The following is a 144,179-nucleotide window of genomic DNA, read 5'->3' as shown; positions in this document are numbered from 1 at the left end:
ATCTGCAGAATTCAGTATCCACAGGAGATCTGGGATTTCCACTGATACCAAGAGCCCACTGTATGTGTATTGAGGGAAGGATTTAGCTAAAGCGAAGGCCTGAAAGCCTCCAGTACTCACAGTGAGCACTGGAAAGTGAAACAAAAGTCAAGCCACTGCACAAAGGAAATGCATAGGCTAGCCGGGGGGGGGGGGGGGCTGTGTATCAACCACACCCATGCCTCTAGTGAGAAACCTTGATGGAGACTGAGGAGTTGCAAACAACATTTTCCATCGTACGTGACAGTCTGCAAAGCAGATGAAAAGCCAGAAGCTGTATCATGCCTGGAATAGGCACGTATCAATACACGGCACACAAATTTCCCCCCGATTCTAGGAAAAGATCTGGAACCTATTCAAGTCCTGGTTCAATTTCAAATAAATATTGTGGTTGAGCATTATTCATTCAGGGTTCACCCACCAGCTGGGCTGAGCAACAGATTGAAACGTCACAGAACTTGAAGGGGGAAAGCCAGTGGTGTAGCTAGAGGGGGTACACAACACTAAATCTTGCAGGGAGCCTCACCGCAGTGTGCAAGGGGCCCTTCTCCCTCCCCTTCAGAGACAGGTGCTTTGCTCCCAGCGCCTGGAATGGCTCCAAAGGGGGGGGGAAGGGCCCCTTGCATGCTGAGGTGAGGCTCCCTGCAAGATTTCGTGCTTTGCACCCCCACTAGCTACGCCTGAAAAAGCACTGAGTGGTGAGTTTAGTAAAAACCGTGGATCCCATGGCCAAAGACTCAGGCCAAACCAGATGCAAATATATAAAAACTGAGTCCATTAGCAAGGGAGTACAGGTAGACCACAGCTGCGATACAAGGACATCTGCAAGAGGGATCTGAAGGCCTTAGGAGTGGATCTCAACAAGTGGGAAACCCTGGCCTCTGAGCGGCCCGCTTGGAGGCAGGCTGTGCAGCATGGCCTCTCCCAGTTTGAAGAGACACTTGGCCAACAGTCTGAGGCTAAGAGGCAAAGAAGGAAGGCCCATAGCCAGGGAGACAGACCAGGGACAGACTGCACTTGCTCCCAGTGTGGAAGGGATTGTCACTCCCGGATCGGCCTTTTCAGCCACACTAGACGCTGTTCCAGAACCACCTTTCAGAGCGCGATACCAGAGTCTTTCGAGACTGAAGGTTGCCAACCCAGTTAGCAAGGGAGAAATTTATGAAGGACCAACGTGGTTTGGCTTTTGCTTCAAATGCTGACACCTGTCAGTTCAAACAAGCTTCCCAAATGGAAATGGACCATGACTGTTAGCCATGCTCTAGTCTAGGCTGTGAGCTCAAACAACCCATGGCAAACTCTGCCCCACTGGTAGGTGACGCAACATTCTATCCAATTCAGTAGTAATTCTTAATGGCTTATATGGAGCTAGTAGAAAACTAGGTATGGAATTAGTCGCAGGCATAGTTATTCCATTGAAAAATACGAAATGACAAATAGAAGAATAGATACAAAAAAATCAATAAGCAAACAAATTCGTTCAATAATAACACCACTTGTGGTTCCCAGCCCTGATTTCTGGGTATTCACTCCCTCCCTGCACAGCATCCCATAGCACTCTGAGGGGGCCTCAGCTTTTGGGGCTTAGGGAAAGGTCAGGTGTGGAAGGAGTTTTATATTCATGTATGTTGTAAGTGAGCTATGAGGTTCCACATCAAATTTTCAACGTTTTTCTTCTCACAGCATACGGACCTTTACGGTCTTCTCTGCGGTCTTCACCCCTTGTGATGTCACTTCCGGGAGACTCTTCCAGGTTCTGCGACTCTGTTTCTAGGGCAACTTCTCTACATATTTATTGCCCTTTGCAAGTTCAGTTCATCTTCCTGGTGCAGTCTGTGCTTTAGCCCTTTACGAGTCAAATCAGACATTAATGCAAACATGTAACATGGCAGCCTTTTTGTTTTATTTTTCTAAAGAGCAGGCCAAACAGACCCAAAACAGTATGAAACTGGTGGGGAGCAGGATAGCTTTAGCTCTTTTCCTCAGCTCTGCTTCCCACTCCAATCACAACCATCATGCACACTGTTTTGATTGGAAAAACCCCTTGTATTGGCTTTCTATCAAGGTCATGTTTGCTTTTTAAAGCATGGGGAGAGCAGTTAGAGTAGGAACCATGGCAGGGGTGCAAAGAGAAAGAGCTCAAATTCTCCTATCATTTGGACCTCTGCTAGCAAGCTATTTAGGGGGAAAGAGGCTAAGTAAACAGAAAGTAGTTCACCAGACACTAATGGCCTGGGAGAAGGGTGGGAGGCCTCCTTCACCACTGCAAAGCCCAACATGGAGGTTCTGATGTCTGCGCCAGCAAAATAGACTTGAGAAGTCCCATTGTGGAACCTGTGACTTTCCTGTAGGGAAGGGGACGAAAGGGTATCCCCACACCCACAGGATACAGCGATAGATATTGTGGCACTCCTATTCTTCTTGGCACCATGGTAGACCTTTTGGCACCACATAGGATTAGGCTGTCCAACAGCTTACTTCCTATGAGTAAACCAGGGGGAGGGGGAAGAGAAGCAAAAAAATACTGAAAAGGTCAGCTCTGTACTGCCATAGCTTCAGAAAGGGCTGAATGTGACATTTGACACCTGACTTGGACTTGTCTAGGAACTCTGATCATCAATGAACAGCCATCAAGCAGCAGGGGAATGGTCTGACTTGCTGGAGAGACATGACAAGGGGGTACTTAGCCCTTCCCTTGTCACATTCCCAAGCCCATAATCACCCAGGACCAGTCCCTAACAGATACACTAGGACACCTTCTCTGAATTCAAGCAAGTAACAGCGCAATCCTATTCACCCGGGTAAGCCACCACAGCCCCAATGGGTCTCCTCGGCCCCGCAGCACCTCAGGAGGTGGCACAAGTCTGAGGAGAACAGACTAGCTTTGAGCTGCTCCACACTGCTCAGGGAAAGGGGTTGGGATCAGGAATAACTGCCAGGTTTCAACCCCACCTCCCGCTCCCTGCCCAGCAGCTCCCTGGAATGCCTCCGTCTGCCCTTCCCCCCCGCCCCAGAATACCTTCCTCTCCCCCCTCCCCCCCTCCCCAGACCCCTGCATCGGCCAAGCTCAGCCAACGCAACCTTCCCTCCCCAGACCCCTGCATGGAAGCTGGATGCAGCCTCCATGTGCTGGTGCATGTCCTTGCACCAACCCACCCAATACACGAGGAGGTGCAAATGTGCTTTACAGCACATTTGCAACCCTCCTGGGCCAGCGCAAGGGACGCACTGGCCCAAGGCGCACTTAGGATTGCGCCCTAAATGAGTAAATGTCATGAGTACAGTAAATTGGGTGCCCTTCAGGGAGAAAGGCAGATTAGAAGCCCAATAAATAAATAAATAAATAAATAAATAAATAAATTTCTCTTAGGAAGAAAGGCTACAGCATTTGGGGCTCTTCAGTCTAGAAAAAAGGTGCCTGAGGGGGGACATGATTGAGACACAAAATTATGCAGGGGATGGACAAAGTGGATAGAGGAATGCTCTTTTCTTTCACACACAACAGTAGACCCAGGGGACATTCGTTAAAATTGAGTGTCAGAACAGTTAGAACAGACAACTGTAAATACTCCTTTACCCAGCATGTCATTAATCTGTGGAACTCCTTGCCACAGGATGTGGTGATGGAGTCTGGCCTAGATGCCTTTCAAAGAGGATTGGACAAATGTATGGAGCAGGGATGTCCAAGCTTTCTGGCAGGAGGGCCGCATCATCTCTCTGACACTGTGTCGGGGGCCGGGAAGAAAAAGAATTAATTTACATTGGAAATTTGAATAAATTTACATAAATGAATATATTAGAGATGGAACTTATATGAATGAATGAAGGCTTATAAAGGCCTTGCACAAAGCAAGGTTAGCCTTTGCTTTGCTGCCACTGCTGCATCACAGATGTGAAACAGAGAGCAGTGGAGGGAGCCCTCATCCCGCAGCTCACGCAAGAGGTCAAATAGTCATCCTCACGCTGAGAGCAGTTGCATCGGGCCAGCACAGGTTCCAGCAAGTTTCCAGAGCGCCAGAGGCTCATTGGGGACTGGGGTCTCCCTGAGGGCCGTATTGGGAGTCCTCGAGGGCCGCAAGTGGCCCCAGGGCCGGGGTTTGGGCACCCCTGATATGGAGGAAACCTCCATCACAGGTTTCAAGCCACGATGGGAATACGCAACCTCCTGTCTGTCTCTGAATGCTAGGTGGAAGGGAGTGGCAACAGGGTGCAGGTATCTTGCTGTCTTGTGTGCTCCCTGATGGGCCACTGTGAGATACCGGCAGCTGGAGTAGATGGTCTCACCATTTCAACCATATCAGCCTTTTAAAAAATTATTATTATTGCATTCACATTGACTTTCAAGCAGGCAGTGAAAATGCGTTTCCTCCCCAATCAGATTTTTCTTCTGAGCCTCAGTTGCTTTCAGTGGTAATCTGTTCTGTGCGCTGCTTCTGTCTTTGATTGTTTTGTGTGTGTTTGGTACTTTAAATTGTTTTCATTATTGTTTTTATTTACTTGTGCAAGTTGCCTTGGTGTGCCTTTTCACGGGGCTAAGCATCAGCCGAGATATATTTGAAATAAATAGAAAATGCATGTCCTTTGGTTCCTTGAATCACCTTTCTCCTGCAATCCCCGCTCCCGCCGTGGTTCCCAAAAACACTTTTGCTGCATCCTGGGGAAAAGTTGTTGTGTGTAGAGGGAACAGGCAAGTGGAAAAAGGGTCCTGCACGCTTTCCTCCAACACTCGGCAGCTGTTTGGCAATCCCTGGCACTCCCAGACATATGTCTGCTGCCAAACCCTTCGTTCAGAGAACTTTTGAGGGAGAAAGGAAATAATTATACAGCGGTAAATGTGGAGCTTGCCGCTAAATTGAGATATGCTGTAAAGGAAGAGGGGACTTTTAACATGTAAGTAAATTATTTTCTTTATCTGGCGTCAATTTCAAAACATGTATGCCTTTGTCAGAAGCCTTGTATTATGACTGATTGCACGGGGCCTTGGTCTCTACTTCTCAAGTATAGGGTGTGTCTCAGTCAAATTTAAGAACTTTTAAGGTTCACAGAGTTTGGGGTGGGGGAGAACGACGCACATGCTGTCTCCAAACCAATGCCATTTACAGTAAACCATTTCAGTCGCTTGATTTTTCATGAAAACTGTGCTCAGAATATTCTAAAAAAATAGCAGTGGGAGAGAACATGGGTGACTTTCCCCTGAACTAATCATTCTCTGTCTACACCAGCTGAAGTTATTTTGTGTTATAAGAGGAAATACGACACCTTCTCCAATCACTTTAGAACATCCCAAAGACTAGTCTGCTCTTCACAGACTGGCAACTCAAATGCCTAGAGAATACTCACAGTGTGCCACTGATTTAGCCCCAGCAAATGATGACGGCTCCACCAAGGTGGGTTGTAAACATTTTGTAAACATTGTAAACCTTTTGATATGTATGAGCTGCTTTTCTTGTCTTCTGTTAGAAGCAGGATATAAATTTAGTAAGTCCAATGAGGCAATCTGCCACAATCTGCCTTGTATGGCTAGCCCCTTGGAATTAAGAGGTGGCAAACTAATCATAAGGATTAGAGGATTTCCCCCGTTCCATTCTGTTTCCATAGGCTTATTCTGCCCTGTACTAGGGCCAGCTATAAGCCAATTGGACCAACTGCTCCCAGATTGGCCCTGAGCCTAATGAACTCTAGTCCTTTAACTCACATGCATTTTTTTAAGTGCACGTTTTGATTGCTTTTCATTCTACCATAGAGCTGTAAAGTCTATAATCAATTTTATTTAAATCTCTAAGGTTGCAATCCTAACCACGCTTTCCTGAGAGTAAGCCCCATTAAACAAAATAGGACTTACTTCTGAGTAGACCTGGTTAGGCTTGTGCCCTAAGATTCTACCTTGTCTGTGAACCTGGAGGCCCCCCCCCCCAATGTTTCCAGTTGGGTTCTGCACCTCCTAAGGCCGGCCCCGCCCTTTATTTCACTTAACCCTGAGTTCCAGTTTCCCAAGAGAATTTCTAAAATGAATTCCAGAATTAGTGTAAGAATTAATTCCAGAACATGCACAGTTTGCTGCAGCTTTCACATTCAGCTACATGTGCCTTTCCCCCTCTCCAGATTCCTGAAACACCTGTATCCATTGATAAAACAATGAGAGAAGAAGAAAAATGCACCTTCATGTGGTCATTCAATTGATTGCCTCAAAAGCCTTCCTGTGATGTGGTCATGCACTGCTGCACATTGGTAATTCCAGAGACCACCACCAAATCTTGATGCAGTCATGCATGTTATCACATCAAGAGTGCATTTTGTTGTTTTTCTGTTCAAAGCACATGTGCACATTGGTAATGCCAGGCAGTGGAGTCGCTAGAGGGGGTGCAAAGCACTAGGTTTTGCAGGCGCCTGAATGCGCCATGCCAGTGGCCCCTCCTCCTCCCGTTCGGAGCCAGGCGCACACCTCCATTTTGATCCCACCGCCCGGAAGGCTCTAAAGAGGAGGGGGAGGGGCCTCTGGCACAACGCATTAAGGCACCTGCAAAACTTAGTGCTTTGCATTCCCTCTAGCTACGCCACTGAGGCCAGGAAGAAGGCGCAAATGAACGAAAGGCTCTGAACACTTCTTGGCCAATAATAATTCAGTACACCAAAATCCCAAGAGAAATTTGGATGATGAGAATTTTGGAAGTTCCTTTAAACTGGTGTTACCTACCTGTTGGCAACCTCCAGTCTCGAAAGACTCTGGTATCGCGCTCTGAATGGTGGTTCTGGAACAGCGTCTAGTGTGGCTGAAAAGGCCAATTTGGGAGTGACAATCCCTTCCACACCGGGAGCAAGTGCAGCCTGTCCCTGGTCTGTCTCCCTGGCTATGGGCCTTCCTTCTTTGCCTCTTAGCCTCAGACTGTTGGCCAAGTGTCTCTTCAAACTGGGAAAGGCCATGCTGCACAGCCTGCCTCCAAGCGGGCCGCTCAGAGGCCAGGGTTTCCCACCTGTTGAGGTCCACTCCTAAGGCCTTCAGATCCCTCTTGCAGATGTCCTTGTATCGCAGCTGTGGTCTACCTGTAGGGCGCTTTCCTTGCACGAGTTCTCCATAGAGGAGATCCTTTGGGATCCGACCATCGCCCATTCTCACAACATGACCAAGCCAACGCAGGCATCTCTGTTTCAGCATTGCATACATGCTAGGGATTCCAGCTCGTTCCAGGACTGTGTTTGGAACTTTGTCCTGCCAGGTGATGCCGAGAATGCGTCGGAGGCAGCGCATGTGGAAAGCGTTCAGTTTCCTCTCCTGTTGTGAGTGAAGAGTCCATGACTCGCTGTTACCTACCAGAACGCAGAATTCCAGTGTGACGTAACATAAAAATCAAGCAGAACAAAATGTCTAGAAATGGCGCTGAACATCTTTGTTATGTTAGCGGTTTTCATTCAGAATAGTATTGCCCCTCGATATACGGCTAGTCAGGCTTTATTGAAGAAGTCTTCTCAACCGTTTCATGGTGATGAATGAGGCACTGGGGGACAGCATCTGCTGTACTGTGAAATTAACTCCATCTTCACCAAAAGCCAGTGATGAAGTCACCAAGACAAAATAGGTCCTTTCAGAAGCTCACCACTGCAAAGCATAGTGACAAAATACATATATACAGACTTTATTTTCAGTCTTGCTTGGAAATAATTATCCAGGTTTCTTCCACGTTCCAAAAGCAAGACTATCTTGTTAAAATATCAGCAACAGAAAATACCATAAAGCATTTCCTGATATGACTGTGCCACTTAAAATACTTACTGTATTTCCTAGAGGGATGCAATAGTTAACCCAAAGGCTTTCCAGGACCAGACTGTAAAAATTAAGTGTACAGCTAGAATGGGCACCTGGAAACTCTCAAAGCTCTTTATCACAGCCTGTGGGTTCTTGTTCAGACTCTGGAGGACTTTGACTTCCATTCAGAAGTAAGGCTCCATGCCTGTTTTTGCTCACACACTATTACTAAATACTCGATGAGCAATACAATAACAGCACCCCCTCAGAAGGCTGACCCTGAGAAGCTGAGAAGCAGAAGACAGACAGTTGAACCGGTGGCATAGCTGGAGGGGGGAGGCGCACCCAGTCTGGCAGGGAGCCTCAGCGCAGCGGGCAAGCGGCCCCTCCTTTCGGAGCCATTCCCGCCGGACCCCGGCGGGAATGGCTCCAAAAGGAGGGGCCGCTTGCCCGCCACACTGAGGCTCCCCGCCAGACTGGGTGCTCCGCCCCCCTCCAGCTATGCCACCGAGTTGAATATTGAACCAAATGGCTCTGAAAAGGAGTTCAAAAAAGGACTTTTAGCTCTCCTGATTCTCAGTAGCAGCACAGCTACAAGGCCAGCGGCGGGATAAGTATTGTAGGAGTCGCAATGAACCGCATATGTAGCCCCTACCACTCACCGTTGGAGCCATTCTGGGCAACGACAACAACACAGTTGCCGTCTCTGCCCAGAATGGCTCTTGCAGCAAGTGGGAGGGGCTGCGTACACGGCACATTGTGGCACCTGAAATACTTGCTGCCCCACCATCCCCTTGTAGCTATGCTACTGGTTCTCAGAACCTTTAACTCCACAGAAGCTGTAAGTGTCTTACTCTTTGGACACGGAAAACAACATATTCCAAATACAAAAGCTACATACTACTACTCCTGTTCAAAGCCCTTCGGCGATGTGTTCAGATGCATTCTTCAAACTTCCCCTGACCATCCTGGTACTTACTTCTCCCCTATCCCTTTTCCTCTTCCTCCTCACGTTTCAGTCCTTCCCCGCCTCACCTGCTGAAAATGTTGGAATTATTTCCTTTCCCCATAATTGCCTGCCACATCATTAAGGCTACAATCCTATGCACACTTATCTGGGAGTAAGACTCATTGGATTTAGTGGGACTTACTTCTGAGCAGACATACACAGGATTGTGCTGTTAGTCTTTCCACTCTGTCTCCAGTGCAGATGGCCCCCGTAGAGGCTTTTCCTTATTTAATATAGCACTTTTTAAGAGTGCAGCATCTCTCAACCCTTCCTTTTCTCATTATTCTACATCAGTGATTTTTAACCGGTGTGCCACAGCGCATTGGTGTGGCACGAAAGGACCACAGGTTGGCCATAGGGTTTGGAGCACAGCAATTGAAAATCTGTTTCTAGGGCAACTCTCTGAAATAGCAAATTGTCTGTCCCTCTTCTTCCACCAGCAGAGTCACCACAGAGCTGGAAGAGGGAAAGACAATTCACTACTGCAGACAGTTACAGTAGAAACACTGTAAGTAGAAAGAGTCTCCCGCAAGAAATCACAAGAGGTGAGCGCGATAGAGGTCAGTGAGCTATGAGAAGAAAAATGATGAAAATGTTCTTCATGGAGGTTCTTGTAAAGTTACCAGAATTCCTTCCTCTTATGAGAGGTCCGTAGGATTGGTCCCAAAGTCAACCAGTGAGCTTCATAACCAATCATGGCATCCCGTCAACAATACTGTATAGGTTCTCCATGGAACTTGTGCAGGGGACCTTCATGTATCTTTGAAGGTCAACAGCTCAGCATTTTGTCATCTAGTGCTGAACAACAACAACAGTATTTATATACCGCTTTTCAACAAAAAGTTCACAATGATATTAGTAACTAGATATTAGTGCTGAACCTGATGAAACGCCATCTCTGGTGTCCTCTTTATGTCTACCTCCTTTGAAATTCCTGACCTTCAATTCAACCACAGAGAGGAATATACAAGCATTATATGCATGCATTCTTACCTTTGATACACTATAGGATCTAACAATATTTAACCGGTGAAGTCATTTTTGTTTCCAAATCTGTGTCGCAAATATGCTTGGGAACTTGGGAAAGAAAAAAAGGGGGATACAATGCCCTTATTCATGACATCAGATTCAGCTCCATGGAAACATGTTGTGATGACAAAAAAACATGCACACAGATTTCAAGGTCACAAGTCACTCTTAAACGAACAAGCAAGAGAGAAATGGTTCGTTTAATGAATAACGTTCATCGGCCTCAAAAGGGAAGATCGAAAGCAAGGAGAGACAAAGCACCTGAAGTTAAATACCCTCAAAAGTACTTCAAAATCATTTCATCTCTGAGTGAAGTAGCTCTTCAAGGCAGAAGGGGTCTGTAGGCCCCTCTGCAAGAAATGGAGGGAAAGCACATATATACCATTGAAGTTGAAAGGAAATGATTCCCCAATGGGCACGTCACTAGCTAAGACCTCGCTCTCAGCTGGGGGGGGGGGTGTTTCTCCAAATGTTTCCTAAAACAAAAGAGTGGTGAGAAGGTCCATGCTTTTGCCCTCCCTCTGCCAAATATCCTGCTTTCACTGTGGTGGATAAATAAATATGGGCAGCAGGCTTGAGAATATGATACTCAATTTCATGGGGGAAAAATGAGACAAAGGGGGGGGGAAAGATGGTTAGATACACAATCAATGCACAACAATTGAAATCTGCGCTACAGTTTTTGGAGAGACGTTATGCGTTTTTGAATGGGGAACATGGAGTGCAACTAAGCTGATGGCACATCACAAGTGTGTAAACATAGGTGCCTCTGAAAGTTCACAAATAAGGTACCCCCACATTGTCACCTGCATTGTGTCTGCTGAGGAATATTGACTCGGAATGTGGAGGTACCACTTAAGAACATAAGAACAGCCCCACTGGATCAGGCCATAGGCCCATCTAGTCCAGCTTCCTGTATCTCACATCGGCCCACCAAATGCCCCAGGGAGCACACCAGATAACAAGAGACCTCATCCTGGTGCCCTCCCCTACATCTGGCATTCTGACTTAACCCATTCCTAAAATCAGGAGGTTGCGCATACACATCATGGCTTGTACCCCATAATGGATTTTTCCTCCAGAAACTCGTCAAATCCCCTTTTAAAGGCGTCTAGGCTAGACGCCAGCACCACATCCTGTGGCAAGGAGTTCCACAGACCGACCACGCGCTGAGTAAAGAAATATTTTCTTTTGTCTGTCCTAACCCGCCCAACACTCAATTTGAGTGGATGTCCCCTGGTTCTGGTATTATGTGAGAGTGTAAAGAGCATCTCCCTAACCACTCTGTCCATCCCCTACATAATTTTGTATGTCTCAATCATGTCCCCCCTCAAGCGTCTCTTTTCTAGGCTGAAGAGGCCCAAACCCCGTAGCCTTTCCTCATAAGGAAGGTGCCCCAGCCCCGTAATCATCTTAGTCGCTCTCTTTTGCACCTTTTCCATTTCCACTATGTCTTTTTTGAGATGCGGCGACCAGAACTGGACACAATACTCCAGGTGTGGCCTTACCATAGATTTGTACAACGGCATTATAATACTAGCCGTTTTGTTCTCAATACCCTTCCTAATGATCCCAAGCATAGAATTGGCCTTCTTCACTGCCGCCGCACATTGGGTCGACACTTTCATCGACCTGTCCACCACCACCCCAAGATCTCTCTCCTGATCTGTCACAGACAGCTCAGAACCCATCAGCCTATATCTAAAGTTTTGATTAATAACTTAATCAAATTAAGTGATTAATAACTTAATCACTTAATAACACAGGCCTACAAAATGGAGGGGCAGAAAAGTTTCTCCCAAAATTTATGGTGGTTTGATATGAATTTGGGGCGCCGATTCCAAAAATGGCATCCGTTTTGCCCTATCACGTCTAGTTTTGGAGACACGGCATAGCCTCTTTAGTGAATGGTTCAAGCAGCTTCCTCATGAGGAAGCCATGGTGCACCCCAAATATACCCAGGAATTGGTGCCACGTTTAAGGAAGCAAAATGTGTGTTGGCCTGTGTAATTATCAGAGTGTAAAGCTCTTGATGGTTCTGCTGTGCCTGCCATAAATTTCTCAAATCATTTTAAAACCATCACAAGTAGTGTCCCTCATCAACCATTCTGATCGCAAATTCCATACATTAACTGTGCAACTAGAGCAGCGATTTTTCAATGGTGTGCCGTGGCACATTAGTGTTCTGTGCAAGGTCTGCAGGTATGCCACAGGAATTTGGAGCACAGTGTTGAAAATAGTTGAAAAACTCTTCTGAGTTTTCCAACTCTGATGCTAGGACAACTGTAGTAAAGAATTGTCTGTCTTACTTCCTCTGCCGGCTCTGTCATTAACTACAAACACTTGCCTTGAAACAAACCTGCAGAACCCAGATGAGTTTCCTGGAAGCCGCAAGGGACATTACAAGAGGTGAGAACCATAGAGAAGACCATAGAGGTCGGTGTGCCTCGAGGACAAAAACTATGAAAATTGCTGATCTAAGCAGCACACTGGCTTAGGAGGCAACGTGGCTCTGCTAGCGGAGGAAGAGAGACAGACAATTCATTACTACAGACAGTTGCCCTAGAAACAGCCACAGAACCTGGAAGAATTTTCTAGCAATTTTTAATTGCTGTGTTCCAAATTCCCCTGGCACCACACCACACTGCATTTCACCACCTGTGGACAGTGGCTTAGCTGGAGGGGGGTCAGAGCACTCAGCCTGGCAGGGAGGTGGGCGAGCGGCCCCTCCCTTCAGAGCCATACCCAGCAGGGGGGATATGGCTCCATTCCCCCCCACTAGATATGGCTCCGAAGGGAGGGGCAGCTCACCCACCTCCCTGTCAGGCTGAGTGCTCTGACCCCCCTCCAGCTAAGCCACCGCCTGTGGATTTTTTGTGGCACACCGGTAGAAAATTGATGAGCTTGTGTGAAGGATCTTTGTTTCACTCAAAATCCTTCAGCTGTTTCATTAAGCCAAGGACTTCTCAATTTGGATTAAAATTCCACTTAAAACTAAGTGAAATTTGGTGGCTCTGTGGAGCAGGTTGCATACCTTTGTGTGCCACCAAGCCAAAAAATGTAGCCCTGCACCCATGTCCAGAAGCTAGTGCGGATTTCATATTCCTCTGTACCATGAGTCTGATGAAAGGCTCTTGCCTATGAAATTCCTGCTGCATTAAATTTCTAATTTTTGTGTGTGCCAGAAGACTCTTTGTTGAACTCCCTTCTCATTTGGCTGCCTCATTGGAATGGAAAAACCATAGGGAGGGGCTGGAGAGCCACAATACGTGGCCCACAATACATGGCTGGTGGTCTGTGTTTAGCTTAGAGAGTCAGGGTTGTGACAAGCTTGGACCGGAGAGTTGCAGTCCTCTATCCATGTCACATGTGGGAGCAGGGGCTGGGGGGTTCTCTTACCCCGGGGCCTGTCATGCGCTTCCCCGCAAGAAAAGAATCGCAGGTCCATGGTGCTCTAATTGGTTGGGTTCTGCTTTTCCTCTTTCTTCCTGCGCGTGAAAAGACATAACAGAGAACTAGCAGAGCAGAAGTAAGATGTGTTTTGTTAGTTGTCTGAAGCCCTGGGGCCCGGAACCGGATAAGTACTGATATTATGCCCGGGATTGAGCAAAAATAAATCCATTTTGTTTCCCTACAAACATTTAGCCGTGAAAAAAAATATGATAGAAAAAACAGGCCTCACTGTCTGTGTGCAAAGCTGGCATTGCGGAAGTGTCAAAATCATTAGCTCATCGGGCAGGCATTCTGCAAGCTGGTGCTTCGCCTTTCATTCTCCCTGGGGACAACACGGCTGCTTCCCCACTTCTCCCCCTCTTCTTTTTTTAAAGGATGAAGAAAGTGAAGTTGCATGGCCACAGAAGCCACTCCTGCTTTGACGGCTGACGGCACTTTGCATTCAGAATTACTGATGGAATACGAGGATAGATACGCGGGGGGGAAGGCGGGGAATGCTACACAGCTGGTCTAATCCAGGGTACCCAGAGATATTTGGGTGTGACATTCTGTGAGTGTGTCTGAAATATATGCCTTTGCAATAAGAGCCATTCTACATACGAGGCAAAATGAAGCAGTAAAATTCTGGACCACAATCACTTCACGTTCTGCCATATTTTTACTCTAATACAGTGTTTCTCAAGGTTTGTCCTCCATCGTACCACGTCACACGGACCATCTTTTCAATGTACCACCAGAAGTAACTGGTAATGACATTATTGCCAGTAACTTCTTTGTTGGGAGGCCAGGTGTGATGCAACAAGCACCAGAGGGTGGACGGAAGGGCTTTCCATGTGTGGAAAAACATGCTTTGGAGCTCTACCAGCTGAGCCCAGCCTTCTACCACTGTTGTTGGGTTGCATTCCTACTCTCGCTGTCAGGTAGTAGGTGTCCAGGGATTCGGCAAGTACCACCAGACACCACCTCAATTATAAGAACATAAGAACATAAGAACAGCCCCACTGGATCAGGCCATTGGCCCATCTAGTCCAGCTTCCTGTATCTCACAGTGGCCCACCAAATGCCCCAGGGAGCACACCAGATAACAAGAGACCTCATCCTGGTGCCCTCCCTTGCATCTGGCATTCTGACATAACCCATTTCTAAAATCAGGAGGTTGCGCATACACATCATGGCTTGTACCCCATCATGGATTTTTCCTCCAGAAACTTGTCCAATCCCCTTTTAAAGGCGTCCAGGCTAGATGCCATCACCACATCCTGTGGCAAGGAGTTCCACAGACCGACCACATGCTGAGTAAAGAAATATTTTCTTTTGTCTGTCCTAAGTCTCCCAACACTCAATTTTAGTTGATGTCCCCTGGTTCTGGTGTTATGTGAGAGTGTAAAGAGCATCTCCCTATCCACTCTGTCCATCCCCTGCATAATTTTGTACGTCTCAATCATGTCCCCCCTCAAGCGTCTCTTTTCTAGGCTGAAGAGGCCCAAACACCGCAGCCTTTCCTCATAAGGAAGGTGCCCCAGCCCCGTAATCATCTTAGTCGCTCTCTTTTGCACCTTTTCCATTTCCACTATGTCTTTTTTGAGATGCAGCGACCAGAACTGGAATTACCACTGGTGGTACCCGTACCACTGGTTGAAAAACACTGCTCTAATATGTAATAGTACATTATAGATTGTAATAGTACTTTATTGTAATAGTACACTGGCATAGCAGGGTGAGAACTATGTTAAACTCCTTCCTGGGTGAGTTTGCTACACAGGAATTTTTCTATACAGGTATTAAAAGAACGTCAAATCCCATTCTCAGTCCAGAATTCAACCACCTCATTTTTGGTGTCTTCAGGTGAAGCAAAAGCAGAAACTAGACTGACTCATGGTTCCTCTCACCATCTCTTGTATGAAGCCCAAAAATATGTATATTTCTCTAGGGGAGAGAAGTCCCTCAAATCTTATTATGTCTTCATTCCAAACAAACTCCCTGGGTCAGTTCAGACAATATCTCTGACCAGCTCTGCTCACATGTGGCGAGGGACAAGAGCACACACATCACATCGCCCTATCCTGTGGCCTCCTAATTGGGAAGGGAGGCATTCATTCAAATTACCACTTACATACAATTTAAGACACAATCCTACCCTTCATTTAGACCGGCGCAAGTCCCTTGCACCAGTCCAAAAGTGTCGCAAAAGTGCTATAAGGATGGGTGAGTTGTTTTGGCTGAGGTGGGGGGGGCGTGGGGAGGGCAGGGAGGAGGTGAGAAGGCGGGTTTTAGGGTGGGGAAGCTCCCTGGGGCATTTGGTGGGCCGCTGTGAGATACAGGAAGCTGGACTAGATGGGCCTACGGCCTGAGCCAGTGGGGCTGTTCTTATGTTCTTAACTACAATTCCCAGGAAGCCTTGCAGGTCTCTTGTTATCTGGTGTGCTCCCTGGGGCATTTGGTGGGCCGCTGTGAGATACAGGAAGCTGGACTAGATGGGCCTACGGCCTGAGCCAGTGGGGCTGTTCTTATGTTCTTAACTACAATTCCCAGGAAGCCTTGCAGGTCTCTTGTTATCTGGTGTGCTGCCTGGGGCATTTGGTGGGCCGCTGTGAGATACAGGAAGCTGGACTAGATGGGCCTACGGCCTGAGCCAGTGGGGCTGTTCTTATGTTCTTAACTACAATTCCCAGGAAGCCTTGCAGGTCTCTTGTTATCTGGTGTGCTGCCTGGGGCATTTGGTGGGCCGCTGTGAGATACAGGAAGCTGGACTAGATGGGCCTACGGCCTGAGCCAGTGGGGCTGTTCTTATGTTCTTAACTACAATTCCCAGGAAGCCTTGCAGGTCTCTTGTTATCTGGTGTGCTGCCTGGGGCATTTGGTGGGCCGCTGTGAGATACAGGAAGCTGGACTAGATGGGCCTACGGCCTGAGCCAGTGGGGCTGTTCTTATGTTCTTAACTACAATTCCCAGGAAGCCTTGCAGGTCTCTTGTTATCTGGTGTGCTGCCTGGGGCATTTGGTGGGCCGCTGTGAGATACAGGAAGCTGGACTAGATGGGCCTACGGCCTGAGCCAGTGGGGCTGTTCTTATGTTCTTAACTACAATTCCCAGAAAGCCTTGCAGGTCTCTTGTTATCTGGTGTGCTGCCTGGGGCATTTGGTGGGCCGCTGTGAGATACAGGAAGCTGGACTAGATGGGCCTATGGCCTGATCCAGTGGGGCTGTTCTTATGTTCTTATAGGTAGCAGGCATTCCCAGGGCAGGTAGGTAGGGAGTGGGAGAAAGGGCCAGGAGCTGGTGGTTCCTGACCCTATTACTAGATAGCCCAGGGCTGTCCCAGGCTGCTCGGAGTAGACCCATCGGGGCAGCTGCAGTGCGACACGGGGTAAGGGGAAAGGCTTCCCCTTGCCTCACTGCTTTTTGGCCCTGAACTTGCACTGGATGCAGCTGGCCTGCCTGCTTCCAGTGCAAGTTAGGATTGCGCACTTAAATTCTCCTTTAATGTAGCATTGAAATTCTTTGTGGGGGCAGTTTGGATGCCCCTCCTCCACAAGATAATGCAGCTGTGAGATAACATGCTGTGATATGTGTATTCATGTCTCTCATTCATTCATTTATTTGAATGATTGCTATCCTGCACTTCCCTCTAAATCAGTGATTTTCAACCAGTTATGCCACAGTGCAGTGTCATAGCTAGAGCGGGTGCAAAGCACTAAGTTTTGCAGGGAGCCTCACCTCAGCATACAAACAGCCCCTCGCCTTTGGAGCCATTCCAGGCGGTGGGTGCAAAACAGAGGCAAATGCCTGGCTTTGAAGGGGAGGGGCCGCTTGCACGCTATGGTGAGGCTGCCTGCTAAACTTAGTGCTTTGCACCCCCTCTAGCTATGCCACTGCCACAGTGTGCTAGCCTGCACACTACAGAGAGACTGATGGGAAGGAGAAACTCATGCATCCTTTTAGTCATTCTCTAGAGTGCAGGCAGCGAGTCATGGACTCTTCGCTCACAACAGGAGAGGAAACTGAACCCTTTCCACATGCGCTGCCTCCGATGCATCCTCTGCATCACCTGGCAGGACAAAGTTCCAAACAACACAGTCCTAGAACATGCTGGAATCCCTAGCATGTATGCACTGCTGAAACAGAGATGCCTGCGTTGGCTCGGTCATGTCGTGAGAATGGATGATGGCCGGATCCCAAAGGATCTCCTCTATGGAGAACTCGTGCAAGGAAAGCGCCCTACAGGCAGACCACAGCTGCAATACAAGGACATCTGCAAGAGGGATCTGAAGGCCTTAGCAGTGGACCTCAACAAGTGGGAAACCCTGGCCTCTGAGCGGCCCGCTTGGAGGCAGGCTGTGCAGCATGGCCTTTCCCAGTTTGAAGAGACACTTGGCCAACAGTCTGAGGCTAAGAGGCAAAGAAGGAAGGCCCATAGCCAGGGAGACAGACCAGGGACAGACTGCACTTGCTCCCAGTATGGAAGGGATTATCACTCCCAAATCAGCCTTTTCAGCCACACTAGACGCTGTTCCAGAACCACCATTCAGAGCGTGATACCATAGTCTTTCGAGACTGAAGGTTGCCAACACTCAGAGTGCAGGCTGATTGCCTGCATGTTTGGTTCTTCAGTTAAAGAAGAATGTTTAGCAAGAAGCACCCATGCTGCAAGCACTTCCGCTGTACATCTAAGGTAATTGTAATGAGAGTGCAGATTCATGGATAACTGAATCTGTGGATACAGGATCCACAGATACGGGGTGCCACCTGTCTTCTTAATCATCATCATCAAGTTTACATTTTGAACATGAAAGAATAGACAGAGGCATGAAAGAGGGCTGCAGATGCATTATGAATCAGACACATCTAAACAGAAGTCTCTTGATTCTGATTTACTACATTGCAGATCCTCTGTGTAGAGATGAAAAGAACTGAGAGCCTGCCATTTCAACCTCTTCGTCTACCACTACCGACATGCTAAAACTGTGTCAACGCTGCAGTGATCCCAAAAACTGTTAGCAATTCCTTCCATTGAAAATGGGTCAGGTGAAGGCACTGCTGTCATCCTACCACTACCGACATGCTAACCGACATGCTACCCTACCACTAACCGACATGCTAAAACTGTGTCAACGCTGCAGTGATCCCAAAAACTGTTAGCAATTCCTTCCATTGAAAATGGGTCAGGTGAAGGCACTGCTGTCATCCTTGTCTTTATCCAAGGGAGAATGCAGAACTGGGTCCCTTTTGCTGAAACCCATATAGTTGCAACCAAACATCAGATGGAAACCATTGAAGTGACTCTAATGAATGCAGCAGCCTCATGCAGGAACCGCACATTTGGGGGGGGGGGGGAAACCCCAGCTTTTGTCATAATGATATAAATCAGCCCAGATGCATTTTGAAATGCTTCTCAAGGTCAGTTGAGGGTTTTCTGCAGCCCCTGAAAACCCTTTGGATGAACACTATCTTTGTTCTGATTTTCTAAGCGCTTTCTCCAAGGCCGGCATGCTTCACGTGGTTTCTGGTTTCACACTGAACATGTTATATAGTCCTAATGAGCATCAGACTTTATGCACCACAAATTGCCATTGGTCTTCCTGCACCCTGTTCTGAGGAATTCATCCAGATTGGCTTTCACAGCATCGTACAAACCATTACACACCAGATCAGGAAGTTACACAATTCCATTTCACACACTTCACAGCAACAAAACTGGACCTGTCATCAAGTATACATTCAATAGTGACTAGCAGCCAATTCTGGTTCTCCGACAAATGTCCCTGTATGAGACACACTCAACATGTATTTTTATTTATTTTAAAGCTTGTCTTGCTCATTAACAAATAAAGAACCAAAGCAGATATCTATTTCATCTAAATGTTGTGTTTTTACACTTGATGTAAACCTTAAAAAAAACAAAACCCACCATGTGGAAAGAGGCTCTTGGAGCCCACCTATGAAATCATCTGTTTGCATGAAACATGAGGAATGTCTCAACCTGGTATTTTCCAAACCATTAGATGGGTTTCCAGTGCAACTCAAAAACACAGCCTACAACCTCCCCACCCCACACCCCAATACACACACATACACATGTCTTGCTAGGTTAAACTCTGTTAAATTGGCAGGCTGGGCTTGAAGTGAAAAATGGTCCACAAATAAAAAGAAAATTGATTAATAGTAATAATAATAATAATAATAATAATAATAATAATAATAATAATAATAATAATAATAATAATAATAAACAACTTTATTTTTATCCCACCCTTCTCCCAAAAAGGGACCCAGTTACCTCTAAACCAGGATTCCCTGGTTACCTCTAAATTGAAACAGTTCCTAGTATTATTTATTTAATTAATTAATTTAATTTTTCATGTTTTTATACTGCCCTTCCTCCAACAGACAGTCCAATCCTAATGCATGTCTACTCAGAAGTAAGTTCCATTAGTGTCAATGGGGCTTACTCCCAGGAAAGTGTGGATGGGATTGGGTGTACCTAGTTCCCTTCCTTTGTCTTCACAACAACCCTGTGAGATAGGTGAAGCCGAGAGTGAGTGACTGACCCAAGGTCACCTCGGGTGCTTCATGGCTGAACAGAGATTTGAACCTGCAACTTCCAGGTCTAAGTTCAACTCCAGAACCACTACACCACTCCGGCTCTTAGCACATTGTTCTCAGGCACACTTGGCCTCTGAATGTGCTGGAGAGCAAGTGGGTATTTTCTGTGTCCCAGTTTAAGAATCACACAGCAGATCGGCAGAAAAACACAAAGATCTTCCTGGAGCTTGGATATAAATAACTTTGACTTGATCGAGCAACCAAGTTACCCACCTGCAAGATAGAACCCACCTTGTCTCTCCATCCTGGCCTATTACCTGGATAGGTAGGTTTGATTGCCTAATGGAACAGCAGCTCTTATTGTTAGACAGAATAGCTACTCTATCTAGACCAGCGATTTTGAACCAGTGTGTCGTGATACACTGGTGTGCCGCGAAAGGTCCGCAGATGTGCTGTGGGTATATGGAACACAGCAGCTGAAAATCACTAAAAAACTGTGGCTCTGTTTCTAGGGCAACTGTCTGTAGTAACAAATTATCTGTCCCTCTTCCTTCGCTGACAGAGCAGAGGAGGCAGAGCTGGCGGAGGAAGGATGACAGACAATGTGTTACTACAGATTGTTGCCCTAAAAACAGAGCTGCAGAACCCAGAAGAGTCTCCTGGAAGCAACATCACAACAGACAAAGCCCATAGAGAAGACCATAGAGGTCAGTGTGCCATGAGAAGAAAAATGTTGAAAATGGTTGCTTTAACGCATATCTATTCTATCAGCACCACCAGATTGCTTTAGGAGGGCCAGCAGGTGTCAGTGGTGTCGGTGGTGTAGCTGGAGGGGGGGCAGAGTACGGCTCTGTTTTGCCCCCCCCCACCGGGAATGGCTCTGAAGGGAGGGGCCAGGGACAGACTGCACTTGTTCCCAGTGTGGAAGGGATTGTCACTCCCGAATCGGCCTTTTCAGCCACACTAGACGCTGTTCCAGAACCACCTTTCAGAGCGCGATACCAGAGTCTTTCGAGACTGAAGGTTGCCAACAGTTCAACAGCTTCTGAGAGTAAGGGCCCAATCCTTTCTAACTTTCCAGCACCGATACAGAGGTGCCAATAGGGCATGTGCTGCATCGTGGGGCAGGAGGCAGTCACAGAAGCCTCCTCAAGGCAAGGAAACATTTGTTCCCTTACCCTGATGTGGCCGCATCGGCATCAGAAAGTTGGATAGGACTGGACCCTAAGTAACTATGTTATGCCAGCCCAGCAGGACTGTAGGCTTGCCCTGCGTGCTGACTTTCATCTAGTTAGTTATTTTTATTTCGAATATTTATATCTTTCTCTTCAGTCCAAAAGGGCTCCCAGAGCAGTGTCCAAAAATTAAAAACAACACCACACAGAACAGAGAAAGAAGATCTCTTCTTTCCAAAAGCCCTGAAAAAAGAGCGAGCCTGTATGAAATTTCAATTACATGTTGGATTGTACATTTCAATTACTGTAAACCTCCTTGCAGGTCTTTTTCTGGCTGAAAGGTGAGATATAAAAGCCTAGGCGTCATAATAAAAATATATACACCTGGACTTTACTATTCCAAAATGAAAAAGCTATGCATTTGTACAAATGTGCCTTTTACATGTGGTTCCTTGTATAATGTCTGTTTTAAATACTCCTCTGACATTTTAGCTACAGTCTCTTTTTCTCAACTTGCTTGAAATGCAGATTCTAGCAGCAGTCAGAAGGTTAATCAGCATTGTCAAATCTCTCCTAGCTTTTCAGGTCTTTGATTATTGAACTTTTAAAAGAATGAAGTCTACTCAAGAAAAGCATAATTACATTGCTATATTTGTTCTTCCAGCTTCCCCTGTTGATTTTGCATACCATCCGATTTCCTCATTCTTGGTGTTTAATCTGACAGATCAGAAACCAGGGTTTAATAATAGTTTGTTGGTGCAGTATAGACCTGCAGGAAGGAGAGCCAGTAAAATCGCTTACATGTTGTAAGTTTAACATTCAATTAGGCAGCAAAAACTAGAAAGCCCTTCACCCACTGTAATTTCCAGCAGGGGAAGCTTTGCTATGTTATGTTTTCCTGACCACAGATTTTGGAGAAGGGGTTTAATGGCTGGCTGGATACCAACAGGAGCTTTTCGCTGGGTCAGAAGCACTCAAAACAATGTCCGCCTTCTGGCCAAAGTGATAGATGGTAACCCAAATGATGGATGAATTCCACTGGTTGGAATTGCCCAAATAATTCTAATTAGCATTGTGGTTCTTTAACCTCAAATGTTCCAAAATCCTGAAAAACTCCATGAAGCCTAAAAGCAAAGATTTAACCTTTTTCAAGTTGTTCTAAAAATAGGTTCTCTTACCTTTTGGTTTGTTTGTTGGTTGGTTTCAATTGTTGTGTGGTGCCTTACTATCACTTTAGCACCAGGCCCAACTTTCAACTTCAGTATCAGTAACAGTAATATGAAAGGTATTCGAAACTGCTCTGTGACTAATGGCCCAACCCTATCAAGCACCTTAGGGCCCAATCCTGAACCTGGCACACCACCTGCGCACAGATCTGCAAAAGTACCATAAGGGATACCTGTGACAATACCACCCAGCCAGAAGTACAAATGTCCCCTTTCCCCGAGGAGCGGCATCGACTGCCCAGTGCGGTCAGGATGCCGCAGCAGCTATTTTGGCACCATGGCAGCTCAGGATTGGGCTGCAAAGCAGCAGATCTCAGAATCCACCACCAGAGGCATCATTACAGCTGCATGAAAGCTGTGCTGCCTTTGGCAGAAAGAGGCACACACACCAAACACACCCAGACACTCTGCTGACCCAGATAATGTGGCAAAGGGAGGTTTGTGGGCAGTTTGCAGTCAGATCTGGAGAGATTTGGGGTGAGGAGGGGGAAGGGCAAGGGAGGGGGAGCAGTTGGAGGGGGTGGAACTTGGCAAGAAAGGTGCATGCTGGAACCTATCCCAGTTTTCTCAAAGTGCCCCTCATCCTTCCTCTCTTCAGACTGACATCAGCAAAATACCTGGTGTGGATCCCAGGAGATCCGTGGATGATTAGGCAGCCTACAAGGAGATGAGTGAAAAAGATTTTTACTTAACTCTTACCGTCTGTTTATCTCTTCCCATGGCAGTCTAGAAAAAAAGGCAGGGTGGACATGATTGAGACATACAAAATTATCCAGGGGGTGGACAGAGTGGATAGAGGGATGTTCTTTTCCCTCTCACACAACACCATAACCAGAGGACATCCTTTAAAATTGCGTGTTGGGAGAGTTCGGACAGACAAAAGGAAATATTTCTTTACCCATCATGTAATTAGTTTCTGGAACTCCTTGCCACAGGATGTGGTGATGGCATCTGCCCTAGATGCCTTTAAAAGGGGATTGGACAGATTTCTGGAGAAAAGTCCATTACAGGTTGCAAGCCATGATGGGTATGTGCAACCTCCTGATTTTAGAAGTGGGTTACCTCAGAATGCCAGATGCCAGGGAGGGCACCAGGATGCAGGTCTTGTCTTGTGTGCTCCCAGAGGCATCTGGTGGGCCACTGTGAGATGCAGGAAGCTGGACTACATGGGCCTTTGGCCTGATCCAGTGGGGCTCTTATGATCCATCACTGTGCTTGCACGGCAGAAGATGAAGGGGGAAAGGACTATTCTTTAGGCCAGTGGTGCCCAAACTTTTTTGACTGGTGGCACCCTTGACCTACTGGGCCACTGGCCACAGCTCTCTGTTAAGACTATAATCCTATATGTTGAATAGGGTGGTTGGTTTTTCTCAAGGATTTCACTGCTCACAGTTTGGGAAACACTGCTTTAGGTTCAACCTCCTCTCATTTACTAGTATCATGGCAAATTAACAGTGGGAACAGCAGAAATGCACTCTGTGTACCCTCTCAGTAGCAGAACGATATTGAAAAATGGGAAGGATAAGTGCCCCCTCCCTGCATTATTTGTCAATGGTCTGAAGACCTTTCGACCTTATCAACTTTTGAGCAAATGGTTTATGGACGACAACTGTAAATGAATGTATTTGTGGATATTGGACACACACATGTGAAATATGGAACAGTATTGATTGCTTAAATATCCTTATATTCTCCCACCCCTTTTATTCCTATTTTTTCCAAACAGATACATCTTAGTTTACCTTTGTCATGGTCTTGAAAACTGTTTGCAATTGTTTGCTTTGTTTGTATTCTTGTTGTGTTCTTAAGGGTGAAATCTAGAGTCGCCCTTGGGCTGGTTCAAGTCCCTTGCGCCAGCCAGGGAGTGTTGCAAACATAAAGCATGTTTGCGCCTCCTCTAGAGTTGGCTGGGCCGGCACAGCCCACAGAGGCTGAATGCAGGCTCTGCGCCAACTCGGTGTGGCTTCAAGCCACTCTGCTCTCCTTTGACTTATGCCACCTCTGAAGGTGGCGCATTTCCAAGGAGACCCATTGGGGCTGTGGTGGCTTACCCAGGGGTAAGGGGAAGAGCCTCCAGCTGAGCCGACTCTTGCCCCAGTCTTGCACTGGATACAGCGCAGGTCTCCTGGCTTTACTGTTCCAGTGCAAGATAGGATTGCACTTCACATGTATTTTGTGCATGTGTGTTTCACCAAAAATGATTTTTTAAAATGTTTTTAAGGTTCAACCTCCTCTCTGCAAAAACTGTTGCCTCTGTTGCGAATAGATACAGTTGAAAACTAAGACTGGAATTACAAGTGACAATCAACAATGGGGAGGGGCCTGGTGTTGAGGTCTCTCTCTGGGGTGTGGTGCAGACTGGGAAAATCATAAATGCATATCCCTGTTGTGACATTGCCCCAATTGGGCATTTTCCCGCACAGCTTGCAGCCAGCATCAGAATGCATGATCACAACACAGGCTTTTCGGATATCCAGTATCTTGGGAATACTTGAGCATTCAGAAAATTTGGGGGGGGGGGGAAATGAAGCAGATTTGATCACCTCTATGCCTCACTCTCTCAAAGTGTTTTTTTGTCAGTTATCTGTGATTTCTTCAAGAGTGACCCTTAAAAAAATGCCAAAATACTTTGTCAATTAATTTAATTCAGGGATGCATTCCTAAACTGACTTTGCCATTTCAAGGATTTCCTCTCAGCCATGGTCAGTGTCACCATACTGTGACACCAGTGGTTCCCAGAGGTGTAGCTAGAGGGGGTGCAAAGCACTAAGTTTTGCAGGGAGCCTTACTGCAGTGTGCATGGGGTCCCTCCCCTTTGGAGCCATTCCGGGCAAGGGAAGCAAAATGGAGGTGAATGCAGGGAGGCAGGGAGGCAAATTCCTCTGTTTTGCTCCCACCACCGGAATGGCTCTGAAGGGGAATGGCCCCTTGCATGATGTGGTGAGGCTCCCTGCAAAACTTAGTGCTTTGCATCCCCTGTAGCTATGCCATTGGTGGTTCTCAAACTTTGAGCTGTGGAAATCAACCAGCAGAGCTGAGGAATCCTTCCAAAAAACTCACTGCCCTATACAATATATAGGCTTGTAGGGAACTTCAGCCAATGGCCCAGTAGGTTGTTGGTTGGCAACCTTCAGTCTCAAAAGACTATGGTATAAGCCTACAGCACCCAGTATTCCCAGGCGGTCTCCCATCCAAGTACTAACCAGGCCTGACCCTGTTTAGCTTCCAAGATCAGAAGAGATTGGGCATGTGCAGGGTAACAGTTAAAGGGAGTCAAATAAGTTAATACTTTTTTGCCAGTCAAAAATGTTGGGGAACCACTGAACTAAAAAATAGTAACCCCAGCAAACTCACACTAGAAACATTTTTAAAAGGGATATATGGAATTTCCCCAGAGGAAACAATATGAGGGAAATGCTTTTCCAGGTGGGAGGGGCTGTTTGTGACAAAGAGGGTCCACTGGAGTGTGTACAGAGTAGACCAGGAAGGGACTGGGGTGAGAATCATGCAAGAGAACTGGAGGCCAAGCTGACTTGCTAGCAAATGGAAACCTTTTCTCTGCTGCTGAAGGAGTGATTCAAGTTGACACAATAGGAGAAAAGGATGGAACGCCGGGACTTGCCTGAGAACTCAACCGTAGGCCGGTGCTGAAAGATCTGATTCTGAAGGAGCCTAAACCGTGCTGACTCTGCCAGTGAAAGCTATGCCAGCCCATGTGCGCCGAGGGCTTATGGCTGCATTCACCCCGGCCCCACACAGCTCTGCAGTGAAGTCATTCAGGAGCCTGATTAAAACAACATCTTCTAATTCTCTCTTTGTTGTGATTTACAATCGCTTTTCCTTTGGCTGAACCTGCAGCCATCCTGGAGGTAAACACAAAAAATGTGCTAAAGTCGCCAATCCAAGGGCTGGATGTCAGAGGAAAGCTTTTGTTTCCAGGGGGTGTATTTATTTGGGAAGCTGTTCATCAAAGCCCCACAGAGCCCTATAAATCTCAAGTGCCTGATCTCTCTCCCTGTTTCTCCAAATCCTGTAGGACACTACCTTAATAGGAACTCACTCCAAGATCTCCGATTTATTTTTTCCTCACTTTAGTTAATAAAAGTGCATCACATACGTAAGCCAGGCGAGAGCTACAGATACTCCTTACCTGCAAAAAGCCACTGGAATAAAATATGTCCATCTCCATACTAAGAAAAGCAGTTCAGTCTGTAAGGAAGGGGAATTAAAGAGGGAATAATTATTGCCTTACTTTTTCAGGCTTACTAAAAGGCTGAATGAATCTGGAATAGCAATCTAGTCAAAATGGGCATCTAAATTCAGTGGGCAGTTCATTTTGTAGTCTATAAAAGTCTACCATTGACTCCGGCACTTTGTTCTGTATTTAATGCAAAGCACTGGAGGAGCAGACTTGGAGGTGCCTGTTGACTTTCTGTTTTCTGATGGTCACCAGACAGAAAGAGTCAATCTGTTTCATTGCCTGGATAATAAACGACAAGAGAGATAATAGATATTGAAAGACGAACAATTAAACATCATATATCTGGCTGATGGTACATAAGAACATAAGAAGAGCCCTGCTGGATCAGGCCATAGGCCCATCTAGTCCAGCTTCCTGTATCTCACAGCAGTCCACCAAATGCCCCAGGGAGCACACCAGATAACAAGAGACCTCATCCTGGTGCCCTCCCTTGCATCTGACATAGCCCATTTCTAAAATCATGTTGTACATGTCTTGTAACCCATAATGGATTTTTCCTCGAGAAATTTGTCTAATTCCCTTTTAAAGGCATCTAGGCCAGATGCCATCACCACATCCTGTGGCAAGGAGTTCCACAGACCATCCACACTGCAGATGCTGCAGAGGTACATGCTTTACTCAAGGGCTAATCTATACATGTGAGCATTACAATAAAATTATGTATGGATCTTTAGTTCAATTATGGTTCCCTTATTTATTTCAGTATTTATTTATATAGCACCTTTCTAAGAGACTCATAATGTTGAGTCTCACAGACTCAAGTCAGTTTGCATAGGCAGGTTGACCATAAACTCCATTTTAAAAAAACGCGACTTTTACAAGTTTTATTTGATTCTATTCTCCATTTCTCCCCATGACTCCCTTCACGGTGCAAGCTGCACCCTGGTTGCACATGTTTTGTGCTTTTCCAAGCTCTCCACAGGCAGCTGCAAAACATACCTCAGATTGGTTCATAGGATGTTATCCATTTTCTTGCAAGTCCACATTCCTTCATCTCTAGCCTGCGGCTTCTAGTCTCCCATGCAAGGCGAGACCCAAGCTGATTGTGCTTAGCTTTTTCGGGCAAGCTGACTATTCAACCTCCAGACCACACCTCCTACCATAGAAGAATGGCTAATCTTTTACTGGTATCACACAGGATGTCCATCCCATCTTAATCCCAGCCTGGCACACTGAGGCTAGCACAACAAGGGCCAAACTCCAAACCTGCCCCGGCAAAGCAAGGTTGGAGCTTCCCTTTCCAGTAATACCCCCAGCATCCATGGAAACCCAGACAGGACTCAAAACCCTTTCCTGCTTCCCAGCTGGCACTCCCTGCTGCTCACCTGGTCTAAATGCTGGCCCAGGAGTTTTTTCACACCACGAAAACAGTAAGCAAGCACCCCCAGACACAGGCAGACTTGAGTCAGCATACATGGGGACGAGTGCTGAGTCAGGGGGGCCCTGACTCAAGTCTTTTACAGAGTCTTCCATGCGCACATGTCGCCAAGTCACCCCAAATCCCGCATTTTTCATGACTTGAGTTCAAGTCACTGATGAGTTACCAAGCCTCTTGGTTGTGTTGTGTTGCATTTCCCAAAGGGTGTACTATGCCGTGCTGCCATGACACACATTTTGGGAAACACAGTGAGGCGTGACACATATTTTGGGAAATGTGGCACAGAGATGTTAATTAGCTGGGCAGCACACATGACCCAGAAGCAACTTCCTAGTTGTTAGCCATTTTACCCTGCAGTGTCCTGGCCTCGGAGGGCCTGAAACCCACCAAAAATCAGGATCACGACCCACAGTTTGGGAAACACTAAACCTTCCTAGCAGAGATTATATGAATAGCATTAGTTTCCTGGTAAGGATTCAAGGACAGGTAGACCCAATGCCCCATGGGAAAGGATGCCCAGCTGAAGCCCTGGATGGGTCTACCTTTGCTCCACCCCCCTTTAACCCTTAAAGGCAGGGGAAGTGGTGCAAGTGAAAGGTGGTACTTTGTGAATGCCACCGAGCTTTTCGCAAGCAGTTGAAATGACCGCTTGCAAAGGGGTTCAGCTTTTGCACCCGCTTGATCAGCACAGGAAGACTGTTCGCCAAGGGTTGACCAAGAGTTCCTTGGTCAACCCCTTTAAGGGCAAGCATTGTGCTCAGGCATCCAAGGCCACACAGGAAATTCATCAGACTGAATTTGAAAGATAGCATGAAATGGCATTTAGTATCTGACACCACCTTCTGCTTCATCTGGAATCTCCGCCAAAGATATCAAGAGATGCCCAAAGTCTACAAACGTCAAGCTGCCAATTCAAACACCAATTTCGGAGTGAAAATTCCGCAGTCCAAATCTGAATGAAGAGATAAAACATTTTTGTCAAATTTCAAATATTTGATATTTTAGTTTTCGTTTTAAATCAGTGCTGGGAGGGTCACCCCGACAGAAAAGAAAGCCTCCCTTCTTTAAAAACAATTCAAAGTGATCTTTAAGACTCAAAACCTTTGCAATCAAGTTGGCTTTTCCTTTTCCACAAAGCTTTAGAAAATCCACTGGAGAAAAATCAAATTGTTTGAAGGCCATGCTTCTTGAGACCTGTTTCTGCTTGCACCCGCAGTCCTGCGTCGCCGCTACTCTGCTGGGCTGATGACATCATCTGCCCGTTCTTCCCGTTCTTCTACGCCCTATTTTCCTTGGTCTGTCTTCGATGCAACATCTTCCTGTTGGCTTTGGATCCGACTCTTATTTATATTGGCCAGAACTTGCAACCTTGAAAATATAAGACTATTTTAGGCAAAAGTGCTCTTTTTTCCCTCTGTATTTTTTCAGAGTCTACGGCCACACCCCTGACCTTTTTCCTCCAGCCACCCCATTAAATAAGCAAGCAGAAGAAGTGTGTTATTTCTGCTTCTAATTGAAGTTAACAGGCTCTAGGAGGTTATTGGATAACATGGAAATAAAGCTTAGGTTACAAAGGTTACAAAAGGTTACAAATAGCTGTGCAGAAATTTTGAGGATCAAAACCAGCTTTATATACAAGCTCGCTGAAGGAGGGAAGCACTTTCCCCAAGGCAGCGATTTTCAAACAGTGTGCTGCAGTAGGTGAGCCATGGGAGTCTGGAGCACAGTGGTTGAAAATCTTCTGGGTTCTGCTTTGTAGTACAATTCTGTACTAATGAATTGCCTGACCCTGCCAGTGAAGGAAGAAGGACAGATAGTCTGTTGTTACAGACAGTTGCCCTAAAAACATAGCTGCAGAACCTGGACAAGTCTCCCAGGAGCTAGAATTGACATCACAAGAGGTGATTTAGCTGACGTAGATCTGAGTAGCCCCATTGTGCAGGCTAGAGCACTAGTAGGGTAAGGGGGGAAATAACCCCTTAACCTTCCAGCCTGCCCCTTACCTGCACTGCTCCAACACCACTTGGTCCAGCTGCATCAGCTCAGGTTAGGATTGGGCCGTAAGACTGTTTCCAGTCTCCATAGTTTACCAGAATTTTTCATACATTCTTTTTTATAATCCAAGTTGTATTGGTGGTTCTTCTTAAAAACTTCACACACAACATGTTGGGTCCTTCAGAACTTCAGAGCACAATATGTTGGGTCACCTCTGGTTATCAACGGACCAACCACATGCAAGATAGTTTAGACTGAGAAAAAGTAACCTACCCCAAACCATCCAATGAATTTGTATTGGAACTCACCTCTTTCTTGGATTGGAACTGACATCTTTGGATTGGAACTCACGTCTTTCAGCAAACCATGTCTAATTTGCTGACCACTGCACCAGCGGTTCTCAAACTTTTTAGCATCGGGACCCACTTTTTAGAATGACAATCTGTTGGGACCCACTGGAAGTGATGTCATTAACTTGGAAGTGATGTCATGGCCAGAAGTGACATCTTCAATTTAGGCATCAAACCTAAGCCACAATCAGCCAAAGGTCCTATGACACAGTGCGCTCATGCTTTATTTTGCATAACTCAGAATTCAAATATTCCAGCTTGGAAGTCAAAGCAGAAGGGCAGGCTTGGATCCTTCTCCAACCACACAGTCCTCCCCCCTTGCCGGCGTCCCATCTTCCCACCTATTCAGGGCAACGCACCAGGCCTCTCTCCCACTGGGAGCCCCCCCCTTCCCAGAAGCTCTGTACCCTGTATTTTCAGCTTTGTATTTTCAAACATGGCTGAGCTAGGTGCTACACAACCCACTGCTGGTGACCCACCTAGTGGGTCTTGACCCACAGTTTGAGAAATGCTGCACTACACCATACCTTAGCATGAAAACTCTTTGCTCTTTGCGCTGAGAATAGTACAACCTATAAAATAACACTCCATGGTTCCTGGAGCACCTGGGTGTTCCATAGTGGTTTTTCCTTTCAATTATTTGCAAGATCTAATATGATCACAGCACTGGGTGATCTGCTGATGACTGCAAAAGAATTCCCAGTCCTTGATTTTCTCTTTTCCGTCTTGGGAAGCTTCCCACACTCACCATAGTACAAATTTTACATGGTAATTTAACAGGCTGCCTCTGCCTGCGCAGACATTTGAGTGCATAATTGAAGGCCAAGGCTTAATACTCAATTAGCAATATGTTTTTGGCTGGTATGAGAACAGAGCTGCAATCATAGGGCACTCGCATATTTTGATGTGGTCTTAGTATAACAGCATGCAAAGCAGAGATGCCATCATTTTGTCCTGCTAAAATGGTGGCAATGAATCCAAGTCCTTTTCGCCCCCATTGGTTGAAATAAATCATTCCACTAAAATAAATAAATGATTCTTGAGAAGGAATTCAAAGTTGCTGAGCTACAATCAGATAGGAAACTTCTGCAAGTGGGAAAAATTAGCTGCTGTTTCTTTAGTGCCAGTGGCATCACTAGTGGGATGATACCCTCAGGGGCAGTGATACCACTAGTGACCAAAATTTTGGTCATCACTAGTGACCAAACCTTTAGGAAATTGTATTTATGAATAATACCATCATGTTATATATCATTAGAAAGGTAATTTCATGCAGGATGTAGTAAACAAACTATGTTGCATTTTCTGTATTTATCAAAGGTTAAGAAAAAGAAAACACAACTGCCTTATGTAACAAAAAATGGATTTCTTTAAGAAATGAGACTTTTGAGTCAAATGACCAATGAGACTGATTTTTCTGAGAGCCAATGAGGTGTTATTATGAAACAGCAGGGAACCAATAAGGTGCTAGTCTGAGTCAGCTCTCATTTCCATGTATCAGAACTAATACTAGGGCCGTCTAGTCCTATGCATGTATACTCACAACTAAGTCCCATTATAGTCAATGGGGCTTACTCCCAGGTAAGTGCGGATAGGATTGCAGTCTTAGGCTGCAATTCTAACCACACTTTCCGGGGAGTAAGCCCCATTGAACAAAATAGGACTTACTTCTTAGTAGACCTGGTTAAGATTGTGCCCTTAGTTGTCTTTTTTCTAGATCAGCACTTCCCAAACTGTGGGCCACAACCCACTGCTGTGTGGTGGGCCGCAAATTGATGTTCTCTGCCACACGACAAAACCTAACTGGGAGCCTCCGGAGGCTGCTTGTGGGTCACGCCAGTCCGCAGCCCACTTAATTGGCCTCCACAGGCCTCAGAAGAAACTACTAGAAGTGACTTCCAGTTTGTATCCCCAACCGCCAACTGGGTTGCTTTCGCAAGCTCTCTGAGACCTGTAGAAGCCAACGGAGTGGGTTAAAGACTCTGTGCAACCCGGAAGTGGAGGGTGAAGTGGGTCATGGCACCAGAAAGCCTGGGAACCGCTGCCGTAGATCAAAAGCCCCCAGTCCTTCTGCCTTTCAAAGGAAAGGTGCTACAATTCTTGGATGATCTAGTTGTCCTTTTTTTGTAGCTTTCCTAGTTCTGAAATATTCTTTCTGAAGTAGGGCAACCGCAACTGGAAAGGGATGGTATTCCATCTGATGTCTTTGTCCATTTAGAAAGCCAAAGCTGGGGTTAATCTTCTTTCCTCCACCCCCGCCCCCCCCCCCCCCAAAAAACAAGCAAAGTCAAAGAAAAGGAAAGAAAAATTGCATGACTTGGCTGGGTCTCTCTCTTTCCTCAGAGTGCAGGGCTTGCACTTCTGGTTCCTCCAGCTGTCTTTGAACGTTGGGAGGGAGTCATCAGTTTTTAAAAAAGCTCAGTGGCATAGCTGGAGGGGGGCGGAGCGGCCAGCCTGGTGGGGAGCCTCAGCGTGGCGGGAGAGCGGCCCCTCCCTTTGGAGCCGTTCCCGGTGGGAGGGGACAAAACGGAGCCATGGCTCCGTTTTGTCCCCTCCCACCGGGAACGGCTCCAAAGGGAGGGGCCGCTCTCCCGCCACGCTGAGGCTCCCCACCAGGCTGGCTGTTCCGTCCCCCCTCCAGCTACACCACCGAAAAAGCTTACCATAAGCAGGCTCTGAAGAACTATCCTGGCTTTTAGGCATTAAGGATAAGTGTGCCAAGACGGAAGCCAAACTAAGCACCTTTGAGTCCTAGTTTTTCCCAGGTGCGGTGGGTGTTTTCTTGACTCTCAGGCTGCTGCCAGACACAGCAGGCCAGCCAGTGAAACCCTGTAGCCTTTTCACCCTTCTCCACAAAGGGTCCAGCTGCCTTTTGAACAAGGGGAGGCGCCTCGCCCTTACTACAATGAGGCAGCCTTCCAAGGATAATATTCCGAGATGAGTTCCTGCAGAGGGATGTTGGGTTTTGTGGTGGAGAGAAGCTGGCAACCAGGGACTGTGATCTGTAAAAATCTTCCTCTTGCGTCTTTCCTCCTTGGCACGCTTCCCAAACTCACCAACTATGGGATACTCTGTACAGTACAAGATGCAGCCTCGAGCCCTGGATTCTGAAGGGCAGGCTCGACGTTGGGGGAGGGAGAAAATCACTTGCTTCGATTCCGGACTTCAGTTTCTTCTGCTTTCTTCCCCATTTTTAACATCTTACATATTTGGGCTCAAAGCTGGTTTCAGAGGGTATCAAAGTAAATAGAATGTTTTCCTTCTGGCCCAGGGCTCTCCATACTCCAGCACACAGGCCAGATCCAGCACTCCGTCTAATCCCTTCCCCATGCTAACCGTTCTACAGGGGAGCCTCCTGTTTGTGCCATAGATCGCCCCTGACCTTCAAGCTCACCATTCCAAGGTCTTTCACCCTAACTGGCTTTGTGCCCAGTGAGGGCAATCTGCAGCACAAACGGGAGGACCCCAGGTAGAACAGTAAGCTCCGCCCACGCCGGGGATGACTTTACCAGCACGCAGCAATCTCCACTTGAGGACTGCAGCTCTAGCCCAGTGGTCTTCAACCTTTAATGTTCAACAACACAAATAAATAAAAAATAAATAGTATGGAACTGGGGACCCACAGCCAATTCTGCCCCTCAACCACCATCCACCCATTGATCCACCCACCATCCACTCCCCATCTGCCCATTGATCCACCTACCATCCACCGCCATTGTGGATCTGGATAATCAAGTAAAATAAGTGAGAGTGAAGCTTCAACCATTTTTGTTCCTATAAGGGGCAGGCTTTGAAAGGTTCCCGTGACCTCCCCCAAATGAGGCTTTGCAACTCCCTTGGGGTCACAACCCACAGGTTAAAGAACCTGTGGTTAAACCCACAGGTTGCCCTAGCTCTTTTACAGTCATACTCGCACATATTCTGTTAAAATGAAAGGTGGACTATTCTGAGATGTTTCAAGCCCAAGGTAAGCAGTCTCCTGAACCTATCACTCAATTCGGCCACGACACCCCCCCCCAAAAGAAAGTTCTGCCACCCACCCCCTACCTCCACCAGATGTCACCAGTAAGTCGTCCCCCTCTGAGCATGCAAGAAGAGGATGAGACCAACAGCTCCCAGGCAGGCTGCAGGTCAGAGGATATTGCGAGTAGGTATGGGTACCAGAATCCACTGCCAGCTTGCCACCTGTTCCAGCCTGCCACCACAGAGTTGCGGAACCCAGATAGACTCCTGGAAGACAGAAGTGGCCTCACTAGTTACAAGGACCATAGAAAAGACCATAGAAGTCAGTGAGACCATGAGAAGACCATGAGAAGAAAATATCTAGCAACTTCAGTGGTGAGCTGCAGTTCTTCCCAGTGACGTTGCTAAGAGTGTGGGGGTTGCAGGCCACACCGGGTGACACGTATGGAGGGGGAACACTACTACTAGCCAATATTTTTAAAATCTTGGTATTTTCAAATAATACCATGTTACATATCATACAATGTGTGATCTCATGCAGAGTGCAATGAAAGAAACTGTGTTGAAATATCTCCATTCTATCAAAAGTTACAGCCAAAAAACCAGCCGGGGTGGGGCAAGGGTGCACCAGTCACTAATGTGCAAAGCAGCCATCTTATCCAAGCCATCCATGTTGTCTATACACATTGCAGTCAGCCTGCATCTAAGAAGCACTGGGCTTGTGCAAATTCAACTACATGTGCTTGGCAAACAAACAGAGAAAAACAGTTTGAATAGTGCAGGCCGTTCCACCGCCCATTCGGCTTACTAAATCCATGACCCAGAGCGTGCCTGAGATTGGAGATGAAGCTACAGTTTGTTGGTCTCAGTCCCCATACGCCCCTCATAGTTTTTAAAGAGACAGTACATATTCTTTGCCTATACAGGGTTTTCAAGGTAACTCTGAGTATTTGAGACTTGGGCTTTGGGAGTTGACTGCGGAACATAACACTGAATATAAGAACATAAGAACAGCCCCACTGGATCAGGCTATAGGCCCATCTAGTCCAGCTTCCTGTATCTCACAGTGGCCCACCAAATGCCCCAGGGAGCACACCAGATAACAAGAGACCTCATCCTGGTTCCCTCCCTTGCATCTGACATAGCCCATTTCTAAAATCAGGAGGTTGCACATACACATCATGGCTTGCAACCCGTAATGGATTTTTCCTCCAGAAACTTGTCCAATCCCCTTTTAAAGGCGTCCAGGCCAGAGGCCGTCACCACATCCTGTGGCAAGGAGTTCCACAGACCAACCACACGCTGAGTAAAGAAATATTTTCTTTTGTCTGTCCTAACCCTCCCAACACTCAATTTTAGTGGATGTCCCCTGGTTCTGGTGTTATGTGAGAGTGTAAAGAGCATCTCTCTATCCACTCTGTCCATCCCCTGCATAATTTTGTGTGTCTCAATCATGTCCCCCCTCAGGCGCCTCTTTTCTAGGCTGAAGAGGCCCAAACGCCGTAGCCTTTCCTCGTAAGGAAGGTGCCCCAGCCCCGTAATCATCTTAGTCGCTCTCTTTTGCACCTTTTCCATTTCCACTATGTCTTTTTTGAGATGCAGCGACCAGAACTGGACACAATACTCCAGGTGTGGCCTTACCATCGATTTGTACAATGGCATTATAATACTAGCCGTTTTGTTCTCAATACCTTTTCTAATGACATTTAATCTAATGACATTTTCTAACTGACATTACAATAGATGAGAAGCAGACCATTTCAGCCCATACCACATCTTCCATACCACAAAGGTAAGATTTAAATTGGTGCCCTGTGGTCCTACTGACGGTAGCGCATGCCTCCGATTTTCTCCCCCCACTGCCTGGAATGGCTCAGATGGGGAGGGGGATGAGCTGCTTGCACACTGCAGGGAGGCTCCCTGCAAAACTTAGTGAAAAGCCCCTCTAGCTGCTGCCTACTGAGACATTTCTTTCTTCCATGTTCACAAAGCACACAGAACAGAGACCAATGCTTCAGATGCCTCAAAATGAACTATACAAAGCCTGAAACCGGAGCTGCCACGGAACCCCTTCCTTTTCAGAAATCAAAGCCAAAGCCCATGTTCCCATTGGGACCACTTGTGGTTCACAAGTTCAAGACCTTTGCTAGAGGTTCCTTACAAGAGAGGTTTTACGTCTCCCCCATACTGATGCTCGCTCATCACAAAAAGCCTCTGAAACCGTAGGAATCCTCTCTACAGGGGCAAGACCACTAGACCAGTCCACAACCAGTCACAGGCTCAGCCAACCACTCGGGTTATGGCACACCAGCAATCTTCCATTCACGAAACGCATGTGGGGGGACAGGGAGACATAAATATATCATAAAGCACTTATTTAATAGAGGCTGCTGACTGCAAGCCGGAGAACTCACCGAGCTGCTGTCCAAAACACCACAACGTTCAACATGTTGCTGCAGAAAAGAAAGAGCACTAAGTGGGCAGCTCGAGGGGGTGCAAAACACTAAGTTTTGCAGGGAGCCTCGCCGTGGAGTGCAAGCAGCCCCTCCCTTTTGGAGCCATTCCAAGCAGGGGGAACAAAACAAGCATTTGCCTCCCTGCCTCCGCCTCCGTTTTGCTCCCCCACCTGGAATGGCTCCAAAGGGAAGGGCACTTGCATGGCGCACTGAGGCTCCCTGCAAAACCTAGTGCTTTGCACCCTCTCTAGCTATTCCACTGAGCACTAAGAAGAGGTGCCCTTATTTTAAATTTTGTCCATGCAACTCATTTCTCACAAGCACTGATCAGTTGTTGAAATTTACAGGCAGGAGTTCTGGACTAGAGGGTAGAGCCTCCATTTGCCTGAAGATAACACCCGAAGGTCGCCAGTTCGAGGCCACCGGCACCGTGCGGCCTTGAAGCAGCTGACAAGCTGAGCTGAGCTATTCCATCTGCTCTGAGCGTGGGAGGATGGAGGCCAGAATGTGCGGCCAGATCAAGAAAGAAACATCTGATTGTTGTGGTTTCTTGAAAGATAGAACCTTCTTTCAATTGTAAAAATCCCTACGGGGATTTAAATTGCCTGCCTATGTAAACCGCCTTGAATAAAGTCTTGAACAAAGACCAAGAAAGGCAGTATATAAATACCTGTATTAAATAATAATAATAATAATAATAATATTATTATTATTATTATTATTATTATTATTATTATTATTATTATTATTATTATTATTATTATTATTGAATGTTGTTGGCAACCTTCAGTCTCGAAAGACTCTGGTATCGCGCTCTGAAAGGTGGTTCTGGCACAGCGTCTAGTGTGGCTGAAAAGGCCAATCCGGGAGTGACAATCCCTTCCACACTGGGAGCAAGTGCAATCTGTCCCCGGTCTGTCTCCCTGGCTATGGGCCTTCCTTCTTGACGACATGACCGAGCCAACGCAGGCGTCTCTGTTTCAGCAGTGCATACATGCTAGGGATTCCAGCACGTTCCAGGACTGTGTTGTTTGGAACTTTGTCCTGCCAGGTGATGCCGAGAATGCGTCGGAGGCAGCGCATGTGGAAAGTGTTCAGTTTCCTCTACTGTTGTTGTTGTTGTTGTTGTTGTTGTTGTTATTTAGATGCCAATATTTTGACAGTTTGTAAGGACAATCAATCCAACATTCAGACAATAATTCTTTCACCGTCACAGCAAGCAACTTGATCAAAGCTGTCATGCTACAAAAGTAGGCGCATCTATGGGTTAACGGGACAACTGTTCAAGCACCTAGAGGGCACTTTCTACTAGAGCCACTCAAGATGATTGAACCGGGAAGATGATTTTCAAGTTAACATTTGCTTGGCAGTTCAAGAGCATGAAACTCCAAAGTCACTCCCAGCACCATATTTCCTGATAATATGCATATAACTTTGCAGGTGCCGGTCATGGACTCTCCGCTCACAACAGGAGAGGAAACTGAACCCTTTCCACATGCGCTGCCTCCGGCGCATTCTCAGCATCACCTGGCAGGACAAAGTTTCTAACAAAACAGTCCTAGAACATGCTGGAATCCCTAGCATGTATGCACTGCTGAAACAGAGACGCCTGCGTTGGCTCGGTCATGTCGTGAGAATGGATGATGGCCGGATCCCAAAGGATCTCCTCTATGGAGAACTCCTGCAAGGAAAGCGCCCTACAGGTAGACCACAGCTGTGATACAAGGACATCTGCAAGAGGGATCTGAAGGCCTTAGGGATGGACCTCAACAAGTGGGAAACCCTGGCCTCTGAACGGCCCACTTGGAGGCAGGCTGTGCAGCATGGCCTTTCCCAGTTTGAAGAGACACTTGGTCAACAGTCTGAGGCTAAGAGGCAAAGAAGGAAGGCCCATAGCCAGGGAGACAGACCAGAGACAGACTGCACTTGCTCCCGGTGTGGAAGGGATTGTCACTCCCGGATTGGCCTTTTCAGCCACACTAGACGCTGTGCCAGAACCACCTTTCAGAGCGCGATACCATAGTCTTTTGAGACTGAAGGTTGCCAATACAACTTTGCAGGATTGCAGTCAAATGAGCACAGAATTCTGAAACTTGAAGGGGTGGCAGAATGTGTGCTTCGCATTTGGATGATCCATGTTTAAACTATGACATCTTCAGGTAACAGATCTCAGGTAGTAGGACTGGGAAGGACCTCTGCCCAAGACTCTAGAAAGCCACTGACAGCAGACTGCATTGCTTAGATGAACCAGTGGTCCAATAGTGGGTTCATATGATTGACAGCCCAGACCTAACCTGAGCTGGAACAGGCAGGCCAACTGACCTGTACTGTATACAGTGCAGGTTAGGAGGGAGCTGGAGGGCAACGTGGGGTAGGGGAGAATGGAATCCGTGGATGGCAGCCATCAGAGGACCTCCAGACACAACCAGATGCACCTTCCAGTTAGGTCCAGAGGTGTTCTGAGGCCTGGAGAAGCCACACACAACCTTCCTGGGCCTCAGAAAACCTCTCGAATGTGACTGGATAGTGCTTCCGGTCATGTCTGAGGGGTAAGATGAGGCCCTCGAGCACAAGTCTGGCACCCATCCTGAGTCAAAACCGCAGGTGCAGAACCTGCAGATAAAGATGCCCCATCTGTATATACTATCTGTAACATAAATCATTATAAACCTTGCAATTTTAAAAAAAAGCTAGAGTTCCACATCTCAAATCAGACTTTTAAAGAGCCTGGTGGAGGACAGATCAAGGTGAAGGAGCCAAACAGCTTCTTTCCAAGGATCAGAACACAGCAATCTCACTACTTCATACTACTGGAACTTGAATTTCCCCCAGTGGAATTGATGGGCAGTAGAATTAGGGGAGACAGAAAAAAGCACAACTCATAACTAACTTATGGGATTTACTACCACAAGAAGGAATGACAGTCACTGGTTTAGACAGCTTTTTTTTTTTTAAAAGGTTAGTCAAATTGATGGAGAAGTCTATCAAAAACTATTAACCACAATAGTTAAATGAAAGCTCAGCGTTGTGATGCAGTAGATGTCTGAATTGCTGGGAAGCTTGTTGATGTCATGGCCTATTTCTGAGCATTTGGCCTGCCACTGTTGGAAACTTGGTGTCCGACGGGATTACCTTTGGTCTGACCCCACAGGACACTTCTTTGACTCACACTTGTCCATATTTGCCTACTCAGGGCTTCAGTTCCCCACTTGTTAATGCATTCAGCATTCCTTTGTGTAAATAGATATAAACATTTCAAACCAAGGTCAGTCTTCTTTTCCTCTCTGTGCGCAGAAACTTTGCCAGGCCTATGACTATGGCATAAGATCACACACACATGAGCCCACTTGCTATGGATGGGTAGCAATGAGGTTAGCCGGATGGTGTGCCTCGATGTCTTCCAAGCCCTCATTAGTCATATGGACACACTGCAAACCCCATCTTTAGAACAGCCTGGCTTTTAAATCAATTGACTCTGTGGTGGAAGCCACAGTCGGATCTGAGATGCCACTGATAATGTGCTAGGTTGGCTTCTCATGAAAGAAAAGGGGAAACGAGGGGGGAAGGCATTGGGTGGCAAGAAAGAAAAGATCATGACGAGGGGAGATACGGAAAAGAACAGTTGCAAACTGTATTTAGTCCTTGTATTGCGAATTGCCAAAATGTTGATATAACGGCAAGAACCTGGATGGCGCAGTGGTTCAGGAGTTGGACTTAGACCTGAATGATCCAGGTTCAAATCACCACTCAGCCGTTAAGCTTCCTGGGTGACCTCGGGTAAGCCATTCTTGCTCTACCTCACAGGGTTGTTGTGAGGACAAAAGGAGGAAGGGACTATGTACTCCACCCTGAGCTCCTTGGAGGAAGGGTGATACACAAATGTGAAATTTAAATAAATAAATATGTAGCTTTGTCAACATTCTGGTTAAAAGGCGACAATTTCCCCCTTCAAAAGTAGGGTCCCATTGTTTCATGGTAAAACTGTGGGAAGAACAACATGCCAGTTAGACCAGGGGGTGTCAAACTCATTTCAAACCAAGGGCCAAATAGCATTCCTTATGCTTGCTGAGGGCCGGAAGTGATATCATTAGGCAGGAAATGATGTCACTAAACAGGTCATAGCCAAAAAATAAGCAATTTTTCTCACTTAGGAACTCATTAGCTGCAAATGACAGAAGAGAAAATACGCAAATCAAGATATGGGAGAGCCCAATTTTTCATGTGGGCCCTTTCAGAAGTAACACCTCAGCACTGCTCAGCAGATGAGAGCCTGAGGGCCAGATAAAAAGCTTTCACATCCAGCCCCCGGGCCTTATGTTTGACACCCCTGAGTTAGACTGTACAATAATGAAGGGTGAGTAGTCACCTGTTCAGTTCCTACCTTTAAATACTTGTAAATGGCTCTCTCCTGCTTGACCAGACTTCTCATTAGCTTCTTTTCCTGCCTTGTTGTGTTATATCGTCCTGCCCAAGAATGGAGCTTCTCAAGTCTGTGCAGACTGGCATAGACTCGAAAAGACCCAAGCTCAACACGAGGGATAGGATTTGGCGGAGGAAGCCTCCATTGGTCCTATCCCCTTCCCAAGCCTGTCCCTCCCTCCCCATGTTCTCCCCTTCCCCCCAGAAATGCCTCCCCACATCTTCCTGCCAGACAGACACGCTCTCACCATAGCGAGCAAGGGGCTCCTCCCCCTCACCTTCAGAGATAGGCATATGCCTCTGTTTTGCTCCCACTGCCTGGAATGGCTGCAAAGGGGGAGAGGATGGGCTCCTTGCATGCCATGGTGAAGCTCCCTGCAAGCTTGGTGCTTTGCACCCCCTCTTGCTATGCCACTGGCAGAAGAAACCTTTCTATATAAGACATAAAAAATGAAATTAAACTTCAGATGATGTCATTATTTTTAAATTTGCACCCCACTGTTATAAGCAAGGAGACTTTCCAAGTGTCTTCCATAATAAAAGCCCACGATAAAGGCACAATTACGACCCCATTAGAAAGCCAACTTTAAACACAAATTAAGAACAGGGAGAAGCATCTGCATCTTGAACTAGTTCCATAACTTTCTAAGGGCTGGAGACAGAGAATAAATGACAGACATGCAAACCATCTTTGGAAATATGTGGTTAAGAAGAAGAACATGGACAAAGAGCCCCAGCGATGCCACAACTCCGGCATGGGCTACGCTGCATCCAGCGGGGGAATTTCAGTTGCTGGTGGTCTCATTGTGGTAAGGGGACATTTGTAAGCCCCAACAACTGCAGCAGCCACAATGGGTAAACCTGGACCTGGTGCAAGCCCAAGTTGATCCATGCAGGTGGATCAGGCCCAGGAAGCGGACAGGATATGGTGCACCCCAGCACTGCCAATCCCAGACCCCTCCTGGGCCCTGTCTGGTGGGTAAGATTGGGCAGTCAAAGGGGTTTCAGCCGGCAGTTCCCAGAACCATTTCCTCGAAGAAGGAATGTAAACCTGACTCCAGAAGCCTTAAAAACCGGCTTACTCTTTGGCAAAGTAAGTTCTATCTGGAATTCCCCCCCCCCCCAAGAATAATCCTTTCTCATCTGTTGTGGCAGGTTACCACGATTATTTCTTGATTATTTCCAACAGAGTCATAAGGCGCTCCATAGCAGCTACTGTGTCAGTACTGCCAGCCTCACCACTCCAGGTGGTGGGTGGGGAGGCAGGTGAGGCAGAGCCTCCCCACCAGAGACCTTCGAAAAGCGACACTTCCACGGTGTGAGGTGCTCAAGCGTACTCAACCCATGCGCAAAGCCACCATGTGTGGGACACCCACCTCATGCTGTGGTGCTTTTCAAAGGACTTTGGTAGCGAGGCTCTGCAACCATCTGTTTCAGCTCCCTTCCTTCTCTTTCAGTCTCCATTCTCCTCTCGCTTGACCCTCCCTTCTCAGCACTCTGCTTCCTTCCTGCTCCAGGCTCCCTTCTCTCCCTCTTCTCTCACTTCCCCTTACAGCTCCGTTTTCCTCTCCCCGCCGGGAATGGCTCCGAAGGGAGGGGCCGCTCGCTCACCTCCCTGCCAGGTTGAGTGCTCCACCCCCCCTCCAGCTACACCACTGCAGCCACAGAAGATGGAAGTGATGTCACAAGAGGAGAAGGCTATAGAATGGTCAGTGTGCCATGAGATGAAAACCATTGAGAAGAGTTGCTTTCTAGAGAACACTTTCTCTGCTGGCTTATTCCATGAGGAACTCATAAACATATGCCAACGAGTTCCGGCAGTTAGCATGTGATTTAGTTCTATTGCTGACGTTAAAGGAGAAGGGGACAGGAGAAGATGAGATATAGATAGTGTCACGGAGGCAATGAACATGAATTTGGAAAATTCATGTGGAAGTTAGTGGAAGACGGGGGGCCTGGCATGCTGTGGTCGGTGGGGTCACAAAGAGTCGTACATGACTCAAGACTGAACAAACGAACATTAAGCAGGCCTGACCCTGCCTGGGTGAAAGACTGCATGGGAGCCGTATGGAAGCTGCTCTTTGCATTGGGATTAAAGGTGGGCCCCAGACTTCTGGGTCTGAAAAGTTTGAAAACTACTAATTAAAATAAACAGTTCTTTATGCTCTTCTGTGACAGCAGATGATCTTTGCTGTAGCCGACTGTGGTTTCAATGAAGAGCTATTGCTTTGTCTAATCAAAAGAGAGAGAAAGCGTATATTTTAAAACCCCCAAATATTCCCATGCAATGACGCACACAGGCAGCAATCTCTCAGTGGCGACGTTTCCTCAGTGAGCAGCCACAGCGCCCAGCGCACCTGTGCAACAGCTGGGTCTAATCTGCGGAGGGCTGTGTCTCAGAAGCCTGTGCCGGATTTCAGGCTGGAAACAAAACAGGGCTCCACCCAGCCCCAGTTCAATCCACAAACTGCTTTAACATTTCAGAGGGGAAAGAGCAATCCTGTTCTGTGGGCTGGAGAAATCCCGGGAAGATTTATGAGTTTTGTAAAATTCTGGTGGGAAAAAGGCAAAAGCACACAGCTGGACTTTAAAAAAAGAGGCAGAGAGAATCTAAGTTGAGCCCTGGTCGGGATCGGCTGGTTCAGGCAGAGGCAGAGGGACCACACCCATCTGAGGACCCAGCTGGCCATGTTGACCCCTGAACTCAGCCCGTTTTGCTCCCCCCGAAGGGGTGGAGCTGCTTACACACCGTGGTGAGGCACCCTGCAGACCTTAGTGCTTTGCACCCCCTCTAGCTACGCCATTGCCTAGAGTGCACAAATGCTGCCAAGATCCGCCCCTACCTGCAACAGCAACCATCACAGTGCCTGAAACCTGTCTTCAACATGCAAATATTCTGCTACCTAAAGATGAAATTCTAAATGGTGCTCCTCACAGTGATAAAAGCAAACTAGGTAACGAATTGCTGCTTTTGCGCTGTACCCAAAAATCTGCCACGGAGGTGAATTTGTCTCTCTGCTTCACAGTTGAGCAGCCCTGAGGAGGGAAGGGGGCTTGAACCAGTCACTGATTATTTTACTTCACCACTAAATCCCCCCCTGCATATCCCAACCTCACCATTTTGTCAATCTTGGGAAATTTACTGCCAAACAAAAATTACACCCATCCAACTCCTGCAATTTCATTCAGTATCGCAGACAATCTTTCAAAATCCTCCCCTTTTCTTCAAGGAGCTGAATGATTCCAACTTATCTTCTCCATGGTCAGAAACCATCCCATTTTCTGTCATTTTAGGTTAAAGATTAGTAGACCTATATCCAGATCGTAGCATTTTCTCGTCAACAGTGCTAACATTTCATGCATCTCTACACCCTTGTGCCTTCATTCAAAACAAATTGTTTGTTTCTCTGTGACCACATGGTCTGGTTTTAGTATTTGCTTTGGCTGTGTTGCCTGGGTAGAAAGCAAAAAAATCTCTTTAAGACCAGGGTTCCAGCTGAGGCATCACTGAACAGTTCAGCTTTAACTCATGTGCCTCCAAACTCCAGCCCGCAGGACTGATCTATTGCGTGCTGGCGATGGGGCTTTGCCATTTTGCCCCACAGCCACTGTTTATCACTCCTGATCACTGCAGGGACTTGTGTCAAGGAGCCACTTCCCACAGGAAACGGGGGTTCAAAGCATTCTGGGGCCACATGCAGCAGAAGCAGCTCCTTGGCGCAAAGCTCCACGATGATTGGGTGCGATAAACAGTGGCTGCAAGGCGTCGCCATCAATAACCCTGGCATAATAGAGGGCACAGTTTGGAGATCACTTTATCTCAATCGAAGAGCTTCAAAAGAAATGTAAACTCTTCGAGCCCTTAGCCATTCTGACGAACATAACACAGCCACGCACCAAACTTCTTGTAAATTTTCACACACCAGCTAGCTGCCATTGGAAGCCTAACGGGCCTTTGCCTCAACCAGAAAGGCAATACTTACCGTCCTCTTCTTTAGCAGGTGGAATGCTAACCAAAGAGGGTGGTAGGCCATGCCATCCATTTTGACATCAGCACTGGAAAGTTAGTTAAGATGGGGCTGTCATTCTCCAGTCCATCTCCACTACTGCCATTTCCAGTGGTGGGCCAAGCTCTGACATCACTACTGCGTGGGCACTTGCATGTCCCCCCAGCAACAGGGACATTGTGCATTTAGAGAATATTTGACATAGTTAGTTGAAGCAAATTCATGTTCACTTTAGCATACTTTTGTCAGTGTTGGTCAGATTTAGTGAGTGTAATTCAACTGAAGTTTCAAAAATCCTCCATTTTCCTTACAGGAGTATGATAGCTCTATCTCCTTGTGCCATTTTCCAGCTTACAAATCAGGCAGTCAGTCCACCACATCTAGAGAGCTAACCGTTTAGCCTTCGTAGTATGTCACTGTCGACTGCCAGGCCAAAGAAATGTATAGTCCCTTCACCATCTCTCTTTTTTTTTATGATTCCTTGGCTTGATTTGGGTGATAGAACTCCCCTTCCCCGATTCAAGCGCTCCATTAAAATGAATGCCCCACAGGTCACTTTCCAGGAAATGCTGCTACTGAGATGAGATGCTAAGCCGTTGAAGAGTGTAAACAGGCTGGCCATCCCCTCCCACCCCTCCAATAGGAGATTATTGTCTCAGCCTCACTGGATGGATTTCAATGGGCTTTTATTAATAAATAAAAGACAACAAACGAAACACCACTCTGTACATCATGTGGAGGAAATGAGGCTGACTGTGGTGGGACCGCTGTGGTGGCTGCATTGTTTCCAGTCACTCATGCAAACAGGGATTCTGAAAGCGGTTGTACAGTGACAGCCAAGTTGGCTTATGTGAATCAATATCTAGTGAGGTCACACCTCCGGGTGTCTTTGGACAAAGGCTTCTAATCAAATTGAGCTGCATGCTCAAATCAGTTCATTAGGATGTTTTTCACCAGCTTCCCTCCACCGTCTTTCACCTTAGCTGTCGTTGGCTACCATTATATGCTGCCTTTGAGAGGTCTCATTCATCCCGGCAGGCGAGCTGAATATTCATAACAACCCAAGTTAACCAATTCAAAAGCACAAGTTCTCATGCCAGGAGAAAAGATTTCACAGCCATTTGTTGAACAAGATGGATGGATAGATTCATGGACAAGTGCAAGAGGCACCCTGAAGGAGAGGATTACAAAGGAGCAAGAAGTGGCCGCAAAAGTAAGCTGCCATGGAAAAGATGTGCACATTTTCTATTTGGATACCATCGCCCCAGTGGTGTAGCTAGAGGGAGCGCAAAGCACCAAGTTTTGCAAGGAGCCTCACTGCAGCATGCAAGCAGTCCCTTCCCTTCAGAGCCATTCGGGCGGTGGGAGCAAAATGGAGGCAAATGCCAAAGAAGACCCGGAGAAGAGACAAATGCCTCCGTTTTGCTCCCAACACCTGGAATCGCTCCAAAGGGGCCGCTTGTCCACTGCCAAGAGGCTCCTTGCAAAATGTAGGGCTTTGCACTCCCTCTAGCTATGCCACTGCTTCAAACAGAGAAAGCAGATGCACAAATATTTCTGCTCAAAGCAAGCGGTGGTCTTCTCTATGGTTGTCAGCTCTTGTGATGTCACTTCTGGGAGATTTCCAGGTTCTGCTGCTCTCTTTCGAGAGCATCTGCCTGTAGTCTTCAACCGCCATACTCCAAACTCCTGCAGCACACCTGTTCACCTTTTGCATCACACCAGCGTGCCGCAGCACACCGGTTGAAAATAGCTGGAATAGATGGGTACACCATCTGGCCGTGCCATTTGAGAGAATGTTATGTTATGGGAAAGATGGTGAAGAGAATGCTGACCAAGACATCCACTTCTCAGTTACAGATCTCTGTGTTTAGACTGACAGTATTTCCATCTTGGTAATTCACAGATAGACTGATTCATATTGTTGTTGGCAACCTTCAGTCTCGAAAGACTATGGTATTGCGCTCTGATTGGTGGTTCTGGCACAGCGTCTAGTGTGGCTGAAAAGGTGTGGAGAGACAATCCCTTCCACACTGGGAGCAAGTGTAGTGTGTCCCTGGTCTGTCTCCCTGGCTATGGGCTTTCCTTCTTTGCCTCTTAGCCTCAGACTGTTGGCCAAGTGTCTCTTCAAACTGGGAAAGGCCATGCTGCACAGCCTGCCTCCAAGCGGGCCGCTCAGAGGCCAGGGTTTCCCATCTGTTGAGGTCCACTCCTAAGGCCTTCAGATCCCTCTTGCAGATGTCCTTGTATCGCAGCTGTGGTCTACCTGTAGGGCGTTTTCCTTGCACGAGTTCTCCATAGAGGAGATCCTTTGGGATCCGGCCATCATCCATTCTCACGACATGACCGAGCCAACGCAGGCGTCTCTGTTTCAGCAGTGCATACATGCTAGGGATTCCAGCTCGTTCCAGGACTGTGTTGTTTGGAACTTTGTCCTGCCAGGTGATGCCGGGGATGCGTCGGAGGCAGCGCATGTGGAAAGCGTTCAGTTTCCTCTCCTGTTGTGAGCGAAGAGTCCATGACTCGCTGCAGTACAGAAGTGTACTCAGGACGCAAGCTCTGTAGACCTGGATCTTGGTATGTTCTAGCTGAATTCCCTTTTTACACGAGAAGTATATTTTCTGTTCTTGCCTATAACCCCTCCCAAAATGCACTTCCTACCCTTCTGTATTTCCTTTGGGTCTCCACCTTACCACTTCCATCCTCACCACCACCATCCCCACTTCCTCCCTTTTCTTAGCGCCCAATTGTGTCCTTCCCCCACCCCACCCTCCGCTGATGCAGCAGGGCCAAAATGGCTATGGCTGTGTCCTATGGTGGTTGGGATAGCTGTGGAGGTTTCCTCTGGGTGAGGGATCAATTGTCCCCTTACCTGCGGGCAAGCCTGCATGGCATGGGGGAATTCTAGTTGGACCTGCGCTAGCTAAATAGCTGGCAAAAGTGTGTGTGGACCTGCCCCACAAGATCGGGTCTGGGAAGTGGGTTAGGATTCAGTGGCCACTGCTGCTGCCAACCTGGCCTCTTCCGACCTGATCCACCCATTCCCTACCCCTCCCGCCTTTCCTGCTGACTGACCTGCTCTCGCAAGCAGCAGGAGATGCAGCGACGCAGGCGGGAAGGCACAGGCCTTCCCACCAGCATTCCTGCTCGCACGCTGATGGAGCACCTTTTACAACTGGTGCCACCTGCTTTAAGACAGTCAGCACCAGCGTAGGACCCATCACAACTTTGGATGGTAAGTATAAGATTGAATCCCCAGTTGATTCCTTAATGTATTATTTTATGTATATTAAATCAGAAAATGCAAACATTATCCCTGTTCACTTATCTTTTTAAATTGCCTTTCATAGCCACTGTTTCCCCCACAATTTCCCCCTCTCTTGTTCCTTTTGAGGCCTTTCCCTTGTACTCCTTTTCACTCCTCCTTGAGCGATCCCCAAACAACTGGGGAGAATGGAAATGTTTTTGAGATCTTTTCATATCATCTCCCTCAAGTCACTGAATGGGGGCCCCCCATTTGAATTCTGATGAGGCATTTCAGGAAACAGACCTCCCTGCTTTCAACTCAATATTGCACACAATTAAAAATCAATAACACAAATATTGCACAAGTCCAAAAATAAGAACACGGCAAGCCTTGTGCAGCCCTTTCTTGGAAGTTAGCTATGACAATGGTGCCTTTTTCTCTCTTGGAACTCCCTAAGACATAATCCTGAATTCCCAATAGATTTTTTTTTTTTTTGGTCTGAAAAAGGGCACAGCAGTGACTCCATGTCTTTGGTTCATTCTCGAAGCCTGAAAAAGAACAGGGTTTAATCTCCTTTCAGAACACCCTCCCCTTGATAACCCTTCAGGACCAAAGAGAAAATAATGAAGTGTTTGCGGCTCACCTCCTGGGGATTTAAGACATTAGGCTTCGCCATACTCTTGGGACTGAAGCATGGAGAATTCACACCCAACAAAACTCCCTCCCTTCTCTGTTCCATTCATTCCTGGGAAAACAGAAAACAATAACACAAATGCCTCTGTTGCCACAATGCAGTGTTATTAGCACATAGCAGAGGAGTTAAACTGTGGGAAGCCCTGGATACACCAACGTGGTAGAAACCTGGGGGACAATAGCAACACACCTGTTTCCCTAAGAGGTACTTTGCAAGGCGGACCATCTTGCTGACAAAGAGCACGCACTGTTCACTTCAAGACAGGCAATGGCACAAGCATTAACAATGCCCACACTGATACTGACGCATGCTCGGTTCTCATGGGGTACTGAACAGGCCTCTCTCCGGGGTCTCTCCAGTGCCCTCCATCAACTGACTGCTTTCTAGCACAAGCTAAATGTGCTTCTGTAGCTTATTTGTAAAGTACCTGCATTTCAAGTCCCCTGGGGGCTGGGGATAAGAATAGGCCCTCAGTTTGGCTGTACTTGTCGTAAGAGGTGACTAAACAGCCACCGGGTAGATGGGACTCGTCAGCCTGGGAAGGCAGCTCATCTGAGAGAAGGAAAACTCTGACCCCAAACCTCCACTGCCTTGTGGCTACATCCAGTTATGGAAAAGGCTTCAGGAGTAGCTTCAGAATAGCACCCCCGGCAAAATCCGGAGCCGGAGTCCCTGAGGCAGTTCATGGCTGAACACAGTCACGTTCTGGCAACTCCTGCGACGCCGCTGGAACCAACCGTATTGGCCTCTGCCTTTCCATTGGACCATTTCAGCGACATGGAGAGGAAGAATTTGCTGCATGGGTAACAGTCTATCCTCCATATCTACGTTACCCAGGCTTTGCGCACTGGAGAGGACACTCTGTTCCAGAACCACCATTCAGAGCGCGATACCAGAGTCTTCCAAGATTGAAGGATGCCAACCTGCATTTCAGTCCTATGTATTACTCAAAAGTGAGCCTCATTTGACCAGTGGGACTTACTTCTAATAACAGAGTCATAGAGTTGGAAGGGACCACAAAGTCATCTAGTCCAACCCCTGCCTGCAGCAGGAAATCCTCCTAGAGCATCCTCCTAGAAATCCTTCCAGAGCACCAGGACGCAGGTTGTGTCTGTTGTCTTGGGTGCTCCCTGGGGCATTTGGTGGGCCCCTGCGAGATACAGGAAGCTGGACTAGATGGGCCTTTGGCCGGATCCAGCGTTGCTCTTCTTATGTTCTTAGCATGTCCATCAGGTGCCTGTTGAGCCTCTGCTTGAAGAGTGAGGAAGGATCCGCCACCTCCTTCGACAATCTGTTCCACTGCCAAACTGCCCTGACCAGAAGCAACTATACAACGTATGGCAGCCTTAAGCTGCAGTCCTCTGCATTCACTCCTGCAAGCAAGTCCCACTGAATTATGAGGGGCTCACTTCTGACTGGAGAATCAGAGGATTGGGCTAGGTCTCTTTTTAGGTATCCTACAATCCAGATGCAAACCAAAGACAGGCCATACGTACCACTGTGACACTGAAGTCAGCTGCTACCTGAGAGGGTAGTGAGTCAGTCCAGCCAGGTGGGCCTTCTGATGGCTGTGGGCTGTCAGGCAGTGCCTGACTTGGTGAACCTGACAGAGCCTCTGCAGCAGTGTTTAGAGATTCCCAGAACAGGCTTCTTTTCTAGAAAAAGGATTAATATCTTCCTTTTTAGGAAGGTTTTTGGGTCACTAGAATGAGGTTGGTTCTTCTGTGTTGTTTGTGGCTTATGGCAGCAATTTTCAACATTTTCCTCACAACATACTGACCTCGATGGTCTTCTTTATGGTCTTCACTTCTTGTGATGTCACTCCTGGCTTCCAGGAGATGCTTCGGGTTCTGCAGCTGTTTCTAGGGCAACTGTCTGTAGTAACGAATTGTCTGCCCCTCTTCCTCTGCCACTTTTAAGGGGATGACAATTTTAGTGCAATCCTAACTTGTGCAATCCTAACTTTGTGCAGGCCATGAGGCCTGTGCTGTATCCAGCACAAGATTGGGGCCAGAATCAGCTCAGCCGGAGGCAAGGGGAAACTCTTCCCTTTACCCCCAGTAAGCCACCACAGCCCCAATGGGTCTCCTCAAATCTGAGCCACATCAGGAGGTGACACATGTCTGAGGGGAACAGAGCAGCTTAGAGCAACTCTGCACTGCTCAGGGAATGGGGTTGGGATTTGGCATAACTGCCAGGACCCAACCCTGCCTCCCACTCCCCGCCCGCCCAGCCAACCCTGGAACCAGCCACCGCCAACCCTCCCCCCTGAAAACCTCCTCCCCATTCTCCCCAGATCCCCGTGCTGGCCGGCATAAACTCACTGTCCCTGTGACCCACGATGGTGCAGTTAGGACAGCACAAGTCCCTTGCACCAGCCTAACTGCCTCCAGGGTGGTGTGAAAGTGCTTTACGGCACCCCTGGGCTGGTACAAGGGACTTGCACCAGCCTAACTACTAGTTAGGATTGCTTCCTTTGTTACTTCAGACAGTCACCCTGGAAACAGAGCTGCAGAATCCAGGAGAGTTTTTCAACTCTTTTCAACCACTGTGCTTTAAACTCCTGTGGCACACCTGCAGACCTTTTGTGGCACACCAGTGTGCCGCAGCACACTGGCTGAAAATTACTGCTTTATGGATTTGATTTGCTGTTTTACAGAGACGCCTGCGTTGGCTCGGTCATGTCGTGAGAATGGATGATGGCCGGATCCCAAAGGATCTCCTCTATGGAGAACTCGTGCAAGGAAAGCGCCCTACAGGTAGACCACAGCTGCGATACAAGGACATCTGCAAGAGGGATCTGAAGGCCTTAGGAGTGGACCTCAACAAGTGGGAAACCCTGGCCTCTGAGCGGCCCGCTTGGAGGCAGGCTGTGCAACATGGCCTTTCCCAGTTTGAAGAGACACTTGGCCAACAGTCTGAGGCTAAGAGGCAAAGAAGGAAGGCCCATAGCCAGGGAGACAGGCCAGGGACAGACTGCACTTGCTCCCAGTGTGGAAGGGATTGTCACTCCCGAATCGGCCTTTTCAGCCACACTAGACGCTGTTCCAGAACCATCTTTCAGAGCGCGATACCATAGTCTTTCGAGACTGAAGGTTGCCAACTAGTACTAGTGTTTAATTGGATGTTATAGATTCTATGGTGTTTGTTACTGCTTACTGGAATATTATTAAAAGTATTTTAAGCCACTCTGGAAGGCCATTTCAGAATGAGCAGATAAAACATCAAATAAATAAAGCAATTCTCGAATCCTAAAAAGCATAGCTGGCATTTACTTGCTGAGTGAAACAGAATAGTTTTTAAAAGTATCCATTTCCACAGCAACAAGGAAAAAAAAGTAGGAAGATGCACTTTTAAGATTTGTTGCTGAACAGTAAACTCCACAACCTGGATAGAAAATTCAGTGCTACAAGATGACACACTGGGAAAAAATCAGACGAAATTAGTATGCCCCTGCTTGCGGCTGAACCACTATCCCATAACTGGCATTTTGCTTGTGTAGTGATTCCATTGGTGTTTTGCATTACATGGCAAAACCCTGGGTTCCTCTTCTAAGAAAAGGGCTGCTTAATGTGCCAGATGGCACATCTGGAGAAAAGAACGCGCAGCCTCAAATGATAAAAATGATAAGTGATGTCCTGGCCGGGTTCCTAAAAGATGACACTCCTCACAGTGTTTCTACTGGGGAAAAACAGAAATTCTAATGACAGGCATCATGCAGCCAGCTGACCACTTGGAAGACCTATTTAAGTGTGCCCCTTCCCCACACACACGCATCAGGGGTTTGCCATAAAAACTGGAAAACAGAACTCAGGCAGACTAAACAAAGTGGGCCCCTGCATGACTTCTGTTCAAGGGCCCCCCACAAATACCAAAATCCACAGATAGTTAAAACCACAGGTGCCAGCACAGTGCTGCAATAACTGACCTGGGGCCACAAGAGGCCTTCCAGCCTCATCAAAAGGCCTCCTGGATGTGACCGGAAGTCACTTCTGGTTGCAACCAGAATTAGCAATACCAGTAGAGCAACACTCCCCCAACTGAACCCATCAGACCAGGAGGACACCATGATCGATCATGATGATGGTGACAAAAGCTGCTGCCAAGGCCAGCAGGACCAACAGCAACACACAAACCTGGACCAACAGACACCAAGGGACATTTCCAGACATTACCATTGTGGAATCCAAGTTGTGACAGATTTGACCGATTTATCTGCTAAGTACTTCACCAACATGTCATAGTGGACCATTGTATGTTCCTCCTGACCAGTCAGGGGGGCCAGGGGGGTTGGATGGTTCTCTGTAGGTGCAATGGGGGGAAAAGAAGATTCTTTGTTGCCATCACTGCCATGGAATAGGCTCTACAATGAGCTGAAACCCATGTTCGGTTGGACTTTGCATGAGTTTTCCACCACCATCACTGGAGACATCTATTTTGCTGCTTCATCATTCACAGCTACTGAGCAAACCAAGGACGCGCTCTGAATTTGTGACACGGCAGAGATCACTCGGGAGTAATCTGATCCACTGTCCTGGCCATTTCCCCATTCCAGAGGTCAATCAGATGAGTCAGCAGCCTTGGCAGATGGAAAATCCCCGAGCCTTCAGGAAACCCTTAGCATCCACTAGGCTCCAGGGGTGGACCATCCATTGTGGTTCCCGGCCTCTGTGAAGGTAAGAAGTCACAAGCCTAAACCTTCTTAGGAAGTGATCTGTCCTGGACTAGGGAGTGATCTTAATCTCCTCCATAGCCAGATCCCAACACCCCTTGCTCAGCTGTAAACACCAGTTCCAGCACATGTCCCGCCTCATGTGTTGGGGCCAAGATCTTCTGGGACAGGCCCATGGTTGTCATGGCAGTCATGAAAACCTGAGCCGCACCTGTCACAGGGGCCTCCATGTGAACACTGCAGTCCCCGGCACCAGTAGGCGGGGAGATGCCACTGCCACGCCCGAGATCAACCCAGTCAAGGAATGAAGTCAAGGCTTATCTGCATAGCCTGATCTTAGTTTCTTGTTTACACTGAACAGTGACTGAATGCTGGGAATGGAACTATACATGGACTGCAACTTTATTCACATGGACTTAAACAGAAGGTCAATTATTTTTTAAAAAGAGGCATTACATGCAGTTGCTGAAAAACCAAAAGAAAGTCTTGGGAAGGTCAAAAAGTAGATGGCTCACTGTTTGACAAGCATCTTGAAGCTGGTCCCCACACCATTGTCCACATCCTTTGCCCAATCATGCACACATCCTTGAGAAATGAGTGTCCTCGACATGACCCACATTGCCAGCCGGTGAAGTTCTCTGGCATTCCCCAACATCACGAGGAAAATTGGATCAGGTAGTTTGAAAAGAAAAATATCTGGTCACCAGGACTTTGCTGCCACATAAACAAAGGCAAACTAAACAACACAAACCACGTGGAACAAAAAAATTTTTAAGCCAAACCACTTTAAAACCCAGAGACATTTCCAATCATGACACTCCTTGAAACTCAGGAAGGCAAAGCCCCCAACAGGGTGAAAACACCCCCAAACTTCCCTCCCCACCTCCTACTCCTGATCTAGGTTCCCTCGTGATTTCCCTTTTTTTCAAAAAGCTGTGGTGTCTGTAGGAGTATGAAACAACTTTGGTATAACCACCAGAAGGAATTTTCTTGTGGCAAAGGAAAGAGCCATGTGCTTCACCACTCTCCAGGAACCAAGACTTGCTTCAGCAATCAGAAACTGTTTTCAAGCAGCTGCACACACCAGGCAGTTAGTTCTTTGTATCATCGAATGAGGTAGGCACAGTATGGTTTTCTAGGGGCCAGCTGGAGTTTTCCCATTGCCTGAAGAAGTGCACTGAATGCTACCCTCCTTCAGCAGTTGCCCCTTCCCTTCCCTCTCCTATAGCAACCTGCAGGGCACCCACCTTATCCCATAAGGAGGGAGCTTCATAAGAACATAAGAATAGCCCCGCTGGATCAGGCCATAGGCCCATCTAGACTAGTCCAGCTTCCTGTATCTCACAGTGGCCCCCTAAATGCCCCAGGGAGCACACAAGACAGCAAGAGACCTGCATCCTGGTGCCTTCCTTCACATCAAAGGAGTTGGATGAGCTCATGGGGTTGCCCTGGGTGGTCTTCTGGCTTGGTTATGTGAGAGGAAGAAGGCTTACCACAAGTGAACAGACAACAGCAGGCTTATTGAGGACTTATTGAGGCTTATTGAATGCAGTTTGGGGCCTGGTTGGATCTTATCTCCCCAAAATCTCTTGGCTATCCCGTCGGCACACCCTCCCAGGCAACTGCTTCTCATTGGGCAAATCCAGGTTCAACCATCTGCCTGTGTTTTGATGTGCCAATAGGCAGGGCTTCCCATGTGAGGATGCAACCATTGCATGCCTGCTTTCCAAGGAATGCTCCAACACATTCCCTTCTCTGTGCTTTGGGTGAGTTCCCCCAGGGTTGGTGTGTGCTCTCATGGAGGTTTCTGGGCTTTTGGCCATTGCGCAAGACAATGGGGTTGGATCCCAGGCAGGTGAAGAATGGGGAAGCCCTCACCTGTTTCCTTCTCCTCAGTTCTCCCCTCCACCTGGCCCTTTCTAGCTGAGCCCATTTGGTCTCTATCAGACTCAGCTGATGACCTGCTGTTGGGGGGGGGGGATTCCTTGGCCCACTTGCAGCCAGTTGACTTTCCAGAGTTACTGAATGGGGTGGAGCCAAGTAAACTTGCTCTTGGATTAGGGGTCCCGATGTGGGGGCTGCACCAAGAATCCCTCTGCCTCCTCACAGACATGCATATCATGTGGGGGACAACGACAATCTGTGAAGGCCATATTTGTGCTAATATTTCATATTTGCACCTTTAAAGGCAAGTCCAAAGATTAGAATATTTATTGCTGGACAAAGAATTTAGCTGCTGAATCAACTTTTCAGGATAACAGTCACTACTCACAACTTTTGCAAATGGTATGCAGTTTTACACACACACACACACACACACACACACACACACACACAATCCATTTGCACTGCAGCAAAACAAAACAAGAAGGCAGAAAAAGACAGGTTGCCAACTCGTCGTTATAGTTCTTCAAATGGTCCTCTGACCATACAGGAGTCCGATGAAGACTCTCAGCTCCCAGCAGTTGTGTAGTATGGGTGGGGCAGAACAGGTACCTGCGACTTGGACAGAAGCACTGATCAGCCCTCAACAGATTATAGCTGCTAAAATTAAATGTTTTCTTCTCAGCACAGGATCATTAGGCAGGTTTTTAATTGCATACTACATAATTCGGCACGTAGTACAAGAAACCCAGGTACCCGCTTGCTCAGAGGCTTAGTGAGGGCAGCAGACCAAATAGAGTTGCACCCCTGCAACTTTTTATGGGCTCTGTGCCTGCTGCCTAATAAACAAAGCATGTTTTGACATTCGGGGGCATCCTGGGGGAGATCTCGTGAGGCTGTCCAGCCTTGCGAGATCTCCCTTGCCCTACGTGCCCCATCCTCAAGCAGACAATAAGCAGTGCCGTAGTTCGTTGTCTGCTTGAGGATGGGGCACACTGGGCATGGGAGGTCTTGCGAGGCTGGCCAGCCTTGGAGAGCTCCCTTGCCCAGCATGGGCAAAAGTGAAGCATCTTTGCTCATTGCCTGCTGGAGTGAGCGGCAGCACAGCTGCCCGGAGAGGGTGAGCGGGAGGAATGCACCCCACTCAGGGGCTGCCAACATACGGGGGCCACATATTGGACCACCCTGAGGGAGAGAGGGAGAGGATATATTTAGGAGGGCAAGACACACAAACAAACAATGGTTGCATTTTTTAGCAAACAAGTAACAGCTGCAGGTTGGAGAGTAACAAAATGATTTGTCTAAAAATCACAGTAACTGCAGCAAACTAGAAATATGTATATTTGTATCTAGGAGTTACCTGCTCACTTGAGGGAAGACTTCAACTATAAACGGGACCTGGCTTGCCATTGTATTTGTATTCATTGTTGGGTTCCTAACCTGCCTAACTTGTTGAGTTAGCGTCCTCGTAATAACAAATTCCAAACCTTTTCCACCCATTGATTTTTGGCAATTAAGATTTTTGGTTATTTTTACAACCTCGCAATACAAAGCTTGGCAGCTGTATAAAGATTTCGCAGAAGTAATCTATGACGGTACCCGGGTTAATTGTAAACACATGAAAGGGGGACAACACGAGGTCGTATCTGTTGCCGGAAAGCAGCGAAGTCAGTTTCAAAATTGCTAAACATCAGGGCATAATAATAATAATAATAATAATAATAATAATAATAATAATAAAGGTATTTCTATATCACCTTTCTTGGTCCTCAGATTTCTCCTTAGACTTTATTCAAGGCGGTTTACATAGGCAGGCAATTTTTAAATCCCCGTAGGGATTTTTACAATCTGAAAGAAGGTTCTATCTTTCAAGAAACCACAACATTCAGATGTTTCTTTCTGATCTGGCCACACATTCTGGCCTCCATCCTCCCACGCTCAGAGCAGATGGAATAGCTCGGCTCAGCTTGTCAGCTGCTTCAAGGTCGCACGGTGCCGGTGGCCTCGAACTGGCGACCTGCGGATGTTATCTTCAGGCAAATGGAGGCTCAACCCTCTAGACCAGACCTCCTGCCCACAAAGATGGACATTCCCCACAAAGATGGAAAAAGGAACCTATTGGTCACACCCCTTCCAACACAGCTGACTATAATTTGAATAAATTAAAATAAAGCTCAAGTGGAACTATATGCCACCTACTATGGACCTTACAGAGAGCTTCCTTGACTACAGGTCTGAAACAGACTCCGAACTGGAGATGAAAAGAATAAACTATTCTTTATTAAATTATAACTTTATTAACTCTATTAACTCCAGAATAAACTGGAGCCAAAATAATTCATTTTTTACAATCCAAAATTGGAGATTCTCTGGGTTAGGTTCATTCATCACTAAAGTTGTGGGGCGATCAGGAATAGTTAGAAATGTTCGTTTGCTTTCTCTATAAGGTTTTAAGCTTCCTATATATCAATTAATCTAAACATGACAAATCCTTGGAGGAGCTGCATGGCATTCCTTAGGTTTTAAGACCCCTAAAACTTTTAAAACATTGCTATTTATCACCTTTGAATAGTTTACATGTTATTATTATGTCTCTTCTTTCTGTTTGTTCCTTTTCTAGCTACTATCCTTCCTTTCCAAACACTGGCCATTGGCCACAGCTCCTCATTAGGGCTACAATCCTATACATCTTATACATGTTTTATTGGTAGTAGATTCTATGATCTTTGTTTTTCCAAATCTACTACTCTTTAAATGAACCCCTCCCATTCTACCCTGATGCCTGGAACTCCCTTCAGTTCATTCATGATTGGTTTATTTGTGAACCAGCAATGCTGAAGGGGTGAATGAACAAACAAATGGTGAGTGAATAAATAAATAAATAATACATAAATAAATAAATGAGAATATGAATGGATCAAAGTCATCGTCTTACCAAAGGTAAGTACTCTTATAATGAAATCCTATGCATGTCTGTTTCAAAGTAAATCTAATTTTCTCCAGTGGGACTTGCTCTCTGGAAAGTGTGTATAGAATTGCAGCCTTAGTTCCAGTGATTTCAATGGCATAGGTTTAAACAGTTGCTTAAATCTCCTACTGAACTCAAAAGAGACTTACAAATTATTACTTTTGGCTGGATTCTGCCCATTTTTTCCCTGGTATTTATATTTTGTATCAATGATTTAAGTGATTTTTATTCTAGTACAGATTTGTCTTCTGTCACACAGCATTTTGTGAGTTAATTTTGCATTTGGACATGATTGAGCTTTTCTACTCTTATTTTCCCTTTTTCCCTGTTTGGAACCTTAGGATTTCTAGTTAAGCTATTGTGGAGGCTGTGAAACAGGTGCTCACTCCACAGAGGGCCTTATTCTGTAGTTCCCACTGGAGTCTGTGGCCTTCTGAACTCCCCTTTGCTACCTCCTTCCCCCTCAATAATTTTTTATGAATGATAGCTTTTCAACACCCTGGGAACAGCTTGTTGGGAAAAAACCCTCTTCACAGGGTGCAATCAAATCCTACACATTTCATCAAGGGGATCTTATGAAAGGAGTAATACTGTGCGCTTACAGGTATGACGTCTTCTTGGGGCTCTTTGCCTTCCCCGCCTCTCCTTTTATCAGCCACTCTTAAATATGTTCTTTTTATTATTAATTTCAGTTGGCTGGCTGGCTCGCTCTTTCTCGGCATGTGTTTCTCAATTAAACTCTTGTTTGTTTAAAAACTTGGGGCTTGTTTAGGGGATCCCCTGGGGAGAGTCCAGGAATAGGTGGCAAAATAGAGAGGCCAGGATTGAGAGGGTTGCATTGACAAGAGTGTTCTTCCACCAGCAAAGGGCACTGACACCTCTTAGGGGAAGTCTGGAATGCTTTGAGGAGCACTGAGAAGAGAGTTTGCTGGAATTTGCACTTCAGCTGATTGGTCCCTGGCTGTCTTCATCTCTCTTGGGTGCATCAGACATTGATATTCCCTTTGTTTTCAGTTTGCATTTTAAAAAAATCAGTTTGCATGTTAGTAGTTTAATTCTAAAACGTACACAGCTCAAACCACAATGAACAGCAGGGTGGAGTATTCATTTCCATGAGGAATGGCCAATTTCTGGTTTTTTTTGGGGGGGGGGGAACTATATATCAGGAGCTAGATGTGCATTTGTGTCAGTTAGCAATCTATCTCCACCCCTGCCCTCACCACATGAATGGTCAGTCTCCCTAATAAAGCTGGTACCATTCAGCAACAAGTGTTTCATGATTATAGGATTATACCCCAAAATATTTTATCATGACATAAATTACACAGGCCTACAAATCCAAGGGGTCAGAAAAGTTTTTCCCAAACTTTATGGTGGTTTGATATGAATTTGGGGTGCTGATTCAAAAAAAGGCATCTGTTTTGCCCTATCACGTCTAGTTTTGGAGATATAGTACAGCCTCATTAGTGAATGGTTCAAGCAGCTTCCTCATGAGGAAGCCAGAGTGTTGGCTTTTTTTAATGTTACAGTGGTACATATTGTGTCAGAATGACCACATTAAATTAGAAATTATTTCTGACAGCCAGACAATCATTCAGTGATATTTTCAGGAACTTCTGAAATGTTTTAATGTACCCACATCCAGTTTTGGTTTTGCTTTGCTTTAAAAAAAGGGAGGGGAAATTGTACAATAATGCATTAATGAAGTTTATAGAATTATTTTGTATTAGTGAGAGTGTATCATTTTAAAACATTCATCTAGGTACAAAACATATAAAAGCCCACAGCAATTCAAGCCCTACTATAATGCAAAACATACAATTAGCTAATGGTTTCTATATTCAACTTAAACAAAAAGCTCTGCTAAAATTTGCCCTTCCATTATCATGAAATCCAACCCAATTTGCTTTGAAAGAAAAAGGGGAGGGGGACTCATCTTATTTACTGCCCTTGAAAGCAGTAAGATGGTCAGAAGCCTCAATCTGACTACATACTTGGTCTCTTCAAATTCAGTAAGGCTTCCTTTTTAAAAATGCATTATATTAATCCTCTAGAACAGTGTTTCTCAAACTGTGGGTCGGGACCCATTGGGTGGGTCCCCATTCATTTCAATATTTTTAATATATTAGACTTGCTGTTACCATAGTATGTGACTGCATTTGGGGAAATGTTACAGACCTGTACTTTTAACAGGCTACCATGTATATTATTTTAACAATGATAGTCAATGGAACTTACTCTTAGGTAAGTGTGGGTAGGATTGTTAAAAATGTTCCTGCCTGATGACATCACTTCCGGTGGGTCCTGACAGATTCTCATTCTAAAAGGTGGGTCCCTGTGCTAAATGTGTGAGAACCATTGCTCTAGAATGCAAAATGAGCCCCTTAGAAAACAGAAAAACGGCTGGTGTGGAACCAAAGGAGTGCCTTTCGTACCAAGGATTACGCTAGCAATTTTTCAAGTTTCTCTTCTCAGGGCACAGTGATCTGTATTGTCTTTCCTAAGGTCCTCACCTCTTGTGGGTATCACTTCTGGCTTCCTGGAGACTCTCGAGTTCTGCAGCTCTGTTTCTAGGGCAACTTCTCTGTATCTCTCTTCTTCCATCAGCAAGCCAGTAGAGGAAAAGGGACTGACAATTCCTACCACATACAGTTGCCCTAGAAACAGAGTTGCAGAACCTAGAAGGGGTTTTGCATTTTCAAAAAAAGTCACCAGGGTACATAAGAACAGCCCCACTGGATCAGGCCATAGGCCCATCTAGTCCAGCTTCCTGTATCTCACAGTGGCCCACCAAATGCCCCAGGGAGCACACCAGATAACAAGAGACCTGCATCCTGGTGTCCTCCCTTGCATCTGGCATTCTGACATAACCCATTTCTAAAATCAGGAGGTTGCGCATACGCATCATGGCTTGTACCCCATAATAGATTTTTCCTCCAGAAACTTGTCCAATCCCCCTTTAAAGGCATCCAGGCCAGACGTCATCACCACATCCTGTGGCAAGGAGTTCCACAGACCAACCACACGCTGAGTAAAGAAATATTTTCTCTTGTCTGTTCTAACTCTCCCAACACTCAATTTTAGTGGATGTCCCCTGGTTCTGGTATTATGTGAGAGTGTAAAGAGCATCTCCCTATCCACTCTGTCCATCCCCTGCATAATTTTGTATGTCTCAATCATGTCCCCCCTCAGGCGTCTCTTTTCTAGACTGAAGAGGCCCAGACGCCGTAGCCTTTCCTCATAAGGAAGGTGCCCCAGCCCAGCAATCATCTTAGTCGCTCTCTTTTGCACCTTTCCATTTCCAGTATGTCTTTTTTGAGATGCGGCGACCAGAACTGGACACAATACTCCAGGTGTGGCCTCATCATCAATTTGTACAACGGCATTATAATATTAGCCGCACATTTTGGTGGGTACACCCTGTCAGTGTATTATTAGTCGTTTCATATTTACAGATATGCATTTGTGTGTGACCATCCATCTCTCCTGTTAGGCTCTTCGATTCAGGCACCAATACAAAGAGGAAAAGAAATTTTTTTTTCCTTTTCTTACATTTTTTAGGTTTTACTTAATACACAGAATTTAAACTTTCATTCTGAATCGCCAGATTCTTTGCATTTTTGTTTCAGCAAAAGGCTTGTGAATTTGTCATAAACTGTTTATAAAACATATTCATTTCCGTTTCAAATTCTGTCCCAAAATTTTATCAAAAAATCGATTATCAAAAAATCCATTTTTAAATGTCTAATGTGGCTTGCATAATCTAAAATTCCACATGCATCTATAATACTGAATATTGTCTGTTTTTCAGTATTAGTTATCTCTTATTTTCTCTGACCAAGGTTAAACTTGACGCAACTTTAAACATGTCAGTGGCCCTAGTATGTTTACTTATTTTATTTTTTTTATTAAATGAATAGCATTCATGGGGGATGGAGTCTGATCCAGGCCTATGGCAGGAGAGGTAAACAGATTTAAGCCTCAACATGATACCAATTTGGATTGGTTTGAACATTGTGCCTTGGACAAAAAGCTTTCAGTTTCTTTTTTTCCCCAGAGCAAATTGTATACATATTGTGGGGAATTTAGATTGGGACCACAACAGGAGGTGAACTTACTTTGCTCTTTGCCAAGTATTCTAAAATAAAAATATGAATATGTTTCTTCTGTATATTTTTAAGACGACACAATCCTTTTCTAGTTTATTGCTGCAAGAAGGTGGGAAATCTGTGTTGGAAAAAAGGGTTTGTTTGGATAATTGGCAAATTAAGGTAAGCGCAATTTTATCCCTTGAAAAATAGAACTGCAGTGGCATAGAATAACTGCATCTCAAATAAGACTCTTTTCGGAGACACAGATAAGCCCACCCACCCTTTGACAATCAAAGCGCATGTGTGCACACTCATGCATTTGTACATGAATATGAATGTGTATGTATATTTTACTTACACACACACAAGGCAAATGGTTTGGGGCATGGGGAATTAATTGGCCACCATCTCTCTCCCACCCTTCTCATTCATGACACATCCCACAGTGGCAGAATTCAACAACAATACAGAATGGTACCCAAAATAGAGAGGGATAGCCTTCCATTCTTCTGCCTCTCTTGAATTAATTAACTGGAAATGAGTTTTGTCAATGTTTTGGAAAGGAAAGGGGGGCATTTGAAAAGAAACTGCTAGAATTAATCACAGTGAGAAACCACCTCTTAAGTCCTCCAGAGTTCAGAAAAAGCCCATGAGAAGCGAAAAAATAATAAAAGGGGAAGTGGGTTGATTTACTAAGGGAACAAATAAAATTCAAACAAACATCAGTTCTCTAGAAAGAGAGACAAGCCCTCAGGCAGACAAACCTCACACCTGCTACAACAGAAGTTTCAACATCATTTATAATTCATTTTGTAAAAAGTAAATTACAGAAAAATAGAAGTAATATCAATTGAATGATATTCAACTGAATAACATACAGATTTTCTTAACCATGTATTTGTATCACGTTCGCAGTGAAATATCCTTTCTTTATACAGGAGGTGAGAATCTTCTATACTTTAAATGTTTAAAGATTTGGCATCTTTCGGACAGATCTTAAAATTAGTCTCTGATCTTGCCTCTCAACTTTCAATCCCATGCTTTCAAGGACAGAATTATCAGCCAGCCCACACTGCTCCATTTGTGCAATAAGTTCTTGGTTTCTTTCATTGAGTTCTGTGAGATTGTGGATTGTGTACACTGCCCACTGACTTATAACTGTTGAAAAGAGTTAAGGAATCCCTCTCATGAAAAATCAAAATGAACATAGATTACATGACGGACAGATGCTACAACATTGCATTTCAGAGATTTCTACAGATGGATTGATTCAGAAACTTCATTTACATCAGTTAACTTTAACCAAACACAATCTGTGTTAAAGGAAGCAAAAAATAAAGGTACGAGAAAATCGGCAGTTTTTGACACTGTACTAAAACAAGTGTATTACAACTTCTACTGGAAAAACAAAACAGAAGTCCACCTGAGCATGTGAATAACTATAGTCAACATCAAATATTTCACAATAAAAATGGCGTTAGAAAATAGAAGCACTTCCATTGTTCTTTAATGACCAATTTCAATGTGAAGATTACACTTGAGAACCTACATTTAAAGTATGAACGTAGGAATGTGGTTACTTACCTAAAAAAAAACCACATCTGGATCATGACATCTCCTTTCATTTTCTAATTTTTTTTCCAATGTTAGCAGATAATTACACATAATATACTATCACAACAGGTTGTATCTATGCATTGTTTAGTGATCCCTGATAGAAGGTGTTTACGTAATAGATAAATTATATGTATTATTTTAAAATCACCAGGACTATAGGACTATTGTGTTCTTTCTATTGAGAAGGTAGCCTTCAACAACCCCATTCCTCTTTCAAGGTGGTCCCCCTTTAAGCAAAATTCAAGGCAAACATTATATTCAGGATTTGTAGTTTATTAATGATGATGTTCTGTGCCTTCTATGCAAACTTAGTGTTCCAATACTGCAGTTGAGGTGTTATGTCATGAAATGTAATTACTCACAATACACCTACAGAGGAGACAGGGAATTCTGACTCACACCAGGGAAAAGCAGAGGGCCTCCAGGGCACCAGTTATTCACTACATGTAGCTTCACATCCAGGAGAAAGCTATGCATAATTTAGCCACATCCTTCATATTTTCCTGCTAAGTTTCATATGGCCATCTGCCTGGAGGGGACGAAAGGAGTCCTGCAGATTTGGGGTGAGGCATAAACACCAGCCAAAGCTGTAAGGCCCATGGAAATGCGTGGGGGAGATATCAGTCAACAGAGATCACTGTTCAATTTTGCCTGGGACGATCAACAAACAAAAACCTTGTCAACTTAGTTCAAAATTATACCTTTGCAAGTACCGGACTTTGTGTTTATATTGTGCAATTCCCCCAAACAAGTCCAGCCAAAATGTATGTGCATCATTGAAACATAAGCTATTTTTGATCAGAGTTTATTCCGGGGTTAGATTATTTTTAATTTTAAAAAAATCAGACTGCTAAATGGATTGTTTCCAATTTAGCAAATTGCATATTTAGCAAATCATATTATTATTATAATCCCTTCATACGAGGATCATAAATTCAGTTTTAACTTCTGAAAGACTGTTTTCCTTCATGAAAGCAACTACTGCAGAAAATATATCTTTGCCAGGCATTATGCAGCATAGTAGTCCATGTACTTATGGGTTGATAACAGTGGCCAGGGATTGAAAGGTCACCACCACTGTCATACACAGAGGCACCTGGGAGACTTTTTATTACTTCTTATGTTCTACTTAGCAATGACCTGATCTTTTTAACATTCTCAGAGTCAGAAGTTCAATTATAAATAATTTTTACTCTACCTACCAATCAAAGAACATGAACATTTACTTTTCATCTCACAGGGAACATTTATCTGCCCAGCAAATACTTCAAACACTAACATAGAGCAGGGCAGAACAGCAATATGATAAAGGAGAAGGGGCAAGCAAACAGAAAAAGAGCACTGGACAGAAGCACCACTTTTCCAGTGCTCCTTCCAAACAGTACCTGTTATGGTTGCAGGTTGTGAGAGTGGCGCTATTTTGGGCTATGGTTTTGTGTTTTTTTTTGGAGGGGGCTGGGAATTGGTTAGTAAAAAAGGCAAAATGTGGCCAATGTAAACAGTTCAATTTATTTACTTAAAATTATTTTTACATTTCTTCTCTGCCTTTCATTTGATAGTCCCAAAGCAACTGAGAATATAAAAGCAAAAAACCTAATTTACAATAAGTTTACACTGAGATGCACGACCCTGTAGTCAGAATGAAGCAACACTAAATCAAAACATTCTTATGCTTCCTGCAAGCCACTTTCAGTCTGCACTTTTGTTCAGGCTTTGAAAGTGCATATACTAAAATTGGAATGATACAGAGAAGGTTAGCAAGGCCCTGGGCAAGGATGACACGCAAATTTGTTTAGGTAATTATCTACGTAATAAATGGAATAATTTGATTTAAAATGGCCTTTTTCCTTTGTGATTAAATTGCTCCTTGAAATCAATTCAGCCTACTTATTTCCTTGAGGAAAAAAAATGAGTAATCATGGCTGCAGTAGCATAATAATAATAATAACAACAACTTTATTTTTACCCCGCCTTTCTCCCCGAAGGGACTCAAGGAGGCTTACGACAGGTTAAAACAGATTAAAAACAGATAAAAGCATATTAACACATATCATAAAAACAGTAGTCAGATAAAAAGTAGTAAAAAGGTAAAAAGAGCATAGAGCAGCAAGTCATAAAAGCATCAGGCCTGTAAAAAATTGTAGCATAGCTACAAGGGGAGGGCGAAGTAAGTATTGCAGGCACTACTATGCACTGTGTAAGTAGCCCCTCTCACTTGTTGCCAGAGCCATTTTCTGCTCCACTGATGAGTGGGAGGGGCCTCTTAAAGACAGCAAGTGGATGTTGCATGCCTTTGGCATTAACAAAGGACACAGAGCTGCTTAACCCAAGACTGTTCTACCTTGGCAGCGCCTTACTCCACAATAAGACTGGAAAGGAAAATTCTGAAGATTTGCACAAGAGGCACAGATATCATTCATAAGAGGGTTAATTAAATTTGCCAAAACAATCCATTTGGCACAAGATAAAAAACAATGAGATATTCAGGGTGGGAGGAAAGTGTCACCTGCTTCAATTATTTTATTTATCTCCAGAAAATGTGGTCAGCCTCTGCTGTGCCAGCCTGCATGCAAAGTATTTCCTGCACCAACAGAAGGACTCTGGTTTTCCTTAATATTTCTCCCACACAAGCACCTTGTGCAAACAGGTCTGTTGTGAGAGCGCAAAAGGCTCTCTGCACACGGAAGGACACCTTTGCCAAAGAGACCAGGGAGGGTGTACAACAAAACACAAGAACAGAGAAGAAAAAAATACAGTGTGTGGTATCTCAAATGTATGCATGATTGAATAATCTGTCTGTGTCAATCATGGTCACCGGGCAAGCAGGATATTAGGTTGATTTGAGCATGACTGTCAAATAAAAAAATACTGGCTTTTAAAAAAGTCACATAATGTTGCTACCTTTTAACTGAAAAGTTAGAGAGTTGAACTGTTTGCCATATCAGTGGGGCAGCCAAGTCACAGCCCAATCCTATCCACACTTTCCTGAAAGTAAGCCCCAATGACTCTAATGACTCTTCTGAGTAGTCACGCATAGGATTGGGCTGTCAAACATCACAGGGCTAACTTGCACCCACAACATACCACATGGTATACTTGTTAATTTATTATTTTTTAAACAAGGAGTTGGGGCAGCACTTTCTATTTTCAGAGCAAGTGTAAGAAATGTAACGAATTGTGTCACTTTATTGCTACAAAACCAGTCCCTGTGAACAGGCAGAGTTGCGAGTGGGCTTGTGATCAGGACTGTTTTCCAAGTTTCTGCGGTCATGCAAATGAGGTAAGCCGCGTGTCTGCCTCAATGTGGAAGTGCCAATTCTCATCATTGGTGCCTCCTTATGATCAAGGTGACTCTTGGACTTTCAGAGGCAATAAGTAGGGGCCATCAGCTGCATGAACTTGGTCTCTAATTAGGATACAGGGGAACTGGGCACTAGAACACCTTGAAAGTATTTGCAAGCTCCAACATTCAGAATTAAAATATTGTTGTATAGAAAATGCAGCGATTTGAGTACACTGATTGAGCATGCTTGAATACTACAAGCGCTAAAAATGAGACAAAAGGAGAGATGAAATAAGTGCTGCGTCACATGGTTCTGTGCATCCATTGTACTTCTCTTTTTCACGCAGCCAGTATACTGCCAGCTGGAGAAAAGGATTTCGGTGTTGTAGTTTGCTCCCAGCTTTCTCCTTTTCTAATGTAACTCTTCCAATTCAGAGTCATGAATATGTATGATTATCCTTCTTAACATGCGAAGTGAGAGCCTGAGACTTCTGGATAGTTGGATGTAGACCTATACAGATTTAAGTGTCGCAGGAGATTAAAGCAAGTTCCCAGTTAATATTCACATTACCCTCTTGTTCGTCCCCAAAGACAGATAGAAAATTGAACATATTCTGAAGTCCATAATCCGACCAACAATTTAAGCACTTTATTGTATACTCACATTTAGAAAGCGAGTTCCTTCCAGTTTCCATAGTTACTACAAATAGGACCATGAGTCCATTTGTTGCCAAACTACACAAAAGAAAGTAAAACACAGTAATCACAGTAGCTCCAATTTTGCTAAGTTTACTTTGAGCTATAAAAAAAACACAGAACAAAACCCAACACACACAGAGCACAACATTATGGTGCTTTTGGCAAATCCTATGTGAAGGGTAATTGTTTTTCTTATTTTACAAATTAGATATTGAACGAAAAAATAGGGTGAAAGGTCTCCCCCCCCCCATTCAATCCAATTTATAGACTTCACACTAAGTTATAATTATACAAAATACCTAATTTGTCCAGTATACATTTCCATTGCATGCCTGATGCTATACTATTAAGCAACAAAGAAGTAAATGTTTCTAGAAATTTGAGAGAGAGCTACACAGAGCTCCTTCTCCTGTGAGTGTTCAAAGAAGGGAACTACACAGTCAGAGGTAAACATGGTGTCTAACCACGCACTTGCCTCCTAACATTAATGCAAGGGGCATGCAGGTGGTGCTTTACTTTTCTCCTACCTGATTCTCACTTACAAATATCATGATCAACCAATTTTAACCCTTTGCCATCCAGGTGAGCTGTAAGATCAGAACAATTCAATGGGGGGGGGGATTGTAGGCTTCTGTTGCCAATGCATTTCAGATTTATTTTCAGAATCTAAAAATACACACTGAACTCAATGGAACTCAATTCCATATAAATATGGATTGCACAATAAATTGTTCCCAAGAAAAGGTTGTACATTATTTTGTACCTTATCATTCAAAACTCATTCCATTTAGGAAAAATACCTATTACCTGTTTATAGTTTTAACAAGAACAACTATGTTCCACATCTCATTTAACCAGAGGGGGATTTTCATTCTTCTAGCAATAGCAGCTGTTAAGAGATTAATTACAAGATCTTGAGCCTCTGTTAAAACAATGGTTTTTACATTTCCCAAAAGGGTCTGCAGGGCCTGAACACCTTGTCACTTTTCCAACAGAATATTATGTTTTGATAATTATTAGTTATGTTCTGAATTCTGATTTGTTGTTAATTGTTTTGAGCTATTTGAAGTCTATAAATAGAAGTGAGCTGAAGTTTTAGCTTCGAAACTCCCACCAAGCCCAACTTTTACTGCTTAAATTAGGACATTGCTGTAGCCAATCTTTAGGCCCTAGCCCAGGGGTGCCCAAACCCCGGCCCTGGGGCCACTTTCGGCCCTCGAGGCCTATCAATGCGGCCCTCAGGGAACCCCCAGTCTCCAATGAGCCTCTGGCCCTCTGGAGATTTGTTGGAACCCACACTGGCCCGACGCAACTGCTCTCAGAGTGAGGGCGACTGCTTGACCTCTCGAGTGAGCTGTGGGATGAGGGCTCCCTCCACTGTTTGCTTTTTCATGTCTGTGATGCAGTAGCGGCAGCAAAGAAAAGGCCAGCTTTGCTTTGTGCAAGGCCTTGTATAGGCCTTGAGCTATCGCAAGACCTTCATTCATTCATACAAGTTCATCTTTAATATATTCACTTATGTAAACATATGTAAATTTATTAAATGTAAATTAATTCTTTTTTTCCCCGGCCCCCAACATAGTGTCAGAGAGCTGATGTGGCCCTCCTGCCAAAAACTTTGGACACCCCTGCCCTAGCCTATCCAACTTTCCAGTGCCGATGCATCTGCAGTGCAGCCCTGATGTAAGGGAAAAAACATTCCTTACCTTAAGGTGGCTTCTGTGACTGCTCCCTCACTGCAGGATACAGTGTAAGCCCCATTAGCACGGCTGCATAAGGACTGGAAAGTTGGGTAGGATTGGGCCCTTTGGCACCTTACACCCTGCACCATCTATGTCAAGGGTGTCAAACTCGTTTCACACAGAGGGCCGAAGTTAGCATTCAGGGCTCCAGTTGAGGGCAGGAAGTGATGACATTAAGCAGCAAGTGACATCATTAAGCAGCTAATGGCCAGAGATCAGACCCTGTTCTCATATAGAAACTAATTAATTGCAAATGACAGAAGAGAAAATACGCAAATCTTGATCATATTTCAAGATTTGGGAAAGCCCAATTTTCATGTGGGCTGCCATTTCAGCTGTAACTCCTCACCTGGGGGCTGGATTAAAAACTTCTGGGGGCCACATCCGGACCCTGGGCCTTATGTTTGACACCCCTGATCTATGTGATCACTGGCAAGAAAAGCCAAGTAACTATCCTGGAGAAAGATCACCCTCTAGGGGGCAATGCTGGGTTGGATGCAGTCAGCTGACCCAGCCTAAGAGGTAAACTAATCCCAAGGTTTATATAATCCACACTTCATGTCATTTTAGCAGTTTGACCAACTCAAGGTAATAATATAGATTCCCTAATATTGCCTTACTTTACCCTGACTCTTGTCTGCTGTTGATCTGACTCCCTTGACACTTGACCCTAGTCCAACCCAAACCAGACTTTCTGACTTTGATCCTTTGCTTGATGGCTATCCCACTAAAACACTGGGTCTCAAACTATGCACCATGGCACCTAAGGGCACCATGGTGAACTTACAGGGTTGATGTGGGATGTCCCCGGTGGCGGCTTCTTCCCGGCTTTCCCTGGCAGAGCCATCTTGGATAACGCAAAGATCTCATGAGAACTGTGCAAGATCTCATGCAATCCAATATGGCAGCACCCAGGAGAGCTGGGAAAAAGAGGCTGCAACAAAAGAAGGGCACCAAGATCATGGTAAATTTGAGAACCACTGCACTAAACAACCTCTTCTGGCCACTGCAAAGGCATGAGAGAGTATTACAACTCCAGATTGTTTTCCATGTAGTATGATGGTCCTCTGCCAGAAACTAAGAGTAGATTAACAGAGGCCTATACAGAAAGAGACTGTGGTGGGAGGGAAGGCATGTTGCATCCCAATCTTCAGTGTACACAGAACAAATCTCTCTCTCTCTCTCTCTCCCTCCCTCCCTCCCCCACCCACCCACCCACAGAGAGAGAGAGAGAGAGAGAGAGAGAGAGACCCCTTCAGCTATGCAATATCAACCTCAGGTTCTGTATCCAAGTTCTTTATTCTTACACTTAAAAATAGAATAGGCTTTATGCCTCTGGGTCATCCTACTCATACCTGGAAACCTAGAATTGTTTTAATTTTTGCTTAAGCTGGTTCATCACAATAAAGTTTGAGAAATGCATACTCCCAAGGCAGAGGTTCATCTGTTATATGACAGAACTGTCAGCTCAAAATCATGACATTCAAGTTAAATATTTTTAAAATGGAGGAAAAACTTCATTATGGCACCTTAGAACAGTTTGAGAGGTTTTAAAGCTCTTGGTTCAACTTAGACAAAATTAGACAACATTTGAAAGTCTGTCAAATTTGTAAATTCACAGTTTTGTATAAGACAAGTTAGCCCTAAACTCAAACCAATAATGCTAGCTTAAAACCAAAAATAGGCACATACATTCTTGCCGCAGAGGCTGCACGTACTTCTAAATGACATTTTTGATGGAAACCTATAATTTATAAGTAACTAAAAATCCTTTGGGTTTAAAAGAGAGAAGAAATATCACACTCTTGGACAATGTGAAACTGAAAACATTCCATGCCTATGATATTCAATTGAAATTACCAGGCTTGTGCAGCGATGTAATACTGGGGGCATGCTATCGTCCTCCAGACCAGAAATCTGATGGGGACCTTGAAATGAGGAAACAGATCAGGGAGGTGACAAGGAAGGACAGGGTTGTAATCATGGGGGACTTCAATTATCCTCATATTGACTGGGTCAATTTGTGTTCTGGTCACGATAAGGAAACCGGATTTCTTGACGTGCTAAATGACTGTGGCTTAGATCAGCTAGTCAAGGAGCCCACCAGAGGACAGGTGACTCTGGATTTAATTTTGTGCGGTACGCAGGACCTGGTTAGAGATGTAAACGTTACTGAGCCATTGGGGAACAGTGATCATGCTGCAATACGTTTTGACGTGCACGTTGGGGGAAGAATCCCAGGCAAATCTCTAACAAAAACCCTTGACTTCCGACGGGCAGACTTCCCTCAAATGAGGAGGCTGGTTAGAAGGAGGTTGAAAGGGAGGGTAAAAAGAGTCCAGTCTCTCCAGAGTGCATGGAGGCTGCTTAAAACAACAGTAATAGAGGCCCAGCAGAGGTGTATACCGCAAAGAAAGAAGGGTTCCACTAAATCCAGGAGAGTGCCCGCATGGCTAACCAGCCAAGTTAGAGAGGCTGTGAAGGGCAAGGAAGCTTCCTTCCGTAAATGGAAGTCTTGCCCTGATGAAGAGAATAAAAAGGAACATAAACTGTGGCAAAAGAAATGTAAGAAGGTGATAGGGGAGGCCAAGCGAGACTATGAGGAACGCATGGCCAGCAACATTAAGGGGAATAATAAAAGCTTCTTCAAATATGTTAGAAGCAGGAAACCCGCCAGAGAAGCGGTTGGCCCTCTGGATGGTGAGGGAGGGAAAGGGGAGATAAAAGGAGACTTAGAGATGGCAGAGAAATTAAATGAGTTCTTTGCATCTGTCTTCACGGCAGAAGACCTCGGGCAGATACCGCTGCCCGAACGGCCCCTCCTGACCGAGGAGTTAAGTCAGATAGAGGTTAAAAGAGAAGATGTTTCAGACCTCATTGATAAATTAAAGATCAATAAGTCACCGGGCCCTGATGGCATACACCCAAGGGTTATTAAGGAATTGAAGAATGAAGTTGCAGATCTCTTGACTAAGGTATGCAACTTGTCCCTCAAAACGGCCACGGTACCAGAAGATTGGAGGATAGCAAATGTCACGCCTATTTTTAAAAAGGGAAAGAGGGGGGACCCGGGAAACTATAGGCCGGTCAGCCTAACATCCATACCGGGTAAGATGGTGGAATGCCTCATCAAAGATAGGATCTCAAAACACATAGATGAACAGGCCTTGCTGAGGGAGAGTCAGCATGGCTTCTGTAAGGGTAAGTCTTGCCTCACAAACCTTATAGAATTCTTTGAAAAGGTCAACAGGCATGTGGATGCGGGAGAACCCGTGGACATTATATATCTGGACTTTCAGAAGGCATTTGACACGGTCCCTCACCAAAGGCTACTGAAAAAACTCCACAGTCAGGGAATTAGAGGACAGGTCCTCTCGTGGATTGAGAACTGGTTGGAGGCCAGGAAGCAGAGAGTGGGTGTCAATGGGCAATTTTCACAATGGAGAGAGGTGAAAAGCGGTGTGCCCCAAGGATCTGTCCTGGGACCGGTGCTTTTCAACCTCTTCATAAATGACCTGGAGACAGGGCTGAGCAGTGAAGTGGCTAAGTTTGCAGACGACACCAAACTTTTCCGAGTGGTGAAGACCAGAAGTGATTGTGAGGAGCTCCAGAAGGATCTCTCCAGACTGGCAGAATGGGCAGCAAAATGGCAGATGCGCTTCAATGTCAGTAAGTGTAAAGTCATGCACATTGGGGCAAAAAATCAAAATTTTAGATATAGGCTGATGGGTTCTGAGCTGTCTGTGACAGATCAGGAGAGAGATCTTGGGGTGGTGGTGGACAGGTCGATGAAAGTGTCGACCCAATGTGCGGCGGCAGTGAAGAAGGCCAATTCTATGCTTGGGATCATTAGGAAGGGTATTGAGAACAAAACGGCTAATATTATAATGCCGTTGTACAAATCGATGGTAAGGCCACACCTGGAGTATTGTGTCCAGTTCTGGTCGCCGCATCTCAAAAAAGACATAGTGGAAATGGAAAAGGTGCAAAAGAGAGCGACTAAGCTGATTACGGGGCTGGGGCACCTTCCTTATGAGGAAAGGCTACGGCGTTTGGGCCTCTTCAGCCTAGAAAAGAGACGCTTGAGGGGGGACATGATTGAGACATACAAAATTATGCAGGGAATGGACAGAGTGGATAGGGAGATGCTCTTTACACTCTCACATAATACCAGAACCAGGGGACATCCACTAAAATTGAGTGTTGGGCGGGTTAGGACAGACAAAAGAAAATATTTCTTTACTCAGCGCGTGGTCAGTCTGTGGAACTCCTTGCCACAGGATGTGGTGCTGGCGTCTAGCCTAGACGCCTTTAAAAGGGGATTGGACGAGTTTCTGGAGGAAAAATCCATTATGGGGTACAAGCCATGATGTGTATGCGCAACCTCCTGATTTTAGGAATGGGTTAAGTCAGAATGCCAGATGTAGGGGAGAGCACAAGGACGAGGTCTCTTGTTATCTGGTGTGCTCCCTGGGGCATTTGGTGGGCCGCTGTGAGATACAGGAAGCTGGACTAGATGGGCCTATGGCCTGATCCAGTTGGGCTGTTCTTATGTTCTTATGTTGAAAAATGCTATTTTTGTTTCAACAACCATCTTCTCTTTAATACTCTAGAGAGCTTTGCCAAAATAAGTGGATCCACTAAAAATTCAGCACATTACTGCATTTTTTAAAAATGTTAACTTCAAACAGCTACGACTGCTTAGCGATTTGAAGTGTATAATAAAAAATATTATTATACCTATAATTATCTGGCACTAGTCTCTTAAGACCAGCCAGTGTGGTATGGCTAGCAAACACCCTGCAGGAAAGATCCATGAGTGCAGAGGCACCTCAGGGTGCGGTTCCCTATGCTAAGGGTGGCCAAACCGTGGCTTATGAGCCACACGCGACTCTTTGACGTATAATGAATGAGCAGGCTGTGGAAATACGTTGGCTGAGCTCCATTTTGCCCACAATTAATATAAAAGGTAAATAAGAAACTGTCAAGTGTTATAATTATTTACTGGGCATAAAATGAGAGTCCACTGGACTAAAATTAAGTTTAATGTTCATGGCAAGTAAATATTTAAGAATTTCTAGGTTTCTTAAATATTCCGGCTCTCAAACATCTAAAGCTTATTGTATGCGGCTCTTACATCAAGCAAGTTTGGCTACCTGTGCTTTCAACTCAGCCAAGCCCTATTAACTGGCTGGATATGTCTTTTGATATAAATATATCTATGGCTTATACATGACTAGCTGCCTGCAACTACAGGAACCAGGAGTAAGATTATAAGAGATTAGAGCTATTATAGGGTATTTCCCTACCTATCAAATTCATCACAACATCAAGAATGCTTTTTCATGTTGACACAAAATGTCAACATGAAACATACTCAGAATGTATGACATTAATGCCCAGTCTTTAAGAAGTAAGTTACAACAATTCATACATCTGCCATAGGATCAGGGTAACTGCATACAACACAAAACACACAACAATGCATTTTGCACTCAAATCAAAAACACATTATTCTACCTAGAAATGTATGCATAATTGTGAGAGGATAACTTAATATATCCATCTGCCATTATCTTGCTTTAAATCATTTTTCACCCTCCTAAGACAGGCCTGTTGGCAGAAAAAGGACTGTGTCCTCACAATAGCTTTCTGCAGATGCTTTTCTCTCTAGCGGATGTTCGGGCAGAAGAACTGATAGACCTGCTTGCCAATATTAGAGACACATCTTAGAGCTTCCACTTCTAAGGTGGAAGTGGACTCATTCTTGAGTCCTGGAAACAGGCCAAAGCTGAGGCTTGGCCACTTTCTGCAAGTTTGCCTAAGAACTTTTACTATCAGGCTCATTCTTCTAAATAACACAGTTTCAGTGGAACTGCCACCTTTAACTGACCACAGCTGTAAGCCTACTGCACTCTTCCCTGAGAGTAAGCCTGGCACAACATGCCAGGGTGGCACTGTTAATCTTAACCAGTGGAACTGACTGCTGAGATAAGTGGTTTAGCTAGCCCCCTGGCATCTGGGATTGTGACTTGCGACGTCATTCCGCAAGTCCCTGATCTGGAAGTTAACTGTTTTGTGTTTAGCATTCCATCTAGACATTTCATCAGACATTCGGGTTGCTGGTAGCCTCCTTTCATTGCACTATAAGCACAAATGCTTATAACAGCCTGTATTAAGCATTTAAAGAATGTAAATGGGCATGCGGGAGCCCTGATCTGAAGATAATTAAACCACGGATGCAGCGGTCTGCCTGTATGCCACATTATAAAACATTGTATTTTCTATTGCAAACCTAGGAAAAAGCATTGTTTTGCTTAGTTTCAAAACATTTGAGCACAGGTAAAAGCATCCACAACTTATGCAATTAACCACCATTTTCAAGTCACTGTATTATGCTAGCTGTCACAAAACAGAATAACTATGATAGTTCACCTCTTCAGAATGTAATCACATTCTGTTTTTGGTCTCAACCAGGTGGATTTTTTTTTTTTTGCAAAATGCTGCCTGTTCCAAGCTGCGCTCTTAAATAAGGAATGCTGGTCTGTTTCCCCAAGCAAGTCTTTCTGGCATATCAGAAAGCAAACTGCCATTGTTGCAGACCAAAGTAACTTGATTTTCTTCTGGATTTAACCTGAGGTTTTGAAAACCACAATTATACTAACTGCTGCCATGAGGTCAAAAGTATTTTGAATCTACCTCTGAGATGACTGTCAGTATGAATATAATGACAGAAAATGTTCTTCAAATAGATGTAAAAATTAGCTTGTATTTATACTTTCAGTATTTTATCCCAAGTAAGGGCTCTGACTGTGTGGACCTATAACAACATTGTAATAAGAAGCAAGAGAGAAACCACAGGTTCCCCTTTCACAAATGCTGCCAATATTGGCCACTTATCAACGGCCAGCAGCACGAGCCCCCAGAAAGGCAGCCCCTGCTTTCCCTTCAAGTCTTACCAACATTTGGTTACAGGAAGGTTTGCCAGGCTGATGTTAACAAAAAACAGAAGCTGTGCTGTACAGGTCTTTTAAGTCAAAGAGAGGTTTACTTTAATCAGACAAATATTAAATGGCATACCATCTTCAGAACCTTTTGCTACTGACTAATGCAAAACCATGTGTGCAAGAACTGAATGCTGTTAAAGAACACTGCATTGGCAGCAATCCCGAAACCACTTATTCTGAAGTAGTTCCAAAGACTGCTATGCGACTACTCTACAGAAAATGACCCTTATTGCTTTCGTTGAATACAAAAGAATTTGAAGTGTGGGGAAAGCGCAGCAGGGAGGGTCCTCATTCCACACAAATGAAACTGACAGAAATTGCAACTGCATCTAAAAATTTTTTACCAGCACTTAATCATAGATTGGCTAGGGTGAGATGGAGGCCTTCCCAGATAAGCACTGCACTGTCGTGGAAAAGGAGCAGAATAGGGTTCCCTTTCTAAGTCAGCTGACTGATTCCTCTGAACTTGTTGCAAATTCAGAGACAATCTCTGGCACTCAAACCAGATGCACTAGCATGAATTCATTTTATCTGATACAAAAAGTTGAATGGTTTCTTTCTCTTTTTTTTAAGCTGTGGTCTCAGTTACAGCATCTAGGAAATTTTCACCAATAGAAAACACTAACAATAGGAGAAAAATTTAGTATACGTGGAGCACATTAAAACTAAGTTCACAATAGTGCAAGGAGAATATCAATCAGTCTGTACTGTGGGACACTACAGTAATGGGGCATAAAAATAACCGTGTAACAAAGTCAGGCTCCTCACTTCAGCTATCAGGTTTTTTTTATAAAAATCACGCCAAAGGCGATCAATCTTTTTCACATCTCCCAAGGCACTAATTCATTTCAAAGTTATACTGCAATTCTCTTCTAATTAGGATTTATTCACTTACCATATTAATAGTCTAATAACCACAGTTTATGCAGTTTAGAGATCCTGATTAACTAATACCAAAGAGCATTTTCCATTCTGGTAGCATCTAATATACAGTTTATTCTCCCTACAGTTAAAACCAGTAGGTTGACCAAAGATAAACACAAAACTATTTTCAGAATTTTGCCCTTGGAACATCTGAAGAACATAGATGGAAGTCAAAAAGAGTTCTGACAAAACTCCCAGTGCTTTTCAGAAAAATTTTGGATAGTCACCAAATCTCATGCAAAGTGAAACCTGAAGTCAATTTGAGGGGTTTACCGTCAGGAAAAAAAAATAATAATCCAAGAAACACAGATGGAAGTCAAATAAATTTTCATGAAGACTTAGTACTTTTCAGGAAAGTTTCATATATTTCCTTTGCCAGTTCTTCCATTTATATTATTGTCTCTCACTAAAACTCTTATTCTTCTTTTGTAACAGAATTAAACCTCCAGGCTTACCTTTTGTTAAGAATGTCAGGGATGCCAGGGTGAAGAATCTGACTTGCTAGACCCTGGATGTGATATTTAATATTGTATCCAACATTAAAAAAACAAAAAACAGAACTCAATTTTTTAAAATTAATTTTTTTTAACTAGCACTGAATTGAATAGCAACAAAACTATTTAGTATGTGTGCCTTCCACGTTTTTAAAAACAGTCTTCTTCAATCTTTTAATCCTCCTGAACTTGGCTATCTCTGAATGTTAGAACAGATATAGTTTGTAAGAAAATGTTTCAAAATGAACAGCCTTCTCATTTTGTGCTATTTCTGCTAGAATCTTTGCACCGGTTCCAACAACTGACCCCTCTATTGTTCTTTCATCACAAAATGACCAGATATCTGAGCTGAAAATACCTTTTTCCACTGGTCAAATTTAATAATGTATGCAAAATTGATGAGCTGCTTACTAACTCATCTACCTGTTTATTTCAGATCACTGGTCAGATGTCAGTTGACGCAAAAGCTCCAGGACGAGCTACCATGACCAAGTTTGGTTAGATTCCATGACAAATCCTAATCTAAAGTGACAACAATGAATCTTGGATATTCAGAAAGCTAGAAAACAAGACATAATGAAGTTCAACCAGCTCCGTTCGTTTTAAGACTGTCCAAAAAAATGTCGTTTCTTCACTTAATTACTACCCTTCAAAAGAAGCAATAATAAAGGCCATCTTAGCATGAGGTGATGATTTAAAGTTGATCAAATATATTACAGATTTACTAAAAATGAGAAACAGAGTTGGTGTTCTTTTCAATTTTTTCCCTCCGACATATCTGCATACAAATTTTATGCATTTTTACATCTCATAATGCCAATTTTCTAGCCATCAACTTCATGCTATTAAGAATCTTGACCCAGAACAAAATATGAGACAAGAAATACAAACACAGAACAACTTTCACAGGAAATCTTAAAACGTTCAGCTGAAAATGAACCAATGTTTAGCCTTTAATAAAAAAGTGTAAAGTTTCTCATTCTGTTGAAAATATAGAATGCATTTTGGGATGCAAGCGTTTGTAACATAGATTGTAAACATGATAAAGAAAGTTTAAAATCAGAGTAAAGAGTTATCAAAACATGTGATAACTTGTCAGTGATCAAGTCTGAGAACTTAGACACAAACCAGAAAAAGTTAAATATGTCTAACAGCACAATTCTATACCTGTTCACTCAGAAGTCCCACTGCATTCATCCCTACACACACTTCACTAGAGAGCAGGGCCCACAGAACTCACTGGGACTTACTCTTGAATAAATATGCACAGGATTGCAGTCATGTCTCTTTGAAATCATTAAAAATAAACTTCAGCTTTCTCTGGAATGTGCCTTTAAATGCTTTTCAGGACATTTCTACAGTCTCTACCAAAGTAGTCCCATATGCCTTCCCATCCCCAACTCAAATGATACTGCAAAGAGTATATACCAATTATAATGTTATTTAAAGGATACAAGGATTATTGTCATCAATGCTGCAGTTATCCAGGATCAGTGGAATGCCATCTAACTCGTAAATCTGGAAGGAAAACCATATTTAATAAAATATTTCTCCTTGGTTGGTTAATGATTCACAATCTCAAGTGACCCATAAATAGATATATAAGATATGCTGCTTGCATTACCGTTAACTACTACTGCTGTTAATAAGAACATTTATATACTGCTTTTCAACACAAAGTAGTTCACAAGCAGTTTACGTTGCAAAATAAAACAATACAGGGGGCCCCAGTATCTGTGGATTTCATATCCGCGATTTCCATTAACTGTGGATCAGGTCCACCCCACTCCTGGAGGGTCTGAAATGGGCTCAGAATGACTCTAAAACTGAAAAAAAAAACACCTGCAACTTCCAGGGTTTTTTGTTAAAAAACAAAACGGAAGTGACATTTTCAATGCCTTAAAAGATGCTAGCTGCCCAGGGAAGCCACAACAAAATGAATGACACAGGAACCAAGATCCTTTCACAGACATATCAGGATCCCCACCCACACACCCACCTCTCAAGAATCAACTGAAAACTTTGTCATTGATTTCCAAGGACATTTCTCTCCAGGCACCACAGTTCTTTCAAACAGGAGTGCGCAAGAGGAAAGATCCGATTTCCCAGATATATCCTTGCTATCCCTGCCCTGCTATCCCTGGGTAGAAGCATTTTTTCAAAAGTGGTAGCTCTCTTATATTTAGCAAGAGAAGAACAATTGCTCCTATTCATCAAAACAAAGTGTCATTTCAAACAACCATTAGCCAATGTCCCTCACTTCTCCTTAAAACTGCAAGATCTTTTGGGAGTGGGAACCATTTTTTTGTTATATTTTATTTCATATATTTTATAAACAACTTTGTGAACTTAACAGTATAGAAGTAGTCTAAATAATAAAGCCAGAATGCTGGTATTTTCCTCTTGCAAAGATGATTATTATATTTGTGCCTTGCTTTTCTTCTGCAGAGCTAGAAGCACATCAGAGTTCCAAAGTGTTATTTCATCAAGGCACCAACCAGTCCCAGGCCCACTTGGTAAGGTGGCTATATCGAAAGCCTTCAGACCATGCCTCAAACTGTTTGTTTCATGTGTCCATCAAAGCCAATGCCTGCCTACTGACAGAATTTATGTGGGCCTCGAAGCAATTAGCCCTTCTAAACGGAAAGATGTTCTCAGTGCATTAAGTTTGGTTCTGACGGTGAAAATGTGGGGATCTGCTCTAAACTCAGACAAAGTGACGAAGGAGAAGCTGAAAGAGTAACAGAAACTGGATAAGATACACACACACACACCCCTTGTCTTGCCTGAGGCTGAAGTTACATATTCCACAGTATATACATGTCTAAAAGCATTCCTTTTTACAGCTTCACTATTAGAGCTTCTACATTTTACATTCCTTTAAAAAAGATTTAGAACACTTATATGCACATCTAATTTCTGGCCACATAAAGAAAAACATTTTAACACCCTTAAAGTAAAATACACAGGTTGTCACAAGAACATAAGAAAAGCCTCTCTTCTTATGGATCAGGCCAAAGGCCCAATTAGTCCAGCTTCCTGTACCTCACAGTGGCCCACCAAATGCCCAGGGAACACACAAGACAACAAGAGACCCCATCCTGGTACCCTCCCTTGCATGTGACATTCTGACATAGCTCATTTCTGAAATCAGGAGGTTGCACATACACATCATGGCTGCTAATCCGTAATGGACTTTTCCTCCAGAAATTTGTCCAATCCCCTTTCAAAGGCATCTAGGCCAGATGCGGTCACCATATCTAGTCTGGTTCCACAGACTAACTACACACTGAGTGAAGAAATATTTTCTTTTGTCTTTCCTAACTCACCCAACACTCAATTTTAGTGGATGTCCCCTGGTTCTGGTGTAGTGCGAGAGGGACTGAAGAGGCCCAAACACTGTAGCCTTTCCTCATAGGGAAGGTGCCCCAGCCCAGTAATCATTTTTGTTGCTCTCTTTTGCACCTTTTCCATTTCCACTATATCCTTTTTGAGATGTGGCGACCAGAACTGGACTCAATAGCAGCCTTTATTCTGACAAAACATACAAAATGCATTTCTGGTCACTGAGTGGTGGCCCTTTGACTGTTCTTCCTTTTCATGTTATTCACTGCCTCCTGATCTGATGGACCATTAAATCTCAATTTATTTCCCAACCTTCTGTGTACCACTCTACTGTCATTCATAATTTTATTTCCCCCCTTTTCCATCTCACAGGCACCTGCTAGAGATGCTCCAGGAGGATTTCCTACTACAGACAGGAGGCTGGATTAGATAACTTTGTACCCTTCCAACTCTCTGACTATACTTCACCCTAACACAGCGGCTGTGATGCGGTACACTGGTGTGCCACGAGGCTGCCTCAGGTGTGCCGCAGGATCAGAGGAGGCAGGCAGCAGCTGCGTGCTCGTGTGCGAGAGAAGCGGCTGCTTTGGCAGGCAGCACAAGCAAGGGAGCAGCCAGGGAAGGGGCTGGTCGTGGCTGCTTTGCATCCCACGCAGCAGCTGAAGAGTCCGCTTGGAGCTTGCTCCTGCTACTGAGCACAACTCAGGCTGCAACCTGATCCTCACTTTCCTGGGAGTAAGCCCCGTTGGCTACTAGGGGGCTTACTTCTGAGTAGACATGCATAGGGTTGGGCTCTGGGGGTGCTACCCATTCACACTTACCTGGGAGTCAGCCCCATTGACTATAATGGGACTTACTTCTGAGCAGGCATGCATAGGATTGGACTTTCGGTTGCACTCTTTTTTCTCAAATACACAAGCAGGCAATTAGCACTTCTCTCTCCTCTTCTCCCCCACCCCACCTCCTTCCCCAGGAATATTTCCTGGGGAAATCATAATGTAAGTAAAAAACTGGTAGTGTTTCTTGACAATTTTAGTGCCTTGTCAGCATGCCACAAGCAGAAAAATATTGAAAATGGCTGCCCTATCATCAAGGAACTTGGCATTATAAGTGTTCTTCTTCTCCATTTTATCTTGACTCACAGTCAACAGCGAGCTTCAAGGCTGTGTGTTGATTTGAGGTCAGATCTCGTTACTCTGCTCAGCAGAATATCCCTTGCGCCACGCCGGCCCACTGTCGTTCAATCTAGTTATTTAAAAAGTCTTTGAAAACCTGATTATTTAAATGGATCTGGACAACTGGCTATAGCCTATTCAATACTTAAAACACTCATCAGTGATGTTATCTGTAGTGTCCAACCACATGTGAGACTTCAGAAAACGAAATGCCAGAAAGCAAGGATGGACTACGGCTCCCCTCTTGGCAAATCAACATCAAGGCTGGGCTGCACTAAAACAGCCAAATCAGAATTCCGACACAAAATATATATTGTCCATTCAATGACACTGAAGTAAATTCAAGGGAAGAAGACGGGTGGTGGTGGTCAGGACCAGAGCCCACAAGGCGCACTTCAGTTGATTACCACAGCCAGCCAAATGGTGGCAGCTTCCCAGAATAACAGACCTGACACTCCCTCACAATTATGATTGGGTTTTATTATTACAGTTTCTGGAAAGGATGCACTCAAAATGGTCTGTGGGGTCACTGCTGAAAATCTACCTTGTTTAACAGCGGAAAGGATCCTTTCACAGAGAAAAATGAAGACTGGTGGAATGACATTTAGGTCATTTTTCCATTGCTCTTGCATTCCTGCAGTTCTATTAAGAGAGCACACACACAGGCACACACTGACATACACACTTAGAGGGAAACAAGTAGATAATAGCTCAATTTCTGATTGTAACTCCAGAGCCTCGTCTGAATTCTTGTATAACTGCTTACTTTAGCCTTACTTTCTAGTGCAGTCACTTCAAATGTCTTCACCTCAGAGCTGTTCCCACAACAGGGTTCAATCACATGGATCTTACACGAAACAACACATAAACATTAAACAGGCTGCTTATGCTTTATGCGACTAAAATTTGTATAAAGCAGTAACTTGCTGTTGTTATTTGTGTGTCAATGAAAGATTAACTATGAAGAATACAGAACAGCCAAGGTATGCGTGTATTGTGGGAGTCAGCACTACAGCTCAGAGACACCTGGTGCCTGGGGCCCTGCAGAACAAGACAACACATGAAGCAACCTATCAGGGGATTACATACAGTCATTCTTAAGTTGAAGTTAAAGATTTCACAGTACGTTTGCTTTCTCTAGAAACCTAACAAAATTATGGGGGATTTAAAAAACTCCCCACTCCCACCCCCACCCCCAAAAAAAAATCACGGGGGATTTAAGGGCACTCTACAATAAGCATAATTGTAATTTCATTAAAATAAGAAATGCAGCAAAAATTATTGCATATATAATACAACTACTCTTGAAAATGATTGAGAGCGCAAGCCTGTGCACGGTGGCACAGCTCCACCATGAGGCACATTTGCGAGCCTCACCTAGCCCCACCTAGCGCAGGACGGTTGCCCAGCCTCTGCGGCGGCATGGTAAGCAGGGACAAGAGCGGGGAGGAGGTGCTCCGGGGAGGGGGGAGGCCGGCAGGGGAAGGAGAGAGGCATCACACGGAGGCATGATGCAGGGAGGGGGGTGGGCTGGAGGCGTGCCTGGGGGAGGGAGGGAGGGAGGTCCATGGAGCTCTGCTCTGCAGGATCCAAGGCACTCAGGGAGAGCTCCGTGCCCTACACGAGCGCCTTTACCTCATCGCCGACTAAAGTTAGTAGCCCCATTGTGGGGCTGCTTACCTTACCTGGAGGAAGGGGATGAAAATCCCCTTCTCCTAAGGTGCCTCCTGCGGTAGCCCGGGATGTGCAGGATCCAGCGGCAGACGTTTTCGGTGCGGCCGAGCCTGGGCACCAAAGGCAGCTCAGGACTGGGCTGCCCGTTGTTCCTTTTCAGATACTGCACTTTCTAAAATATTTCAGTTTTAATTTTTCATGATTTCTAGCATGTCCCCCTCCTCAAAAAAACTGTCCAATGAAACAAAAATCTTAACCTACACTGTCGGTTGTATGGGTTTCACACATGATCATACATCCCTTTCTCAGCACTTGATGGTTTGCAGTGAAATGTGTGCGCTGACCCTGTAGAAACAGCATGGAATTTGAGATGATGTGAGATGACAGGAAAGTTCTATCTGTGGTGTTTGATCTGTGATGGTGGTTTGCATGAGCCAAAGCCCCTTAAAAAAGTATTGCAGGACCAGTTCATATTGCTAAATTCCTCCCTGCGGTCATGTGCGTGGGCTCACCACCGCATAATGGCAGGTGAATAGTAGAATTCATAGATATTATATTATGCCCTGTGTAGAAGGTAAAAGCAAACAAGATTGTATCTGCAAAGAGAACTTCTCTTACGTCTTAAAAAGACCTGCAAAAACAAAATCAAACTTTGAATTCTTCTTCAAATAATAACAAAAATGACTGCATAGGTGAACTGTGTCATTAAGAACTGCTTCTTTCTTTAAACTGTTTTCCAAGTGATGCTTATTTTCAAGTCTGACTTGAAAGTCTGATTTAAAGATGTGGAGCGCACTTTTTTTTACTAGCCTTGCTTCTATGCCCGACATACAAACATTAGCAGGTTAAAGTCCCCTCACCCTCACATATCTTCCATGGATGGAAACTTTCACTTGCTTAGTCTCTGCAGGAAAACCCTGGAGACCACATCTTAAAAGCTATGAAAAAAGAATCCTGTGTATCTTTAGTCAGTCTTCAAAAACAAAACTCACCAACCACAATAGGCATGCAACTCTTGTCATTTCTATTATCCAGCAAATGTCTACTGCCATTATACCCCCAAATGTTATTTTTCTGAAAATATATACACTGCTTGTAAAAGAGAGAGCAGCAGTATATCTTCCATCCTCTCATCTTGTTTGGCCCAATATCCATTCAACGCGCTTAATTTATGGATGAAATGAAGACAGTTGCTCTTCCCACACACAATTTATCATACCAATTTTTATGCAACAACAACAAAAAGTGGGTGTTCAAATTTCTGCCCTCAAATATGGAAGTATTATGTGTGCTAAAAAGTGGCTCACATATATATTTAAGGAAAAACTGGTTTGGGGGCATGATTAAAAAATCTATTTCCAATGCACACATATTACATAAGCAAACAGTTTGTGGGTTGAGATTTGCAATGTATAATAAACAATGCAAATAAGTCCAATCAAAAATTACGACATAATTTTCAAAAAAAGACACAAATTCCAAAGTGTTTGCTCACAGCCCACACGCAGTTAGTTCTGCTTTAAAGCATTTGCTTTCTGAACCACAGCTGGATTATTTCTTGAATGGCACTGCCCAAATACAGTGTCTGCTGATCCTTTTCTTTTTCTTTTTTTAAAGTGAAAGCAATGTATTAAAACAGACAAAAAAGTCACATCAGGTCTTAATTTTTTCCACTTATACACAACTAAAAACACAACACGCAGCACAATAATATTGCCAAGCCAAGCATTATTCCTTTTCTTCTGGGACAGGGGAAATTTTAAAAAGCGGGAAACAGAAATAATAACCTAAAATAACCCTATATCTGCTTGCAGAGATTGCTAGTGGAAGATGGAACTGTCGTGGCAGAAGGATCGCCTAACAGAAGTGTGCCTATGGAATTTACAGCCTGATCCTACCTAACTCTCAGCACACTGATGCTGCTGCACCAATATGCACATACTACCTTCTTGGGAAGGTTCAGCATATTTCTCCGATGCGCATGGGAAGGCTCCTACTCTGCGCCTTTCACTATTGCTTTACAGCAGGATTGGGCCACTGGAACACCTTTTCAGAAGCTATAAGTCATGTACCTTTGTTTTAGAAAAACCGTTCCATAAGCTCACTGTGTAAATTCTTCAGTCTTGCTTACCTTGTCTTGGTTAACCTTATTCTTGTAACATAAATTTCCAATTAAACGAATCAGATGCGATTTAAAGCCCATAGCTGGATGAGAGATTTCTTCCTTCCCTGATGCAGAATGAGTCACTGTGAAAATGTTTGTGGCCTGCTTCCCAGCAATATGGGTAAGCTTCAAAGTATCTAAGTAAACAAGCCAAAAAGATACCACTTGGCATTAAAATAACTGATGTTAAGCCATTTCTGCCTAACGTTACATATATGCAACAGGGATCAAATGTGTACATCGGTGGGCTGGGCAAAAATGGGTTAAAATGCCTCCAATAAAGACAGGTTGCTTACCTGTAATGCTGTCCTCTTTTGGCTGCCATTTGTATAGGTAAACATAGGGCCCAATGCTATCCAACTTTCCAGCACTGTCCCAGCTGCGCCAACTGGGTGTATGCTGCATCCTGCAGTGGTAGGCGGTTACAGAGGCCTCCTCAAGGTAAGGGAACATTTGTTCCCCTGCTTCAGGGCCATACTGCAGCTGCAACAATGCTGGAAAGATGGATAGGTCTGGGTCCGCACACAGAGATCTGCACCTGGGCATTGCAGAGTTCAGAAGTTTCTAGAACTTTGAGGAACTTTCTAGCTGCCATTCCTGAATAGAGAGACGCCATGTGTCATACATGCCATAAGCAGGAACAATGTTGCTACCTTTCAATTCCTTTGGAAAACACTACAAGCCATTCTGAACCATTTATCAACAGACCTGCAGTGGGGAAGGATGGGTGGGTTGTGTGCCTGCACAGATTACCACTTTTAAGAATATAAAGTTACATGTAAGCAACCTGTTTTCCGCCTTCATGATCTCTGAACAATCACGTATATGTGAGGACTAGCAAGTTTATCTTCCCTGAAGGTGGGTTTAGGGAGATATTTTGCGAGACAGCATGTCCAAATGAGGCCATCCGCTCTCCTTTAGCGTAGTGTTTGATAAACCAGGTAACATACATAAGGAAAAGGAACGCTTATTAACCCAGAACAATGCAGATCTGCTTAAACAGCATGAAAGAGCATGTTTCACACCACAGGCTAATCAAGCTCTTCCTCCTTTTCTTCAAAAAGACAGCCTTGAACATTTCTGGCACAGCAGTACTGGCACAGCTAGCAGTTGATAGGATTGGGGCATAAGTTTAAGACAGGGAACAAAATGCATACCGCATTTACAAAATACAGATTACGGGAAATTAACGCTAACCATCTTCTACTCTTTTATTTTTTAATATTCAATGCTGTCAATTCTCCATTACCAAACCTATGGTTTTCTAGAAAAACAAAAAACAACTGTGTTGTTTGGTTGTTTAAAAACACTGGATTTCCTACTTACTGATGGCCACCTCAAGCAAATTAGCATAAGCCTGCAAACATTCCAGTTGTTCAGGGTTTGATGTCATTTCACAAAGCACATCAAGGAGCCGAATGGTAACTAGTGCTTCCTATTTAAAAAAAAAAAAAGGATACAGGTTAGAAATCAAACATACAGGATTTTCCCCCCTCAAAATGTAAAGCTGCAATCAATCATTCTCCTGAAAGATCACAGTTCCTAGCATTACTAGCACATTAACATCAACCTACTAATCTGGCTGATTCTGTAAGAGTGAATGAAGAATGCAGAATGAAGTGGTGGGGAGAGAATTCAGCTTCCTAGAATCTCTACTTTCCTTTAAAGAGGGGGGGGGGAATGTCTAGGTCAGTGGTAGCGAACCTATGACACACATGTCAAAGGTGACACGCCATGATGCTCTGGGTGACATGCCAGCGTTCACCAATGCCCGACAAAAACCGAGTTTGTTTTTCTCGTATTTCATTTTTGTTATTTGTTGTTTCTTTATATAATACGTAGCACCACACATTATTGGCTGTATTTTTTAAAATAAATAAATGCATATGTAAAGAATTGTTTCTCTTTTGTTCCCTCTTTGGGGCGGGGGGGGGAACACACCAGCAGCATCCAGTTAGGCATTTTCTGAATTTTTGACACACCAAGCCCAAAATGCTTGCCATCACTGGTCTAGGTGTTTTGACTGCACAGATGTACAGTATCTGAAAATGTATGGGCAATGACTGCAGAAGCCACAGATAACTGGAGTCATGACCAGAGTCATGCCTGGGCAAGATTACCAGTGGTCAGAATGTAGACTTCACTGCCCTGCCAACTCCATGCCCTAAATACTAAAAAAAAAAAAAAGTTATGTAAAATATACCAATAGAGAACATTTCTACAGGTTGCAGAATTCAGATTTTGTTGGGACAGAATTTGGTTTCTTGGGACAGAATTTGAGACATACAAAATTATGCACGGAAAGGATAAAGTGAATAGAGAGATGCTCTTTACATTCTCACATAACACCAGAACCAGGGGACATCCACTAAAATTGACTGTTGGGAGAGTTAGGACAGACAAAAGAAAATATTTCTTTACTCAGTGTGAGGTCGGTCTGTGGAACTCCTTGCCGCAGGATGTGGTGACGGCATCTGGCCTGGATGCCTTTAAAAGGGGATTGGACAAGTTTCTGGAGGAAAAATCCATTACGGGTTACAAGCCATGATGTGTATGTGCAACCTCCTGATTTTAGAAATGGGCTGTGTCAGAATGCCAGATGCAAGGGAGGGCACCAGGATGAGGTCTCTTGTTATCTGGTGTGCTCCCTGGGGCATTTGGTAGGCCGCTGTGAGATACAGGAAGCTGGACTAGATGGGCTTATGGCCTTATCCAGTGGGGCTGTTCTTATGTTCTTATGTTTACCTTTGCAGTTTAAAAAAAAAATTCTGCACAAAGTATGTATAGACCTGACTATGCCCTTCCCTGGTGTTGCGTGTTTATAATACATGTTTCATAACATACCCTAAAATAAACGTCACACTTTTACCAACAACTCTTACAGTGAGCATTCAGCTATTGGACTACTAACATTTTATTCAAACCAGAATCAAGAAAAGATCCATGCTTGTAAGACCTATACTCTATATAAAAACCAAACATAAATGTAAAAGGACAGCAAAGCAGAAAATTGCTGGTTAAGTTTTCACAGAAACTTATTTGCTGTTTTAGGCAACCTAAACATGCATCATTTTCAAAGGCCCCAATCTGTTAGCCACAGAGTTATTAAACACTACTGTGGCTGAACAAACTAAGTAGCCTAATTTGCGCTAAACTTTGATAAATATTCATTTGGGATTATATTTGTATTATACAGTATTTTTGGTCAGGCAGAAAAGGCAAAGATCCTCATTTGCAAATTATTTATTCAACTGGAGAATCATTTCTTGGCATAGTCTATCTCCAGTCAGACTATTCTGTGCCAACTATACCAATTATAAGTCATTATCTGCAAAAAAAGAGTTCTATATAAAACTTCTGAGTGTAATGCAACAATTAAGGGCTGCACTGACATTCACCTTATGCTTACACATACTAGATTACAGGCTTTCTAAAATTTCAGGAGTTACCTTTGTGACTGAAAGCAAATCCACAAACCAGTTACATGTTCACATTTGAATAAATGTCACATCCAACCCATTATTTTTTGTTCAGCTGATAAAAACCAGCTAACCTGAGCAGAGGATCACATGGTAAACACGTTGCTACTGTACTCCGTTCAGATTGCAGGTGGAAAGTGACATGTTTAAATGGTCGCACATTAACACAAAAAACTGCAAAAATAAGTACACATGAAAAAATTAGATGCCGTAGATACCGCAGATACTCAAGTATAAGTCAATTCACAGATAAGTCGAGGATAGGTTTTGAGACAAAACTGTGGAATTTTATATGACCCTTGAATAAGTTGGGAGGGGTGTTAAACTTAGGGGTATTAAACTTAAGGGGGTGTATGACTACAACTTTTTTTACTGATTTTACCCAAGGCCAGATCCTAATAAATAATCTAGGCAATTGTTAGGTAATTGTTACCTAAGAACTGTACTGCCTCTAACTTATTAAAAATATCATGTGCTAAAAAAGATCATAAGATACATTTTTATTCATTAACTTTTTAAATTCTGGTCTTCACAACCTTTTTGTAAACACTATCAGAGTAAGTGCACCGTAAACATACCAGTAAATCCTTCTTTAAGGTGCGCAGTGTGTTAAGCCTAAGGCTCTCAACATATAACATACAACTTATGACATGTAACTGGGAGTGTGCAATTCAATTCATAACGGAGAGACAAGCAACAAGGAATGAGCGTGCGCAAACGCAGCTATACACAGTTGCAACCTGATTTACTCAGAAGTAGACCCATTGCTTTCCATGGTTGTTATTCTTAAGTAATGGTGTGCTGAACTGTAGCATCAGACTTTGTTCAGATGGAAATGAGGATTACATCCTGGTGTTTTAAAAACCAGACCTCCAGCAAGCATTTGCAAAATAGTGTAAAATATTTTGCAAAATATTTGCAAAATGGTACAGAAGGGCTGTGTGTGATCCTGCTAAAGAGAATGGGGCTTTTGGGATTTAAATGAAAGCCTTGAGACCTGGCTTACTTTTGTTTTCAGAAGGACTGAAAAGGTTATTATAGGTCTTATAGGCAGGCGAGTGTCTATGGTAAGTGCTCAGTATAGTCCTCTCCTTGATCTGCTAGTTACTATGTACCAGTAGTTTTACTTGTCAATTTTATTTATTTACACCCCCATCTACCTCTCCCACCACGCCCAACAAGTGAAATGTGAAGTACCCCATTTGCAGCCTGCTGTAATACAATCCAGCAATAATTTTACCATGAGATTTGCTCCTATGTTGTCCGGCCCTCTGTGTTTTGGGGAAAGTGCACTAACTGCATCAGTGAAATGTTACCAAATGTGACTTTGTGACAATGCTATGGAGCAAGGACACTGATATATTATGGCACTGCAAACATCTCTATAGCATGTCTGCCCAAATATTCAGGTGCTTTAATACACGCAATACCAAGGACACAAACAACCTGACCCAGGGCCCAATCCCATCCAACTTTCCAGCACCAATGCAGCTGTGTCAATGGGGTGTGCATTGCATCCAGTGGGGACAGGGACATCACAGAGGCCTTCTCAAGGTAAGGGAACATTTGTTCCCTTACTTTGGGGCTGCTTTGCAGCTGCATCAGTACATGAAAGTTGGATAGGATTGGGCCCCCGGGCATGGCAAACGAGCATATGCACAAAGTTTGCACATTCCTAGAACACCCCTGCTTCCTTCAGTGGAGGAGAAAGCTCTATGGATTGAGCTGAATTGGGGGTGCCCACATAAACAGCCACATGTGCAAAGGAACATGCACAGTCGAGGACCACATGACATTTCATCACATTTACAACATCAGATTACAGCACTCGAGACTATTTACCTCATCTTCATGATTTGTTGCAGAAGCCAGTCGGAGCACAGCTTGACATTTTTCCTCAAAACAGCTTGCAAGAAATGTGGTTATCTCCTCACTGATAATGAACTTTTCATCATTTATTTGTGATAATATTAGTTCTAACAGCATAATCCTGGAACAAAATAGTAAGCCTGCTTATTTCCATTGATGAAGTTTGAAGTAGTAGTACATGCCATGGACAATGAAACCAGTGGTAAAAGTAACACATACTGTATGAAAGTCATCATAGCTTGGCCATTTATTTAGAACGTTTATATCTTTCCCTTCCATCTCATTAAAGGGATCATCAGGGCAACTAACAGCATAACTAAAAACAAAGGCCAGGAGACAATAATAAAACACAAGCAGAGTTGAAAACACAAACAAGAACTGAGAACAGTAACAAGAAAACAACCAAGATGACCAAAAAGTGCAGCAGAAAACAAGGTGTTTCTTGAGGTCAAGTATCCCTCACTCCCAATTCTCCATTTATCAAAGCCTCATAGTCTGTTTTCAAGTGTTCCCTCTGCATGTAGGCTAAACGGGGGGGGGGGCATGGAACTGCACCCACTAACCCTGTCCCCAACATTGCCACACCTGCTAGGCGTGACTGCCTGACGTTCACAAACTCTGCCCTAGGTCTAAAAGGGGTGGCCTAGGGGCAGGCAGTCGTAGGATCAAAATGTTCTAGGTCAGTGTTTCTCAAACTGTGGGTCGGGACAGGTGGGTCCCCATTCATTTCAATATTTTATTTTTACTATATTAGACCTCATGCTACTATGGTATGTGACTGTATTTCGGGAAATGTTAGAGACCTGTATTTTTTAACAAGCTACTATGTATATTCTTCTAACAATGACAGTAAATGGGACTTACAGCTGGGTAAGTGCGGGTAGGATTGCAGCCTAGGATTGTTAAAAATGTTCCAGCTTGATGATGTCACTTCCAGTCATGATATCATTTCCGATGGGTCCTGACAGATTCTCATTCTAAAAAGTGGGTCCCAGTGCAAAATGTGTGAGAACCACTGGAGGCAATCAGCTGCACCACTGGTTGGGGTTCCCGACTAAAGCAGCTAGAAGCATACTTGCCCTTGCCAGAACCTGCAGGTGATGTGCTACTGTAAACTCAACAATATGCTTCAAAGTTTCTGGGAAAAGGCCACTAGGCAAGAGTAACTTTGCAGCTGGCATGCCTTCCTCCCCCCTCCACGCACTTCATTTATTCTAAAAGCAGTAGTTCTCAAACTCTGAGGGAGCTTTAGTCCCTCCGCAAGTTTTTGCGGGGGAGGGACTAGGATAGCAACGTGATCCCCAGGATCGTGACGCTAAGGGGGGGCAAAGGGGGTGCTTGGGACTTTATGAAGACAGGGCTGTAGCAAGCTGCAGGAGGTGTGGGGAGCCCTGCACAGCACTCCCCGAGGCTTGTAACGTTCGGAAAAAGCCTGCAAAAGGGAAGTGCTTTGCGCCCGCTTTCTCTGAATGTTCCAAGTCTCGGGGAGCGCTGCAGAGGGCTGTGCACGGTTCCCCACACCTCCTGCAGCCTGCTGCAGCCCTGTCTTCATAAAGTAATTCACAAGCAACCCCCCTCACCCCCCCATACAGGTGCGATCCTGGGGATCGCTTCCCTGCCTCTCCCCTTCCCCCGCTCCTTAAAGGGACGGGGGAATCTTTACACGAACTGGTGGGTTGCGACCCATCAGTTTAAAAACCACTGTTCTAAAGAGTTTTGCTCCAGCTTCTGGAATCTGAAGAGGCCCCCCGAAAGCGGCTCACATCAATTCATACTTTTTTCTCCTCTTCCTCACAGGGCAACTGCTGTTTCTATGGCCACACCCTAAGCATTTAGATACCAGCAGCTGAAGTGGATGGGTTTTAGCCTTGCTGGCTCCTCACAGAGCAGCTGGTGTTTCTATGGTATTTATCTTCAGGTGGACAGTGTGTGATACCTTTGTAGACACTGAGCCCACCTCTTGAGTACTAGATAGAAACCAAACTATTCTCTAAATTCTATTTAGATAATTTTTATTAGTTGTTTAGTGGCCAATCCTGTGGTCCGTGCCGCGCCTCCGCAGCGCAGACCACAGTCGCAAATGTGCCATAAGGCACGTTTGCGGGGCTTACCGCCTGGCTCCCACCAGAGGTGGCTCAGCTCCGGCTGGCGCTGAGCTGCCGCCTAGCGGGCGCCTGTGTTCCTGCAGCTCGGCAGTGCCTGCGACCACCGGGCTGCAAAACGGGGAATGGGGGTGTTCCCGAGGGTGGGGGGAGAGGCATTCTGGGGAGGGGAGGCGTGGCCAGGGGCGTTCCCAGGGGCGGGGGAGAGGCAGGTTCGCGGAGCCGAGCTCCGCAGGATCCAGAGCGCTCAGGTAGGGCTGCTCGCCCTACACGAGCGCCTTCACTTTAGCGGCGACCAAACAGTTGCCGCTAAAGTGAGTAGACCCATTGCGGGACTGCTTCCCTTACTTGAGGGTAGGGGACAAACGCCCCCTTCTCCCGAGGAGCCTCCCGTGGTAGCGCAGGAGACTCTGGATCCAGCGGGAGCCCTTTGTGAAGCCACCTGATCCCGCAGCTCCGGGCAGCTCAGGATTGGGCTGTTATTCATTTCTATAGCAGCTGTCTTCTTTTATTTTACTGTTGTCCCTGCGTGAGATGCTTTGCTTCCCCCCAATTCAATTATTTGTGTTTTACTGCAGTTTTACTGCTTTGTACTGATTGATATTTTAAATCTTACTGTTAAGTGACATGGAATCTTAAAATGCAAAATGTGATATACATTTTTAAATAAATCAGTATTAACCAATTGTAGCATCTGATCTCAAAAGACTACACTTTTCTCATCAGTTATACAGTGCACCTGATCCAATGCCCATTTCTTGTTCAAAGCTTACCCTATTTCCTAAACTTAATGCATGATTTCACACACACTCACACCTACCAGATAGCATGAAGAGCCATTTTATGCAAGGGATGAAACATAACCAAATTTACTGCATATCTGCTATGCTACATTTCCTTTTTTTCTACTTAGGCACTGAACAAGTTAGCCAAAGATTTTCAACGTTTTTCTTCTCATGGCACACTGACCTCTATGGCCTTTGCCTCTTGAGATGACATTTCCAAGTTCCAAGAGACTCTTCTGGTTTCTGTAGTTCAAAACTACTTGTCTGTCCCTTTTTCACCACCGGTGGAGCCAGTGAAAGAAGAGGGACAATTTATTACTACAGACAGTTGTCATTGAAACAGAGCCACAGAACCTGGGAGAGTTTTTTCAGCCATTTTCAACTGCTGGGCTCCAAACTCCCATGGCACACCTGTGAACCTTTCGCAGCAATCCTGTTGAAAACCTCTTCAGTTAAGCCATACACTAGTACAGGGTGTGGTACTCTTAATAAATCAAGGCACAAATATGAAATTTTGCCTTCATTTTCTATCTCTCTTTCTCTCAGCATTTCTTTATAGATGACGAGCGCCAACCTGGATTCTTCAACCTCTATCTAAATCTTGCCAGTTGTGGTTAAATTGCAATGTTACCCATCCAATTTAAAATCATTATGACATTGAAACATGCATTTAGGCATTCTGTGCCAACAATGAAACCACAGGGTTTTGTTTTTCTTTTTCTTTTTTAATCATGTGAACAGGATACTCTATATGGAATGCTAAATGCTTAAACCCGCATTGGTTTTTTGGGTTACCTTTCTTGATTGCTCATTTTTGCATACATGGCTTTGACCAACTTTGGGCACTTCAGCAAATGGTTGTTAATCAAGAACCTGAAAGGGGAGGAAAAAAAAATAGGACAAATTGCTGTTGGTTTTAAGTAATCTGCAAATTAGTGACTCTGCACATGCTATTTTGTTTACACCAGCACTTTACAATAGCTGATCACTAGGCAAACTGCACTTCTACCAGTACCTGCTATGTTATATAAGCAGCCAAATTATGTTTTAACCAACTTTTCTTCCCCTCATTACACATATCACAGGCAACCCTTTCAGGAATTGCAACCTATCAGTATATTCATTAATTACCAAGGGGTCATGCACCCCTAATCACCAAGTTTTAAATAAGGGGAAAAAACAGTAGATTAGTTTATAACATTTAAAAAATAAGTACAGCATTGTTGTGGTTGTTCAAGCAGACTTTCTATAATATGCACAGGCATGCCCCCCCATCCGCAGGACTACTGTTCCGATACCCCCTGTGGTAACCTGAAACCACAAGTGATGGCGAACATCTGCCCCCCACTCCACTGAGGAGAGTTCTACTCCTCTTGCTTCCAGAGGGTCATTTGAGCCCAGCAGAGACTACCCTGGGCCTCCTAATGCTTTATTGGGAGGCCCAATTGGGAGGCCCATTGGGAGGCCCGGGGAAGCCCCAGAGGGCTCCAACAAACCTCCAGAGGCAAGGAGAGCAGAGCATACTCCCTCACCTCTGTAGGCAGTATGCAGGGGGGCATGTGGAGGGCCATGGACCTACCCACAGATAAGTGAACCTGCGAAAAGGGAATTCGCAGATACGGGCGGGGGCCATAGTAAAGAAAAGCCATTGTTTCAAAGTATTCCTTTTAACATTTCCATCCAGATATCATTAGACAAATATTTTCCATCTTTTCATGCAACTTTCCTTCTCCAGAGCTGAAGGCTGGTTGCTGTTTCCAGCTGTGTGCTGTCTATCTGCAATCAACACATTTTCTATTTAATTCCTTATTCTTAATAGCCTTTTCCCCACTACCAGGACTAAATAATCCCACAGAAGCTCACTTTCTGTAATTTCTTTTACATCATCAGCTGCCTCCAAAAACTTTCTGTTTCTTGGAGGCCCCTGAACTACTTTCACAGAGTCAACATTTACCATTTCCATACATTTTGCTCAGATGTACAAGAAACAGAGCAAAGTAGCAATGGAGAAAAAAAATACTTTGAACAATTTTTATTTAACGTATTTTTAATCTCAGATTTCACGGGAAAAACGTTTTTAAAAGACTATCATAGAATTGTATTGCATTATTTTCTCTATTATCACACTACAATTAAATGACAATTTTCCATTGGGCAATAGTTCTCAAATCCTCAGCTGTACCAGGACATTCCAGGAATAAAAAAATTAAAAATTGTCCCTCAGGGAATATAAGCCTTCATACTGAAATAAAAATATTCAAACTACTAAGAAAATTTGGCATTTTTCAACCCATTAGAAAATGTCTAACGGGAAACAAAATCTGGTAGAATGGTATAAATTAAAATAGGCAAATGAGAGTTCCTCACTCCTCACAGTTCCTGGCTTCAGCTATCACACCTTCTATCCACAGTGGAGTCTGCAAGTCACAAGGATGGACAGTCAGTACCACAGCTGAGTTCAAGACGCCCATCTCTAAGCATGAATTTATAGTGGCATAACTACTGGAGATCATAGCAGGACAATTTTTTTTTAACTTGGAAAACCCAGCAATACTATGACGCTGGTCATTCTCTCAGTCCCCAAGCAATATTCCAGCACCCGGGAATATTGAGGGACACTGCCCTCAAACCACCCATCCACAGAAGGAGCCAATCAGCATCAAATAGTTACAGTGACAACATGCTAAGTAACATTTATTCCCTCATTCCATCCCCTCTCCACAAACAAATCACTACCAGGATGTCTGAACATAGTCACAACCTCTGTAGCAAGAAGAAGAGAAGCAGAATTCTGCTATGGGAGAGAACCAGCTGCAGAGTTAACTCTTCAGCCCCAGAGGTTGGACTCTATGGGGGAGCATGTATACAATTCTCTGCCTTTCTATCCCTCCCCAAGAGTTTGACCTCTGTCTGTGAAAGGATTTGTGGGGGAGGGTCAGAGCAAACTAGGATGTGCAAGGAATGAAGGTGTGAGGAATGCCCTGTTTCCCTGCTATTTTTGGAAACCCAACTCCCCAGAAGCTCCTCTGCAAGCTTAGCAGCCTTTGTTTGAAACACCATCAACAGCCAGCCACATGCATTTGTGAACTCAGAGTCATTCTACATGCCTGGAAATAGCAAACCCTCCTGTGGAGTAACTGACTGGGCAGCCAAACCTTGCAAGCCTGTAAACCTTACAAGCTTTGTAAGGTTTAATGCAGTGGTTCTCAAACTAGTGGGTAATGCTCCTCTAGTTCATGTAACGCTTCCTCCACCCTTTAAGGGGTGGAAGAAGGGGGAGGCAGTGACACAATCCCCAGGATTGCATCGCTAAGCGGGGTGGGTGGGGTGCTTTTACTTACAGTGTTAGGGCAAGCAGCAGGCGGTACAGGGAGCCCTGCACAGCTCTCCACAGGGCTCCCCAAGGCTTGGAATCTTCAGAAATAATAAGCACAAGCCACTTCCGGTTTGCGATCCAGGGGATCGTGTCTCTGCCCTCCCCCCTCCCCGACAAAGACTTATTTTGGGAGTAAAGCTCCTAAAAAGTTTGAGAACCACTGGTTTAAAGAATAAATACAAGATGGATGCACTCCTCAAATGTCACCAGGGGTTAGCCCAGAAACAATCATAGATCTTCCTCCCTCTCCCCCCCAAAACAGGCAGAACTTGGAACCAGTAGTTAATCCAATCTTAATGAAGTTGGCTTGAAGACTTTTTCACCCCTTCTCTACTGGGGAAGGGAAGGGAACAGAAGGGACGTTCCACCAAGGGAGGAGTCTCTATCTGAGGTTCCAATTCTGCCTCCCAGGCGGAGGAACATCCCAGCAGTAGGAATGTCAGCCCTTCCTTCCCAGAGAACTCTAACACCATTTGAGCATAGGATTCAGTCATTAGTTGAAAGCCTGTCCTTGTGCAGGAGAAATAACTTTAAAAATAGGATTGCCCTGTTCAGGCCAAGTTGAGAAAAGGTGCTAGAACTGTGGTTTCAAGAAGTGGCTGTGTTTACATATTTATTCGACTTAGGAGTAGGACCTTTCACAATAAGGAGGGGTATAGGATCCAGTGTGTGCCACTGCTGCCAGATCCACCCCTCTTGCCTCCTTCCTGCCCCATTTTGCCCCAGTCTGCCCACTCTCTCCCCTCCCTACCCACAACCACCATTGACTCACCGGCTCTGGCAGGCATGGCAGGGTCCAGTGATGGAGTTTAAGTGCCACTGCCTTTCACAGAAGTGGACGCGTTATGGCCACCAATGGTGAGCAGCGGGCACCATCGGCAGCCATTTCACAGTAGTGGAGGTGACTCGCACTGTTGCAGCTCACTCTGCCCAGCAGACCAATCCTGGATAGGATCTGGCTGTTAAGGGTGTTAGTATGCCACACTTTCTCTTCAAAAACAGAGATTTGATTTTTGCCCTCTTCCAAAACACACCCCCACCACTGCAGAGGGTCATGGTTCCGAGATCTTCTAAGTCCATTAGGGCTGTGCCATCAAACCAGTTAAATGGTTATAGTCACAGGAGCGTGTTCTAAGATGGTGTCTGCTGCAACATACACAAGTGCTATATAAAAACAAAGAAGCATTTTTTCTTCAGAATGACCATTTAACATACACATTAAAACTCATATGGCTTTCTCAACTAATAATTAATTGAATAAGAGCCCTAAATTTAGTATTCTAATAAACGTCTTTTAGAATACCTAATAGGTTAAGATGAATTACGATGCAGTTTCAAAATGTCCCGACCCATCCCCAGTGCATGTATTCACAGGTTTCCAACTTAAAATAAATCACATATGTGGCATCCCATGTTGGTTGTTTGCGTTGCTTCCCCCCCTTTAGAAACAGACATTTGCTTCCAAAAGACATAGCTCTTTTCTCTGCTGTTGATTAAGACAAACCAAAATAGAAAAGTAAATCTGACTTCTTAAGACTGCAGTTTTCCAGTGCCTAAGGCGTTTTTTGAACTGTTTGCGTGCAAGGAACAGTTTTTAAAAGATGGTGGTTGTGGAGAAACACCAATTCTGAGCACTGAACTCAGATAAATTTGCACTACAGCTCATGCCACTCCCATCTTATTACTGCTCTCTCTTCTCCCTTGGTCAGGAATACCTATGAGCATATTACTACAGTAACGATGAATTATAGGAGCAGATTAGTCAGCATGGGAGGAACTGATGGATTTTCTTCATATCAATCAATTTATGGCTTGAAACAAGAGTGGCACAGAAGTCATTAGTGCTCAAAGCCTTTAGTTTTAATACTAGCCCACTAGCTATGCTAGTTGTTATAATGTGAGGATAGAAGAAGGGGCCTTAGTTCCTATGAAGAGCAATAGTGTGGCTATCTTCTTGACCAGGTAAGCAGCTCTTCAAAGTTTCAGCTAGAAAACTTTTCCAGTCCAATTACCAGGGAAGCTTTTCAACTGAAGTTTTCACAGACTGAATCTAGATCTTACGTGTGCAAAGCATGCTCTTTTTACCCAATACTAACCTTCCCACAGCACAGTGGGGGGGGGGGAGTCAACTGTTCATAAAAAAATTCCCTGCCATGTCGACTTAAGCCAGTAGTTCCCAAAATTTTTCAACTGGTGACTTCCTTCACCTACTGCATGGGTCATGGCTTCCCATTAGGGTACAATCTTAAACACTGTGTAGGGAAGCAGGTTTTTCGCAAGGATATCGCAGTTCTATGGCTGGTTTCCACAGCTCCCCGAGGAGCCATGGCTCACAGTTTGGGAACTATTGCCTTAAGCGATTCTTGGTCACAAACCAGGCAATTGATTACTAAAGTCTGCTCTAGATGCAACAGGCACAGTACTTATGCTGCCCAACTATCTGCATCACTTCATAACAATCATGAACACTGAACTTAATACTGGGGCTTAAGCCAGTAGTTCACAACCCAAACAGTCATTCTTTCAGTAGTCACCCTCACGTCTATAAGCTAAAGTTGCCACCATCACAACTTCTATAAGGATCAGATCTTTACAATTCATGCAAGTACTTTACCTGCTGTCAAGCCAGATGCACCTGTGAACTTGTTGTGAAAGCTTCTGTTTATTTCTCCTTCTCCCCCCCCCCCAACATCGATAGCAGCTGTGGGGGAAAGGCCAGGACTGAGAACGTCTCTTTACACTCAGTCACACCAAAAATCTCTCCTGACCCCAAAGCTTCAGGAGGAGGGAATCTACGGTTATAGTTGGTAGGGATTTTCACATGCAGAGGGGAGACCTGAAATATATACTGTCCGTAGTTCTTATCTTTCTCCACCAACATCCAGATTTCTTCAGTTTAGGGGGCAAAAATGAAGCTTTAAACCCACATTAGCATCAAAAGATCAGAAATCTAAAGACTGAAGGCCAAGTTAAAAATGGTTTCACATTTTAAAAATTACTTTCAAATATGCTGCAAACTGTTCTACTTGCATCTGACCCTGGACATGAATAAACTGACAGCCCAATCCTATGCATGTCTACTCAGAAGTTAGTCCCATTATTATCAATGGAGCTTACTTGCAGGTAATAGTGGACAGGACTGCAGCCTGGTATATCTGCAGGGGCCAGTATGTGAGTGTGTGTCCAAACATTATTTCATTTAAAACAATACCTAAAGAAAGCCAGACAAGCTCTCTGAACCTTAAAAGGATGTATTTATTTCCCCCTTGGACAGGCAAAGATTTTCTCTCAAATAGATTTTAGCACACCAACACATTTTTTAATATCATTGTTAACTACTACTACTACTACTACTACTATATTAAAACTCATACTGTTTCCATTGTTATAGGAAAAATGGCTCTTTACAATGAAACAAACCCGAGCATGTTCTTTTGGGGATGGGGAGGCTGAGACTGAGGCTACAACCACAACATGCCTAAATAATTCCACATCCTGCAATTAATAAAGATGGTATCTTGTCCTTCACACATTCAAGAGTAGAACATCCACAGCTTGATCCCAGAGAAGAGTGCTACTGCCAAACATATCTCAGAGATGGAAATCTTTTTAAATGAAAAAATACTTTTTTATCCTTGTAAAATGCATTATTTAAAAAGTTATTCCAAAGCTGTCCTTTCTGTCAGCAACACACAGCCATCTGGACCAGGACCAAGCTCTACTTATGTCTAGCTGATGAAAAGCTGCCCCATTATCAGAAACATATTGTCACATCCCAGCAAAACAAGATCTCAAATAGGGTCAGTCAAATACACCACCACAAAAAGAGTCTTCCTGATCTCCTAAAGTTTCCTACGCTGAAGAAAATAGTTTTCCTTTTTAGACATTATCCACAGAAATTAAGGAGAGAGATAGAGAAAGGTTGCATGTGATGGCACAAGAGAAAGTGTATAAAAATGTTAGCCACCAAAACCAAATGGCGATTTTTAAAGTCTGAGCTTAACTAATTTTATATCCTACCAAAAAACTTTTAAAAGCTTGTAAAGACTATAAAGTGTTATTTTAAAAAAAGATGGTGTAAAAGCTGTGGTTACACAGAACATTTCACAACTGCCTGATGAAAAACACAGCACATTTTGACCCTTTTCAGCCAAAACACATTGGGTGAAAAGTTGTATGTTAACATGTAACTTTGCCCTGCTTCTCAGAAAATGTCTCAACAACATTTTAATGCATCTAGGAGTTCAGTACCCTGCAAAGACACAGTCAACCCTTCGTTTCACAGACTAATGGGAAAAGGGGTGTCCATTACTGCCAAATGTCTGTTAAATCCAACTACGCCCTCCCCATTGGTGCTGCCACTCTGATCCTCACCAGAGTGCTCTAGGAAAACCCTGCAAGAATACTGTTGGAGAGAGGCAGAGATAGGAGCAGTAGCACAGACAGAGATACTTTCTTGCTGTGCGGGTCCCTTTTTGTTCCTGCTTCCAAACACAAAATTTTGAAGATATTTGGGGGGTGGGGGTTCTACACAGAGGATTCACTGACAAAGAAGCTCAAACAGAAGGTCATTTTCCAGCAGTGACTTAAGGCTGGTAATCAACTCCCAGAGAAGGTTTAGCAACAACCTTCTAGATCTGTGGTTTTCAACCTTTTTTTTTTTTTTTTTTAACACTGGGACCCACTTTTTAGAATGACAATCTGTTGAGACCCACTAGAAGTGATGTCATTAACCTGGAAGTGATGTCATGGTCAGAAGTGACATCATCAAACAGAAAAAATTTCAAACATTACCATACGACAAAATAAAAGAACCCTCCTAATCCTTCCAAGCAGTCGCTGATCTGTTTTTTAAAAAAATGTCCCCAAACATAACTATCATTATTTACTTTACTTATACCCCGCCTTTCTTCCCGAAGGGACCCAAGGCGGCTTACAACAATGATTAAAGACACAATTAAAAACATGATTTAAAAACAAGATAAAAACATATTTCCATATTTATATTTCCAACTTCCCAAAGGCTGCAATCCTATTCACACTTACCTGGATGCAAACTCCATTAACTATTATTGTTCAGAGCATATATGCAAGACTCAATCTACACATCAACAGAATGAGGAGGTAAACTGAAGTGGTAGAACTCTGGATTATTGCATTTCACAATGCAGGTACGGGGTCATGTTTTAAAATGCTTCCTCATGCAAAAACGCACTCTCAACTGTATGTAGAACTACTGTGATCTCTCTCATAATATGAGGTATACATTCTAGAAGGTTAAATGTTGCATGAAAAAGAGCTGTGAATACACTATTAATAGGCAGGAAACAGGAGTTGACTGGTCCAGAATGCACTATCCACATTGGCTAGAAGTGCTGTCAATCACACTGGAACTAATGAACAATGAATCAGTGTTAAAGGAAGCGTTTGGAGGAAAGCTGTAGCACAAACAGGCCTTTCCCTTATTTTCTGGCTTACTACCCATATGATATTTTTGCAAGACAGAGGATGACTTCCCACCTACAGTCCAAAGTGCAACAATCCAGAACCAACAATCTGAGTTTGCTACTTTAGAGTCCAATCCTGGGCTTGACGCACTGGCTTACTGCTGGCGCGCACTGTCACAAACGTGCTGTAAGGCACATTTGCAAGGCCTAATGCTGGGCGAGCGCCCGTGCTAGCCCAAGCCTGGCCAGTGCTGGAGAGGAAAGTGGGAGCAGGGGGAGGCGTAATGGAGAGGGGGGAGGTGGGGGGAGGGCAGGGAGAGGGCAGGGAGGAGGCGTGACAGGGAGGCAGGAGGCAGGGAGAGGGCAGGCGGGTGGGAGGCATGCCAGGGGGAGGGAGCAGGGAGGGAGGGTGGTGGGACTGGAGGAGCTTTGCTCCACTGGATCTTGCGTGTTCGTGTGGGGCTCAGTGCCCGACATGAACGCTCTTACATTACCCATTACAGGGCTACTTCCCTTACCCGGGAGAAGGGGTAAGTCCCATTCTCCTGAAGTTCCGCACGCGGCTGCTGTTGGCGCGTAGGATGCAATGGTAGCCATTTTCTGTGCCGCCACAGCCACACAAGCTCAGGATTGGGCTGCTATTCTGCTGTGTAGTTTAGTTCTAACCACCCACCTTTTCAGGGAAGCATTTGGAAAGCGATGTTGGTTGGTGACAAATTTCATTTTAGAGCTATTTATGCTGGTGGTTATTGGATTGGATTTATTTTTAATTGAAGGTGCACTTGTATTTTCCTCTGCTTTTTGCCATTTGCTATTCTCATCTTTTATTGATTTGTTAAGTGTTTTGAGCATAAAAGAACATAGTAAAAAGTATTTAAAATAAATCCCGAGGATTATCTCATATTAGCCAACTGTAACAACATTGTAGTGTTACAATGAGAACAAGATTGTACAATAGCAAGTAGCAAAAAGGCCACCAGTGAACATCACGACTGATCAGGGAAATTAACTCAGTTCTTCCGCAGACACAACTCACCGCAGACCCCCAACTGTAAGTCGATCCCACAGATAAGTCGAGGTCAGGCTTTGAGCCAAAAAAAATATCATGGAATTTTCTATGACCCTCAGATAAGTCGGGGTTAAACTTAGGGGGGTGTATGACTATAGTTTTGACTGAAAAATAACCTACCACTAATTGTTACCTGAGAACTGCAGTCTCTAATTTATTAAACACATAGTAAAAGATCATAAGATACATTTTTATTCTTTTTACATTCTGGTCTTCACCACCTTTTTGTAAACACTATCAGAGTAAGTGCACTGTAAACAACATACCAGGAAAACAGTGGTTCCCAACCTGGTATTCATGTACTCCCAGGGACACTCAACAGGACCTTTAGGGGTACTTGAAAAAGAATGGAATAACGGCAGAAAAAGGCAGGTCCTGCTCCAGAATGCTTTGCAGGGCCAGCAAGGCAGGAAGGGAGGTAGCTAGTTGGCTGTGAATGCCCCACCAATAGCTAGTTTTTGGTCATCAATTCATCTATGAACCAGTGAGAGTGTAAAGAGCATCTCTCTATCCACTTTATCCTTCCCATGCATAATTTTGTATGTCTCAATTATGTTCCCCCTCAGGCGTCTCTTTTCTAGGCTGAAGAGGCCCAAACGCCGTGGCCTTTCCTCATAAGGAAGGTGCCCCAGCCCAGCAATCATCTTAGTTGCTCTCTTTTGCACCTTTTCCATTTCCACTATATCCTTTTTGAGATGCGGCGACCAGAACTGGACACAATACTCCAGGTATGGTCTTACCATAGATGTGTACACTGCATTATAATAGTAGCCTTTTTGTTCTCAATACCCTTCCTAATGATCCCAAGCATAGAATTGGCCTTCTTCACTGCCGCCGCACATTGGGTTGACACTTTCATCGACTTGTCCACCACCACCCCAAGATCTCTCTCCTGATGTGTCACAGACAGCTCAGAACCCATCAGCCTATATGTGAAGTTTTGATTTTTTTGCCCCAATGTGCATGACTTTACGCTTACTTACATTGAAACACATGTGCCATTTTGCTCCCCATTCTGCCAGTTTGGAGAGATCCTTCTGGAGCTCCTCACAATCACTTCTGGTCTTCACCACTCAGAAAAGTTTGGTGTTGTCTGCAAACTTAGCCACCTCATTGCTCACCCCTGTCTCCAGGTCATTTATGAAGAGGTTGAAGAGCATCAGTCCCAGGACAGATCCTTGGGGCACACCGTTTTCACCTCTCTCCATTGTGAGAATTGCCCATTGACACCCACTCTCTATTTCCTGGTCTTTAACCAGGTCTCAGTCCAGGAGAGGACCTGCCCTCTAATTCACTGACTGTGGAGTTTTTTCAGTAGCCTTTGGTGAGGGACAGTGTCGAATGCCTTCTGAAAGTCCAGATATACAATGTCCATGGGTTCTCCCACAACCACATGCCTGTTGACCTTTTCAAAGAATTCTATATGGAAGAATTCAAATGTAAGGAGGATCCCATCCTGGTGTTGAAAAAAAGAGACCTCTGCCAAATGCATGCATGCATTTGCAAAAAGGAACCAGGTTGCAGGAGAATAAAAGGTTAACTTTGGCTGGAATTTCCAGGAAAGTTACTATAGAAACAAATGACCTTTAGCAAGAACCAAAACCAAAACCAAATGACCTTTAGCTTTAGCAAGAACCTAAACTTTTCAGAGTTGAAAAACTGCCCTCTGATGGACCCGGAGATAAGGCGAAGTGATAATTGGAGCTTGATTACTTGGCAAAAATTTTATGTACTATCAATTAAATTTATGTAAATCAATTAAATCAGATCACACAGAATGAGTGTTCCTTTACATTTACTCATAAAAGTGAGCTATCGTGGAAAAAGCTAAAGACAATGTACACGTGAATGTACAGGTGTAGAGGTACAAGTAGCCAGACCTCCAAACTCATCTACCAGCTTGGGGGGTTGCCCTGACCTACTCTCACATGCTTTGTGATGCAAGGGACACCCTGGTGCCCACAGTCTAGTTCTCACTGAGGTGATAATCCTGTGTCTGGCTCACAACACTGCAGGTGTGAACTTGCAAGACTGAATGCTCCTTCACACAGCAGCAAATCACTACATGTAGAAAACAAACATTTCAAAAACGCAGTGGAGTTTAGAGTTGTCCAGTGTCCAGAACCTTAGAGCCGGGGCTTACATGGGGTGTGTGGCATATGGAAGAAGATGTGCCCGAGCCAGAGGGAGTTTATAACACCAGATTTTATAGAGACCAGCACTGGCCTGAGAGTTTTATTACTGTGCAATATTGTATTTTTTTAAAAGCTGTAAGTCAACTTGGGAGCCTCTTCAGAGGTAGTAAGATGGTATATAAATTTTTGGATAAATAAAGAAATGCAATGCCATTTCCAATCCGCCCATCCCTCAAATTATCTATTGTGATTAGGGTGTGGAATTTGGTTGGGTAGGGAAAGAGTATTTGGTGCAGTTGATCAGTAGTATAGCCTGGCTGTACCTGATGTACAGCCCAACAGACAGGAGGGGAAAAGGTTAAAAAGAGAGACAGAGATACTTACACCCATTCTGATTCCGGGTATCTTCTGAAGGCTTGCAGAACAGCAAGGGCTATGTTTAAATTATTTCCTTCCTGAAGTTCTAACATTCTCTCAGGGTTAAGACAAGTGAGAAGAACCATACAGCAATAGGCAATGATTTTCTCATCATGAGTATTTAAGCAATTCCTTTAAAAAGAGAGAGACAGAAAGAGAATTATTAGGTACAGCATACCTGCCTGCATATATTTTAGAACTTTCTGCATGTATGCCACAATAATGATCCTGCAATCTACAGTCAAATCTAAAACAAGATTTTTTTAGGACATGACTCCTGCTCTCTGAAAACCTAATTGCTTTTTCCAAAGTATTTTAACTTGCAAGACTTGCAAGTAATGCCATACCATGAAATTGCATATAACAACATTTTGGGTTACAAAAAATACTTGTAGATGCTTACAAGAAAACAGAAGGGAAAGCCAGCTTCCAAATCCTTTCCTGCGAATCTCTGTTTCCTGTTGCCATGTTTCCAAGATACTGGAGACTACAGCGAAGCGCTAAAGGGCAAATAAATAATATAAAATTAATCAAAGATATACAGATCTACACTAGTATAATCCACTGATACATCACACTTTAAACTACCAATCAATTATAATCAACTCTACAATTCTACTTGTTTGTAATCACAATTTGTAACCAAATCTTACACGTTGCAAATTATGTTCTTTCATACATTAACATTGTTCAATAATGAAAAATGTTTAAATTTTGCAGCTACCTAGTCATTTTGGTGAGAAAGAATCAAATAGTGCTTCTCATGGGGCTCAGTATAAACAATAAAAATTCCTAGAGAAATTAATCTCATCTGGAAGACTCATGTCAAGAAATGTTCATCAGTATTTTGCAGTAATCACAAATCACCAATAATATTACATGTCCCCAAACACTTCTTAAAAAACAATGCGAATCTATAGGTTTGAAAAATTTCAGGCACATTTCATTTCTCCAGCAAATGTTGACATTATGACTAATCTTAGAAATTCCTACTATCACCAAACCATAAGCTGAATATAAGCTCTTCTTACACCAACTTGTTCTACAGCTTTTTCTCTGGGGACATACTTTATGTCCCAATATTAAAGTATCTTTAAAGCCACAAACAACAAACATTTCAAGAGAAATTAATCTCATCTGGAAGACTAATGGCAAGAAACGAAGTTTAATGATACAGTAATGTTTGCAACTAGAAGTTTGTTGCTCTTTATTAAGAAAACACAGAAACTTGGCTAACCAGTCAAATGAGTCAACAGCACAATAAAACATCGCAAGGGCACGTTTATTACTATTCCTTACTCACAAAAGCAAAAAGGAAAATAAAACATGGTTCCCCCAGAATTCCTAACTTGCAAAGAAGTCTTGCAAATTCAGTGCAGGGGTAGTTCACAGTTTACATGAAAAATGAGAAGTACTGTACTGTATCTGTCTTGCCTTCTTTAGACCTATTTCATCAATTTTTAAAAAGTTACTTCTATAGTTGTATTTATAGTACATCTCAATGAATTCCTTGCCAGTTTCATCTTTCCAAAACAGCAGCAAGCAAGTGGGATATTTCTGTGCAAGGAAACCATACAGAATCATGTAGCACTTTAAAGTCTAACTACAGACCAATTCACTAGATGCATGGGAAAAAAATCTTCACTAGTAGGGCATACATACAGACAGACACTGAGGAAAAAAATGATTTGAAAACACCAGAGTGGATTGCAGAAAATTGAGTCCATTCAAAGACTTACTTGTGTAACCAATTTTTAAAATGTAGCACAGCCCCCTCTAGTGGCAAGTCCATCCAAACCATATCAGTTTAATTATTCTGAAGACAAATGCAACAGTGGCATTCCATTTAAACCTGAAAATATTTATGAAACATGCAGGGATGGGCATTCACTAGTAAAAGCAAATGAGGGCAGAACCCTCCTGCAACCTGCATCTTTACAGGCCAGTAATCAAAATTCTTCTTTTCCCCTCCAGTACTAGAAGTGAACCCAGAGGGGAAAGACTTTGTTTATTTAAATCAGAGCCTAGCTATACCCGCAAGCATTTTATACATGCATTTTATACATGATAGGGATAGGGACCCAGAATAATGAACAAACAACCTTCTCTTTATCTACAAAACCTGTCTGGTGTCGCCAGATAAAACAAAGGCATGTGGCCAACACCCCATGGATCTCTGCCAAGTTTAACACACACCTGGTCATTGGGTAAAATCACAGAGTTGGAAGGGATCCACAAGATCATCTAGTCCAACCCTCTGCCTGTAGCAGGAAATATTCCTAGGGCATCTCCAGCAGGTGCCTGTCGAGCCTATACTTGAAGATCTCCAGTGAGGGAGAATCTGCCATGTCCCTTGGTAATCCGTTCCACGGCCAAACTAGCTTGATTGTCCAGAATTTCTTCCTGATGTCCAGCCCGAATCTCCTCTCTGGCAGTTTGTACCCTTTGGGTCTAGTTCTACTCTCAGAGGCAGTTGAGAACAAATTTGTTCTGCTCACATGCTATTTCCCCTTTCAATGTAGGGAGCAGAAAAGGCAAAGAGTATTTTTAAAGGCTGCTGTAGGATGTCCCTGGCAGCCTCTTCTTCCCAACTCTCCTGGGTACTGCATGTTCCAAGATGGTGACACCCCATCTTCTCAGCACCCCAGGGAAGTGCCATCTTGGATCATGACAACAAACAAATGCCTCTACCTCCAAATAAAGCCACTCCTTTGATAGTGCTCTTTCCAGGGTTCTCCAAAGGGATCCTAAATGTAGAGTGGACCACCTCAGCCAGAAATATTTAGTATTACTATTTAGTAAACAAATTATATTCCCTCCCTGATAGAGACCACGTACAATGCATTCACTGCTCACATAGCAAGGAGATTCAGCAGGCACGGGCTCCTTAACTTACAATTTCCATGTTTTCTGATGTATGAAATGAATTTGTACTTTTGAATGAATTTTAACTCTTCTCCTAAACCGAAGGGTTTTTTTCTTTTTATCCCAGTATCATTTTCCCAAAAAGAAAGACCAGTGCAGACCAACAGCATTTTTACCATGCTTAGGAATGAGATTATCTGCTCACTCCCACCTAACCCTCTTTCTCTACAGCAAATTATTCACTACTATTTTAACTAGAGCTATGTGTTACCTCAGCAGCAATGACAAATGCAGTTCACAAACTAACATTCTTGCTTATTAACCAGGATTTTGAAACACTGTTCAGGACTGGCAGGAAGAAACCAGGAAAGGAAACCAGGTTCACTTTCATACCTGCCTATGAGCTTTGGCTGGCTGCAGTGACAGAATAATGGACTTGCTAGATATTGGTTTTGTCCAGCAATTCATTTGTATGTTCTTCAGTTAGGGCAACATGAAGCTGGCAAAGCAAGCAATTTGTTTCCATGCCACCTTAAAAACTGCCTTGGAAGTCCAGTCTAGTTGTACATGGTCTCTCTGCCAAGTGTCTTTCAAGCAGCAGAACATTTTTTTCACATAATTTCAAGGCCCCATCGAACATCTGGAGCCTGCTGAAGTATGGGACACTCCACCAGCTTTATTGCCAGGTGACGTACAACGAATGATCATTTTAGAAGCTTTGTTCTCAAAAGGAAAGTAAATTTTCTGTTTCATTTCTGACAGAGATTACCTCCAGAACAGTTATGATCAATGACCCTGATCAATGACTCTGCACCTGAAGGAAGACTCACAAATCAGGTCACAGTGGATAAGCAGGTTTCATGATTTTGAGCACAATGCGCTCTAGGCCATACCACACCAATTTAAGATAGGAAACGTGGCCAACTCAGGATGAAAAAGAAATGTTGATTGGCGACATGTAGCAACATGTTCCACATGCTTTTCTCATATCAAAATCTGGTTGAATTCAGTCACAAATCATTTCAGGTTTAAGATTTTATCTACATTATACAACATAGGGCGCAATCCTAACCAACTTTCCAGCACTGGCATAGCTGTGCCAGTGGGGCAAGTGCTGCATCCTGCAGTTGGGGGGCAGTTATGGAGACCTCCTCAAGGTATGGCAATGTTTGTTCCCTTACCTCGAAGTTGCACTGCCCTTATGTCAGTGCAGGAAAATGGGTTAGGATTTGGGTTAGAAGGCTTAGGTCTACTGAATCTCAAAGTAAGGTCATATTTGTCTATCTGTCTTACAACTTGTATGCCACCTTTCTGTCAAAAGGCACTCCCCAAGATAGCCAACAAATACAAGCGTCATATCTGGTGGGGGGAGATAGGTTCCTGCTGCTACTGCGGATACAAGAACTGTGGGAGGGATACCTATACATTCAAAACAAATTAAATTCAAATAAAAAATACTAATAAATAAAATACTTTCAAATAAAAAAAGCTAGCAGTAAAATAAAAAAACAGCAGAGAAAAATCAAACCACAGCCTTAGTTTGATCCACTGGAGGATTTCAGGTGCCGAAATCAGCTGACTTCATCATCATTTGCGCATTTCATACTTGGTAGTTTAAAAATAACTAGTGTATAAGCAGAAAGAAAATAAAAAACAGATCCCTGAAGGAAGTGTTTACTATCAAACCACGCATAGGTTTCAGATCAATACCAATTTCTTAAGATTGCTTTTCCTTTACAAGTTGTTTCATTTAAGCACATAATCAGACAACAGAAACCCTTATAAGAATAACTGCATAAGACCAGCAGAAATGACCGTGGTCTGAAGCTTAATCTGAACTTCAACCACACTTGGCAACCAAGAAAAAAAAGGGAACAAGACTGGCCACCCACTATGAGCTATTCATGGTGTCCAGTCACTGTATTCCATGACTATATGGTATTCGAATTCATGTAGCTTAAGTTAAAAAATGAATGCATAAAATAGTTTGAGTGGAACGATTGCTTTTATTAACCCCAAGGACTACTGAGATGGTAATTATTAAAGTATTCTGCAAGAAAGCAACATTCACATCTGGAGCAAATGGAGGACGAAAGCTTGCTTACCTATAACGGTAGTCCAAGTGGTCTTCTGGGTAGACACACGCAATGGAGCTCTGCATATGTGCAGAGCCTACTTCAAAAGGTTTCAGACATCTGGCGAGTGTGGGGAAACCTCCTGTAGGATTGTACACCTCAAACACAGGTAGAATTCCCCATCCCTCACGTTTCTTTGAGGACCACTCTCCTTTTTCAAATTGTCCTAGTTAAGAGGAACTCCAGCCATTGAAGCCAGACCTGCAGGGAGGATGGTCAGGTGGTTGTGTTTGCACAAAGGACTGCTCAAAGAACTACAGGTGCAGGTAAGCAAACTGTCTATCTCCTCTGTCGTTTCTGTGCATCACACACAGTGCACAACAGCTAGCTTTCTTCTTTACCTGGAGAAGGGTACAAGTCAGTTATAGGAAAATGCTCTGCAGAACAGTTCACACCTCTTGCCCTTGTGTCCTGTACACAGTGCTTTATGTAGGGCAATGGTATAGATCAGTGTTCTTCAACCTGTGGATCTGGACCCCAGTGAGGCTGCAAAACCTCATTTGGAGAATTGTGGCAACCTTTCAAAGACTGTGCAAGAGAGGTCTTGGATTCAATTCAGCAATAGTACTGACTTATCAACACTGAGTTCTTCATATAATCCTGCACAGCCACTTCTCACTGTCTTGCCCTGAAGTTCCTAAGGCTGGCACTGCTCCAGTTGCTACCTCAGAAGGTTGTTAGAGAGATCAAGGCCAGCAGTCGGTCCCCAGTCTAATACTTCATTCATTCATTGGGGTTATAGTATTAAAAAGGTTGAAGATCACTGGTGTATATCACACTGCTCTGCAGAGCTCTGTGACGGAAAAAATGGTGGCACTGGGCCCAATCATATTCAATTTTCTAGTGCCAGTATAACCATGCCAGTGGGGTTTGCCCTGCAGCCTTTGGTGGAGAGGTAGTCATGGAGGCCTCCTCAAGGTAAGGGAATATTTGTTCCCTTACTTTGGGGTTGTATTGCACTTGCACCAGTGCTGGAAAGTTGGACAGGATTGGGCCCACTGTCTACTGCTAGATGAAAGACAGTGATGGTGGTAAAATGAACTCTTGAAGAAGCCTTGGTCAAGCCTGCAAATTTGAGAGGAATGCCATATTGCAGAATGTCCTGAATAGAGACATCCTTAGGTTGCAAGATGTGGGCACAGAAGAATTTACTTTGCTGAAGACATCTTCCAAGTCAAGGGTTTTCTTGAGTGAGCCAGGATGTCCTTTAGCTCAACTTCAAAGCCAGCAGAGGTTTCAGAAGCCATTAGCTTCTATGTTTTGAGATTGTGATGAAACATTCAGCCTTGACTCTAAGAGAGGAGATCTGAGCAGAAAAGGAGGTAAAGATACTCTGCCATCCCAAGACACAAAACAGTCCTCCTTTGGCCACTATAGTGCTATCAGGATGCATTCAGGGTTGGGTGATGCTGTGGTGTGTCCTGTTAATGGCCTTGGTGATGAACAGGAAGGCGAGGGGAGAACACACATAGAATACTTTCCCATGGAACTAGAAAAACAGCCCCTATGGAATGGGGATCATGTCCAGCTCAGCTGCAAAGTTTTTGAAACTTGGACATTGTGGTTTGTGGCAATCAGGTTCATAAAGCACAGCAACCCCAATGATCAACTGCAGAGTTGCAACTGCAGAGTGGAAGGCTTTGTGTGTTAAGGCTCCATCCTTACACAACTGCCTTATCTCACACTCTGCTAAGGCCATCTGGCAAGTAACTGGAAAGAAGATTCCAGTACTGGCTGCTCAACTGGCATGAAACTTATGGCTCTTGTCCTACCTCTTGTAGACACTGACTTGGTTTTGGCAGTTCTCCAAAGAGAATTTATGTGCCACCTGTCCTATCTCTTTTGAAGAAGCCACTAGTGTTAGAGGAGTATGCATGATAGCAGGTGGCACTGACAGAGTTACTGTGAGAGCAAGACCCTGCCTTGAGGCAAAGTTCCTGGTTCTTCTTCACCTCTTCCTCATGCAGATGTATATAAGATGGCTCTCTTCCAGGCAGAGAAGAGAGGCGCCACACCCATTACCAGAGGGAAGCTGCCCTATAGCAGCACGCTTTATTAAAAATAACCCAGACTGCCATAAAACGAAGCTACCATACTATCCATTTAAGAAAGATAAACATTTTTTAAAATGTGTAGAACAAACCAGCACTAACAATACTGCATACAATAAGGTTGAAAACTGAGATAAAGTCTGAGTTGTGTTTTTTTAAGAGGGGCAAAGGGGCCAACTGAAACATGCTTTACAATGCTGCATCAGTGACCAAAAAGAAGGATAAATATTAGCATCAGAAAAGTGACAAGTTACCTTGCACCAGTGCAGCTAGCATTAAAAGGTCAGAGGGATATTATTTTTACAGAGAGAAGGCATGGCATCTAAGTACCAGTATGTTGGCATCCTTCAGTCTCGGAAGACCATGGTGTTACGCTCTGAATGGTGGCTCTGGAACAGAGTGTCCTCTCCAGTGCGCAAAGCCGGGGTAAAGTAGGTTTGGAGGATAGGCTGTTACCCATGCAGCAAATCCCCCCTCTCCACGTCGCTGAAATGGTCCAATGGAAAGGCAGAGGCCAATACGGTTGGTTCCAGCGGCATCGCAGGAGTTGCCAGAACGTGACTGCATTCAGCCATGAACTGTCTCAGGGACTCCGGCTCCGGATTTTGCCTCGAGGTTGACTCCTGAAGCCTTTTTCATAACTGGATGTAGCCACAAGGCAGTGGATGTTTGGGATCAGAGTTTTCCTTCTCTCAGATGACCTGCCTTCCCAGGCTAACGAGTCCCATCTACCCGGTGGCTGTTTAGTCGCCTCTTACGACAAGTACAGCCAAACTGAGGGCCTATTCTTATCCCCAGCCCCCAGGGGATAAGTACCAGTAACGTTTTGAAAAAAACACATGCTTATGTTTACATAAAACTTTGATGAGTACAATACATTCGTCATGCTCCTACAATTATTCTCAGAAAATACTATAAATATTATTTTGACAAAGTAATTACAGGTCTTGTTTCAACCATGGTAACAAAATACTGATACTATACTATTGCCTTAGGAGGAGGGAGAGAGAAAGATAAAGCAACCTTAGAAATAGCTTCAAATCTGCCCCCTTTTTTATGGAATTACAAAAAGTCAATATAAATTAGCATCACAAACATCTTAGTTGCAAAACAAACTGTAGTAAGAATCAAGGAAAACATTCCAGTCTCAAAACTAAAAGAAAATCATTATTAAATTGCCCTTTTGCAATAATCCTGGGAATAAAATTTATGTTGTGTCTCCCCCCCCCCCAAATGGGGAGGTTCAATATAGAAATGAATGAATAAATGAAGTATCTTCCTTCAACATGCCAAGTGTTATACCATCTAACATTTATCCCAGTACAATCTCTGTGGGTCATTTCACATCACAAGCACAAATCAGATTAAGAAGATTTAGGGCACAATCGTATCCAACTTTCCAGCACTGATACAGCCACAATGCAGCCCCAAGGTAAGAGAATAAGCATTCTTCTACTTTGAGGAGGCCTCCATGACTGCGCTCACACCTCAGAATGCAACACACACCATGCTGGCATGGCTGCATCAGCATTGGAAAACTGAACAGGATTGGGCCTTTATACCCCACTTTTCTTATACAGGCTCAGTGCATCTTATTGTAAACACTGCAAAGATAAGAGTACTAGGGAACACTAACCAATCAAGGAATGTTGGTTGGACATAACTGCCAGGGATAACTGAGCACATGAATTAGGGCTGCGTCATGGCCACGAACCTCATGTGACAACTAGGACTCAAACTCAAAGGAGGAAGAGCCAACTCTCTGCAACCAACACCAGCTGCCAAAGTGAAGAATGCCCCATGAGGAGACCCAGGAACCTCACCATGACAGCCCCAAGATGGTTCCTCCTGAGTCAGAATCACCTCAGGGGGTCAAACCCCAAAATGAGAGGGACGCAATTGATGTAGGTTATATAAGCACTTATATACTGCTTGTCAACAAGAGTAGCTCACAAAGCAGTTTACACAGTGAAATAAATCAATATGGCTGCCCAATATCAAGTCACAGCACTTTGCATGGCATTTCCTTTACTGCTGCTTTATTCATTAAGATGTTCTTTAAAATAAACTTCTCCCTACAAGGCAGCCACAGTGGTAAAAGCATTTGCCAGGCATACAAGACACACTACTTCAATGTTTTTCTTACCAGTTCCAAACCGTAGGACACTCTTGACTTGACTTTCCTACCCACATTACCAATCCCACAATGAAAACCTAAAATAGATGTTACTGGATGAAATTAGAGAAAAACACACGTGTGCACCAAGATTATTCAGTTCTCTTTTCCTCTCAAAATGTGCATTCTTTTCTTGGTGAGAACAGTTTCCAAATTAGGTTATTTAACAGGACTGGACACAGACATGCGAAAACCATGGCTCTGCCAACATCAGTTCCCCAATTAAAAGGGTTCCAAGACTGTTACTATCGAAATGAACTGCAGCTTTTAAAAACCCTCATGAAGACAGTGCAACATGTTTAAAGTTAGAGCTTTGTTCATAATTATCAGAAGTTTCAAATTTAAATTGAGTTTGGAAATAGAAAAGTAACCAGCAACTAATTTAGGTGAATGATGTCACAGTTAGAACAGCAAACCATCCCTTCCATGGAGCTCAACATATCAACAAAGAAAAAATATTGAGCATCATCCTTTTACCACTGCTGAGAAAAACCCAGCCAAGATCCAATTCAGTCTCTGGCTTTCTCCCTGATAAGTCTGCCACCTTAAGGAAGTTCATTGCGACAGTTTGAGTATCCCTGTTCTGCAGAGTACCTCCACCCAGCTTTCATTAACCCATTTTTATAAAGGACAGAAAATAATCCCTATTTATAGGAAATATACAGAGTAGGTACAGAATGTACTACTGAGACGGTTCCACAAAGAATCAAGTTCATTTTAGTATGGAGGCTTCTAAACAGACCCGTTTGGTCCCTTGTGGCAATCAAAATCCCCTTCAAGAGGCAGAGTTTTTTTTAAACCTGAGAGAAGGCATTATGTTTTTGTCAAATATATACTTAACTTCGGCATGTGTGAGAAAGTGAGTAAATACATCAGAGCTACTAACTTTTATTAACTTGTGTCCAGGGCTGCAGGTCAATCTCACAATATCTTACCTGTCAATAATGATTCCAGATCAGTTTCTAACTTTTGAAGCAACAGGACCAGGTGGACAGATGCATCAATCAGACCCAAGTTCCTATTATCAGAAAGAAACAATTTCAACATTAGTATTCTCTTCAAAACAAAAAAGAAGCAAAACCAGCATTTTAAACAAGACTATAAAACTGTCTACATAAAGACCCTGAAAGTTTATCCATAAGGTAATGAACTGAGAAGGATTTGTTTGTGGTGGTGAAGCCTCATGGCAAGGATTGCTTGACCTCCTCTTGCAGAGAGACAGAGCAGACCATAGAGGGTCTGTAGACACCATTTTTGCTCAACAACTAGAAAGAAGCTGGGAAGAAAACAGGGTCGAAAAAATGAGAGACTGTTATCCAAGACAATAGCAGACTGAAGCAAGTTTAAGTCATGGCCCGAACTTTCGGGGATAGGAGCAGCACTACACAAGTTTCACTGGCGCCAACTGCTATAAAGCAGTCAGTGCTAATTGTAAAAGGCAATGCAACAGCACGCTGAGTAAAGCACTGCCGGTGGGACGGCCGGAGCCTGCACCTGAGCCAGCGGATCTCCAGCCGCCCATCAAGGAAGGTAAAGAAGCAGGGGAGGCGGAGAGGGTGGAACAGGAGCATGACTAAGGTGAGGCTGGGCAGGAAAGGGGGAAGAACGGGGTGGAGAGGCTGCAGACCCAGCAGCAACGGTGTGTGCTAGATTCTAACCCCCTTTCTCTCCTTGGACTTGAACTAGCAAAATTGCTAGGGCAGGTCCAAAGACAGTCATGTGGAGTGTCCCCTTTCACTTCTGAAGCCTCCTAACCTGCTCCCCCTCCCTGCTGAATACTGCATGCCCATTTTTGGCAAGGCTGCACCAGTGAAGGGGTAAGGATAGGATTGGACCATCTAATATTTGTACCCAACTTTTGTTTTCAAAAGGAAGTTCAACAGGTACAACAATATAAAAATATCAATCCAGAGGGAAATATAAATTGACAAAAAGTACCACAATAGTCTATCAATAATACTCCAATTTTAAGCACAGTAAACAATTTAGTTTATAAACTTACAACAAAAATGCATGTGCACTGAGTAAACAAAGAAATTAAACAATTCTAATTATATTCATTCAAAGAGTCAAATAATTACATTCCTAAAATCTCCAGCCTGGCAGACAAGAAGTTTGAAATAGCCTAAAACTACTAAAACATTTTAAAAAAAATATATCTATCACCTAAAGCAGGGCTTTTCAGCCTGTGGGCCCTGGCCTCTGCCCCCTTAAGGGGCAGGGGCAGCCAGGAGGTAGGGAGGAGGAGGCGGCGGCGGCAGTAGCATCCCCAGGGCTGCAGATCCCTGTCTGCAGGGTTTCCCAATGCTTTAGAAGTGAAAGTGGAGCGATTGCGCCCCACTTCTGCTAAATCGGAAGTGGAGCGCAATCACTCCACTTTCACTTTTCCAGCTTCGGGGAGCCTTGCAGACAGTCGCGCAGGACTCCCCAAACCCCCAGGAGGCTGCAGGAGGCTCTGGTAAGTACACCCAAGCCCCTGCAACCCTCTAAGCGGTGCAACCCTGGGGATCGCGTCGCTGTTTTCCCCCTGCCCTACTGCCTCCCCACCCCCACAAGGACTTACAGTAGTTTTCAAACTCCCGGAGAGTTTGAAAACCACTGGCCTAAAGACTCTGGAGCCAACAAGCACTGGAGCAAAAAGTCAGGCAGGCCAAACCCCTCTCATGCTGTGAGATGCCCTAGATCTTTGGGGAAGGGTGGGTTATACATCTTTATAATAAATAAATAAGTGGCATAAAGTATATTTTAACAGCCAGCCCCAAAATGTATCCATTTAAATTTTAAAATAACTTTTACCCCATTTTTCCAGTTTAAAAGCCTCCCAAGGCTGCACACAAAGTGAGTTAAAACAAAGAAACACACATTAAAAAGAAATCAATAAAAACAAAAGAAAACATCCACTAAATTTTAGTAGGACTACAGACCAAGTAGGCAATTTCTTTGTTATCAACTACTCTGAATGCAAGTACTGCCATGAGAAAGTGATTCACCAGAAACAAGAAAAAGATGCAACAATTATATCCTATGCTAAGATACATTCATTATCTCAAGCTTTAAAATAGCCCCTCACCCGCACACCTGTGAGAGTAATGACTGCATTCAGGTGAGTTAACACATACATTTTTGGACATTTTGTTCTGTTTTCAATCTGTGCACCACAAACAACTTAAATAACTAGGTGAACACTTATATACTGTTTCTTTAAAAAAATTGTGAGCTGCGGCTCCCCAGGGAGCAACAGAAAACAGCCAGGGGAGCCACTGAATCCTCACAAAAAATATGCCACCCTATACAATATATAGGATTGTAGTTCTAATAGAGACCTGCAGCCAGTAGGTCAAGGGAGCCGCCAATAAAAAGTTGGGAACCCCTGGTTTACAGTATAAAAACATAATAGAACAGCCACACCCAATGAAACAAACTAGAATTACAATAAGACAGGCAGCAGATGCTTTTCACCAAGACAAGCAAGTGTCATTTTCTACAAAATAGCCAACGTGGCACCTAAGTCAAAGAAGAATACTCTGGTTTCCACCACTGGCTAGAGGAGCAAGGATCACCTACTCTCTCCCTGCACCATATCCAAAACAAGACCATCCTGTCTCCAGTTATAATTTAGAGAGTAGCTGCAGGGAACCTGGTTCCCCACTCCCTACTTGACAAAAACTCTGCTTCAATTGCCAGTTGCCCTAGGACCACAGAAATGAAAGGAAGGGAAACAAATGCCCCAGGGAACATACCAGATTACAAGAGACCTCATCCTGGTGCCCTCCCTTGCATCTGGCATTCTGACATATTGTTGGCATCCTTCAGTCTCGGTAGACTATGGTGTCATGCTCTGAATGGTGGTTCTGGAACAGAGTGTCCTCTCCAGTGCGTGAAGCCTGGTAAAGTAGGTATGGAGGATAGGCTGTTACCCATGCAGCAAATCCCCCCTCTCCACGTCGCTGAAATGGTCCAATGGAAAGGCAGAGGCCAATACGGTTGGTTCCAGTGGCGTCGCAGGAGTTGCCAGGACGTGACTGTGTTCAGCCACAAACTGCCTCAGGGACTCCGGCTCCGGATTTTGCCTCGAGGTTGACTCCTGAAGCCTTTTCCATAACTGGATGTAGCCACAAGGCAGTGGAGGTTTGGGATCAGAGTTTTCCTTCCCTCAGATGAGCTACCTTCCCAGGCTGACGAATCCCATCTACCCGGTGGCTGTTTAGTCGCCTCTTACGACAAGTACAGCCAAACTGAGAGCCTATTCTTATCCCCAGCCCCCAGAGGATTCTGACATAGCCCACCTCCAAAATCAGGAGGTTGCGCACACACATCATGGCTTGTACCCCGTAATGGATTTTTCCTCCAGAAACTTGTCCAATCCCCTTTTAAAGGCGTCCAGGCCATAAGACTCCCAGATAGCAGTACTAGGCCATCAGGGTGCACATCCCATCTTTTCATGACTGGGCAGTGCAGAGAAGGTCATTCTGTTGCAAAAATGGCCCTGCGCACAAGAAAATCTGGGTGCCAGAGAAGGCTGGCTATAAAGCTAGCGATCTAGAGGTGAACTCATATAGGACAACATGAATAACCCTCCCAAATCTACTTTTCATGCAAGGTTAAGAGGAGGTACATTCTAAAGTTATTTCCAAGAATGAAGTGAAAAGAGCTATTGCACCTAATAAGAACATAAGAACAGCCCCACTGGATCAGGCCATAGGCCCATCTAGTCCAGCTTCCTGTATCTCACAGCGGCCTACCAAATGCCCCAGGGAGCACACCAGATAACAAGAGACCTCATCCTAGTGCCCTCCCTTGCATCTGGCATTCTGACACAGCCCATTTCTAAAATCAGGAGGTTGCACATACACATCCTGCAACACTTGATCCTAGAGCACCAAAGACCTCCACCTTCTGCTGCTTAAATGGTAACACAAAGCATGAGCTACCAAGATGCAGCCCAACCTCAGAACAAGCAGAGGTTCCCAGAAGCCCCGCTGATGCCAAAATCTGCAGAGAACAGAATTCGCTGGGTCAGCCAACCTGTACCCTGCAGATGCAACCAGAGATCTCCTCCTGTTGCGCCCGGAAGGGGTTCTGAGGCATAGGAAGGCCTCCCCTGATCTCAGAGGAAACCAGAAGTGTATCTTAGACACCTCCCACAGGCATTCTGAGATGTGGAGAGGCGTCTTGAGACTACAGAACACCCTCTGGATCTTCCGGTCAGGGGACTCTCGTTGAGTTAAATCCGCAGATGAAAAATCCAAGGATGAAAAGGTTGGACCTGTATAAAATTCCATTTATCCTTTAACATAAATGTGTTAGAAACTGTGCAAATAGTTCTGTACTTGATATTAAATGTGCCCATGATGAAAAGTTTAAGAGGGCTGAGGTAGCTCTAGATCAGGGGTGCCCAAACCCCGGCCCTGGGGCCACTTGTGGCCCTCAAGGCCTCTCAGTGTGGCCCTCAGGGAACCCCCAGTCTCCAATGAACCTCTGGCCCTCTGGAGACTTGCTGGAGCCCACACTGGCCCAACGCAACTGCTCTCAGCATGAGGGCGACTGTTTGACATCTCGCGTGAGCTGTGGGATGAGGGCTTCCTCCACTGCTTGCTGTTTCACATCTGTGATGCAGTAGCAGCAACAAAGAAAAGGCCAGCCTTGCTTTGTGCTTTTTATAGGCCTTGAGCTATTGCAAGACCTTCATTCATTCATATAAGTTCCATCTCTAATAAATTCATTTATGTAAATTTATTCAAATTTTAAATGTAAATTAATTCTTTTTTTCTCCAGCCCCTGAAACAGTGTCAGAGAGATGATGTGGCCCTCCTGCCAAAAACTTTGGACACCCCTGCTCTAGATTAGGTAGCAACTGTCCATAAGTATGACTGAATGGCATCCTTCCTATGGCATTTCAATACCAAATGCAAATGGCATGAATTCAGATGGAAAAAGAAAACGCTGACCAAGCTGTTACTCCAATATAAATATATATACACATATGTAACAGGCATACACACCCCTCCACCGCCTCAGGATGAAAATATGTTCCTGCAAACTAGTTCAGCTCATCAAGGCAAACTGGAATAACTCCTCATTTTACTCCCTTTTTACGCAATGACTGAGGCAATTACTGGCATCCAGGACTGGCAACAAGCAGCTTTATAACTCTGAAGTTACATAAAATGTACCGCACTAAATTGATGCCTGCCGTTTGCTGCACAAGACAACTTTGCTCCCTAACAGCTCAACCACACAAAGCACTCAAGCAACCGTAAAACAGGAATGACAGAGACCAACTTCCTCCCACCCCTGTCGACAGAAGAAAGAAAGACAGTGTTCCAAGGAACATTGCACATTCGGGTTGGTTCTTAAAAGCAGCAAATATTAGCCCCGAGTTCAGCAAATTTCAAGATTCGAATTAAATTCATCTGACTTTTTTACTATGTAATGATACCTGAATTAAAACCCTGATCTTCTGTGAGATTACTGGAAATAAATTCCACTGTGCTCAACAGAGCCCACAAAGAGTTCTTCAGCATGCAGCCCTGCGGTCAGTTAATTCATTTGGCAGACTCAAGCGATAGAGCTTCTCCTGAACTTGCATCTTTAGGCTAAGAGTAGAACCCCTCATCCATACCATGCTAGCTTTTGATGATGAGTGATCAGGTGGAGCTGTCACAGCCCACCATATGTGGTTAAGAAGCGAGGTACAAGGCCCACACATCTCACCTTTTATTTGCACCCTTGGATACTCCCCAACAACAGCGGTGCAACCAGTGCCACCTGGGTCCACCAGCTCTGCACAATTATTTTTTGAAAAGCAGCCACTTACCACACTTATCGCGGTGCTGCAAAAGTGCAGGACTTCTGGTTTGAGTTAAAGGGACCGTGTGAATAAAGGAGCTCTTTCATCTGCAATGCCCCTGTAAATGAAGACAGGAGTCCTGCACTTTGGCAATGGAAGAAACCATGCCTTGAGCAAGGAAGGAGATCCTCTTTCTGTTCACATTTAACAAGTGGAAAGCAAATCAATGTGGTTGCATCCACTACAGGCAGGAGGGACACAGTGGCAGCAACAGACTCAGGGTAAAGGACGATGCAAACCTGCCACCCTCTAAACCCCCCCCCATCTGCCACTGATACAACCCACCTCACCTAATGGATGGGCCACCTCTACTTCCCAACAAAACAAAAGGGGTGGTTGCTGCCACCAGAAAGGAAAAAGACCTGAAAAGAGAGAGAGTTACCCCTCCTCACCCTAGTACCCAGGCTCCAGGAAGCCCACTCACCAGGGTTCTTTAGCCCAGAAGTTGGCTGAGTGATCCAGCCTACCCTAATAGTGGGACGCTGGGAATGGCTGTGCATTGGAGACCTTGACCTCTCACACCTGCCGCCCTGAACCCCCAACAGTTTTCTAATGTGGTATTATTTAATGAAATGTCTACCTTGCCCTGCCAGCCCCCTGGAGACCATGGGACAGCTTACAGCAACACACATGAACACTTGGGTACTCCCAAACCAATCCATGTGACACCCAGTCAACTTGTTCACATTCCAAGTTTAAATATGAACATCTAACTCTCCCTATTCCATCATAACCCAATATTACAATACATTTATTGCAGCTGTGTGGTAATGCAAAATGCCTTTCCTACAGATGTCTCTGAATACAACTGAGTATTTGGGCTTATACCACTTGCTTCAGTAACTACTCACTAAACTGCATTTTAAAGAATAGGGAGTTAAACATGTTGTTACACACACACCCCAAGATATACAGAAACAATTTTTGCACACAGAACAGAAGCTTTCTGGACTGTAATTCTGAAGAATAAAAGTCAATGTAATTATTTTAATTGTATGCCTAGCCTTTTCCATGAATTTCACTTCACCATTACCTTCACCATAATTTATCCAGATAATTACATCACTCTGAGGCATGGCACACTTCACAATATTTAAAATCAAGTTGGTTCAGACATGACGCCAAATTACATTTGGCACAATTTGATCAAAGCCTGATATGAGGCCTCCCTGTGGGGGGGATTGGGGGACCCCCTTCTGGAGGCCTCAGACTAGTTCACCAGAAGAAAGGGGGGTTGTGTCACCCAGCTCCCCCTCTTTGGGCTGGCAGCATTTGCCAGAGGCAGAAGCAGGGGCTGCTGTCAGTAGATCCTCCTGCCTGCTCTTCTAACTCCCAACTGCCTTGTCATCCCTGGACTTCAGGTTTATGTAGGGCAGACCCCTCCCCTTTGGCCCCTCCCCTTTCTTCACAGGCATGGGACAAAAAGGGTGTGTCTCTGGGCCTGCCCTCCCCTGGGATCACCACAACTCCTCCCCTTCCTCTCTCTGTTTCCCTCCCACCTCCTCTCACCTGGAGCTGCCAGGGTTGCTCCTGAGATGGCTAGGAAGGCTGCTGCCTCTGCTCTGGTCTCTGCCTTTGGGGGGGTGGGCTGGCCCTGCCCACCTGGGTCTTGTAGCTCTGCAGATGACATCAGGAGGTCCAGCTGTGGGCTCCCAATGTCATAGCCAGGTGCCCTGCCCAGCAAGGGAGGTCCCAGCTGGCTGGGCGATGGAGTGCTCCCCTTCTCCCCTGAGGCGGGGGAGGGGTGGCTGCCCACCAGCCGAATGGCCTGCATCCTGTCTTCCCCCTCCCTCCTCCAAGTTGGAGGGAGAAGCAGGGGATCCGGCGCACAGTGTTCCTCTGCTGCACTTTGCCGCCCACAGGAGGGCCCAGGCAGCATATGAGGAGGTGGCCCCATGTTCCACCGGCTTCCTCCCTGATCCTCTGGCCCAGAAATCTTCTCCCTGGGTAAGTTGGGGACCTGTGGGAGGCGGGGAACCCCGACATCTGATGATCCTATGCTTGTTGTTCCCCATTCCTTCGTATGCACTGCCAACCCCAGTTTGAAGCACATCAAAGTTTGCCCACTATGACAGCTCCCCTCTTCAGACAAACAGCAACTGCAAAGAGGCCTGATCTGAATCAGATCCCTCACTCTACAGCCTTGATCTGGATTCCTTTCCTCCCATGGTTGTTTTTAAAGGGAGGTAGAATACACAATATCTAATTATATATGCTTGATATAATATGCAGTTCAGCCCCAAGTTGGCAAAACTGTGCTTTGCCTCAGACAAGGATAGAAGGCAGTGAACTACTTTTATTTGTGAACAAGACTTGGAAGACTAAATATAGTGTGGCAGCCAATACACGGAGTTTTGAATTGAGGATCTCCTGGCTCACATCTCACCTCTGCCAAAACTCATCAGGTAATCTCAGACAAGTCCATTTCTCTCTACCTCCCACTTCCCCCACACCTGAATGATGAGGGATAACAACACTAACCTATTTTAACAGGCTGTGGTAGTTTCAAGAGACAGCAGGGGGGATATGCAACAAAATATTCCACCACCTCAACCCTTACACCTACCTCCAGCTGTTAAAGCAGTGGTTCCCAATCTGGGGGTCACAATCCCTAGGGAAGTGAGAAACACTATATTCCCCCTTAAGGAGTGGCAATTCAGCAGTGACGGTGGCAACAGCACTTCCAGGATCACACTGTCAACTAAGGGAAAAAAGGGCTTTGGGGGCTTACTTGTATTAGGTGACTGCAAGAAGCCAAGTTCTGCAGTGTCTCCAGCTGCCACACAACATAGGTAAGTTCAAAAAGTTCTTTTTTCCTTAGGCAGCAGCAGCGCAAACCCAGAAGTGCTGTCACTGCCGACACTGTCAAATCTCTACCCTCCATAACAGCCCTGCATCAATTTAATGATTCCCTTACCTTTGCATACCACAGGTTGGGAACCACTGTGTTAAACTCTAGGTCAGGCCAATCCCACCCACCTCAAGAAAAAATTTCAGCTGTTGTTTCCCACAACTGCTACTTCAGCATTCTGTGGTCCGAGGGCCTGAGCACACCCCACTGCATCAGGTTAGAGTGGGAGCATGAAGTTCTCTTAATGTTTTTTTTAGTGTACACACTTATGCACCAAGAGGGCCTAGAACAGGGGTGCTCAATAGGTGGATCGCGATCTACCAGTAGATCGCGAGGCAAAATGAGTAGATCGCAGAGCCCTGTCTCTCCAAACTGTTAATATGTCAGTTTCGTCTAGTGACTAGACGAAACTGACATATTTAGCTGACACTAAACTGACACTGAAACTGACACTTTAGCTGCTCTTCAGGCATGCAGCAACAAAACTGATGAAACAGACTAGACTCCAGCAGGGGCTCCATACATTAAAGGGGGTGTCTGTCAGATGCTTCCTTCCCCCCTGGTAGATCTCCGGGCCTTGCTGGGTTTCAAAGTAGCTCTCAAGCCAAAAAAGTGTGAGCACCCCTGGCCTAGAATATGTAGAACCAAGATCAGATTTTGTGGTGGCCCTAGTTTGCTAGCAACCAACTACACACGTTCACTATAGGTATAACCACTACATTATCTCTTGACTAAAATATGCAACTTGTCCCTCAAAATGGCCACAGTGCCAGAGGATTGGAGGATAGTAAATGTCACGCCGATCTTTAAAAAGGGAAAGAGGGGGGACCCGGGAAACTATAGGCCGGCCAGCCTAACAACTATACTGGGTAAGATGGTGGAATGCCTAATCAAAGACAGAATCTCAAAACACATAGACAAACAGGACTTGCTGAGAGAGAATCAGCATGGCTTCTATAAGGGTAAGTCTTGCCTCACAAACCTTTTAGAATTCTTTGAAAAGGTCAACAGGCATGTGGATGCGGGAGAACCCATGGACATTATATATCTGGACTTTCAGAAGGCATTCGACATGGTCCCTCACCAAAGGCTACTGGAAAAAACTCCACAGTCAGGGAATTAGAGGGCAGGTCCTCTCCTGGACTGAGACCTGGTTGAAGACCAGGAAACAGAGAGTGGGTGTCAATGGGCAATTTTCACAATGGAGAGAGGTGAAAAGCAGTGTGCCCCAAGGATCTGTCCTAGGACCAGTGCTCTTCAACCTCTTCATAAATGACCTGGAGACAGGGGTGAGCAGTGAGGTGGTTAAGTTTGCAGACGACACCAAACTTTTCTGAGTGGTGAAGACCAGAAGTGATTGTGAGGAGCTCCAGAAGGATCTCTCCAAACTGGCAGAATGGGCAGCAAAATGGCACATGCGTTTCAACGTCAGTAAGGGTAAAGTCATGCACATTGGGACAAAAAAAATCAAAATTTCACATATAGGCTAATGGGTTCTGAGCTGTCTGTGACAGATCAGGAGAGAGATCTTGGGGTGGTGGTGAACAGGTCGATGAAAGTGTCGACCCAAAGTGCGGCGGCAGTAAAGAAGGCCAATTCTATGCTTGGGATCATTAGAAAAAGTTGTTGGCAACCTTCGCTCTCGAAAGACTATGGTATCACGCTCTGAAAGGTGATTCTGGAACAGCGTCTGGTGTGGCTGAAAAGGCCGATTCAGCAGTGACAATCCCTTCCACACTGGGAGCAAGTGCAGCCTGTCCCTGGTCTGTCTCTCTGGCTATAGGCCTTCCTTCTTTGCCTCTTAGCCTCAGACAGTTGGCCAAGTGTCTCTTCAAACTGGGAAAGTATTGAGAACAAAACAGCTAATATTATAATGCCTTGTACAAATTGATAGTAAGGCCACACCTGGAGTATTGTGTCCAGTTCTGGTCGCCGCATCTCAAAAAGGATATAGTGGAAATGGAAAAGGTGCAAAAGAGAGCGACTAAGATGATTACTGGGCTGGGGCACCTTCCTTATGAGGAAAGGCTATGGCGTTTGGGCCTCTTTAGCCTAGAAAAGAGGCGCCTGAGGGGGGTATGATTGAGACATACAAAATTATGCATGGGAAGGATAAAGTGGATAGGGAGATGCTCTTTACACTCACGTAACACCAGAACCAGGGGACATCCATTAAAAGTGAGTGTTGGGAGGGTTAGAACAGACAAAAGAAAATATTTCTTTACTCGGCGTGTGGAACTCCTTGCCACAGGATGTGGTGATGGCATCTGGCCTGGATGCCTTTAAAGGGGGATTGGACAATTTTCTGGAGGAAAAATCCATTATGGGTTACAAGCCATGATGTGTATGTGCAACCTCCTGATTTTAGAAATGGGCTATGTCAGAATGCCAGATGCAGGGGAGGGTACCAGGATGCAAGTCTCTTGTTATCTAGTGTGCTCCCTGGGGCATTTGGTGGGCCACTGTGAGATACAGGAAACTGGACTAGATGGGCCTATGGCCTGATCCAGTGGGGCTGTTCTTATGTTCTTACAAGTGGAACTGGAACCAAAATGTTGCACCTCCCCAACACTAAAGCCCTATTTTCCTCTCCCTGTCCCACTCGTTGAGTTCCTCTGCTGCTCTTTCTCCAACTGATAGCTCAGCACTCTATAGTTCCTAGGAGCCACTGAACATGCTTAAACCATCCGAGACTGTGTTTTCCCTTTTCTTTTAATTTGTAAATATATCTATTTGCATGTATCTGTGGAGGGCTCTGTTTGTAGATACCATTACCTTTTGTTTGTGTGTCCTCACAATACAATCCTAGGCAAGTCTACTCAGAAGTAAGTTTCTCTATGTTCAGTAGGACTTACTCCCAGGTAAGCACATTTCAGATGCAGCCTCAATCTGCAAAGTGAGAGGCATTCAGCCCATTCTAATTCACTATTAGTATAGATAGATTATACAGTAGGCGATGATAATGGATATTTGCAGCAAATTCAACTATTACCCTGCAGATGCCTGATCTTGTCTGATCTTGGAAGCTAAGCAGGGTCAGGCCTGGTTAGTACTTGGATGGGAGACCGCCTGGGAATACCGGGTGCTGTAGGCTTATACCATAGTCTTTCGAGACTGAAGGTTGCCAACCATATTTCAACTAGGTGACTTTAAGAATTATAGCTGAAATTTCTGAAAAACATGCACTGTGGATTGCAACCCTATTGATTCCTCTGAACCTCTCAGCCCCACTTGATACCATTAGTCAGATAACCTTTGGAACTGCCTCACAGGGAGACACTACATTGAAATGACTCCAATTGTTTTGAAGGGCTTGGTTTCAGAAAGTGGTAACACCAGCACTGAAAAAGTGCAAATCTTGTTCATATTTTCAAGATAAGACAGTCCAATTATCAAGGTAGGACAGCCCAATTATAATGTGGGCAGGATAAACTGCTTCTGGCTACATTCTGCCGATGGGCCTTATGTTTGACACCCTTGCTCTAGGAATGCTCCTTAGGAAACCTGTAGGCCCATCACTATAAAATTTCCAGTGGCAGAGAGAGAGAGAGAGAGAATTAACAACCAACCATCTGGTTCTATTAATGTAGTACTTCCTTATGTTATTTTGTCATTATCTTGATTATTTTGTATTTCTGTATTGCTAGCCACTTTGGGTTCCCTATTGGGACCCCTGGAGGGCCACGGCTCAGCAATGCTCAGTTAGACAAATCAAGAGTCTGACTTAGTACAAGACAGCATGCTATATAACAAGAACAGATTTTTAAATAAATAAATGGTTAGATGAAGATAACCAGTGGGATGAAACAAAATTACTGCTTAAGCAATTTAGGGCCCAAACCTATCCAATTGTCCTGCACTGGTGCAGCCGCAATGCTGCCCCAAGGTAAGGGAACAAATGTTCCCATACCTTGAGGAGGCCTCTGTGACCACCTCCCCACAACAGGATGCAGTGCATGCCCCACTTGCATAATTGCACGGGCACTGGAAAATTGGGTAGGATTGGGCCCTTAAGCATTTTTAAGGAAACAAACAAAAAAACATGCAAGAGAGTGCCTGGGAGTGACAACTATACCTCATCATGTTCTGATTATCGACACTCTGAACGCAGGCATTCCGCAAGCATCTGAAACATTCGGTCAATAGCAGCAAGCATGAATCTAGATGAGCCGGACTACTGGTGCCCTTGCAGGCAACTCCAATTTCACAGGAAGCGTTCCTCAAAATGTACAAGAGCTTCTGGAATATGCTTTCATCTGCCATGTTTCTGAAACAAAAAATAGACACAGAGTCAACAATGTAGGACTACATCATTTGCATAAAAAGAAAGATTCGGTTTACACCAATAAGGATGTCTTCTTACTAGAAGAAAAATAATTCAAGACATTTTGCCAAACTAGTAGCATATTGGAGCAGTTCTGAGTAGCTCAGGATTAACCCTTCTCTTTCTGGCTTCTGAACAAAATGGGGGGAGGAATGGTGGATGGACTGAGCAGACTATATTTCAAAGCTTTCCTATTAGTCATGACTTCTGATACTTTTCTAAAAATAAGAACATATTAAATAAGCCCTTAAAAGCTTTGGCCTTCCAAAAGAATCATAAGGTAAGAATTTATATTTGGTAGGAAGCATATGAATTAATTAAATTTGCTCTTCTGCACTATTTCCAGCCCACTCCTATGCTGTTTGGCCACCAGCTGAACACACATTGCACCAACGAGGACTGTTATAGCTGTTGTAAAACAGCCACCAATGGTGTGCGCTGCCTGGCCCCCGGTGGACAGGCTAGAGTGCCCTCCCAGGCGCCAGCAGATAGCCAAAGATCTGCCATCTAAGGTAGGTTGGGGGGGGGAGGGAAGAAGAGGGCAGTGTTGGTGTGGGAAGGCAGGTAGGGCCCAGGAAGGGGGTGAGTTCAGTGGCTGCTGATCCTAACCACCTTCCCCAGCCCTGATCTGCCTGCAGTTTAATGTGGACTTGCACCTATCATGCTAACGCATGTTCAAACTGACCTACAGAAACCACAGGGCAAGGAAACAAATGTTCCCTTACCTCAAAGAGGCCTCCAGAGGCCATAATTTCCCTGCGGATGCAGCAGTAGCTACGTTTACACCTTGCACCATCATATGGAGTTAGGATTGTGCCATCATTTCAAAAAATGGTTTGGGGTGTTATCACGAAAGTTACAAACTCTGCCCTTTCTGCTATGCTGCAGTGAGGATCAGAGCATCAGCCAAGAACGTTTCTGCTCAGTGACTGTCCTATGACCACAGGCAGGAAGACTGCAATATGGGCAATGTGGGGGAACAACGACCCATTCTGAAGATTGGGGCTCAAATATTGACCAAAATCCAAGATGTTGCTCAGGCTCACAAAAGAGCTTGTGCCAGTCCAGAAAATTTTTTGACTTTTTACCTTTGACCACCTAAGCCCCAAAGCTCTTTCACACACTACAAACTATTTTTAAAATACCCCTTAATTTCAAAAGCATTTTGCCCTGCAGCATGGAAGGATACTAGTGAGAAAAGAAGAACCTAAAAGGTCCCTTCGATGCACAGAACTCACTTCGTGGTTCTTTAGATCCTGCTTCTCGAGTGATTTGAGGCCATCGGAGAAGGTAAGTGTGGCCAGGATAGAGCCCTTAAGAGCCCAATCCTAGGCCTACGTCTACTAAGCCCAGTACAGTCGGTGGGACTTACTCCCAGGTAAGCGTGGGCAGGATAGAGCCCTGAAGAGGCCTGTCTACTCAGAAGTAAGCCCAGTACAGTCGGTGGGGCTTACTCCCAAGTAAGTGCGGCCAGGATAGAGCCCCGTCTACTCAGAAGTAAGCCCAGTACAGTCGGTGGGGCTTACTCCCAGGTAAGTGTGGTCAGGATAGAGCCCTGTCTACTCAGGAGTAAGCCCCATGACAGTGAATGGGGCTCACTCCCAGGGCAGCGTGGCTGGGACTGCAGCCTGAGCTGAGAGCCGGAGGCAGGCGGGCACTGAGAGGGCCGCAGGAGGAAGACACGCGGCGTGGAGTCCACACGTGACGAGCCGCTCCCCCCCGCTCCCCCTCACCTGTGCGCCTCCTCGCGGAGGAGGCCCTCCATCCGCCGCACGGTTGCCAGGCAACCGGGGAGCGCCTCCTCCCCCTCCACCCCCAGCCGCGCTGCCAGAGCGCGCAGCTCCACCGACGACATCCTCGCCGACCGATGACGCGCGCGCGCGGCCCCGCCCACAGGATCGCGCGCCGGCCCCGCCCAGTTGAGGGAGGCGGGGCTTGCGCGGTGCTCTCTCGCCGGTGGGCGGAGTCTGCGGCTCCGGGCACTGAGCCCCTCCCTTCGGTGGCGTAGCTGGAGGAGGGCGGAGCACTCAGCTGGTGGGGAGGTGGGCGAGCGGCCCCTCCTTTCGGAGCCATTCCCGGCGGGGGGGTCTGCTCCGTCCCCCCCCTCCAGCTACTTTACGTACTCCCTTTTACTCTTGCAGCGCCCACACACCCAGTGGCATAGCCGGGGGGGGCAAAGCACTGAGTTTTGCAGGGATCCCCACCGCAGCACTAAATTTTGCAGGGAGGCTCCCTGCCAAGCTTTGTGCTTTGCACCCCAAGAGATGGGACCATTCCTGATCCCCCCAGTGGCATAGCTAGAGGGGGGCAAAGCATGAAGCCTCACCGCAGCGTGCAAGGGACCCCTCCCCCTTTGGAGCCATTCTGGGTGGGGGAGCAAAACGGAGGTGAATGCAAAATAGTGAGATGGGAGACCCATCCCTGATCCCTCCCAATGGCGTAGCTAGAGGGGGGCAAAGCACTGAGTTTTGCAGGGAGCCTCACCAGGGCATGCAAGGGACCCCCCTTGGAGCCATTAGGGGTGAATGCCTCCCTGTTGCTCCCCCCACCCAGAATGGCTTCGAAGGAGAGGGGCCCGTTGCACACCTCGGTGAGGCTCCCTGTAAAACGCAGCGATCCCCCTCTAGCTACGCCACTGCGGTGTGGCGTGTGGGTGCTGCAAACAGCATTTGCAGAATGCCCACCTGCCCTTCTGGCCCGTGTAGAGTGAGAGCTGAAGGGCAGAGGTCTTCAACCTTTTCTGTGCCATGACCCCAATAAATAGAAGTCTTCAAAAAATTAAGCAGGAAATGCAGGACCCAGCACTGATCCCACCAAGCGGCATAGCTAGAGGAGGCGCAAAGCACCGCGTCCAACTGTGCAAGCAGCCCTTCCCCCTCCCCTTTGGAGCCATTCCAGACGGGGAGCAAAACAGGCAAATGCCAGAGAAGACCCAGAGAAGAGGTGAAGGCCTCCACTCTGCTCCCCATCCCCACCCGGAATGGCTCCAAAAGGGAGCTGCCTCCGCTTTACAGGGAGCCTCACTGAGGTGGGCAAGGGGCCCCTCCCCTTCGAAGCAATTCTGGGTAGGGGGAGCAAAATGGAGGCATTTGCTCCAAATGGCTCCGCAGAGAGGGGTCTCAGGTGATTGCACACTGCAGTGAGTCTCCCTGCAGAACCTAGTGCAGGGGTGTCAAACTCTTTCATATTGAGGGCCGAAGAGCATTCATGATGCCTGCTGAGGGCCGGAAGTGATGTCATCAGGCAGGAAGTGATGTCATTAAACAGTTCAAAACCAAAAATAAGCACTTTTTCTCACTTAGGAACTCATTAGCTGCAAATGACAGAAGAGAAAATATGCAAATCTTGATCATATTTCAAGATATGGGAAAGCCCAATTTTCATGTGGGCTGCCCTTATAGCAGTAACACCTCAGCAGCTGAGAGCCTGAGGGCCGGATATAAAGCTTCCATGGGCCGCTTCTGGTCCCCAGGACTTATGTTTGACACTCCTGACCTAGTGCTTTGCACCCCCTCTAGCTACCCCACTGCATCATTCATAGAATCATAGAGTTGGAAGCGACCTAATACGTCATCTAGTACAACTCTTGCATGTAGCAGAAAATCCTCCTAGAGCAGTGTTTCTCAAACTGTGGGTTGGGACCCACTAGGTGGGTTGTGAGCCAATTTCAGGTGGGTCCCCATTCATTTCAGTATTTCATTTTTAATAGCTTAGACTTGATGCTGCCCTGGTATGTGACTGCATTTGGGGAAATGTTAAAGACCTGTACTTTTAACAAGCTAGTATGTCTATTCTTTTAACAATGATAGTAAATGGGACCTGGGTAAGTGCGGGCAGGACTGCAGCCTAGGATTGTTAACAATTTTCCTGCTTGATGATGTCCTTTCTGGACATGACATCACCTCCAGTGGGTCCTGACAGATTCTCATTCTAAAAGTGGGTCCCAGTGCTAAATGTGTGAGAACAACTGTCCTAGAGCATCTCCAAAAATGATTGTCGAGCCTCTGCTTGAAGAACTCCAGTGAGGGAGAGTCCACCACTTCCCTCGGCAATCTGTTCCACTGCTGAAAGGCCTCTACCATCAGGAATTTTTCTTGATATCCAATTATCCCATAGTCAGGAATTTTTTCCCTGATATCAGTGATCCCAACCCCTTCTAGGACCCCAGGCACATAGGTTGCAAGGCAATGGCTCAACCTCCAAACCACACCCCCTACCCTGACAATCTCTTGCTCAGCTGGCAGAGGAACAGACAATTTGTTACTACAGACAGGTGCTTAGAAACAGAACTGCCGAACCTGGAAGAGTTTTCCAACAGGTTTCATCCGCTGTGCTCCAAACTCCTGCAGCACACCTGCAGATCTTTCATGGCACTGGTTGAAAATCGCTGTGGCATGCAGAAGGTTGCAGCTTTGGTTCACACTATTCCTTGTTGCAAAGTTATCAGGACTGGGAAAATTCTCCGCCTAAGCCCACAGATAGCATAGTGACAGGCGGTGAGGGCTAAAGGGACCGATGGCCTAGCTTGGCGTAAAGCTCGTTCAGTGGCAGTATTGTTCTGAAGTGTAATTCTGCCCTCCCACACCTTTCTCATAGGTGACATTCCACACATTTCACAGCTGCTGCTGCTCCCGCACCCAAGCCAAAAATATCTCAGCTGCTTGAACTTGAATCAAGGATGACCTCATTGCAGGATTTTCACCCATGCATGCCTCGTCCTGTGCTTTTGCCACCCTCTTCCATCTCACCCTCCCACATCATGAACGCCTCCCCCATTCGCTCCTTCAGTTCAGCTCCTTCGTATTTTATGAACACAAAAAGACATTCAGATGTTGCCAAAGCATAAACAAAGCGGAGAGCTCATGTTGCTGTCCAAGGCTGAGATAAGTATCAATCATTGGCCCGGGATGGGACTGTGTTGCATTTAATCCTCACACATATAGGATTGATGCGAGGCTACATCTTCATGACAGAGCTGGGTTTTCACCTCCATTAAGGAGCCACTGTGGCAGCAAAATGTAGGCATTTAAAAACTAGCCCAGTGGTTGTCAAACATTTTAGCACTGGGACCCACTTTTTAAAATGACACTCTGTCGGGACCCACCTAGCTTTATGAGATTTTTTTAAAAATGATCTAGAAAGAAATGTTTTATTTATTTATTTATTTGCAACAAAAAAAATAAAACTTGATCTACTTCTTATAATGAGTCAGCCCTAATGAATAGCCTCAAGGCTTGAGGGGCTTCGTTATGTGACCCAGCCTTCACCTGCTCCCACTCTGTCATTGACAAACTTGGAACAAAAAAGCACACCAGAAAAAAGATACTCAAACATTTATCTCCCTATATTTACACAAACTTGCAAACTGCAGGAGCTCAGCTATTTGCGGGGCGGTTAGCAGCTATTTCCTTTCTGAATAGCCTCAAGGCTTGAGGCAATAAGTTATCTGATCTTTCCATCACTTTTGTTTTCATTGGAGGCTCTGCGGAACCCACCAGAAATCAGGTCATGACCCACCAAGTGGGTTTGACCCACAGTTTAAATGCTGAACTAGCCCATCTGTGCTTTTCACTGAATCACACCCAGACATGGAGAGTAGCTCCATTCCTCTTTCCCATTTTACTCACACTGGAAAAAAAATGGGTTTTGCCTCCCTTTTTCCTTATATGATAAAGGATGCTGTTGCTGCCTGGCCAGTCTGGCCCATTGATGAAGTAAGGCCAGGCAGGCTGTCTTGAGTAGTGGGTAGACACAGGCAGTGCTCTGCACCTGGCCTCTTACCTTTTGCTCCATCTTCACTCTGCTGCGCTGTTTGAAAGCAGCAGCACAGTGAAGAGAGAGAAAGGAAAAGATAAGAAAGGAGAGTGAGTGAGTGAGTGAGTGAGTGAGTGAGTGACAAGTCGGGGGCAGGGAGTGGCTGCCTCCAATGCCAGGGATTGTGGCAGCAGAACTGGAGGAGCATAAGAACACCAGAAGAGCCCCACTGGATCAGGCCAATGGCCCATCTAGTCCACCTTCCTGTATCTCACAGTGGCTCATCAGAAGCCTCAGGGAGCACTCAAAGACAACAAGATATGGACTTTTGCTCCAAGTAGGAGGAAGCAACTGTTGCCACTGCCATTTTAGTGCAAGTTCCCGCCACCATCCCACCACTTCCACTTTTGTCAGCTACTACACATGTCAATCAACAAAAAGGAGGGAGCCAAATTGTGTGCGCATGTGTGTACAGCCATGGGTTCTGGTGCTTGCAAGGGGGGGCTAATTCTCACATGGGGAGGCTGCAGAATTTGCAGGTAGATTGGCACACCAGTTTGGGCCAGCTATGTGGTTGTACTATGAGTAGGTTTTTCTGGCATGAAAGGCAGAGCAATTAAATGCAGTTAATTGAGAAATGTCTGGGTCCTACCGTGGTAGATTTCACGACTGGCCACATAAGCCCTGGTTAGGATTGAGCTGTTAATAGTGTGTGCCTTCTGAGCATGTGTGTGTGTTGGCAACCTTCAGTCTCGAAAGACTCTGGTATCGTGCTCTGAATGGTGGTTCTGGAACAGCATCTAGTGTGGCTGAAAAGGCCGATTCGGGAGTGACAATCCCTTCCACACCGGGAGCAAGTGCAGTCTGTCCCTGGTCTGTCTCCCTGGCTATGGGCCTTCCTTCTTTGCCTCTTTGCCTCAGACTGTTGACCAAGTGTCTCTTCAAACTGGGAAAGGCCATGCTGCACAGCCTGCCTCCAAGCGTGCCGCTCAGAGGCCAGGGTTTCCCACCTGTTGAGGTCCACTCCTAAGGCCTTCAGATCCCTCTTGCAGATGTCCTTGTATCGCAGCTGTGGTCTACCTGTAGGGCACTTTCCTTGCACAAGTTCTCCATAGAGGAGATCCTTTGGGATCCGGCCATCATCCATTCTCACGACACGACAGAGCCAACACAGGCGTCTCTGTTTCAGTAGTGCATACATGCTAGGGATTCCAGCACGTTCCAGGACTGTGTTGTTTGGAACTTTGTCCTGCCAGGTGATGCCGAGAATGCGTCGGAGGCAGCGCATGTGGAAATCGTTCAGTTTCCTCTCCTGTTGTGAGCGAAGAGTCCATGACTCGCTGCAGTACAGATGTGTACTCAGGACGCAAGCTCTGTAGACCTGGATCTTGGTATGTTCCGTCAGCTTCTTGTTGGACCAGACTCTCTTTGTGAGTCTGGAAAACGTGGTAGCTGCTTTACCATGCTCTTGTTTAGTTCAGTATCGAGAGAAAGAGTGTCAGAGATCGTTGAGCCAAGGTACACAAAGTCATGGACAACCTCCAGTTCATGCACAGAGATTGTAATGCAGGGAGGTGAGTCCATGTCCTGAACCATGACCTGTGTTTTCTTCAGGCTGATTGTCAGTCCAAAATCTTGGCAGGCCTTGCTAAAATGATCCATGAGCTGCTGGAGATCTTTGGCAGAGTGGGTAGTGATAGCTGCATCGTCGGCAAAGAGGAAGTCACGCAGACATTTCAGCTGGACTTTGGACTTTGCTCTCAGTTTGGAGAGGTTGAAGAGCTTTCCGTCTGATCTGGTCCGGAGATAGATGCCTTCTGTTGCAGTTCCAAAGGCATGCTTCAGCAGGACAGCAAAGAAAATCCCAAACAAGCTTGGCACAAGAACACAGCCCTGCTTCACTCCGCTTCAGATGTCAAAGGGGTCTGATGTGGAGCCATCAAAGACAACAGTGCCCTTCATGTCCTTGTGGAAAGATCTGATGATGCTGAGGAACCTGGGTGGACATCTGATCCTGGGGAGAATCTTGAAGAGGCCGTCTCTGCTAACCAGGTTGAAAGCCTTTGTGAGATCTATGAAGGCTATAAAGAGTGGCTGCCGTAGTTCCCTGCATTTCTCCTGCAGTTGCCTAAGGGAGAAGACCATATCAGTGGTGGACCTGTTGGCTCGGAATCCACACTGCAATTCTGGATAGTTAATAGTTAATAATTAACTATAAACTAGTTAATATTATTATTAACTATTAAATAATTAACTGTTAATAGTGTGTGCCTTCTGAGCATGTATACTCAAAAGTAAGTCCCGTTGTGTTCAGTGGGTGTATTCCCAAGAAAATGGGTATAGGATTGCAGCCTAAATTTGGTAGCATAGCCATTGTAATTTTTTTTAAAATGAGAAATACATACAAGATTTTGCAATCATGCTAAGTAGAGTTTCTAAGACATAGTAGAGAATCTAAACTTCATTCCTGAACAAAGGAGTGCCTAGAAAATAGGACTCTATTATAAATCAAGTTTTTTAAGTGCAACTCTGGATGGCAACTCTGCATAGCCGTTGCCTTAGGGAATCTGTCTAATTTGTCAGCTAAAATTTACTCTTTGGAAAACTAGCCCATTCATGCTGCTTGAAGGCTAATTACTCACAGAAAGCATCTGTTCACTGAACTGTCAGCACTGACATAGTGTGGCAAAGATACCATGTATGGTTTGGGGGACTCGCACATGAGGGAGAGCAGAAATATTCTACCACCCAAAGGGCAAATCTCCAGCCATACTTTAATTTTGTCTCTCTGTGTTCATGTGTGTGATGAATGAGTTCCCTTCTTTTTCCCTATCTGTTTCTCTTATCCCCGTGGATCCTAAACTTACCTGGGTTATGACGCCCCTGCAGCCTCTTTTTCCCAGCAAGTCCTGGGGCTGCCACCTGGGATCTTGTGAGGTTTCATGAGATGCAGGATGGTGATGCCCAAATCTGTGAAATTTTGTGAGATCCAAGATAGCAGCACCCAAGGGAACAGGTAGGAAGGGCCACCAAGGACATGTGCCATGATGCCCTAAGGCAGGAGTGGAACCTTTCAGCTTTAGGTCTCCTGGACCTTTAACAATTGTGTAGAGGAGGGAACTGCTGCAGGTGCAGTTTATCATCTGTGAAAACCCCTGCCCTAAATCATTGGGACACACATTTTGGGAACCCGTACCTTATCCCTATCTCATCATGAAATAAGAAAGAGGCTTCCCTGAGACACTTTGAAATCAGTACCATTGCAGAAAGACTGCCTTGCCAAGCACAAAGATTGTTTTGTGGTCTCCTTGTCTTCTTCATACAGAGCCAGCCAGGACAATAACCTCCGCTAGTCTACCTTCTGGATTGCCAAGCACCAACAAATTGGGCATTCCAGCCCAGCTGACCCCTCAGAAGGCAGGCAGGGATGTTACCAAAAGGGCTGTTTTGTTTAGGGGGGAATTATTACACTACCCTTATTGGAACCTCAGGATCGCAGGCTGGATAACAAGATGGCGTAACGCAGAGAAATTCCCTTTTGCTTAAAGAGGAGACTGAAAGATAACTTTTAATAAAAGATTATAGTTTTATTTCAAAAGCACAAAGGTAAACATAATGCACATGGATAAGTGTATGTTTCTTGGTCCTAATGCTTGAATCCAGTGTACCTAGCTTTCATGGTGGTTGCATGTAAAAAGTATTTGGTGCATCTGAGGAAATTAGAAAAAGGAAAGGTTGTAGGGAAGGATTTTAGGGGTCCCTGGTCTGCCAAACCCAGTTGCTAACTAAAGAAGGGGAGAGAAGGGGAGAAAAAGGGGGGGAGAAGGGAAAAAGTTCCAGACGCCAGATAGTTACCAGTCTTGTAGAGTAGTTGGATGGGGGGGAGAGTCCTGTGTGGAGGACCCTCTGACACAACACAGATATGTTGTGTCCTTGGAGGGGGAGCCAGAGAGAGAGAGAGAGATGTGAGGGGAAGCCCTCTCTTAAAAAGGGTTTTCAGACAGACTGAGCTGGATGGTATCGCAGGCTTACTACCAGCAGGGTGCTTGGAGTGTGTGAAAGGATTATCAGCAAAATTCAATGGGGACTAATGGCTGGCTTCCTAGATGGGGGCAACAACACACAGAAGGCAGTTCAGGTTTGCATACAGTACTTAAGCAGTGATTGGGTTAAAACAATACAATGAATACAGTAATGTAGGAGGATGGGTTAAAACAATAATGTAGGAGACACTTAAACAATGATGACCATAGGGAGGTGGATTTAAGATGCCAGACTTCCTTCTATAATGTGTAATCACAGGGAGGTGGAGGTTGTGTACACTTGTGACTTGACCTGATTGTGGCCTGTGTGCTGAGGTTTAACCTGCATATTTTAGTACATAGTACATAACCAGATAGAGAAAAAATCACAACTAAAAGGCAAAAGGGGATTTTCATGTAACAGGGATGCCCAGGTAGTTGTTCATGATCCAATAAAATGGCCCAGTGGTCTCATCAACATTAGGAGTCTTAAGATCAAGCCCAAGGATGCTTGAGTGTATTCCGACTTGGCTTCTTCAGAGATCAACACTCTCATCTGGGTTTTTGGGACAAGAGAGGTATGATGGATACTTTAAGCTGACTTAAAGCACCCATTTAGGGAACAGTAAAATCTAAACAAGTTAGGAAATTGTTTTTGCTTTTAAGTTTGCCTGTGTCCTGAGTGCACTTCTGTACTGCAGCGAGTCATGGACTCTTCGCTCACAACAGGAGAGGAAACTGAACGCTTTCCACATGCGCTGCCTCCGACGCATCCTCGGCATCACCTGGCAGGACAAAGTTCCAAACAACACAGTCCTGGAACGTGCTGGAATCCCTAGCATGTATGCACTGCTGAAACAGAGACGCCTGCGTTGGCTTGGTCATGTCGTGAGAATGGATGATGGCCGGATCCCAAAGGATCTCCTCTATGGAGAACTCGTGCAGGGAAAGCGCCCTACAGGTAGACCACAGCTGTGATACAAGGACATCTGCAAGAGGGATCTGAAGGCCTTAGGAGTGGACCTCAACAGGTGGGAAACCCTGGCCTCTGAGCGGCCCGCTTGGAGGCAGGCTGTGCAGCATGGCCTTTCCCAGTTTGAAGAGACACTTGGCCAACAGTCTGAGGCAAAGAGGCAAAGAAGGAAGGCCCATAGCCAGGGAGACAGACCAGGGACAGACTGCACTTGCTCCCGGTGTGGAAGGGATTGTCACTCCCGAATCGGCCTTTACAGCCACACTAGACGCTATTCCAGAACCACCATTCAGAGCGCGATACCAGAGTCTTTCGAGACTGAATGTTGCCAACTACTAGTTTCATTTGTGTTTTTTGGTAAGACACATACCTGTTTATTGCTAATGCCTTAGCCATTTTCCAAGCCTCTTTGTTTTTCCTTTCTTCCACTTATTCTCCAACCCCACCCTTGCATTTTTGAATAAATTCTCTTTTTATATTTTACCTCTTCCAAGTTCATCCAAGAGATGATGAAAATCGTGATTGTCACATTTGAGACCAGTAAATGCCAAGGCAAGATCCAGTCCTCACATTTCTATTTCTATTTAATTATTTCTATTAGTTAGTTATCTATTAGTTAGTTATCCATTTCTATTTAATTATAATTGTATAGATAATATTGGAAGATTCAACTCTCTCTGTGTGTGTATGTGTGTGTGAGAAAGAGAGTTAAGTGTTTGCTTTTAAATTTAAAAAAAAAACACCATTTGTAATATCAAATAAAGAGGAAGTACATCACTACACCACTTTAGTCAAGCTCAAAAACCAGCAATATGCATTAATGATTGACTCCGGGTTCATTCATCTGTTTGCTTTGGTATTCATAAAAATGCATTGTTACCTTAGTAACCCCAACATCATACAGATTTTAGTCTATCATTGATCTAAAGTGCACCCTCTTAAAGAAAAGCATACAGTTTCTCCTAAGAACACTTTTCCTCGTTTGTTTTTGTTTGTAAAGGAAGAAACAGTGAATTGGCTTGTCTTTAAGGGGCCTTTTGAAAAGTCTTTTGTCTCCTCTTCAAATAATATCTGAAGAAAACATCACTTGCAAGAGCTGCCCGCACATTTATATGCTGTTGGCTTGAAAAACAAAGAGCCCAATCCTATCCAACGTTCCAGCACCAATGCAGCTATTCCAGTGGGGTGTGCACTGCATCCTGCAGTGGGCAGGCAGTCACAGAGGCCTCCTGAAGGTGAGGGAACATTTGTTCCCTTTCCTCAGGGCTGCATTGCAGCTGCATGGATGCTGGCATGTTGGATAGGATTGGACCCTTAAGAGATTTGTCTTAACTATTTTGCACATGTTATACGTACTATGTTCAAGACGTCCTGCTTGTTTGGAAATTCCACAGAATTCATAGTTGCAACCCACTAACTAAGTTGACCCTTAATAGTATCATGTCCCCGGTGGACCCTCCTATCTTGGATGGTATTTCCTAACAGTGCAATCCTAACTTGCACTGGAACAGGCAGGCCGGTGTGCCTGCACTGTATCCAGTGCAAATTTTGGGCTGTCTAAGGCTCGGCCCAAGGCAAAGGGAAACTTTTTCCCCTTACCCCGGGGCAAGCTGCAGCAGCCCCAATGGGACTACTCAGATCTGCAATATCAGAATCGTTGGTGCAGATCTCACCAACCCAGAACTGCCCCGGGCTGCCTAGGAGCAGGGCTAGGATCTGGCATAAGCGCCGGGTCCTGGCCCCACATCCTGCTTCCTGCCCCCAGCAACACCTCCCTCCCTCCTCCTCACGCCTCCCCAGACCCCTGTGCTGGCTGAGTTCAGCCAATGCAAACTGAGCCATCCCCAGAGCCTGTGTTGATGCAGAGAGGCCAGCACACATCCATACACTGGCCTATCTCCTTAAAGAGTGGTGTGAAAGTGCTTCACAGCACTTTCACTGCACTTTTTGGCTGTCGCAAGGGATTTGCACCATCCAAAGGGGCACTTAGTATTGCGCCCCCAATCTCATAAAATCTTGCAAGATTTGGGTGCTGCCATCTTGGGTCTTGCAAGATGGTGAACCAAGATGGTGGCTGGTCCAGCTGAGCCAGGAAGGCTGCGAGGGCATCATGAACCAGGTATGTTTGGGAACTTCTGCACTAATCCCTTCATGCATTCATTGAACATGTGGAGGATATGTATGAAAAGGCTTAATCTTTTCCATTTCTGTTGGTAATAATACCAGAATTTATTTTTGCACGCGAAGGGCTGCCACATATGGTTTGATGCAGCTCAACTTAAGTCTTACACTTAAATCTCATTCTAACTCAGGTTTGCTACGTGCCTCTTAACAGTCTCTTCTTTGTTCCATGCCTACACTGGTTCTTTCTGTTAGCCTTTAATCCCTGTCACCGTTTCACCTTTGCAGCGATCAGGTCACAGCTCGCACTGATCAGGAAAGGAAATACTAACAATTGTTGCTGATAAAGCTGGACTACTTTTTAGCAGCAAGTAATTTCTCACCCACAGGGCTGATCCCTGAGCCACACGAATCAGTGTTTTGCGGTAGTTCATTTGACTTCCCTTGCAAGCTATCCCCATGTTCGAGCCTACAGCAGAGCATCTAAATCTATTGTGTAGCATTGCTTTCTTGAACCACAAAACAAGGAATGAATCTAGGAATGAATAAATATAAAAACACTGAAAAATAAAGCTGATTACCTGGATTCTTTAGTATAAGCAGCCTCCCCCATATCCGTGGGGATACTTTCTGCTCCCCCGGGTACCGTACCGAAA

The 144,179-nt window shown here is 44.9% G+C and overlaps 1 protein-coding gene and 2 pseudogenes across 5 annotated transcripts; 1 reads left to right on the top strand and 2 right to left on the bottom strand.

The window, feature by feature from the left end:
* Window positions 1-25,367: 25,367 nt before the first annotated feature.
* LOC136656720 (5S ribosomal RNA) lies at window positions 25,368-25,484 on the bottom strand (annotated as a pseudogene).
* Window positions 25,485-63,368: 37,884 nt separating this feature from the next.
* Window positions 63,369-132,510, bottom strand: ATXN10 (ataxin 10). 5 transcript variants are annotated; one of them, XR_010794679.1, is made up of 13 exons: window positions 132,387-132,510; window positions 130,405-130,596; window positions 117,564-117,646; window positions 107,805-107,901; window positions 107,369-107,533; window positions 95,753-95,830; window positions 92,044-92,191; window positions 88,049-88,157; window positions 86,690-86,859; window positions 84,820-84,903; window positions 84,570-84,730; window positions 79,819-79,882; window positions 63,667-63,756 (listed from the first exon to the last, which is right to left on the bottom strand). XR_010794679.1 is itself a non-coding variant. In XM_066632652.1 (12 exons), the coding sequence occupies exons 1-12, from the start codon at window positions 132,506-132,508 to the stop codon at window positions 63,566-63,568; spliced, it is 1,503 nt and encodes a 500-aa protein (XP_066488749.1). In that variant the 5' UTR covers window positions 132,509-132,510; the 3' UTR covers window positions 63,370-63,565. The 5 variants fall into 5 exon arrangements, 4 of the variants coding, with proteins under 4 accessions (XP_066488750.1, XP_066488749.1, XP_066488752.1 ...); XM_066632652.1 differs by lacking the exon at window positions 84,570-84,730 and having other exon boundaries at window positions 63,370-63,756; XM_066632656.1 differs by lacking the exon at window positions 63,667-63,756 and having other exon boundaries at window positions 79,821-79,882; window positions 84,565-84,730.
* Window positions 65,912-66,025, top strand: LOC136656464 (U6 spliceosomal RNA; annotated as a pseudogene).
* Window positions 132,511-144,179: the final 11,669 nt, after the last annotated feature.

This window comes from Tiliqua scincoides, chromosome 6 (genome assembly GCF_035046505.1).
Source record: "Tiliqua scincoides isolate rTilSci1 chromosome 6, rTilSci1.hap2, whole genome shotgun sequence".
NCBI lineage: Eukaryota > Metazoa > Chordata > Lepidosauria > Squamata > Scincidae > Tiliqua > Tiliqua scincoides.
Note: the sequence above shows the minus strand (reverse complement) of the source record. Positions and strands in the feature narration are given on the sequence as shown.

Bases quoted from the DNA above. Each gene is read 5' to 3' on its own strand.
- ATXN10 (XM_066632652.1), bottom strand. From the start codon at position 132,508: ATGTCGTCGGTGGAGCTGCGCGCTCTGGCAGCGCGGCTGGGGGTGGAG. The intron at 107,534-107,804 runs GTAAGCATCTAC...CTCTTTTTAAAG, and splicing joins GCTTTCCCTTCTGTTTTCTT to GAATTGCTTAAATACTCATG. The intron at 88,158-92,043 runs GTAAATAGTCTC...TTTTTTAAATAG, and splicing joins CAACAAATCATGAAGATGAG to GAAGCACTAGTTACCATTCG.